The following is a 144,179-nucleotide window of genomic DNA, read 5'->3' on the forward strand; positions in this document are numbered from 1 at the left end:
TTAAAAAAAACTGGGATGACCCCAATCATGAATTCCTTGAAGGAAGGGTGAAATATAAATACAAGGACTGAAGGAGATACAAAAAATGTATATAACTCCAAAAGAAAAATGACACCGAGTTTGTGTTTTAAGGCAAGGCATATCCGGTACCAATTTTATTTTTAAATGCAGAAAAAATAGTCAAAGTTCATTGTTCATTCCCTTACCCCTCTTTTGTTTAATAAATGAAGTTCTACACAGCACGCTTCTTGGCTCTTAGGAAATCATGATGCTTCACTTTAAAAAAAAACAAAACTCTGCCTTTAACTGTTCAAAAAGAACCTCCATGTGCTTTGTTATCAATTTCTAAAATTATGCACATACTACTGCAATGTCAGCATTAACAGAGTTACAGTATAAATATACAGTGCACCTTGGAGATTGTTAACCGAAATGCTCACTGGATTTCCAGACAGGGTAAGGATTCATCCTTGGACTGAAAAAGCCTGTAAAAAAAGGTTCACCACAACCTGTGTGTACAGCTAAAAGATGCTTTAATTTTATAAAAGTTACAGGGGGAAATGTCACATCATTGTAATCCCCCCTCACCCATCTTCCCTTTTTAGCCACTGATACCGCTTCTGTATTGGTACTAGATTACCAACCATCTTATCCAAGTTACATGAATGCTTGATACATAGCACACAACAAACACTGTACAAAAAAGGGTTTACCAGAAAAGAGAAGGTATTTATTCAAGAAATACAAATTGATGGTACCAGCCATCTTTGGAAGCCACTACCATGAGGCAAACAGGACATAAAACCCAAGTCCTTTGCTCACAAACGCATTAAAGAAGAGTGTCTTTACACAACTCCAGCTGCCTAGTGCACAACATTGTAGACATTGCTCAAAAGGCTATCTCCAGTTTCTAGACATTCCTAGGACATGGAGAAGAGAGGCACCGGTAAGGTTCTTGACTCAAGATCATATTGTTATTTCAGTTAAAGCCCCAGCATATTATGCGGTGTTAGGTTTTGTTTTTTAATTCCATTAAACTTTTGTCCCGTCTTTAGCTGGGTTCAGTTGCCGGAAAAGGGAGCCATGTAACCAGTTGCATTCTTAATATTCCTCATGATGATAATCGCGCTTACATTTTTGATTTTGACATTATGGTTTGGTTCCATGGATCATTTGCACAGTATCAAGAAATATCCAGATGCATGACCATCCTTAAAGGAACTGACCATATTTTTTTTCACGGATTGCCCTAGAAGATCAGACCAGTAAAGTTCAAATCTCTTAATTGAATAAACTGATTTATCCTTTGTTTACCTTTATATTATTTGTGCTTATAAGCTTGCTGATACACACTACAATACATGCCACTTTGGAAAGGAGTATTACATCTCTGGAATGATCCTGGGCTCCTGTTAAATGGAACAAAAAATGTACATGCAGGTAAAGTGAAGAGAGAGAGACAGAGTGCAAAAGAATTGCTTAACTAAATCAAAAAATACTCACTGGACACAGAACAATTTTTTTAAAAAACTAACAGCTATTAATCAAAAGAGCCAGTTAAGTTCTTGACAGTGTTGCTTCACTTGCTTTGTAATTAACATATTGAAAAAATAGATCATTTCAAATATTCCCAGAGATAATAGTTCTTTACACCATTCACATTGTTAGGTGTCCATTTTTACGCTTGGGAAAAGAGGGCTGCAATAGAGATAGACCCCAGGATGGAATATTATTGCCAAATAACTAAAGAAACTTGTTTAGCAACTATTTAAACAAAGATTCATATCCTCTTAAGTTTAAAATATTCCAGGCAGGCACAGATCTGTAAAAAAAAAAAGAGGACATGATCTCTGCTAGAAAACTAGTTCCAGAGGTATATGCATAACCATTAAACAACAGGACAGAGGCCTGTTAAGAGATTAATATGTCAACGACTGCAATGCTAAAATGAATTTTTTAAAACAATGCAAACCTGCACTAACCTAGGTGTGAGGTTTTTAAAAATTGTTTCCCATGACTACCAATGGACTTAATATGCAGGGCCATTATCCTCATCTTGTTAGTTTACAATTATTATTTTGTTACATCACACATTGTCACCTAACTGAATTCAGTGCTTCGTCAGACAAATCTTCTTGATGATTTTTTTTTTTTTGGTAAATGAACCATGGAACTTTTAAAAAAGCAGAAGATATTCTCTTTGCCCACCAATATGCTTCTAAGCCCAGTTTACCCGCTGGCATTTCAATGACATTTTTTCCCAGTAATATCTTTTTATGAACGAGAAAAGTATTAAAACCAACTGAGGTGTCAGTTTCCTTAAATTCGCTGTTCATCCTAAGCAACTGGTAGCGGGGCAGACCGTGTGTGAGCCTCATGCTACAAATATGCACTTGACCAAAACTCCTTACATGTCTTTTTCAAAATATGGAGGACGGTAATGTTGCATAACCATCACTGCTGTTCTTTTGCCTTTCAAGCTCTTCCAGGACAAGCAGATTATGGAGCCTATTATTTCTGGGTCACGTGCTAGTAACACCTCTGCAATAACAGGCATGAAAAACCAAGTCTCTTTGCTAACAGACCTGCTGCTATCGTGAGCTTCTAGAAATAACTCACTACCATGGGGCTGACTGTTGATTAGGAGTGGTAAGCAAATCTGTTCTAGATGTAATGAAAACTGTCCAGTTACTCCTTGCACTTGATAGCTTAAAGTGTTTTGCCTTCGTAGTACGTCATCTTAAATCAATCAGCCTGGGGTCACAGGTTCTAGACTAGGATGGTCACTCTCCATTATGAAATAGGGAAATCTGGTAGCAAGACTGGAGCCAGTCTAAGTACAAAAAAAAATCGACTGGAGATGCACTTCAGTGCTTGCTTGAATTGCTCTTCCCTTAGAATAATGAATGAAACCGCTGAGGGTTATAGACTCACCAATGAAACCAACAGTTTTAACTTCCTTATTTTAAATGCCATTTCAAAGCAGTGAAGGGAATACTTGCCTTGCATCACATCATTGATCAAAGGTTATTCATTATCTCTAGTCAAGTTTATCCCTTAAAAATAGCTCCCCCTGGAGGGAAGAACAAACTCTGGGCGTTTTCCCACTGACCTTACTCCGGAGCGACGTCCCTCTTCACCGTGCAGAGCCTGCGCGGATTTCGCACCAACTGCTCTGCAGAACCCGGAAGAGCCGCAAAGTCCCACGGCTTTTGCGTCGCAAATGTAAACTGGTTTTTGGCGGTTTACATTTGCGACGAAAGGTCGTGAACCTCCTGGTTCCTTGGAGCAGCCTCGGAGCAGTTGGTGGGAAATCCGCGCAGACGCTGCGCGGTGAAGAGGGACGTCGCTCCGAAGTAAGCTCAGTGGGAAAACGGCCTCTATAAATGGCTCCTATTTGTTCTGAGATATGTGCAGTTCATGATTCCTGAGGGATTACTTCTGTTCAGAGACAGTGAGCTTGAAAGGGTAGACAACAATCCTTGAATGCAAAAGGGAGGTATATATATTAGGTTACCACTCACATAGATTTATGCACAAATTTTAAAATGGCCCTTCATTACTGCCAGAATCTTTGCTATTTTCAATGGAATTGTCAACGTTTTCTGGCAAAACCACTCCATTATAATTGAAAGGATGGGAGTGAGGCGCCTTGGTTTTTTACAGGACAGCACTATCTAGCTATTTGCATATCGTCCCCTTTAAAACTGCCGCCCAAAAACATTTTTATTCCTTCACACACCCTAATTTGTACGCATTTATGAAAGAAAAGAATGTGAATAATTGGTGAAAGAGTACAGTAGCATTTCTTTTAAAGAATCAAATTCTATCCTGTAGAGTTTCCACTGTAATCATGAAAAGAGGTTAAAGAATGTCTGTGTGTGGGATGTAGAGGTGCTTAAATATCTTCTTGTAATTGTTCTCTGAGAACACTCAGGTTCCTGCAGAGCATTTTACAGCCAGTGACTTTTGAAGCTGTTTACCAAATCGTTAAAATGCTAGGTGGAAAACTGTACCATCAAGCAACATGATTTAGAAACAATTATTTCCAAAAATCTTGAAAAACACATTCTAAAAAGGACAGCAGAGATTATACTAGCCAACTCATAGCTTGGTTCACTCTTTAACAGCTATAATAATCTTGTCCCTTTTCATAACGAAAAAAATAAAGAACGGGTATGTACTTTATTTTGTGAGGCATGTTTCTGGTATGTAAAGGCCATGGCTTACACACAATATAGCAACACTGGCATTTTGAAAGGCAAAGGAACTGTATTAAACATCAACTGCATGGCTGAAAACCCAAGAGGCATACGAAGCTTTTAAAGTTTGTGAGCAGCGATCCAGTTTGCTTAAAATTCAACATGTGGGATGAGCTAGGAAAGATTCACAGTTAAGAATGTTATCATACACCTTTAGAGAGAGATGCAGGATCTGTATTGTTTTATCTTAATTAATGGTTTGTTTTTAATAGTGGTGAAAGTTATCATGGTACCAGGGAAAGTGAGGAACTTAGCTAATGTCTAGAACACAGATCCTCTTTGGCTCCGTGTTACTGCCAGGTATTGTTATCAGCATTTACACCTCAAATACATTGAGAGGACCAGGCAGGAAAAGACTGCTGTGTTTGTGATACACAATGATACATTCAGGTCTGTATGGCATGTAGTTTCAAATACGACAAAGACTATCACGTCTGCCTTTAAAAACTTGTAGTCTTTTCTACACTGGAATCCCTTTGATCTTGAAAGGTTCAATCCATTGGTTTAGTAGTTCCTACCTGTCACAGCAAAAATAACCCAAGTAAGGCTAAATTAGTATGTAGGACACTTTAGTGTAGCTCTTTTCAATGCAAAGAGAAAATGTCCACTCTAGATTGCACTATCAGTGGACCAAAGTCCATGCTTTTCAAGTCAACATAATAAGATAAAATTTGAAAAAGAGCACCACATGCAAACAGACAAGTAGATTTGGTGCTTAGCAAGAGAAAGTAGTTAGTGAAAGTTACCTGAAAACTTAACAGCACTGCTAACACAAGTTATGTCCACATCAAAACACACCAGAACAAATGACGTAACAGAAGTTCTGAGAAGCCTCAAAAGAACTAGATCAACCTTTTAAAAGGGACAATCTGTTTTAAGATTGATTCATTCAGTGTTCATTCAAATTTAACAGAATATATATCAAAAATCCTTACCAATTTCCCCCAAAGTGCTTTCACATTTTAAAGGGTGAATACTCAATGATATTGCTAGTGACAAATGAAAGGTATTTTGAAATTTACTAACTAGAAAAAGAGACCTATCCATTCTGATGCACAGGTCTATACGCTGTCAGACACGTGTGTGTGAAAAAGGCATAACTGAAACAATGGCAGGAAAGTTAAAGGACACCTGAACTTTTCTCTCTTATGGGAAAGTTCATTGGACGTGAACCATTTTTCATGAACCCATAAAATCGACTTATTTCTATAAACTTCCCACCTCTAATAAGATTCCAAAATGCCTTTAGATCTGGGGAAAGTACAGCACAACGCTTCTTTGTATTCCAAGATCTAGTGATGTTCTGTAAAGTTAGGGTGATTAGACTGCTCTAGGAACTGTGGTATTTTTACCTGCCAAGAAGTCTTAATCCTTCTTTTCATTTCTCTTGAAAGACAGAGGGACATATATAGAACTATTGACCAAGATTATACATCTCAATCCAAATTATAGGTAGCAAACATGAAACTCAAGTGGGAAGAACTATATCCAAAAGATGCTGATCAGAAAGCCGCATGCCTTGTCTTATGTATGACTTGAAGTTCCTGTGCTTTTTCTCTTTTGTTTTCACAAATATTGCTATGAATCAAAGACATTTACAATTGTTGAGCGAAAGCATTAGTATACTAAGTAATAGACGTTGTGTGTCCTTTTTTAGCTGGTGCTCCTCCAGTAAATAGCTTTTCAACTAGACCAGCAATGTATACAATAATTTGGTAAGCCCGTTTTCTGGAGCCAGTAAATAATAGACGTTTCCTTGTAGCCACTAATGTTTCATTTCATGAGATGTTCTGTAAAATATATGCATGTATTAAATTATTGCCTGATTTTTTTTCAGAAGGCAGTATTTATCATGTGCTAAAGCAAATGACAATTTGTTGCTAAGCTGGAATGTACCAAACCTTGTATAAAAGCCTGCACTAGGGATCATGCCATCATCAGAATATATGCAAAAGGTCTGTCTCATGGCCCTTTATCACCCTCTTTAAGTAGTAGCCTCATTGAGCAAGTAAGTGAAACCAGAAGAGAAACAATCCTTACAAATATTACAGCACATTAGATCTACCAGAACAGCTACTCTGATTGGCTGCACTGTAAGCGTTGCTGATTTCATGAAATACTTCAATTTGGTTGACTCCTTTAAAAAAAGTGCTTTCTACCATCGTGGATCAATACTTCACTTACAATTCAAAGCATTGTTTACAACTCTTATCATGTTTAAACTACAAGTTCCCTCATGCAAACACATCTTCCCATTAATTTTGTTAGGAGTTTCTTGCTGTGCTTTTGAACGTTAAAACTGGGCAAACTCTTTGGGGCAGTTTCTAGACTCTGTCTGTGTTTATGTGTGTGTGTATGTCCCCTAAAACTCCATCACAGATGGAATTTTTGCTGGTCATTGCTTGGAACCAATCCATTAACAGGATAGAAGGTGGAAAGAGTGAAAAAAAAGTTCTCACGTGATAAAAAGAGCGAGAGGAAGAAAGGAGAGACAAACGGGCAAAGTCAGTTTTCCACTGGGGTGGGGTTTAAGGGCTGGCTCACAATGACTTGCACCACATAGTCCCTTGGTATTTTGAGCTCCTCCAGTTTCATTTTGTCTGCCAATGGCCTGCCTGAAAAAAACCATCGCTGACTGCTGGGCTCCACACCCTCCACCGTGTGCAGTCTTCTTTTCATGTGATACACGGTGTCCATACTGCGGACTACAAGTTTGAGGTCTTTGCCAGTGGAAAGACGTAAACGAAGCTGGCACTCGTGGCCAGAGTTGGGTGGTGGATCAGGAATATCCAGAGTCTCTAGGTCACCCTTCTCTTCAATCATGTTGATAGGCGGGGCCAGACAGTAGACAGGAAGCTGGTATCTGTTTCCCAGTTCGTCATAACACTCTGTAAGAGCACCTTTAGAAGAAGAAGAAGAAAAAAAACCAGGGTAAGTGAAATGGTTTGATTAAAGTCAAAGTTATATTCCTTGAAGTGCCGAATCTTTAAATTCAGAATGGCTTGTCCTGCGGCTCCAGAGCAGCCTAACTACTAGCTCCCACTCACCAACTTTCAGCTTCAAAACTTTTACATTTTATTATTATGGCCTAAAACCAATTTTGGGAATGAAAGGGCCAAAAGGAGGCTTAACGTTGAGAAGTGATGAGTAACATATGAAAATCATCGCAGAGATTTCCTTCTCAACTGTTCTTTCCGTGTAAAAGTAGTTAGCAAAATCTGGGTTGATACCATAATCTTATCTTAAGCCCTTCTTATATAAAATTTATGTCGTGCATCTGGAATGCTCATAATGCATTTATATTCACACACACAAAAAAACATTCGGAGGAGATTTCAAAAGACATATAATTACTTTCAACAGTAAAGGCATGTTAATCCCCTAGGAATCTGAAAGCTACCAGATGAATACAGAGAAAGCTTTCCCCATCTGCCTTTGAGTCTTCAGTACTCACACAATACACAGATCAAGGTGATAGTATGTCAGGTATCACCAGAAGACAAAACAGTACTATATAATGTACTTAGAAGATAAATGAATACATTACTTGGTGTTCCGCTATGCTAAACGGTTTAACAGTAGGAGATATGAATCTTACCTAAGTAGCAAATAGAATTAACTCCCCCTAAAGTTCCACAGTTTGCTAACACAGACTTTTTCAGTACTCGCCCTCCTACTTTGGAAATGACTCCCAGAGGAGATGAGAAAGGCCCCCATCTGCATTAAGCTTCCAGAGAGGCTGCAAAATGGAACTATTTAGGAGGGTGTTTGGGGTCAGTTAATTAGTGGCCTTGGGCCAAGCAACTGTTTAAGGAAAGTTGTGAAATATTTATCAGGAGCACTATATGCAGGCTTCATTTGCTGGTTTTTGTTTGAATGTGTTTTTAGTGCTCTTGTTTCAACAATGAATTTTCATATTCTTGCCCCTAGGTGGGGTACATTCGCTTGGAGGATTAAACCACCCTTTTGAATTTTGTGCAAATGTGTATATGGATAATCCTGTACGTGTGCATACACAGAGACTTTTCTAGAAACTCTGTCTTCAGGAGCCTGACACGCACTGCCTTAACAATTTATCATTAGAGATTATGGATTTTTCAGTCTTTGGTAGATTGTTTATGCAGGCAGCATAACTTGCCAAAACATTTGTAGATCAGCAAAAACAAACCAAACCAAGCAAATCGAGTTCAACCGGCTGAGCCCAGCTATACCCTTTTTACAATTAGGCATGGAAAGACTCTTCCTTCATCTCAGGAAGCTTCCAAGCATTCTCCTCTTGAGGGAGGCTCCACGTTTACGTGAGCAGAGTAGTAGAATCCAAATCACTATATTTTGTAGTTTTTCTTGTTTCCCTAAGGGTATCAACGGCAACAATGCTAGCTTTGGTAGTAAGCCATCATGGAACAGAATCAGACTTCAACAGACAGTATGGAGAGCTGGATTCCTACATGCAAGATTCCTTTTAGTACCATTCCAATGCCGTCCTAAAGGAATATATTCGCTGTGTGGTAACGGAACAGAAGAGCAAGTTGCCTACTGGCAGAGTTGTGGCGACTAAAGGAAACATCCACATTCAGTGGCAGTAAACCTCTTAATATTAGTACAAGAGGGAACATCAGGGGAAGGCCTCAGTCTCTATGTCATGTTGTTGGCTGCTCAGAGAAAGTGGTTGGCCACTGTGTGAGGCACGATGCTGGACTAGAGGTACCACCGGTCTGATCTAGCAGAGTTCTTACATTCTTAAAGATGCATACTAAGTTCATATGAGGCTTGCTTCTCTGTGGACATAAACTGAAGCAGCAGATTGCCCTTGGAGGGTATCATCAGCTTATTTGGCATTTTAGCATTTATATGTGCTAATATTGATTTTGTTAACATGTATTTACTTTTGGGACAGTAGCATTAAGTATAATCCATTAGCCCAGCCTTCCAAAATTCCTTTTCAATGGCCTGATTCTTGTTGGGGGAATGAACAGATTATCCATAAAATAACAGAGACTGGATTTTGGAGAGAGACCGAGAGAGCAAGGATGCTGGATTTAGCAGAGACAGAAAGGAACGAAAGCATTCTCCATAAAAAGAAAACGAGAACAAAAGGAAACAAGTACCTTTCCCCTCATGTACAACAAAAATCATTACAGGTACAGACCACAGGATATTGGTCTGAGCTCCAAATAGCTTTAAGGGGTGTTTTGTTTTAAAAAATCTGGTTTAATGGTTATATACAAACTAGAAACCAAGTCTATGTTGAAACAGGACTAGAAAAAAACATGCATATATTTTGTTCATAAAAACAGCTGTGCAAGTGTCTTGATTATAAGTAGAATATTCACCAAACTTGGTGGGCACATACACAACAATTCACTGAAGATACCACACAATTTTGGAGCCTCTAGACCCCAGGGAGTCACCCCTGCACCCCAAAGTTCCTAAACTGGTTTTGAGAAATCAAAAAATTCAGGTTCAGGTTCATGAACCAGTTTGAGACACCCTGGCTGTGACCACACTGCCGGCTCAGGGTGGCATCAAGCTGACCCAGAAGTGAGTCAGCCAGAAAAGAAGTGCCCAGGAGCGTGCAGACAGCACATAGCCTGCCCCTGGAACAGGGACGATCCACGGGAGCCCTGGAACAGCATCCAGAGCGCTCATTTGCCACTCCCCAGGTGCTTCCCGGCCATCCAGACGGGTGGGGAGGTGCCTCAAAACCACCTTTCTGAGGCAGCTCCCATCCGGACCAGGACAGGGTGAGTATGGAATGGGGATGGTAGGCAGATGTGTGCACTTGGACATGCTTTTTAGATCTGCTTGCCTGCCATCCCCAGTGCAGTTTAAACTGTCTATCTGTAACCAGTCCCCCTGAACCTTAACCAGGGTTTTCTAGTTTATGCCTATCCCTAGTATCCACTGTGGATTCACTCAAGACTTTCTCTCTCAATAGTTGCAACAACTGTCCACAATTGGGGGCATTGGGGTAAATATGCACAGTGCAGAAAGGGACTGCCTCCCTTGTAGACATGCTGTCAGAACACCAACATGAAGTCAATGTGATGTCATGGCAGTGTATCCTCACATGAAAGCAGGAGAAACAAAGAGCACGACCATATTTCTCAGAGATTTCCAGCCTCCCCAGCCCTTGCTACCTCTGGTAAATACTTGTGATATCATTTACCTTGCAAGATTATAGATCAATGAAACAGCCCAGTTGGAGAGACTTCCAAAACAAGCCCTAGAGGAGACTGGTTTAATGACTGCACTCCCCCCCCCCCACCCCCCCCAAACAGGTGATTCCCAGATAGGAACACTCAAGTGGGAGGTATACAAATTAGAAGAGCACATAGCTGGTGCCACTCTCGCAAATCCATAGCAAATCTCCATGATGTGTGGAGTCCACAGTTTTTTGTTGTTGCTGTAGCTTACTCATTAATGTTCTTGTCTCTCTTTTGGCTCTTGTCAAACAATCCAATTAGAGTAAAAAGGCCAGGATGAACCCCATTCATAGCACAGCGTCATACTAACCTCCAGCTAAACCTACAGTGTAAGCAACAGCCATTTTGTATAGTGTGGCTCTAGCCATAATAATAATAATAATAATAATAATAATAATAATAATAATAATAATAATAATAATACTTTTTATTTATATCCCACCCTCCCCGCACAAGCATGCTCAGGGCTGCTCACAACATACAAATGCAATACCATAAAATCATACATAGCGATAAAATCATCATAAATCAATTTACAGATTATATTAAAATTAACATTATGGTGCTATAATAGGTCTTTCATAAGTTCAATGGCAGAAAAAAAAATGAATGAATCCAGGTGACCAGATTGGCTGAGTCATGGTAGGGGGCTTCTCAACATCTGTGTTCTTGCTAAGCCTGTGCAGTGCTGAAAACTATTTGACTACCACGGTTGTTCCTACCATGTACTAGGAACAACTCAACCCATGAGTCTGCTATCTGTAACTGAAGTTCCCAAAGGCAAAGAAACCTAAGAAAGAAAGCTAAGAATGCTGGCAACTCCTCCAATCTGTCTTACATTCAGAACACCATTCCTGTTGCTGTTCGATAAATACTTTTAATTGTCTCACAGCTGTTTCTCAGTCTTATGGAGTTTACCTAATGGACCTATGCCCACCCCTTGCTCATTGCTAATCTCAGCTGTGCTCAGTACATGAACTTACAGTGAGAGAAGGGTGAGGTCTGCTCCACTGTCTGTATAGTTGTGCTCTAGCAAAAGGGAGGGGTAGGGTACTGCAGGTTCACAACCCTCCTTGTTATTACTGATATGCTATGCAGAGAAGACAGAAAACAAAAGTTATTGGGAAGAACAGCAGCAACAGTGGCAATTAACCTCATGAATGCGGAGAAAGGACAGCTATATGGGAAGGCACTAAGGAAATCACTAGAGTCTGGGACAGCCAACCACCCTGCATCCCCTTATTTTGAGCAAGCGTATGACTGCTGTGGTTAAATGTCTGACAGGAAGAAAAACTGAAACCAAACTAAGACAAGATGGAAGTGATGACGGCTGGGAATCCTGAGGCTTTAACGGCACCCTTGCTGACTCAGTTAAGAGCTTGGGAATAATGCTGAAGCAGCGAGTTAATACAGCTGCAAAAAAATGCCTTTTCAAATTAATTTAGGCCTGAAGATGGCCCCCTACCATGACTCAGCCAATCTGGTCACCTGGATTCATGCCACAGTAACATCACGACTAGACTACTGTAATGTACTCGACGTAAGTCTCCCCTTGAAATCAACTTGGAAATTGAAATTGGTACAGAATGATGCAGCTTAGTTATTATCAGGAGCCAGGTGTACCATGCTTATTACAGAGGAGAGCCAGTTTGGTGTAGTGGTTAAGTGTGCGGACTCTTATCTGGGAGAACCAGGTTTGATTCCCCACTCCTCCACTTGCGCCTGCTGGCATGGCCTTGGGTCAGCCATAGCTCTGGCAGAGGTTGTCCTTGAAAGGGCAGCTGCTGGGAGAGCTCTCTCCAGCCCCACCCACCTCACAGGGTGTCTGTTGTGGGGGAGGAAGGTGAAGGAGATTGTGAGCCGCTCTGAGACTCTTTGGAGTGGAGAGCGGGATATAAATCCAATATCTTCATCTACCTCACAGGGTGTCTGTTGTGGGGGAGGAAGGTGAAGGAGATTGTGAGCCGCTCTGAGACTCTTTGGAGTGGAGAGCGGGATATAAATCCAATATCTTCATCTACCTCACAGGGTGTCTGTTGTGGGGGAGGAAGGTAAAGGAGATTGTGAGCTGCTCTGAGACTCTTCGGAGTGGAGGGCAGGATATAAATCCAATATCTTCATCTACCTCACAGGGTGTCTGTTGTGGGGGAGGAAGGGAAAGGAGATTGTGAGCCGCTCTGAGACTCTTCGGAGTGGAGGGCGGGATATAAATCCAATATCTTCATCTACCTCACAGGGTGTCTGTTGTGGGGGAGGAAGGGAAAGGAGATTGTGAGCCGCTCTGAGACTCTCTGGAGTGGAGGGCGCGATATAAATCCAATATCTTCTTCTTTGTCTATCTTCTACACACATTCTGCAGTCATTCCACTGGCTGCCCATAAGTTACCAAGATCAATTCAAAATACCGGCTGTTATATACAAAACCCATCATGGCCCTGGATCTTCACATCTGCAAGACTGCCACTCCATCTGTGTCCTGCAGCAACAACCACTCATCTGAGTAGAGCCCTTCTGATAGTGCTACCATGCTCTAGTCGAGAACAAAAACTGCCTTTACATGTGCCTTAGTCTTGCCGAACCCCCGCGGGGCGCGGGGGGGGCGGGGGATCCCCTGGTTTGAAAGCTCCGCCCCCTCTTTCGGAGCGTCCGGAAGCGGGCGACAAAATGGCGGACATTGGCACCATAGAGGCTAATGAACATGCTAGAGCATCTCTGCTGGAGGACTAACATCCTGTCTCTTCGGTGTGTTTTGCAAGTCCAGAGAGCAGGCCTTCCTGCTTAAAGAAGCTCCCCGCAGCAACCCTCATCTGACCTCGTGCAAGTGTGCTGCTGGTGGGAGCTCATTGCAAAGCTGGCAGCATAGGCTACCACACCTTGGAATCTAGAGTCTTTGAGCTGTCGGGGTTGCTGCGTCCAGTCCTGCATGGCCAGAGAGAAGTTAAGTCCCTAAAGAAGCTGATGGCTGGGGAATTAGATTTTCGCCCCTATCCCCAGGCCATTCCACAAGGGAGCCGGGGTGGGGGGGGGGGAGGCCGAGCACACCCTCTTTTCTCTATGTGTGTGTGCACGCGTGTGAGTGAGAGAGTCTGCTAAGGGGCCAGCGTGTGGGAGCCAGGGATGGAAGGGGGGGGGGAGCCATGCAGGCTCACTCTCCTTTTTCCTCCTCCATCCCACTGAAGCACCAACAAAGTTTTTCCCCCCTTCAGTGAGTGTTTGGAGGTGCCCTTTTTCTCCCCCTCAGGATCCCATTCCAGCAGCTCCTTTAGAATCAACGATCTTCCCTGATTTGTGTGTGTGTGTCCTCGGTATCCCATTCCAGCTTAAGATCAACAAAAATCTTCTGGTATTTGTTTGTGTGTGTTGGAAAGGAGACTATGTTGTCTCTGTTTCCCCCCCCCCCTCCTGTTCCAGCACCTTTCAGTTCTCCCCCTATTCCAGTTTCTTTCAAATCAACAAAGATCTTCCCCGAGTGTGTGTTGGAGGGGGTACTAAAACGAATGTCAAGATTGTCCATAGGAACCAATAGCAGAGCCTGGATTGTCCATTGACTTGCATGGGCTTCATTGAAATACACTGAAGCACAGAAATGGCTGCAACAAAACCCTGGAATGGATTCTTTCAGGGAAGTCAAAAGATACTACAAGTGTCCTGGAATGGGATTGTCAGGGGGAAGGTGGGTTGCCACACTCTGGGACTGCATTGCCAGGGGACAGAGTAGAAGGGCAGCCTCGGGGACTGGAGGTTGGCAAACTATCTTTTCCCCTGTCAATCCAGTCCAGAGGCTGGCAGATTAATTTTTCCCTTGACAATCCAGTCCCCTAGCAATGCAGTCCCAGAGTGTGGCAATCCCACCCTCCCCCAGGACACTTGTAGTATCTTTTGACTTTCCTGAAAGAATCCATTCCAGGTTTTTGTTGCAGCCATTTCTGTGCTTCGATGTATTTCAATGAAGCCCATGCAAGTCAATGGACAATCTTCTCTCCCATGATATCCTATGGACAATCCAGGCTCAGCTATTGTTTCCTATGGACAATCCTGTCATTCGTTTTAATATACCCCTGTTGGGGGTGGGCGTGGGCTCTGCTTGCCATTCTTTTTTCCCCTCCTGGGCGTCCTGTTTGATCCAGGATCACCTTTAAGATCAACAATTTATCTTCCCTGAGTGTGAGACTGTAGTGGGAAGCTATGAGCATGGATGGTAAATTGTTTCAGCATATCTGGCTGTGTTCATTCTTATTTTCTGTGTTTTTAAAATTCTGCATGCCCTGAATTCTGAATGCTTTGCATTTCTGGTTTGTGCATTTGAATTTGCTAATTTGGACTGGTATATTGTGTGCCCTCTCGACTGCCAGAAATAGCTGCTGAGAACACACCATGCAAAGTGATATTATTCGGGTGCCTTTATCTTTGAATAAGCTTTTGAAGCAAGTTGTTACGTCCACAGATTACTTTGTTTTCTAGCCATTGTAAATTTAGTATTCACTGATGCAATCAGCCTTCTAGGTGAAACAAAGCAACAACAACATCCCAAGGTCTTGGTATGTACAGTAATTCTGTACATCCCTTGTCAAGTCAAGAGTCTAATCCAGGGATGGCTAAACTTGCTTAACGTAAGAACCACACAGAATAAATGTCAGATGTTTGAGAGCTGCAAGACACAAACGTCAGATGTTTGAAAGCTGCAAGGGGAAGGAAGGAAGCAAGCAAGCAAGGAAGGAAATAGATGTGGGAGAGAGGAGTGGAAAGAAAACTTTTACTTTAAATATCTCCTCCAAGCTGACCAAAGGGGCAGTGGGGGCTTCAGGAGCCACACAATATGTATGCCACTTATGGCTCCTGAGCCACAGTTTGGCCACCCCTGGTCTAATAATTTTTTGCAGTTGAGTCTCCTAGTAACACAGGAGAGAGGAGACACTTTAAAGTGCCTCTAATTATACTAAGAAGAGGAAAGTTTTATTTCAAAATCTCACCCTCACTCCCTATTATTTCATTGCAAATGAAATTAGCCTTTAAACAATTAGAACAATTCGTTTCCCTTTTAAAATATTTATGGGATACTAATTACATATTTAGCTTTTCTTAAAAGTTTGTTAAAGATTTGATAGAAATAAAGAGTCTGTAACCGAAGAGCGACAGATTTCAAGCCATTCCTCCATTTACTTCAACAGTATATTGGCTACTGTGTTAAGACATTACTACTGATTGAACTTAACAAAGTTTTATAAAGCAGTGGATTTCATTACAGCTCTACTATTGTCATTTTTCCCTCAAGATTTCACTGTCTCAGGGAACTCAGCAGTTCCTCTTCTTGCTGTCTTTAGCAGTGCATACAAAGTTGTGACTTCTCTGTTCCTATAATGAGAACTTCAGAATTAATAGGAAGGCTTATTTCTATGAACTGATGTCTAACTAGCATTCTTTGATTTCTTTGCTATTAAGTGTTCATATTTCTGCATACTGTTTATTAAACATACAGGGCTGGTTCAAAACTCCGGTTTGGTGGTCTTAGAATACCAAATGCGCAGGGGAGTCCTGGGGAGAGAAGGTGATAGGAATGGGTTGTCTCTTTTGTCACCTTGCAGCCCACCCTTCTCCAGTGGTCAGCGAAGATTTCCCACAGCCATTTGGAGCTGGGGGGTGGGGGTGGGGAAGAGACAGTAAATCAGTTTTGCTAACTATTTAGAAATCAAAGAAGAGAACTGCCTGTGTAGCTGGAATTTTATTTCAGAGTTCTCAGCATCAATTAGTTCCAAATGCCCTCAAACACAAACCTCTGTGCAGTTTTCAGCACACCTTGCCTGGTTAGCAAAAGAAATACCTGCAGTGAAGAGTACAAGCAAAGCTCCTGCTGTGCATGGAGTAGTTCTTTCCCTTCTTATTATGCACCCATCCTTTGGATTCCAGCTTTAGAGTGCTGGACTAGGGTCTGGGAGACCTGGGCTTGAATCTCTACCTTGCCAAGGAAGCTTGCTGGGTAACATTGGAATGCGCTCAACCTCTGATGGAAGCAGCTTGGGTTCCCATTAAAAGTAGGGTATAAAGCAGGATTGCCCGCCTCCAGATGAGGGCTGGAGATCCCCTGCTATTACAACAAAGGTTTAAGGGTCAGAAATCAATGTAGTGAGAAATTTAAATTTGGAAGGGGGAAATGACATCACAGGAAGGCGTTTGGATGCAATGTTCTGGAAGTGACATCATTTGAAGGGGCGGTGCTTGGGAAATGACATCACTTGACCTTTGACCTGGAAGTGACATCACAGGATATGACAGCACAAAGTAATGTCACATCCTTTCTCCTGGCTCCACCCCCAAAGTCTCCTGATATTTCCTGAATCAGACCGGGCAACCCTAATGTGCCTTCTCTATAGTGGCCCCAAATCCTGTGGAACAGCCTACTTGAGGCAGTCCCTAAAGAGAATTCATATTTCAGAGGGAGTACAATCAAGTCCAGGACAGGCTGATAGAACAGCTAATTTTAAAAAACTTAAATAATCTGTATTATAATAAACCATAACAAAAAAGTTACAATAATGAATTACAAACACATATAAGCATTTCTATTGGTAGGTAAGTACTACAGGTAAGTATGACGTAGATATAAATGAATATAGAACAGCTAATTCATGATTAAACTATCATAGTGCCTCAGCGTTGTCTGGATCATGCTTCAGTTTACTGTCCTATATTCATTCCACTGCTGTCTCCGGATATCAGTTTAGAACATTCATTGTCCTTGTTGAATGAACTAAAGGGATAAACTTAGGAGTCATCTGATTATGGATGAGACTTTACTCCTCTCGGCCTCTTCCAACAGTTTTGTGCAGATGTCATATCACATAAGAGACAGGACCCTGAAGCATTCACAGTACAAGTGCCAAGGGATCAAGCAACCATCTTCAACCAGGACCTACTAATACTGCCGTGGCAGATAAAAATGGAACCACCAGAGCACAGTGAGCCAGACAGCCATTTGAGGCAGGCAGTCCAGATGGCTGGCTGATAGTATCAAAAAACCCCTGAAAGGTCCAAGAGAATCAACGTTGTCACATCCTCCATTTAGCTCATTGAGACTAGTCAGGGTTTCAGTTCCAAAACTGAGTCTAAAGCTGCATTGAAATACACCTGTGTCATCCATAAACACATACAGCTGCACAGCCACCACTCAAGCACTAAACTCCCACTCCTCAAGTGGCATTTATGACTAGTTCACGCTTATTAAAATCATTTGGGCCCACACAGAACATCTTCTGGAGAGGCTTCATGATCAGGTCCTTCAATCTGTGAGGACAACGCCATCCCTCAATACATCTTTAACTCATGGACCTAACATTCCTCCCTAGCAAACGACAGTAAGTCAAGATAGGTTTGTTTTCAGTGATGGCTGAAAGATGGGAGTTTGGAGATCTGCAGAAGAAGCAATGAAAGCATTGAAACCTGCATTCATATTCAATACATCAAATATCCCATTGTTCTGCCTTTCAGCTGCTAAGTCTCTGCAGAACATAAGCTGAGGTAGATTGAAGGTTTTGTTACGCATAGCAGCAGCTAGGCTATTGAGCCAAGCTTAACAGCCACTGCCCATGAGCACAATAATTCCATATAAATTTTAAAATGAGGACAGACAATGGTTTTTAAACAATGACAGGTATGCAGATTAATAGCTTCTTCTGGAAACAGAGCCAGGTCTACGAGTTGCAAAACAGGTGGCTGTGGCTGTAGAAAAATTGGCGGGCACTGAATAAAACACTGATATTAAAGCAAAACACGTTAAAAGAATATTACAAAGCTATACACAGTATAAGTAGACTCAAGTCTATGTCTAAAAACCTGGAATGCATTGATCATGACAGTAACATTGACATATGTTAAAAAAATTGCTTTTTCCAGCAGATCCTGACATTGTAACTTGTATTCCAATTTAAAAATGAGGTCTACAATGTTATACAAGGGACCCTTGCGTACTGAATGTCCAAGTGAGGCACTATTCAGTGAGTCTGATCGGATAATTCATTGCCCTAGATCCCAACATGCTAAATAAAACAGCCTTTGGAATAAAAAAAAATCCCAGCTCCGTGCAACAAACGATAGCAGAAAACATACATCTGACCAAATGGGCTCTAGTCCACCCTTCCCCCCACCTCAAGAATAATTTATTTTAGAAAACCAAGTACAGTTGTGTTAGTCTTCTGTGGCTGAAGTGACAGAGTACTGAGCCATCTTAGACTAATGAATTTACAGTGGCATAAGCTCCTATGAGCCAAAGCCCACTTTATTCCACATCAAAGCAGCATGAGCATCATTTATAGTAAAACTGCTGTTTCTGTTCAGAGCTGGTAATGCATTAAAGTTTGACAAGTAAATAGCAAGGCCAAGGAGGACCAGCAGGTCCAGAAGATAAAAGAAAGACAAAAACACAACATCAATCAATGGCACTTCTACTCTTGTATGGAAAAAGTCACCACGTCCCCCCTCCCCCACTGCCTGAATTCCCCAAGGGCTCCCTGAAAACTGCTTCCAGAGAGTCAGGTGATTTTCTAGAATGGCTTTGGGGGACATGGGAAGGGTTTGCAAATGGGAAGTAAATCAGGTTTTGGCTCACCGGGACAGAAATACCTTCTGGTTGCACAGCAGGATTTTAATATACTCAACACACTGTGATATTTAAGTCAATGGCAATGCTTAATGTTTTTGGAATTTTTCAGTGGGTAAACATGGCTAAGTCTATACTGGGAAATACAGAATTCAGGAGTTTTTTTTAAAAAAAGGATTCTTCATCTGAAGGAAGTTTGTTTTGAAATGGGGCTTTGCTCAAGGGGCTGTTTGCTATTAAGTTATACAGTCTGGATGTGGTATAGCTCCTAAAATTAACCTCTATCTTTGTTAATATAAGGACATCTATACTTGATGTCCCTGATCTGCCATCCAATTAGTGCTGGAGACATCTGTATTACTGCTAGCTTTCAAAAAGAGGATTCCCCCCCACCCCTTTTCTTATCTAGTGCGGTATCTATTGGTGCATCTTTGAGCCTATATTGCAGCTAACATCATCTAACCAAAGCTTGCATTCTGAATAAAACTTTGTTGGTCTTAAAGGTGAACTTGACTCCTACTTTGTTCTACTGCTTCAGACCAACACAGCTTCCTGCTTGGATCTATCATCTAACTCAATTCAGTCTGCAATGTCCACTATTACATTTTCTTTATAAACTACAGACTGACCATTGAGGGGTCATTCTCCTCTGACGAAAGGAGGACATTTTGGGTGTTTCCCACCATCCCATCAGGGAGGCAGGAAGTAGAACTTCTTCCTCTTCCTGAGGTGACGGGAACACCCACTCCTCAGCTCGGGTGACTCTGAGAAGCAGTCAAACAGATCAACCTTGAGCCTTAACAGAAACATTAACATCAACGGTAGGATTGAGCATATAGTGGGCAGAAAAAGGAATGCAGAAGAGAAGAAAACAGCAGGTGAGATAGCAATGTAGATAGAAGGGCAAGATGTCCTTTCCTCAGAGGAAAATGACCCCTTATGCTAAGTGCCAGCGGTCGTTCTTCCTCTAAGGTGGAGGGCATCTTGAGAGCTCCCAGAGCAGTCCTTTGTTTTCTGGGTGGGACATCACCATCTTCTGGTACTATGTGCTGTAATACTCTTCTACCAACAGCTGCATATGCTGAAGCATACACGTTCAGCTTATAGTGCCCGACAAAGGTAGAAACCAATGACAAAGTGGCTGCCCTGCAAACCTACTGAGGTATATCGGTCAAAGGCTGCATTACTAGCAGCATTCCTAACAGAATGCACTATTATGCCTTTGGGGGCCTGAGTGCTTTGTACACTTCCATGATACACTACTTAAGCACGTAACTGATAGCTGGTTCTGACATCTTCATTCCTGCCTTCGGAGTTGTGATGTTGATGAACATAGACTCCGACTTTCTAATGTTCTCTATACGAGCCAAGTATATCTTGAGTGCTCGACAGACATCCAGAGTTTGTCATGACTTTTCCTTAGGGTGCTTTGGATCAGGACAGAAGGAAGGTAGATACAGTTCTTGAGAACTAGATGCGACTTTGGGTTGGAAGGCTGGGTCTGTGCGAAGGACAACTTTTTAGATTTTATAATTTTTATTGCTTTTAACTACAAAAAGATAAAGCTGTGCAAAAGATACATAAAAGGGGGAAAGGGGCATTTACAGAATGGGAAAAGCAGAAACAGAAAAAAGTACAAATATATCAATTATAATTCTACCTCCAAATAGACTACCCAGATCATTCTTCCTGCAAGTATAAAGATCTTCATATATTTTACCATCCTTTCTTTCACTACAGAAAATTTTTAATAAACTAATACTAGCAATATGAATCTAAACAATTCTTCTTGAACACAAATAAGTATATAAAGTTAAAAAAAAATTCAAAACCATATCAGCACCAATTTTACCTGATTTAGCTTAACCCTATTATAAGCACAAATAAAATCGTTGGTTTAACAAAATCCTTATTAAAACACAGAAATCCTTATTAAAACACAAACACACAGAAATCATATCTTTATCTTTAACAAATTACAAAAAATACAACTTAAAGGCATGTTAGAAACAAATCAACCAGATTACAAAACAATTGTGCTATCTACCTTTCCAACAATTAATCCAACTCTTACATCAATATGAGCATTTTCACCAATTAAACATACTATGAATAAATCTGCTATATAAAAAAGTGTTATCTGCACTCTTTAGCATTAATCCAAATTAACTATATATTTAATTAAACTTTTAACAACTCCCTTCTGTAGGATCTCCCATGTTCTTTTAAAATCATATATCTATTCATTATTAATAATTGCATATTTGTTCACCAACAAAAAAGAAAGAAAAATCAGAGTTCAGGAATCCTTCTTCCCAAAATTTAAACACTTTTAGATTCCTTTAACTTCCATATCCATATTACACCAGAGACAACCCACTTAATGCGACCCAAACATCACACTTTGCCTTTTAAAATCGCATGTCACTTCTTAGTGAGAGTTCCATAGCCAGCTAGCCACAAGAATGAGAAAAGTTCAAAATCCTTCTTCCTGAAAGCTTTCCACATCTTAATTTGCTGGGGATGTACCTTTTCTCTTCTCAATGTGGCCTGCCCCACCGACAATGAGAGGAAGAATTCAATGCCATTTTCCCCTCTCCGCATGACTTCACTGAATCTTAATTTCCGGTCTTGTTTTACTGCTGCGACATAGGGATCCATTTTGGTTTTCTTTCGTTGGTTTCGGAGCGTAACACTTTCCCTTTCCAATTCCACGGACGTCAGCAGAATCCCTTTAGCACTCAACTCCTGTAGATTTTCAATTTTGCTAGCTTTCAGCATAAGAATACCCATTTGCTCTTTAATAAGCTGCATTAATGAGCCAAGATCCTGTCTCAGAGAATTAATATTGCATAAGAAATCTTTTTTATAAGACATTTCGCTAGGCAGTGCCATTTTTCTCTGATAGCAAACTCAGTCTCTTAATCCAAGTTGAAAAGTAGCTTCAGGGTCCTGTTAAATCCACATTCCACATCAGCTTCAGCTGAGATTTCAAATGTTATCATTTCAAATACAGTCAGGCGACAAAGACAGATCTCTCTAAAATATATCTCCTTTATGTTCATTTCATATTGCAGCCTAATGATAGTCTCTTTTGCATATGTCCAATAATAATCTGGGTCGATTTTAGTATTTGTATTCAATCCAATTTAAATAGTTAGCGATACTTAAGATTGCTCGTAGACTTTGAGGCCTCATTTCTCTTCCTTTGAGCTAGCCTCTTGTTGTTATGCAAAGCGACCCATTAGCCAGCGGTATTGAAAAGTCACTTACTTGTCAAGTAGAATTGCCATATTAGGAGTAGAAAGATGCTACATCAAAGGTGTACTGAGAAAAGCGAAAGAAAGAAAGAAAGAAAGAAAGAAAGAAAGAAAGAAAGAAAGAAAGAAAGAAAGAAAGAAAGAAAGAAAGAAAGAAAGAAAGAATGCAGTTGGACGTTCATGTTTTTCTGCTGGTGTGCCAGCTTTCATGGCTGTGGAGCCTCAGGACATGCGGGAAGCACAGGGGCAGCTGCCCCTGAACCCCTAGCTCCCTGCAAAAGTCCCATGCCGAAGAAAACCCCCTTCAGGGCTTTTCTATGGAGACACCACTCCAGCGACACCCCTCCAACAGCCAGAATCAGAGGCACCACAGGAAGACGATCTGCAGACACCTCTGAAGGCAAGATGACGGAGCCCGGAAGTCCATGTGAAGGACAACTTTATCCTTATGGTAAATGCACAGTTCCCATTCAACTTGCCTAGTGGAAGTTACTGCTACCAGAAAAACAGTTTTGAGCTGAAGCCACTTCAGTGCAACTTCTCTGAGTGGTTTGAAGAGTGATTTAGTCAGAGCTGTCAGAACTGTGTAAAGACTCCAAGATGGAAATCTATGTACAGGAGGAGGGCATCTGAGCATGGCTTCTCTCAGAAATTGACAAACATGAGAGTGGGTAATAGGGTTCAAAGCTGCAACCTTTCTTTGTAATGCTGCAGCTTTCAGACCAGATTTTAGACTGTCCAGTAGAAATTCAAGTACATGGTGAATCAAGTGGTTCAAGGGCTGGACCCATTTCCTTCTGCACCACCTCTGGAAGACTTTTGATTATGTATTATAGATTCTTGTTGTCAAATCATTCCTAGAGGCTAGAAGAATGGTCATAACCTCTGGAGAGTAGCCAAACTTCAGGAAGTATTGCTGCACAATTGTCATGCTGTCAGTTGTAGCCATTCAGGTTGTGGATGCCAGATGGGACCCTGTGTGAGCATGTTGGGGGAGACCTGCAGGTGCAGCAGTGCATATACTGCCATGAGCTGAATTGTGGAGAACCATGGTCACTGAGGATACCATGGAGTCAACAGGATAACTTGTGCCCTCAGCTGTCTGATCTGAAAAAGTAGCTTTGGGAGGACAGGGATTGGCAGAAAGGCATACGTCAATCCTGGAGGCCACTGCGATGTCAGGGCATCCACTGCCTCCGCGTGACAATGGGAGAATCTGGTGGAAAACCTGGGCAGTTGATGGTTGAGATGAGTTGCAAATAAATCTATTAGTGGTAATCCAAAATAACTTAGTCAACGTGCAAGCAAACTGGCCCCTGAAAAAGTCTTCTGTGTAGAGACCATTCCCCCCAGCTGCATGCTCTGTCAACTGAGCCAGTCTGCTTGCACATTGGTTGAGCCTTTTCTGTGCTTGGCTCTGAAGGAAGCCAGTCAAGACTCCACCCAGATGAACAGGCCGTTTGCTTCCTTTCACAGAGCTTTGAATTTGGACCCTCCCCCCAATTGTTCAAATATGTTTTGGCCACCACATTGTCTGTGCGCTCTATGATGCAGTGACCCATCACCTGGTTGCTGAAATAGACTAAAGCTAATCAAATGGCCCTCAGTTCCAAAACACTGATTGATAACTGTGACTCCGACAGGGACCAGACAACTTGAGTTGGCTGTCGAATGCTTGAGGGTTTCTATCCTGAAGTGCCTGAGCTGAATGCATTCATTCAGAACCTTCAGGTTCAGGATTGCCCTCCAGTCCCCATTCGTCTTCAGAAAGGTAAAAAAAAAAGGCTTTGGCCCTTCTGGTTTAATTGAACAAATGTCCAGGAGATGATTGATCACCCTGAACATAATGTCTCTTCTGACTGGATTCTGATGCATGGGAGAAACTAGGAATCTTTACGGGTCTTTTTGAATTCCAAGGCATAGCCTCTGAAGACAATTTCTAAAGTCCAGGAATCTACTTGTGGTACCACCCATGCTGGGTAGAATAGAAGAACACATCCTCCCAATGGGGTATGAGTCCAGTCATACCTTGTTGGACCTGGCATCACAGTTCTGCTTATCCAACCCGTTTGTGGACTGTCTGGAAAACTTGGAGTTGGAGAAGTTCTTCCTGAAGGGGTGTTTGGATTGCACCCAGGAGGAGCTCTTCAAGTCCTGTCTATATCAAGTGCTTGAGGAATGAAAAAGCTGGGCATGAATAGTCCTCTTCTTCTGATCAGTGAAGACTCTTGGGCATCGCCTACTTTTTATCTCTTGTCTCTATTAAAATCATCTCCAGGGTGTCGCCAAATAGCTTCTGGAATGAGTACGATGTCACAATGTGTCTGGAGTGCATATCTGCTTGCCAAGCTCTAAGTCAAATTCCCCTTCTGGTGACAGCTGCTGACAAGATCGCCTTCGAGCAGAAGATGAGTTTGTCCAAAGAGGTGCTGGAGGAAAACTCAGCCGCCTTCAGAATTCTGTTGGTGCCCTCAATAATCTTTCTGTTGGCATTGAGCAAGAATTGAATCAGGTGTCTGATCCAGGTGATGGCTGCTCTGGAAATGATGTTGCTGCTGAAGATTTCATGGCCATGGCTGCAGCCTTACGCGTTCTCTTAAGTGCCAAATCAATCTTCTTATCCCAATTATCACACATTGAACCATGGCCATCCTCAGACAGAAAACCAAAGGACTGTAAAGCTGCAATGAGAGTGTCCACCAATGGTACCTGTAGCATCTCATTAGAAAAAGGCAGTAAATCATACAGTTTTTAAAACAAAGCTTAGGGAACTGATGGTTAGAATTAGGCTTAGCCCATTCAGTCTTGAGCTGATGTTCAAAAAACTGTGGAAAATGGAAAACTTTTACAGAGGTACTGCATTGTGGAAAGTACTCCCTATCCCTGACAGTTTTGTTTTGAGGATTAGTACCTGGGCTGGGAGACACCTCCTCATCTGGAGTCTCACAGATATTTAGTGCTATAAGTGCTCTAGACAGCAGGTATTGAACATCAGCAGCGAACATCTTTAATCTCCTCATCACACATGAACTCTCCTTCTTCCTTCCCCTCTGCTTCAGAATCAGAAGGCATTTCTCGCCCACTGTCTGGATCTTCTTGGTGTCTGTTCCCGGCACTTGCATGTAAGCCACTCTGGTTTGCCAGGAGAGATCTCTTAAGGTCAGGACCCTGAAGGGGGAAATGGGTGGGAGGAGGAGAGCTGGAACAAGGAGTGGTTTGCCCTGTGTTTCCCAAATGACAGGCATTAAATCTCAGCCCTCACTGTCCATTTAAGCATCTCCATGAAGTCCATAGGAAAAAGGATCCCAGTGCTGGGTACATTACCACTCTGAAGGCATTTTAAAAAGGCTACAGGTAAGCATGCACAAATAAAAAAAACTTTCCCAGAATGCAGGCAGTATAAATGCATCACACCACAGCTGTTTGGCTCTTCACTCAGAGCAAATTAATTTTAATAAATTCCAGATGCCTTTTTACTCAATCTCGTCCTCAGTGACTTTGCTGGACAGCTGTCTGAAGCTGACTGTCACAGCATACTTGGTGCAACACATGTACCCTTGGTGCAACACATGTACAGCACGTTTGCACTGTTATACAAGCTGTAGACTCACTACTTTACATTGTAGCCAAGTGTCATTTCTTCAGGGTTGTCATATGAAAAGATATACTTAAATATTTACAAAATGTGAGGGGGTGTACTCACTTCTGCGACATACTGCATATACAGATCTATGCTGTACTTATTTATACTCTGTTTTAGCCAGTATGATTGACTGCTCTGACGCACTTAAGGTCCATAGACTCTTGAATGATTTTTCTATTAATGTTACCGAGAGGTCAGCCAAGTTTCTGTACTCTGCTCTAAAGCTGCCCCAAAGGATAACACAGAAATGATCCTGTTCACACAGGTGTACGTAAAAGTTGTGTTTCTATCCTGCTTTATACTATATTAAGCCGTACTGTCATTTTTATACTAATAAAGGCTGACTTGATTTGACCTGTGTACCTTGCATTTTACTAAGATTATCTTTCATCATTAGATGTTCTAATCTCTCTCATGAAAGCATTTTGCTATTTACATTTGGAGGTCAACAGCCTGCCTCATCCATTTAATGCACTGAAGTTTCTGTCTCAATTGAATTATAAATTAGGTAAAACTCAAAGAGTTCTACAAGCTAGGCAGCTGTGGAAACCAAGACCCTGCAGGTTTAAAGAAACGGGGATAAACTTTGCTAAATTTTGATTTGGGTGCACAAGACTTGTAGTGATCAACTGTAAAGAAATTAGTGAAAAGTGCATACAGGAGCGGGAGAAGTAGAACTAGGGTTGTTCTTATCACTGAGTAGCCGGGAAATGGCACTGAAAAGGGAAATAATTTTTATATGAAAAAGGGAGGGGAAAAGCATTATGGGGAACAGATTCCACTGAAAACATTCTCATTTAGAGAGCATATGCAAATATTTCACAGCGTTAACATGCATCTGAATGAACACAGCAAAAACAATGTGACAGAAAGAAGAGGCACTATAACATTGTAATATGACTTCCAGAAGAAGATTCTAAAAATCTCAAGATGTTCTGGATATAATCAAACTCAGACCTTCCATGTGTATATTCTTTAAGGTCCAACAACAAAAGTTAGCAAGGTTTATGGTATTTGTTTTTCAAATAAATAATTGTCTCTCAGACAGTGATGATGCTAACATTTGCGATTATCTGGTTCAGAAAACAAGCGTTTCCTGCTTTTAATGCTCAGCTGCACAATGAATAAAGTACACATTTCCCACAGAAGTTCTTCTCCGACTCAGAATGTTAAGTCAGATTCTGTGCACAAGTGGTCAGCAGAACAGCCACTGAAAGGTCAAATGCTTTGCACATGAAGAACTTCTGTAATGTTAATTCCTTACTTTTGATGAAGATCTCACTACTGCTCTCAACTATTAGATTTTAACACCACACCAAGAATTCATTCATTTGGAGAGCATCTTTTCTGAGCCAGTTATTTACTTATTTAGTAGATTTATATTCCACTCTTTCCCATGACAGGCCCAGGGTGGATTACAATAAACCGGTTAAAAACCCAACAATAAAACAAGCATATCAGGATAAAATGCAGCATAGGCAGTGCGGGTACACTTTACGGATCAAAATATGGATGTCATGAATTCTGCAGTTTGTAGAAAGCATCTTATGTGGTTGTTGCCAATACTCCCTCTAAGCTGTGGAATCCTGTGAGCACAAATTTTACTTCATGAGCTACAGGCATTAAAATTGTGAGCGACTGCATAAAACTGTGAGCCATTGTTTGCTCGGGGGCCGTTTTCTCTCAGACAAAAATGTGTAAGCCAGAGGCTAAAAGACTTAAGAGGGAACACTGGTTGTTGCTCACCATCCAGATCAAAAACAGTCTCTTGTGTGTGCATTTTTGTTTTGGGGAAGCCTGATTTTCAAACTGATCCCTGACATGACTGGTGAAGTGGGTAGGGCTGGGTACAGTGAAGGTGAAAGTAAGTACATTATGGCAATATTTTTTTTTTAAAAAAATGTTATTAATTTTCCAAAAAAGACAAACAACCTCTCCCCCCCTCAACCCCCCCCTCCAATTTACAAACACAGAAAAAAGATTACAAAAAACACAAAAGACAAAGAAAAGACAATGTTGAATCAAATTATTGGAAAGGAAAGGTCCCCTGTGCAAGCACCAGCCGTTTCCAACTCTGGGGTGACGTTGCTTTCATTACGTTTTCACGGCAGACATTTTTTACGGGGTGGTTTGCCATTGCCTCCCCCAGTCATCTACACTTTCCCCCCAGCACGCTGGGTACTCATTTAACTGACCTCGGAAGGATGGAAGGCTGAGTCAACCTCGAGCCGGTTACCTGAAAACCCAGCTTTCGCTGGGGATCGAACTCAGGTCGTGGGCAGAGCTTAGGACTGCAATACTGCAGCTTTAACACTCTGCGCCATGGGGCTCTTTCAAATTATTGACAGAGGGTTTAATATTTAACACATTTTTTAAAAATTTACCTTACGGTATAATGCACATACATGAACATTATGGAATCCAAGAGAAAACTTTCTGAAAACAGAAATGAGACTTGAGTTCAAACTGAGAAAAGATAAACATTCTGATTAAGTAAAAGGGACTTCACCCATCACTATGTTAAAAAACCCCCTAAGTTCAGTTGGTTTCCCAGCTTCTTCAAACTTGAAAGTATCCATTAAGAATAGGTCAGCAATCCACGACTGGATACTTACTGTGAATGGTCCTTCTCAGGCCCGTAGCTACAGGCCTATCCTTTCAACCCCTCCTTCCAACTGTATGGCCCTTCCATTGGAGAGCCCTCAATATGTCACCTTTGCTCACTGCCACTCTGAACAGGTAGTAGCATTGCTCAGTCAAGAGGTCTCTGTCCCTCTAAGAGAGGGGGCACATAGGAAAGTGGTGGGGGAGCACAGCTGGTGTGACTGCCCTGATGAAGGGGAGTTAGCTTGTGGAACTCAAGGCAGTTTACAGTGCCAAAAGCCCAGAGCCACCAAACCAGGTTCCCCTCCCCCAAACAATAAATCCTGCTGTGCAGGGGTCATTTTGTAAAAAAAAATAGGTGGTGGAGCTCATCCAGGAATTGTTATGCAGCTGCATATACTATTCAATGGACAAGAAGACGAAACGACTCGAACATCTTATAGAGAGATTATGAAGTCCTATGAGGTGGCAATCAAAACCGCAAAGAGAACATACTTTGCGGCGGAGATTGCGTCCGCAACATCGCGCCCGGCACAATTATTTAATATAATTCGGAGTCTAACAACACTGCCGCAGGGCAGACCAAATTGTAAAGAATTGGAGATTGGCTGTGAGGCTTTTGCGAATTTCTTTGCGGACAAGATCGCGTCGCTCCGCCTCGACCTCCCTGCCACATTGGAAGCAGTTAGCGAAACCGAGGCTCCGGGCCTGTCTTCGGATTATGTCCTGGATGGTTTCAGCCCTCTCAGCTTGGAGGAAGTCGACAGGATCCTCTTATCTGCACGCCCAACAACCTGTAAATTGGACCCGTGCCCCTCCTGGCTTATTAAATCCTGCCAGAGGGAGCTTAGATATCCTGTACTGGATATCATAAATAGATCCCTCACGGAAGGGCAATTTCCAACACAGCTTAAAGAGGCGGTGGTCCGCCCCCTCTTGAAAAAAACATCATAAGACCCGGCCCAATTGGCACACTATCGGCCGGTCTCGAATTTGCCCTTTTTGGGCAAACTTATCGAGAGGGCAGTGGCGATGCAGCTACAGACTTTCCTGGATGACGCTTCCGTCCTTGATCCCCTTCAGTCTGGCTTCCGCCCGGGCCATGGGATGGAGACGGTGCTGGTCGCCCTAGTAGATGACCTACAACGGCATCTGGATCGGGGCGGCTCGGCGGTACTGATGCTGTTGGACCTATCGGCAGCGTTCGATACGGTCGACCATCGGTTGCTGGCCCGCCGCCTCGCTGATGCGGGGATTCAGGGGTTAGCCTTGCAATGGCTTTCCTCTTTCCTTGAAGGTCGGGGACAGAGGGTCGCTATCGGGGACGAGCTGTCCCGTAGGCACACACTTGATTGCGGGGTGCCTCAGGGTGCAGTTCTTTCCCCGATGTTATTTAACATCTATATGCGTCCCCTCGCCCAGATTGCCCGAAGGTACGGGCTGGGTTGTCACCAGTATGCTGATGACACCCAGCTTTATCTGCTTATGGACGACCGGCCGGTCTGCGCCTCACAAAATCTGGACCGGGCATTACAGGCAGTGGCTGGGTGGCTCAAGCAGAGCGGGCTGAAGCTAAACCCGGCGAAGACAGAGGTCCTTTGCTTGGGCCGTCGGGGTCCGGGAAGGGAAATACCCCTTCCGGTTTTTGACGGTGCGCCGCTGATGGCGGCGCACAGAGTCAGGAGCCTGGGGGTACTTCTGGAGCCTTCCCTAACAATGGAGGCCCAGATAGCAGCCACCGCCAAGTCTACATTTTTCTATCTTAGGCGGGCAAGGCAGCTGGCTCCCTTCCTGGAGCGCGACGATCTAGCAACGGTGATCCATGCTACGGTCACCTCGAGGTTGGACTACTGCAATGCCCTCTACATGGGGCTGCCCCTGTGCCGAACCCGGAAATTGCAGCTGGTGCAGAACGCCGCCGCCCGGTTGTTATTAGGGCTCCCAAGGTGGGAGCACATTCAGCCAGGACTTCGGGCTCTGCACTGGCTGCCAATATCTTACCGAGTTCGGTACAAGGTGCTGGTTATTACCTTTAAAGCCCTATATGGCCTAGGACCTGCCTATCTGAGGGACCGTCTCTTCCCACATGTTCCCCAGCGAGCACTAAGATCGGGGACCCAAAACCTCCTGGTCGTCCCCGGGCCAAAGGAAGCCCGTTTGAAAGTTACAAGAGACCGGGCCTTCTCCGTAATGGCTCCATCTTGGTGGAACCAGCTGCCGGAAGAGGTAAGGGCCCTGCGGGATCTTATCCAATTCCGCAGGGCCTGTAAGACATCCCTCTTCCGGCTGGCCCACAACTAATCGGCACAGAGCACTGAGTACTGAACATCGAACACGGAACATCGAATATTGAACATGCAACCGATGAGTGTAGCTGTAGGTCCACTTTGTGATTTTAATGTCTATGTATATAACAAATGTTTAGATTTTTAACTATAACTTATGAAATGTTGATTTTAATGCTTAATTTTAGATTTTATGTTAGTTTTATATGTTGTAAGCCGCCCTGAGCCACCTAGTGGGAAGGGCGGGATATAAATCTTAGATAAATAGAAGAAGGTGGAACCCTCAGAAAAATTCAGGAGCTGTGCTCCTGTGAGCTCCCATTGAATCTGAGACCTACTGCTAAACATGAAATCCTGGCTATGGCCCTGGTCCTTCTCTGAAGAAAGGATGGTGGGTGATTCCCACCCTTCAATCAGGGAAGCAGAAAAAAAGTCTTCCTGTTTCCTTGGTGGGAGTCACCCATCTCTCCAGTTCTGGCAACTCTGATAAGTTAACCACCTTCAAAACTGAGAAAGAACTAGCATTATTAAATTACAACACGGAGAATAGTTAGTAATAGTAAGTAATAACAGAAATCATAGGACAAGAAGTGGTCCTGTAGAAATGATGAGAAAAAAAATGATGATTTTGGGAGGGACAAGATGTCCTCCTTTTCTTTGAGCAGAAGACCCTCCATGGTAAGTATCCAATGGTCTGTTCTCGGAGTCAGAGGACATCTTGGTGGGATCTCCCAAAGCAGTGTCCCTATTCTCTGAATAGGTCATCATCTTATGTAATTAAGAATATGTTGCAGCACTCTTCTGCCCAATCACAGATTTTCATCTTGCAGAGTCTTAATGAAGGTTGATATTGTTGACCAAGTGGCTGCTTGCAGACCTCTTCAACTGTAGCAAGTCTTGCAAAGCTGCATTGGCTGCAGCACTTTGAACTGAATGGGTGGTGATCCCATTTGATACGGGTAACATCAGAACTTTATAGGCATCAATAATGCAAGACTGAGAGTGCTATTGATGGCTGATCTCTTCAATCCTTCATTAAGTGGAGAGACTGAAATGAATAATGACTGTTTTCCTAGTAAGTTCTTTAGTGCACACTATATGTTCAGTGTGTTCCATAGCATTTCTTTAGGACAAACAGGATTTGGGCAAAAGGATGGAGGGCAAATCTCCTGAGCTTTGTGAAAGGTCAAAGTCACCTTCAGTTCGAAAGTAGAGTCTGTCTTTACACCACACTATCCTGTGGAAGATGCAGAGCCCAGACTAACTGACAATAAGTTCCAACACCCTCCTTGCTGATGGTACTGCTATAGCAATTAAGCTCTTCATTCTTAGCCATTTAAGAGGAATCTCTTTGATGGATTCAAAGGGATGTTTAGTGAGAGCTGACAGAACAGTATATACTCTCCATGTTGGAAATTTATGCAAATTTGTGGTGGGTCTTTAAGGGCAGCGCCTTAAGAAAACATCAGATGTGTGGGTGTCTGAATGAACACATTTCCTGGAATTGAGGTAATACCATCATCTGAGCTGTGACCTGATGTCTTAGTGTTGAAGCCTTCGGACCTTCACTGTGATCGTCTTGTAAACGGGACAGAATAGATTTAATCCTTTCTTTCAATGGATCAACGCTTTCCCTTCTGCACAATTTGTCAAAGGCTTTCTACGACATGTCATAAATTCTATTAGTGGATTGCCATGCAGATGCTAATAAGGTGTCTGTTAAGTGTTACTTTTTGGAAGCTATTCTGCTCAATCTCCAGGTAGTTAAACGAAGTCACTCTGGGTGAGGATGCCAGACTGGTCATTGCTGAAGCATCTCCTGTGCTGCTGGGATTACCAGAGGTGACTGGATCAACAGTTCTTGAAGAGTGGAAAACCACAGTCACAAAGGCCAATGTAGTGCTACTACTATAATTTCTGTCTTCTGTTCCTTCATCTTCCTGAGTAATTTTGGAAGAACTGGCGTAGGTGGAAGAAGAAGAAGAAGATATTGGATTTATATCCCGCCCTCCACTCCGAAGAGTCTCAGAGTGGCTCACAATCTCCTTTACCTTCCTCCCCCACAACAGACACCCTGTGAGGTAGATGAAGATATTGGATTTATAGCCCGCCCTCCACTCCAAAGAGTCTCAGAGCGGCTCACAATCTCCTTTACCTTCCTCCCCCACAACAGACACCCTGTGAGGTGGGTGGGGCTGGAGAGGGCTCTCACAGCAGCTGCCCTTTCAAGGACAACCTGTGCCAGAGCTATGGCTGACCCAAGGCCATGCTAGCAGGTGCAAGTGGTGGAGTGGGGAATCAAACCCGGTTCTCCCAGATAAGAGTCCGCACACTTAACCACTACACCAAACTGGCTCTTCAGGGCGTACAGAAGGCCGGTTGGTTACTGAGACATCAAGGCTTCAGCCTTGAGATGTTAAAATCTGATGAAAAAATGGCTCGCCTGATGGTTGTTTAGTGTCATAAAGAGTGCGAAACACTGAAGTTGTTGTAATTAGTTGAATTAGATCCTTCAGAGACCATTTCCTTTCCTGGATGGTCTGTCGGCTGAGCCAATCTGCCTGGATATTTCCCTGCTCGTTTTATGTGCTCTGCTTTGATTGATGTTGAATTCTTCTCTGCCCATGTTAGGGTCTTGGCTGCCTCCTTATGTAGCACTGAAGATCTAGATCCTCCGTTTGTTGAAAGAGGCCTTGGCAGACATGTTGTCTGTTCTGATCAGAATGTGTTGGCCTAGCACTTGTGAGCTGCAGTAGCATAGGGCTAGATGAATTGCCCATAGTTCCAGGAAGTTGATAGGGAGTCTCATCTTGTTGTTGAACTCCTGGCCATGTACTGGTTGAGTGTTCTAGGACTGCTCCCCATGCAGACAGGCAGGCATCCATAAATATCTGGGTCACCACCGGAGTGTAGTGTGTCTTTCCCTATAGAAGTCTGAATGTTCTTGTCCACCAAACTAGACTAGTTTTTACTCTCAGTAATACACTGATGTACTGGTCTTCTTTGTTCATTATTTGTGATTGGAAGGTCTTAGGAGCTGTTGTAAAGGTCTTCTTTGTAATCAACCCCATCGCATGTGTCGATGCTGGAAATCCACAGATCCATCAATTTCACTAGCGGCATCAGAAAAGAAAATCTGCTTTTTATGGTAGCTTGTGACACCTCTTTTTATTTTATTTATATCCCCTCCTACCCAAGTGAGCTCAGGGCACCAGGCAGCATAGTAAAATTACAATAAAACCAATAAAATCCAACATCCAAGCAATTTAAATGATTTAAAATAAGATGGCACTAAAATACTAACAACCCAAATCTCCTTCAGTATTATACAGGCAATGGTAAGAAGCCTGCATCATAATAATTTTTTATAAGATTGTGATGGTACCCTGTTGTACAGCAGTGCCCCATAAGTAGTAACCAGCATCTGGACATGTACCAGAAAGCAGGGGAGGCTGAGATGGTTCAATGCCCACCACTATCTCACCCAAAGGCCTAGCAAAACAGCTCAATATTACAGAATGATCTTGGTCTTGTCTCAATTAGAAACAGGCAGTTGAATGTTGTGTTCAGTGTGACACTCAGATACTCTATTCTTTGTGTTGGTTGTAGAGAGGCTGGCTATAGAGAACTAACTTGTCTGAAGATTCAACACGGGGTATAACCCTGCAGGCTGTTTTGGCGTCTTGGTGAGACCTCATGAGAGAACCTGACCTGATCAACAAGTCATCCAGTTAGGGTTGGATACGAATCCTTTGTTCCCTTGACTTTAGGGCAGGGTTGATCAGTTTTATATATGTTGTAAGCCGCCCTGAGCCACTCGGTGGGAAGGGTGGGATATAAATCCCAGATAAATAAATAAATAAATAAATAAATAAAAATTCTTGTAAAGACCCATGGAGCTGTGGAGAGACCGGATGGGAGGGCCCTGAATTGTAGGTGAAGGTCTCCGATGCAGAATAAGAGGAATCTTCTGTGGCCAGGAAAAATTGGAATGTGGAGGTAAGCTTCCATTACATTTATTGAAGTGAGATACTCTTCTGGATGTAGTGGTTCTATAATGGACATCAGTGTTTTCATCCAGATGTGTCAGCCTGATGAACTTATCAAGATACTTTAGGCCTGGGATCGCTCTCCAATCGCTGTTTCTTTTTGGAGACCCTGAAGAATATGGAGTAAACTCTTGTCCCTCTCCTGAGAGAGGGCCAGGTTCTACAGCCTGAATGTGGAGGATGTGCTGGATAGCTGCCTGGGTTCTGTAAAGTTTCTCCAGATTCTTGTGTATAAGGGAGATAAGCAGGGCTTTTTCTGAGCTGGAGCATACCAGAGCAGAGCTCTATCTGGGCTGGCCAGGGCTCTGACTCTTTATTAAGACAGTTGAAGAAAGTTATAACAATAAAAATGTAAGAAAAACTGCAGTTCTTTCTGGATCTTCATCTCTCTGTTTTGTTGTTGCTTATTTTGCTTACCAGTAAATGACAGAAGGTGCATTGTAAATGGGGGTGGGATGGTGGAACCCAACTTTGGTGGGTTAAAATCTAATTCGAAACTAATTTGAAATTTAATTTTCATGGTGGTAGATCACCAGCACTTTTGTCTGGAAAAAACAGATCACGACCTGTTTGAAGTTGGACGTGCCTGATGTATAAGCTTTATAAGTACCAAAGACAAACACAAACAGGACTAAGATATTGTCCTTATTTCATCACCATGAATCTCTTGACAGATTGTTTGCAGTATTAAATAATTATGGCAATTAGGCCAATACCTTAGTTTTCACAGTCTGATATGCCATAAAACACTGAAGCAATACCTTACAATACCTTAAATGAAAAACCTGTAACACCACTTTGTGCCAAGGAAAGTTGACCTCACAGCCTGTAATTTATAGTCCTGTCCTTTTTAGATTACTAATGCCTAGGAAGTTAGTTTTCAGAAGTTCAGTTAAGCAGAGATTGTTTAAATGGTCATATCCTTTATGAAAATGTAAAGATCCATTACCTCTGAGATTCCTGAAATTTGCATACCCAGCATAAAGCCCTTTGAGAGAATCTCTGTTAGATATACTTTAATATTCATAAACTCCTGAAAGCTCTCACAACTGTACTAAAGTACAATAACAGAAACATCAAGACCTACAAATACTACGCTGCATAATTTTAAAGAGAAAATACATTTAAAAGTTTGAATGACAGCCAGTGGTCTCTTTTTCATGTGCTCTCTGGCATATTCACCTATACACAATAGGATAACATCAAGGGGAAATATTTTGCTTATACGTAATTATTTTCTAGATATATGGAATGGAAGTTCTTTCATCTAGCAGGTAGAAAGGCAAATCTGAAAATTTCTGTGAGTCAGTGTATGTGAATGAGAGATATTTACTGGTCTACACTAGTTCAAATGAAGTTCAAAAGAAGTACTTTTAGGTATAATCCAAAAATAACAACAAAGCAATACTTTTATTAGGACACACTAAAATGTCACAAAGTAGCAAGCACAAATCTGAGCTCTGCAGTATTCTTCCGCAGGCTAAATCTTCATATAAAAATGGGTAAGGGGATGGGAAGAAAGAGATGTTTCAAGATATAGTAGAAAAAGCTTTAGTATCTGAAGATAATTAGACTTCAGATGAAGTGTAGTACAGACTTTATAAGGTTAGCCCCATTCTAAGAACAAAAAAAAATTATGATTGCACCAAGGATACAGAAAGGTTTTTTAGTTCCTAAGAGCTGTTCTTTAGGGCTGTATTTTGATCACTAAAATAGCTGCTTTCATGTTTGGACAGAGGGCAATTACATTTGACACAAAGCAGTTGGTATTTTAAAAATGTTTTTAAACAAATCACTTTGTGTCCAAGATAGTTACTTCAGTTTAAGAATGACACTGCCAAAAGGGAACAGTACAACTCCTATAAAGGTTGGCTTGCTGCAACTAACTAACATTGGTAGCAGTGCCAGAAGCATATTCACTATTGTATTATACTTCTCATAGCTCAGTGGAATAAAAGACACATCTAATCCTAAAAGCTTACAACAGAAAATATCAAATATGATAACTTGTTATGCAACTGAAGGGGTGAAACATGAAGTGTTATTAGGAGTATGTAATTTAAAACTTACTCTTAAGTAAATGATGCTTGAACACTGACTAGGATAACGAAGGCTCTATGGAACCTTTCGAACAAGCGGAAAGCTAAAAATTTGTTATAAATATCTCTACTGACCACCTTCCCCAACGCTATCATTTCAGCCCTTTATTGTAAATTTTACATATTTATCAAAATGGATATATTATTAATATATATATTAATAACAGTACCATCTGGGGCTCATTTTCATGGCAATAAAATGATGCAGTGTGTGTGGGGAGGATGGAAGAAGGATTCGCTCTCTCTTGTCCAAAACCAGTCTTGATCCAAAATTGGTCCTCCTTGTGGATGCTCTTCACAGAAATCTCAAAAGAAGCAGGAAACCTGATCAGTTTTCCAGCATCTTCTCTACCAGCCCTCAGTAAGACGCTGAACTATAGCAAACAACTCTGTTTACAAGTCTAGACCTTTGACATAGGAAGAATCAGCTTATTTCCATTTCAGCCTCCAACAGTTGCAATGTAAAAGCTGTGTATTCCAGTTCCAAATACCAAATATCACTGCACCAAAGGGAGCAATAGCTGAGTTTTAAATGAACACCACAGACCTCTAATCTCTAAAGGAGATCTATACAGAGGTATCATCTCCATATTCCTTAAGTATCATTTTTGGCTGGGGAACTGTCCTGGAAACTAAACGGAATGACAGTGAGTACTAAATATTAATCAGTTATGCTGGGCATCAGATGCATCCTGGTGTGTCCATGCAATTTTAGGCCAGGATGATGGATTCAGGAAATTTACCAGATGTTCACATTCATTTTTAAAGTTTCACAAGACTGCTCTTTACCCCAATTTTTTTTCCCTTCGCACAACAACACAGGAGCACAAGAACATTGGTGTCCAGTAACATATAGACCAGGGCTGTCAAACTCATTTGTTTTGAGGGCCGGATCTGACCTAAACGACACCTTGTTGGGCCAGGCCATGTGTACCTATTTAAGATTAGGTAGCAGAGATATAAACTTTGTAAAGGACACAAACACAACTAAAGATTTTTTTTTTTTTAAAGCCCTTAAAACATGCTTAAAACATTAGAACTCATTGGTCTTAAAGGTGATTTCATTATATTTCTCCTATGGGATTCAAGGAATTTGGCAAAAAAACTCTGACTCTTTCCTTCCTTCTCCAGGGGACCAGGAGGGGGAGGAGCCTCGGCCAATAGAAGGAAGAGAGGCTTAGCTCAGTTACTCTGCTGCGCGATTGAGAGATCCTGGCAAGGCAAGCTCTGCCTCCGCCCCCTAAGGGAGGAACCTCAGCCAATGGAGAATACAGAGGTTTTCCTCTGTAGCTCCTGTGCAATTGAGCAAGCCTTGCAAAGCAAACTGTTATGCAGAAAGAAGCAAGAGAGAGGGAGAAGGAAGCAAACGACAGCCAGTTGCTCGGAAGCCTGATAGGAGCCCTCCAGGAGCCTGATTTGGCACATGGGCCGCATATTTGACACCCCTGATATAGTTCATCAGTCATTTGGGAAGCTTAGATGTAGTTTTTCAGAAGGGTTACCTAAGTGATATCTGTTTTCTCCTAAGCATTGCTACATTGCCTCCTTTATGGACATACTTACCATGGGGTAACATTATGTTTGCACCATCAATGATTGCTTGTGCCAATTCATGATCATTGTTCTCAAATGCATGTGCTGCAGCCTTCAAAGCATCCCAGATTTCCTTGCGACCTTCAAAAGCTGGTGCTGTATCCCAAAATTCGTCTCTCTTGCTGCGTAGCTGTCCGTCTGTCATTGGATAATCGCTTTTCCATTTGGGTTTCTCCTTTTTCAGGGGCTGATTACGACCCAGTGCAACTGTGCAAAAAAACAAAACACCAAACCTCAATGAAGCAAACTTATTCTTGTTTAGAGTTGACCCTATCCTTTTGCAAATTTTTGCTCACAGCTTGTTTTATACATTAATTCCAAAGGCTTCTATACCATAGGATAGTTTCTGTGTGTCCCATAAAATAGCTGTACAGAAGTTACTAGCCTACTGACATTAATACTAGCCTGCTTGCCTACTCATACCTATGTTGGTCAATTATGACCTACAGGAGGATTATTTTATAAAGCTTCTACAGCCAGGTCATCTGGAGGCAACTGTTAACTTGCCACAGGCAACTGTTTTGGTTTAGAGGCATGTATCTGAGTGATCTTCCACTGTAATTTTATTTCTTCACTTTTTAAGCCATCTGCTACAGTCTGATTCATTATTAGCAACAGAAATAGTTTGGGAGTGCTGTTGCTCCAGCAGTATAGTAACAAGCATCTACGGTATTAACATTGTTGTCATCACAAAAAGCTTCAAACATCAGAATCCTCTCTGATTGGGTTGTAAGAGATGACCACAGAAAGTACACTGAACTGTGCACCATTAAAAGTCAACGATTTGTTTTAAAAAAATAAGCATTTTGTTCAGTCCTTTCTTCTTCGCATTCATTCATCTTGCTGTATGTTTTCAGTCCTTTAAATGTTTAAAGCTTGTATCGTAAATTAAAAATAAAACTCCGAAAGACAAGTGCATTTTAACATGATTTCTTCACAGTAGATATATTACATATACACCAGAGAGTAAAAAAAACTATTTTCATTAAATCCATATCAATATAACATAGAAAGAAGTTACTGACACACTGTATTCACAGATTAACAATCAGAGGTTGCAGCTAGGGTTGGGCACAAACTGAACCACGAATCGTAATTCGAGCTAAAAATGGCCGATGTGTGGTTCATTCCCAACTGGTTAATCTGATCCTGCTGCAACCCAAACATGAACCAGCTTTTTTTCTTGGCATGCTGTTTGGCTCATGTCTGCTTCATTTTTCTAGATAGCCTGGCACTGGCATGATTTCCCAGTCCCCTACACTTCTGGTCAGTTTCCAGTGAAACTGACTAGATGCCGCAGCTCTGCTTTCCATACCCCTACAGCTTCTAGTCAGTTTCGCTGGAGGGAGCTGCGGAGAGCACAGCTGTCACATCTAGTCAGTTTCCAAAGCTTCCTAGGGGTGAAGCTGACCAGAAGGTTTAGGACAGCTTCCCTTTCCCCAGCTTGATGTACTCCTAGGAGAGCAGTTTACTGGGTGCATCTGCTTTTGGGGGGGGGGGGCTGTAGCTCAGCCCACAAAAATCCAATTTGCACCAAACTTGGAGAGCATATCAAGGAAAGTCTGCCGAAGAGTTTACCACAAGTTTGGCATCTCTAGCCCATTCAGGGCACCCTCCCAAACTGAATGAATCAACAAATCATGAATCATTTGGGAAATGGAAAAAAACCACAAAACAAAATGAACCACCAAACGGGGCGACCCAGTGAGACACAAAATGAAATGAACCACCATTTTCGCGTTCCATGCCCATTCCCTAATTGCAACCTCTCCCAAAGCTCCCATTAATTTGGTTCCACCATTTCTAAGAGAAACTAGCCAGAGCTGGCTAATTGAGATTTTAGGGAAATGATTTACTTATTTATTATTTTTTATTTATAGTCTGCCCTTCCACAAATGGGCTCTGACCAGGATAAAGGCAGTACGGGACATTGGGAAAAAAATTTCCCTTATTCCTAGCAGCAGATTCTTCATGAATGGCAAAGGAAAATAATTTTTTAAAAAATAAAAGCTTGCTGTCTTGGTCTTAACAAATCAGGTTTTGTGGGAAATGGAACTTGGAGGGAAGAATATATACATACAATTGTGTGCACACAAGGTCTGATTCCGTGGAAAAATTCACAAAAGGTGTTGGGGGAGCATGTTTTCTGCCATTTTTTCCTTCCCTTAGGAGTCTTAGCTTGTCCCCAAAATCTCTGAGAACTGGAGTGGTGGACTTTGTGATTTCCCCCAATTTCCCCTCCTCACCACAGCTACTCATGCAGCAATGTATTTTATGAGGATTTTCTAGACAATTAGTAGACTGCTGGGGGAACAGAAGAGTGAAGAAAGATCCTTAGGATCTAACCCGCTACTATTTTTATGCTAGTGTGCAAGGGGGGAAAAAACAGACACACAACTGATGCATACAAGGAAGCACACCCCACATGTGGCTGAAGGTATAGTTTTGAATGCAACACCTGGTTAGTTTGCAATTGGATGGCAGCTGTCTGGCAAAGGGCTCATCTACCATTCCACTTTGCCGACTAGTTTTATTTTGAGCTCTCCAACAACTACAACGCCATCACCCTTCTATTTTCAGAAGCAGGAAACAACATCCAAGAGAGCAGCCCAAAGCAAATCGGAGAGTGGACACAGAATATGTTTGTTGGCAAGGAAGAGCAGAGCAGTATGCAATCATGCACCCAGGAATTTAAGAACTGGATTGATTTGTATACGTCCTGAATTTAATTAATAGATTAGCACAAATCATGCAACAGCACTGAAGGTGAAATTTTCTTAAGTAAAGTGTTTGTCTCAAATTTCCATCATTACATCAGTGGGGGCCATAACTGCTTCATAATTAGTTCACAATGTTGTTCTATGAATATATTTCACATAACGTTTCCCTAAACGAAGGATGGGCAATTTCACCAACCATCGGTATACCTAGGGCTTTTTTTGAGCAGAAACACACAGGAATGCAGTTCCAGCTGACTTGGCGTAGGGAGGCATGGCTTAATAGGCAAACCAGTTCCTGCTAGCTTTTTCTACAAAAAAAGCCCTATGCGAAACAACAATGATATCAGGGGTGTGGCCTAATATACAAATGAGGTCCTGCTGGGCCTTTAACCCCCCCCCCCCCAAAAAAAAACCCTATCCCACATTAACTTACCCAAATTGGTTTCATGGACTTGTCTCCTTAAAAATTTAAACTCCTGTCCTGACGCTGATCAAGAAGTTCTTGCCTTCCCACACCAGCAAGGCAATTTTTTTTTGCAGATGCTAAACATCTTAGTTGCCATAACTCTATGGTCCTGCTGTGTCTTTCTTTTAGAAGTAAAAAGTCCCAGTGGCACAAATGTATTTTCTTCTGCCTTCTCTGGCTCTAGCAGCATTGTGCATTGGACAGGCACTGAAGACTGGCTGGCATGCTGAATAACAGAGCTACTGTTTGATGGTTTGGCAAGCATTAAAAAAAGAAGAAGAAGCAAACAATGCTTTCTGCACTGAAAGGCTTAATTGCCACAAGACAACTCAGATGCTAGGATCAACACCAGACAGATCGAAATAGCTTAGCGCAGTATTCCCCTGTAACAATAATTTTTAAAAAGACAAACTGGAGTTGCAATGACACCTCAAGCATACTCATTCAGAAGTAAAGCCCATGGAGGCCCGTGTGACTTATTCTAAAGTAAAAGTGGTCAGATTCAGGGTATGGGTCTCTTAACATTTTTTTATGGTTGTCACAGAAAAGGATTGTTAAATTTAGTAAAAGACATTGTAAAGAACATTATTTCATACGACAAATCACTATAAATTGTGCTACAACACAAACAACAACCGACAGTACTCAATACACAGTTCTGTGTTCAACTTCAACAACATTTGTGCAATCATTTCTGCAAGGATATGTTCTCTTTCTTGGAGACAGTGTGTTCTACTACTAACCTCAAGGTTTTTCAAGGTTCAAGATACTACCACCTTCCATCTAGATATACCTTGCTGGCAAAAATGTTTAAATGCTTCTTCTAGGGCACACTGCCCAATGGCATGAGAAATCTGAGTGTTAGCACTGCAAGAATATTCCATGCATGAATGGGCAATATGAGTATGTAATGCTGAAGCTTCCATATGCCATGGCACGATGAGTAGTGGTTTTCGTGAATGAACAGTTAATATTAAGTGGTGATGTGATAACTACTTGACACAGCAATCATATTTGTGTTTGTTACTGGTAGCCATAGTGTAGCCACTAGTGTAGCCATAGCACAATGCAAAAAATGTGCTGCAATGGCTGGAGTGCTAGACTGAAACTGGTAAATCAGGGTGGATCTGCTAAGTAGCCTTCCTCTAACTTAAGTGCTGCTTCCAACAGAAGAGCTGCTTAAGTGGGAGGAAGGCTCCTTAAATTGGAAGAACTCTTTGGACTTAGCTAAAGGAAAGGTTGGACATAAATATTTTAATAAATCAACTTTGTGTAGTGGAATGACAGAGCAGAATCCACACTACTCTTCTCTGTTAAATTTACTGGGAAACCTGGGACCAGGCATTCTCTCTCTCTGCTTAACTTACATTACAGGGTTATTGTAAGGATAGAATGGAGAGCAGGAGAGTGATTATGCTGCCCTGAATCCTTTGGAGGAAAACGGAAATAAAAATGCAGGTGTAGAATTCTAGCAGGAGCTCCTTTGCCTATTAGGCCACACAACCCTGATGTAGCCAATCCTCAAAGAGCTTACAAAAAAGAGCCTTGTAAGCTCTTGGAGGATTGGCTACATCAGGGGTATGTGGCCTAATATGCAAAGCAGCTCCTGCTAGAATTCCACCCCTGTAAAAATGTAAAATAAAAGAATGATTACATGCATAACTATTCCTGACTAGGGATGGGCATGAGTTATTAAATTCATCACAAACTGGTTCTGTGCTATCCCACACATCGGTTACTAGTGAGCTGCAGTGAAATTGGAAGGAGGGTGCTGGCAACTGAAAGAGAAAGGTTACCAGGAAAAAAATGATCACATTCATTATTATTGACATTTATGTCCATACAGTTATTCAGGTTTTTTTTTAAAAAAAACACAAGCTCACCCAAGAGGTCTGACTAGACCGAAGATCTACATGAAGATCAAACAGAAGAGTGTCTGGCCAAAGGATGCATAATGGCAAGAACGAACATTCAAGGAGTAATGGGAGACAAAGACTGATGGAGAAGACCAGATCACCAAATTACAGATGTCTTGCAGTGATGCAACCCCCAGAAGGACGCAGTTGTTGAGATAGCCCAGGTGGAATGTGCCCTCGGGTGAGTAGGGAGTTCAAAGCAAAGAGTGATGGTGGACACAATCCACTTAAGCCAGTCTTTCTGAGAGGATTCTATGGTGAGGATCTTTGCAAAATTGTTTTGTCTGAGATAGGTAGAAGGTCAGTGCTTATTGAATGTCTAAAAAGAATGTAAAGCCTGTTGTGCTTCATGAGACAGCTCAGAGAAAAGGGTGAGCAATATGGTTGGTCGTGATAGGTGAAATGTGGATACCACTTTGGGGAGAAAGGCAGGGTCCTGTCTCAGAACTACTTTGTCCTTGTGAAAAGAGAGCTACAGTGGACAGGCTGAATGGGAGTACCCGATACTGGAAGTGAAGATATCCGACCGTGAAATTCAAGAATCAACGATGTTGTGGTTTGATGGTGATTTGAAAGTACCTATTGCCTCCTGCAGATCTACTGATGCTAGCCTCGTTTCTGGTGGTATTAGAGACAGAATTCTGTGCAAGGTTATCATGCGGAAGCAAGTGAAGTGAACAAAGGTGTTGAGATCTTGAAGGTCCATTATGGCGCATTTCCCCCTGTTGCATTTGAGAAATCACATTTAAAGGGACCGCACACCTTTTTAAATGCCTCCCTTCCATAGGAAAAAATGAAGGATAGGGGCACCTTCTTTTGTGGCTCATAGAATTGGACCCCCCCCCGGTCCAATCATTTTGAAACTGGGGGGGGCGGTATTTTGGGGAGAGGTACGGGATGCTATGCTGCAATTTTGCCCCTCTGGAGAGCCAGTTTGGTGTAGCGGTTAAGTGTGCGGACTCTTATCTGGGAGAACCGGGTTTGATTCCCCACTCCTCCAGTTGCACCTGCTGAAATGGCCTTGGGTCAGCCATAGCTCTGGCAGAGGTTGTCCTTGAAAGGGCAGCTATTGTGAGAGCCCTCTCCAGCCCCACCCACCTCACAGGGTGTCTGTTGTGGGGGAGGAAGATAAAGGAGATTGTGAGCCGCTCTGAGACTCTTCGGAGTGGAGGGCGGGATATAAATCCAATATATTCTTCTTCTTCTTCTCTAGAGCTCCAGATACCCGTGGATCAATTCTCCATTATTCGCTATTGGAATAAGTCTCCATAGGGAATAACAGAGTTCCCAGCAGACATTTCCCTCCCTCCCCCTAGTTTCTGATGAACCTGAAGTGGGGGAGGGCCTCCAATCCAGGGGATCCCCTGCCCCCACCTGGGGATTAGCAATCCTAGCCCGCTCTCTCCCCTCCCTTCCCCAGCGCCGCCCTGTGTTTCGCCCCCCTCCCCCGCCCACATGAGCAGAGGAGTGAGGAGGCTTGGAGGAGTCAGCCCTACCCACTTCCGCAGTAACCGGGCTGATCGTACGTCATTTGAAGAGGAGGCTGGAGGAGGAGTTTCACCCCCTCCCTCACTTCTGGAAGTGAGAGTGGGAGAAGCTTCCTTCAGCAAGCTATTGAAATACCTTAGAATCAGCCCGGGCCCTGCCGAAGCGGTAGAGCCTCACCTCACCTCTCCCCCCACCCCGTGCGATCAAAGAGGTGCCGCGATGAGGCTTGGGCAGCTTCGGCAGGGCCCAGGCTGATTCTTTCAATAGTGTGCTGGAGGCTTCTCCCCCCTCCTCACTTCCAGAAGTGAGGGAGGGGGTGAAACTCCTCCTCCTCTTCAAATGACTTACGATCAGCCCGTTTCCTGCCGAAGTGGGTAGGACTGACTTCAAGCCTCCTCGCTCAATCTGCTCGAGGAGTGGAACGCAGCACTGGGGAGGGGACGGGCCGTGGTGCCTTGTTGTGTGCGGGGGAGGGAGCAAAGCGGCACCAGGATGGGCAACTGGGGGGGAGTGGCGGTGGGGGGGAGCGGAGGACAGGGAGTGGTGGCCCGGTTGCCAACAGGCCACAGCCTGGTAGTGGGTCGCGGCCCAGGGACCCCTGTTCTAGAGGAAGTTATTTCTACATGAGTCAGGCTTTTAATTTGTTGTTTTGGTACTCTAGATGCCTTCTGGACTATGGCATCAGCTTCTTGTTGATGTTGTACTGACAACTTGCCAATACGTGGTGTAAATTGGCTGACCAAGTTGAACGAATAAGCAAACATGTAAGAGAAGTAAACTGTGGGTTTTAGCTGAGAAGGATGTTAATGCATAATTTTTCCTTGTAAAGCTGTCCAGTTTTTCCCATCACAGATGATGTTAGTTGGAGAGGCTGCTGCTTAACAGAAGTGGAGGAATGAATAATTACTGAATTTGGAGCAGGGTGTGCAAAAAGGAACTTAGCATCTATCTGCTGCACTTTATAGAGGGCCTCGAGGTATTTAGACATTGGAGGAGCAGAAGCTGGCTTGTCCCATACCTCTTCAAGGCCTTTAAGGTGGACTGGGAGCATAGCTAAGAGAGCACCTGCTGGGACATCTGACCCCACCAACTTGTGCAGCACATCAGTTACTTTAGGAGTCTCAGAGGTCATCTGAACTTGCAGTGTAGCTACCACACAGTGAATGAGTTCTAAATAGGCTTTGGAGTCATCCACTGGTGGCAATGATCCCTGAGAAGCAACCTCAACATCTGGAGATGGTTGCAGAACATCCGATGCAACTTCCTCTGAAGTGGCATCCAACTGCTCTGTGGTCAGTGACATCCAGGAACACAGGTATCCGCGGTGTCAGTATAGGCAGATTGGTTGATCCCGTATTGTGAAGATGGTGGGGGGTGGGATTGCTGTCATGAGCAACATTGGGGCGGTTGTCTGGTCACAGTGTTGGGTGCCTAGATGATAGAGGACAGTAGTATCAAGGAGATGAGAATAATCCTTTGAAGATGAAAGGTGGTGTCATGCCCCAGAGCAGCAAGATCTGGCATGGTGATTATAATCAGGATCCAGGTAGAACTTTTAATGAGATCGGCAGTCCAGGGATCAATCATGGGACTGATGGTGACAGCGTGGAGGGGACATCAAATCCAATGAGTATTGGTTCTGTCCATAATGTCTTGAAGTGGAGTGATGATGGTGGTTGAAATAGCAACTAGTAGAATGGATGGAACTGCAGGATCAAGAGTCATGATGGAAGTTATGTCTATCATGGTCCAAGGGAGATCTATGTGGATGGCAATCAAGCCATGGGCATCGAACCATGGGCATCTTGATTTGGTGGCGGGGTCAATTGTGTGTTCGAGATTGAGAGACAAGAGGAATCACCACCTGAGCTGGTGGGAGAATGCCTGTCAATGGTGGAGCTGGAACAGCCAGGATAGGGGACAGTGACATCCTTGATATAGTCGGAGGGGCAGGCACTCCCACATCCGTAAGCTGGATGACTGGAAAAAGGGGCTCCAGGGTCCAAGAGCACAATTTCTATGGTCCTGTCTAGTAAACTTTGCACAATGTGGACAGTAAACTTTGCACAATGTGTCCACCTGATGGCCTTCGCCAAGGTAAAAGAGACAGAGTTGGTAGTAAATATGAAGTAAACAAAAATTATCCTTGAAAACAAGAAAGCCTCCCACACTGGAACAAGGAGGGTGACACTTGAATACATTTTTTCCATGCAAATGGTTGCATTTATGCAGCTGTCAGAAATCTCAGAATGATGGAAATATGCTTGTAAGCCCTGACCTAGGCGGCCCAGTCCAGCCCAATCTTATCAGATCTCAGAAACTAAGCAGGGTTCGGCCTGGTTAATACACGGATGGGAGACCACCAAGGAATACCTGTTGCTTTGCAGATGAGGGCATAATACTACTACTACTTAATCCCCCTACCCCTGCTTGTTCCGGGCAATCTACAAAAAAGAGGCATAATGCCATAAGACAAATTTAAAAAACACTAAATTAAAACTGAAGATAATAAAAACTGAAGAAACCCAGAATCAAAGAAGTCTAAGATGGTGTCCTATAAATTTTCATCCTGATTCTGGACTACTCGACCACTTTCTGGGGTGGGAGAGAGGAAACTCCGAAATATGGGAGGGAGAAGGAAAAAGGAGAAAGGGATATACCACCTCATACCATGAGAACCCTACAGAGTCACCATAAATTGACTGTAATTTGATGGAATTTTACACATAGTATATGTGTGTGTGTATACACACACACACACACACACACACACACAGAGGACCCGAACAAACACTGCAGAAAGTATTTCTCCTTTATACAGATTTTTTTAAAAGGGGATGACGCACCACTGGATTTTTCCATATTTGTCTTTAATGCATCTAGTGAAATGTATTCCATGGTCAATGATTCAAAGCAACACTCATGTCTTAGAAATAATGACAGGCAGAAAGTTCATTAAATTTATACTAATAAGAATTTCAGATGGCAAAATGACAGTATAAAATACTTCTAGTGATCTCAAAGCATAGGAAAATCAAGGGCAAATATTTGAGGCAAAAGTTCACTTTGAAAGTCAGAAGGAAGTATAAAACGGGCCCTGATCAATTGTCTTTTATTCTAGGCGCTAGCCCCAAATTTAGAAGCTAGACCAGATTTTCAGCCAGGGTTTATAATCGAATGACTATATATTCTCGTTACTCCTTGCAATGTCAAATTTATGGGAATACTGAAGCCATGATGGAAAACAGATTTCTATTTTTTCCAGAAAAAAAGAATTCTTAGCAAAGATATGCAGTGCTTTCCTATCAAACTTATTTTATTGTTTTAACAACATAATTGCTTAATTTAGAAGCTAATTAGAATACAAATCAGAGATTACATTATTTACAAACTCTGAACAACCTTCCAGAGAACACCATCTTAGCTACCATGGATGTGGGTGGAATCTTTATACACCAACATCCCACACCAAGGTGGATTACAAGCTGTAAATAATATAAACTCTGATAAAAACACAGCTGACTTTGCCACAAAACTGTGCCATTTTGTTCTCACCCATAACTATTTCAGGATTGGCAATGAACTTTTCCTACAGATCAATGGTACAGCCATGGGCACCCGCATGGCCCCACAATATGCTAACATCTTTATAGCTGACTTGGAGCAACGCTTCCTAGACTCCCACCCACTCATACCTACCTTATACCTGAGTTATATTGATGACATCTTTATGGTCTGGACACATGGTAAAGAAGCCCTGGATGCATTTCACCAAGCATTCAATGATTTTCATCCTACCATCAACCTGACAATGAACCAGTCTATGCAAGAAATACATTTTCTGGACACCACTGTAAAAATACATGATGGATGCATAGACACGATCTTATACAGGAAACCTACTGACTGACAAACATACCTGCATGCCTCCAGCTACCATCCCAAACATATCAAACAATCCAGTGTATACAGTCAGGCTCTATGCTACGGACACATTTGCTCCAATCCTACTGACAGAGATTCTCACCTGAGGGATCTACAAAAAACCTTTTTTGAACTAAAGTACCCACCTGATGAAGTCAAGAAACAGATTAACAAAGCCAGAATGATACCCAGAGAAAACCTGTTACAAGACAAACCCCGAAGAGACAATAACAAAACACCACTAGTGGTCACACACAACTCTCAACTGAAAACAGTTCAACGTCTCGACAACTTACAACCTCTATTGGACAGTGACAGCTCTCTTTCAAAAGTACTGGGGGGTAAACCTTTCCTTGCACACAGACAGCCCCCCAATCTCAAACAACTCCTCACCCACAACAATACAACATCACATCTGAGCAGGAACACCAGGACCAGAGCTTGCAATAAACACAAGTGCCAACTTTGCTGCCACATTCACCCAGACAACACAGTCACTGGGCCTAACAACATTAACTATACCATCTCAGGCTCATTCACTTGTTCATCTTGCAACATTACATATGCCACTAAATGCCAACAATGCCCCTCAGTTCTCTACATAGGGCAAACAGGACAAACCCTACGCCAAAGGATAAATGGACACAAATCTGACATCAAGAATTACAGAACTGAGAAACCTGTTGGAGAACACTTTAACGTTCCTGAACATTCCATGGGTGACCTCAAAGTAGCTGTTTTACTGCAAAAGAACTTCAAAAACAGAATGGAGAAATTGCTGAATTACAAATTATCATGAAACTTGGAACAAACACCTCCCCAGGACTGAACAGGGATACTGGTTTTTTATCTCCATATGCTAAACCAACTCTCATTGAGTATAGCTGTGCATCCACAGTGTTCCAATGTATTTCTCTTTTAGAACAGTGTATCGGAATAATGTTTTTTTTTGTGTGCTGACATGCTCAAATGAGGAATGTGGGCTGTTTGTCTCATTACATATACTAAACCACCTTCCACTATACTTTAATGCACCCTGTTTTTCTAAGGGCTAACTTATATTATTTCTCTTTTAGAACAGTGTATCAGAATATTTGGGGTTTTTGGTTTTTGCCTTTTTGTATTGACATACTCAAATGGGGGATATTGCCTGTTTGTCTTATTGCATATACCAACCCATCTTATGGCAAACTATATGGATGTTATAATCTCTTGAGAAACCATGTCCTCTATTTAAACTAACAAAGCCAGAATGTTATTTAGGTTTATGCCACCCGCACCTACGGACAGCAGTCTGCTTTTTATCACTCCAATGGTTTTTTAACCCTGTTTTGGCCTACACTAACAACACAGATCCCTATTGATGATTCTTTTAACCCGCTAAAAACATTTCCATGATTCCACACTGCCCACTTATATTAAGTATTGCTGCTTGCCATTCCCATTTTGTCTGATGAAGTCTGCTTAAGAGCATGCTAAAGCTTACATTCTAAATAAAACTTAGTTGGTCTTAAAGGTGCACTTGTCTACTGCTTTGTAACATTAAAGCAGGGTTTCCCAAACTTTTTCCCTCCGTGGCCTGGTTATTTTTAAAATTCTCCTTCGTGGCCCACTAAAATTTGGGGGTGGAGACAGGAAATGATGTACAAACATGCTTAAATGAATGAAAGGGAGGCAGGGGGAAGAACAAATAGACAAAGAAGAAAAAAGACAGAGAAAAGAAATAGCAAAGAAGAAAACGGGAGGAAAGGAGTTAAAGAAAGGAAGCTAAAAAGGAAAAAAGAAATGAAAATAATAATAATAATAATAATAATAATAATAATAATAATAATAATAATAATAATAATAATAATAATAAATTTTATTTTATATCCCGCCCTCCCCCGCCAAGGCAGGCTTAGGGCGGCTCACAGGACATGGTATATACCATGATTACAATAAAATACAGTTACTACAATAAAACACAGTTAAAATATAGTTAAATTACAATTCATAAATTAAGTTAAATAAATCAGTTAAAACCATTATAGATTAAGGTGCTACAGTTCAATACATGTATAGGATGGCTAGATGTCATTACCCGGGTTCCATCTTAAAAGCAAGTTGAAAGAGGATGGTTTTACAAGCCCTGGGAAATTGATTAAGGTCTCGCAGGGCTCGCACCTCCTCCGGTAGCTGATTCCACCATTGGGGAGCCATTGTTGAGAAGGCCTGCTCCCTTGTTGTTTTCAGTCTGGCCTCCCTTGGTCCAGGGATTTTTAAAAGATTTTGAGAACTAGATCTCAGTGCTCTCTGAGGAACATATGGAGAGAGGCGGTCCCTAAAATAGGCAGGTCCTCAGCCATATACGGCTTTAAAGGTAATAACCAGCACCTTGTAACGAACTCGGTACACAATTGGCAGCCAGTGCAGTTCCCGCAGCCTAGGCTGTACATGTTCCCACCGAGGTAGTCCCACTAACAGCCTGGCTGCTGCATTCTGCACTATCTGCAGTTTCCGCGTTCGGTACAAGGGCAGCCCCATATAGAGGGCATTACAGTTGTCCAACCTCGAGGTGACCGTTGCATGGATCACAGTTGCCAGGTCACTACGTTCCAGGAAGGGGGCCAACTGCCTTGCCCTCCTAAGGTGGAAAAAGGCGGATTTAGCAGTGGCAGCTATCTGTGCCTCCATTGTCAAGGAAGGCTCCAGTAGCACTCCCAGGCTCTTGACTCTGCGCACTGGTATCAGTGACGCACCGTCAAAGGTTGGTAGGGAGATCTCCCCTCCTGGCCCGCCGCGACCTACGCAAAGGACCTCTGTCTTCACTGGATTCAGCTTCAACCCACTCAGCTTGAGCCAACCCGCCATGGCTTGCAGCACCCGGTCCAGATTTATAGGGACATCGTCAGTCTGGCCGCCCATCAATAGATAGAGCAAAGGGGTGGGATCAAATCACCTTTAAAACTGCTGACTTTCTGTGCGGTGAAGCTTGGCCCGCTGAGCCCCATCTGGCAGTGGGGATGCTGGAGGCCGCTGCACAAAAGCAGCAGGCCCCGGCGAGCTCCTTCCAGAAGCAGGGAGGCTGGAGGCTGCTGTGCAAAAATGACAGGCCCCTTTGAGCTCCTCCTGGCAGCAGGGAGGCCACCACGCGAAAGTGGCGAGCTCCTCCCTGCAGTGTGGGGAGGCCGGAGGCTGGAGGACGCCATGTGAAAGCGGCAGGCCCCTCCAAGCTCCTCCCTGTAGTGGAGAGGCCAGAGGCTGCCGCGGAAAAATGGCAGGCCCCTTCGAGCTCCTCCCAGCAGCGGGATGGCCAGAGGCCATCGCGTGAAAATGGCAAGCCTCGGTGAGCTCCTCTTAGTAGCGGGGAGGCTGGAGGCTGTCATGGGAAAGTGGCAGGCCCCTCTGAGCTCCTCCCAGCAGCGGGGCGTTGACAGGAGGCCCCCGCGACCTGGCATAGAGGCTTCCGTGGCCTGGTGCCGGTTTGCGACTCTGCAGATGGGAAACACCGCATAAAAGGATATTAACTATTGCTAGAATTATTCACACTTAAACGTTTTGTTGAACATTTTTGTATACATAGGAATTATTATGTAATGATGCAGCTAATCTTACATGTAAAATGTTAGTATATGTTTTGAGTGAATACAATCTTGTTTTGCAAAGCATTTCACTCATTCAAAAAAAAATCAGTGAAAAAAACAAATAAATCAGGGATTATACAATGCTCCTCAAAAATTTCAAATTTTTTCATTGGCAATAACTGAAAAAAAAATCACTGGAAAAAAGCAGATTATTTAAAAAATTAAGAATTCCCACCGCCCAGGGGTGATGGTGGTGGTTTACAACTCTAGTTATTGCTAATCCTAAATTCTTCAGAGTTTCTTATGATTTCATTAAAGCTATGACCAACGTGTTGTAGTATATAAATAAATACGCAGTACCCTGGATGTCATCATGTCAACAAAATGCTGACCTCTAGCCCCTAGCCTGACTTCTCAAATTCTCACTTTGCTATTGCTTTAAAAATCTCCATTTAATTGAATAATGGAGTGTATATAGAAAGCAACGAATTAAGAAATGAATTCGCCATTGAATAGTGTAAAGTTGGCATATAAACAAGCAATGACAAGAACAACATTTTGATGAGAAGTGATGAATTCGCTTTATAGACCTATTGACGTTCATAAACAGACACTACAATAAAATCCTTGCCAAAAATACCAGGTGCCTCAACGATATGCATCATGACAGTCTGGTACCTGGGATCTTCTGGGTCCTGGCAAAAAGCATCAATCACCTGAAAATCCAAGTGTATAATAAATACGTTCATATCTTTCTGTCCCCTTTATACAAAGAACACACACAAAATCATTTTCTTTTAGACATTTAACTGGACATCTGCTGTTTTATGTTCAATGCAGAACTAGAACGATTCATTTTCAAAAAGTGCTGATCATCTATAAATGCTGAATAGCAGATGTAACTGCTTACAAAACAGCATCCAGTGTGCTGGCAGAACCCCCCTGGTATGTTTAAGTGCCAAGTTCTGTTGAAACTGAAAGCTAAATGCCCTGTGATGACGTACCAAACATTGATAAAACTGGTAGTCAGTATGATTCAAAATGGGGGTTTTTTTTAGCAAGAACACACAGGAACGCAGTTCTGGCTGGCCTGGCATCAGGGGATGTGGCCTAATATGCAAATGAGTTCCTGCTGGTTTTTTCCTTTAAAAAAGCCCTGTGTGAAACAATGGTCCCATTAGGGGTGTGTGGCCTAATATGCAAATGAGTTCCTGCTGGGCTTTTTCTACAAAAAAAAAAAGCCCTGGATAATGCTGTTTTGGAATACAAATTGGTTTGTGCCTACTCATCACATGAAGACATATCTTCAATTCTCATTTAGTTCAAAGGAATCTTTACGATATAAAGCATCTGAAAAAGGTCACTTCGCAGAACTTTGAAACGGTTTCTTCTGACTTATTATTAAATAATTAACTAGGCACTCCTACTGCTCACTCTGTCCAAAGGCTACAAAGTTAACAATACATTCCTAAGAAAACTTTCCTGGGAGTAATCCCCACTGAATAGTCTTAAGTAGGATTCTGAACAGACCTGCTTAGTACATCCCAGTAATAGGAGACTAATCACCATGCACCAAGTATATGCTTTTTGCTGACTCACAGAAACGATTCCAGTCCATCCTTACCTTTCATTTACCAAACAAACTCACTTTTCCAGCTCACATAGAAAGCATAGCCTCTGGGCAAGGAAATGTTACTTCCATCTTCCTTCCAGTGCTCAACAGATTGTATTAAATAAATGTTTGGCATCCATTATAAATTAGTTGTTCACAGATATGTAGTAGATGATGGTAGTCACCTTTTCCTCTGTTACATAATGTTACTAAGTGACCTTCAGACAGAACAGTTGCAAGGCAAACTAACCCGAAGTTTGGAACCAAACATTTAATTAACCATCTCTCTGTGAGCGGCTGTAGTTCCAACTACCTTGAAGAAGGCTGTCGTAACACCTCCCCCTGAAGAAGGCGTCCCCGGATTCAAAGCAGCCAATATTCCATTCTTGGGTATAGTGCTCAGGCACGTGGTAGGAGAGAGATTATGTGAACCCATTTCTAGCTCTGCTCTCATCATAGAGGTGCAATGGGAGGTGACTGGCTTGTGTTTTGCCTTTGGAAAGCTCTCCACCTTGAGATATACCAGCATATACCTTACTTTCTTGTAGTTGCTGTGCCAATATGTTCCTTTTTGACCCAGGCTTTTAAAACTAAGGGTTTTAAAAAATCCTTTTTTATGGCATGCTTCTGGACAGAGAACTGTTTTATAATTTCAGGCTGCCCAATGTTTGCTTTATGCCTGTCCTGTTATTAAAGGCTCTAATGTTTTAGCTGTAAGCTGCCTTGAGCAGTCTCTAGAAAGGGGTCACCTGATTAAGTCTAAAAGGTAGTGCACAGAAGACGATGATATATTGTTTCAGTTTTTGAATATTTTATCTTGGAATGCTGTTTCTGATTTCAGTGCTTTACAATCTGGTTTACTAACTGGCTTTATGTTTTAACTGTTTCATGTGGCTATGTGACCAGTTAAGTTTGCCCGACTGCTTGTATTTCAGCTCACAATACCTGATCCCCCTCGTCTGATGAAGTGTGCTTAAGAGAGCGCACGAAAGCTTACGTTCTGAATAAAAACTGGTTGGTCTTAAAGGCGCAACTTGATTCCTGCTTCATCATACTAGTGGGTGAAATCCAATCAACAGCACACTCAATACTGCCCAATTTCCTGCTTGTTAACAGCCTGTCCCAGATTTCTCATGATCTTCAGTATAGACATTCTGGTGGTCAAAGTAGATCCCCCCCTTTTTTTACCAGCAGAAAAGGTGGCTGAATCTAATGTAGTATATGTATACAATAAATGTTACGAGTGCCCCAGTGTAATGCATATAGCGCAACAAATAAGACTTGCTCTCCCCTCAGTCACGCGATATTACCTACTGTGGATCACCCTCCCAGTTATCTTTACCAACTTCAGAATTCAACACTACGTAGATCCTTCTCACTTGCTAGGCTTAATGTCCTTCCTCAATGATTCTACTGGGAAGAGTCAACGGCACACCTTTCTTTAACCCTTTGCAAGTGGCGCCATTGAAACAGTGTCCCACGTGCTATTAGGATGCTGTTACTACGTCAATGTATGACATATTTTATCATCAATTCTTGGCAGTATTTAGACTTACTTGATACACATAAATTACCTTTTCTGTTAAATAACACTGCCGATAATATTACTGAAACTGTGGCAAAGTTCCTCCAACCAGCTCTACTTATACGTAGTACTATATGGTAAATTAAGTTATTTTATGATCATTTAACTTATTTTAGAATGAAATTGAAATATGGAAATACGGTTTTTACCCATATGTATACTTCATTTTTGCATTTTTTTATCCTACTCCTACCTTTGCTAATAACTTTTATAACGCCAATAAAGGAAATTGCTGACGATGAGTGCATATAGCAAACTTTTTTCAAGGACATGCATTTTAAAAGCGCTACTGCAAACATGTTTAAAATCTATGTAAATGTTTTATGGCAGGGGTCCTCAAACTTTTTAAATAGGGGGCCAGTTCACTGTCCCTCAGACTGTTGGAGGGCTGGACTGCCATTACTGTACAAGGCCGCGGGCCGTCAGTTCTCCGTCTTCTGCATCTCTCTCCCTTCCCCACACCACACACCCTGGCCTGGGAACTCACCTCACCTCGGTATCACCTCACACTCTGTCTCCGCCGCCTCAGCCCAGTGCCGGAAGTGTGCGTTGCTAACGCGAGTTTAGGTCGAACGTCACTTCCGGTCTGATTTTGCCATAACCCGGCGGGCCGCATAAACGTCCTCAGCGGGCCGCATCTGGCCCGCGGGCCGTTGTTTGAGGACCCCTGTTTTATGGTAAACATATGAAGCTATTCATTTCCCCACCCACAGCACAAAAATGATATCAGCTAAAAGCTGATTGTAATTTCAAACTACAAAAAGACTTCATAAATGTTGCCCTAGGACAACTATTTTCTGTATATTTTTGTTAATACTATATTGATTCAGGATGTATCCCTGACAATCATCCCATTCCTCCAGCATTGCTTATTTCCCTACCCTACCACACCTTCTCCATCTTTTTCTTCTTCTTTCCCCCACTCCTTCTCTTATGTCTCCATCTGCTTTTCTCTCTCTCTCCCTCCTTCCACACCTGTCACTTCCTTTCTCCCTCCCAACCCCATTGCTCTTTCTTTCTCTCTTTCTCTCTATCAGTTCCTTGGATCCTGCCTGCTGCTGGATCGGTCCCTGACTTGCAGAGCCTGTCTGCAGCCATGGTGTGTGCGTGTCTCTCATTGCCTCCTTTCCCCAACCTGCCCTCCCACCAGCCCCACCCAAACTTTTAGGCCAGACCACCTCCAAAAGTTTAATTTCAGCCCTGCACAGCCCATCTGCCCAGCACTCACGCTGGAGTTCACACTAAGCTGTTGCTCCTTCTGCTGCACTAGCAGGAGGCTGCCACCTGACAAGTTACACCACTGCAGCAAAGCTGATTTCGTGGAACCTGCAGTGGGACAAGTTAAGAAAGGGATGGCAGGGCTCATAGCAGCAGCAGTTCTCCCCTGCTCCTCTTTCCTTAGTGTTGCCACCTCACCATTTCATAGAGTTCTGAGAAGACACAGGGCTGGCAACAGCCACAGTTGTATGCAGGCACTGAGGGGTTTTTGGGGATTAAAACCCCTGCCAACCCACTTCACTGCTACCGCTAGTGATCCTGGGCTGGTAACGCTCTGCTGCAGGGTCCACTGTGGCTCCCCACCCCCATCTTAGATACCACATTTCATTACTGCTTAACCGTTCAGTAAAATCTGGAAAACGTAACAGTGGCCACAGGATTGGAAAAGGTCAGTTTATATTCCAATCCCAAAGAAGGGTAATGCCAAGGAATGTTCAAACTATCGCACCATTGCACTCATCTCACATGCCAGCAAGGTCATGTTAAAGATCCTACAAGCTAGGCTTCAGCAGTATGTAGAATGGGAACTACCAGAAGTTCAAGCTGGGTTTCAGAAAGGTCGAGGAACTAGAGATCAAATTGCCAACATTCGCTGGATTATGGAGAAAACACGGGAGTATCAGAAAAACGTCTATTCTGTTTCATTGACTACGCTAAAGCCTTTGATTGTGTGGATCACAATCCTTAAAGAGATGGGAGTACCAGCACACTTCACAAGTCTCCTGAGAAACCTGTATAAGGGTTGAGAAGCAACTGTCAGAATGGGATATGGAACAACTGATTGGTTTAGAATAGGAAAATAAGTTTGACAAGGATATATATTGTCACCCTGCTTATTTAATTTATATGCAGAGTACATCATGCGGAATGCTGGCCTGGATGAAGCACAAACCGGAATTAAGATTGCCGGGAAAAACATCAACAACCTCAGATATGCAGACGACACCACTCTAATGGCAGAAAGTGAGGAAGACCTAAAGAACCTCTTGTTGAGAATGAAGGAGGAGAGCACAAAAGTAGGCTTGAAACTCAACATCAAAAAAACTAAAATCATGGCATCCGGCCCCATCACACCTTGGCAAATAGAAGGGGAAGACATGGAAGCAGTGACAGACTTTACATTTTTGGGATCCAAGATTGCTGCAGGTGGTGACTTTAGCCATGAAATTAAAAGACGTTTGCTGCTTGGGAGGACAGCTATCGTGAACCTGGGCAGTATAATAAAAAGTAGAGATATCACCCTGCCAACAAAAGTCCATATAGTCAAAGCTATGGTATTCCCAGTAGCAACGTATGGCAGTGAGAATTGGGCCATAAGGAAGGCCGAGCACAGAAGAATAGATGCTTTTGAGCTGTGGTGCTGAAGAAGAATCTTTCTGGACTGCAAGAAGATCAAATCAGTCAGTCCTAAGGGAAATCAACCCTGACTGTTCCCTGGAAAGTCAGATGCTGAAGCTGAAGCTCAAATACTTTGGCCACCAAATGAGAAGGGACCATTCACTGGAGAAGATCCTGATGCAGGGAAAGACAGAAGGCAAAAGAAGAAGAAGATGGCAAAACATGAGATGCTGGCCAGTGTTACTGATGTAACACGAATTTGAGCAGACTTTGGAGGATGGTGGAAAATAGGAGGGCCTGGTGTGACTTTGTCCATGGGGTTGCAAAGAGTTGGACTTGACTGTGCGACTGAACAACAACAAAGATTCTTAATGTGATGGATGGACTTGAAGCCATAGCAGTTTCCCGATGGCTATTGTAGAGTCACTTAGCAGGACCCTTAAAACACCACATTTCATAATCTGGAGTTGACTGCTTAAAACCTGACAACTTATCTGAACATTGTATAGAAGTACAATCAGGAGTATTTTGTGTTGTCAAGTTGCTCTTCAGAGATACTAACATACCTGACAAAGTGTGCATATACACAAAAGGTTATACCTGGAATGAAACTTTATTGGTCTCAAAGGTGCCACTGGACTCACCCACCTGAATCTCTAATATACCTATCTGTATCTGTACAACTGATGAAGCACCATCAATGACTGGTTGCTATTTGGGGTGTGTTCCTTACCTGAAAAAAAACCAGTGCCAATATCTTTACCATTCACTGTATAACTCATCACCAGTATCTGGTTGCAGAAAACCTCAGTGATCATCTGCTCAAGTCATTACATATTGTCATTACTGTAATGAATAAAAATAAATCCCATGCTCTTGGTGACTGACTATTCTGGTAGCCCTGTGCTGAAAATGAAGATTATGAATGTTTGTTGTTTCACACTTAAGTTTGTTGACTATAAAAGACAACTGTGTGAGACTTCTTCACCCAAAGGGTGATTAACATGTGGAATTCACTGCCACAGGAGGTGGTGGCAGCCACAAGCATAGCCACCTTCAAGAGGGGGTTAGATAAAAATATGGAGCCACAGTGTGTGTGTGTGTGTGTGTGTGTTTTTTTTAACGACATGAATGCTTTACTCAGTGATGAACTCAAAGAGATCAGGTGTGACCTTGCTTATTTATCAGATAAAAAAAAATAACATGGGAAGTTAGACAGGGCTGTATACTGGCCCCCTTTCTTTTTAACTTGTACATCAATGATTCGGTATCTTAATTAAATAACACAGGGTTCCAGTCACCAAAACTTGGGAACAGACATCCCTGTGCTCCTTTATGCAGATGACACCGTTGTACTCTACAGGACCCCTCTTGGATTAAGGACTGCTATGTGTGCCCTTATACAATACTGCCAGGACAATACCATAAAGATTAACTACGCAAGACAAAAATAATGGTCTTTGCATACAAACCCAAAATTCATTTATTGAATCTGAATTCAGTCAACAACACAGTTTAAAAGTGCACTTCATAAAAAAGGGAACAAAATGTTCAGTAACTGAGAGCACAGGAAAACAAATAACATGCTCAATACTATTATGTTAAGGTCAAAACACACATGGTGACAACAGTCTGTCAAAAAACATTCTGGTTTTGATTCCTACAACTGTGCAACATTGCTATGAGTTCTTTAAGTAATACCTAAGGAGTAATTCTAGGTTAAGATTACATTAAGTCTGGTAATGAATGTAGTGATAAGAACTAATTGCCCTGCAGGTGGCTCTGTGAAAATGTTGAAGTGTTAAAGGAGAGTTTAAAGATGCATTGAAATTAAGGAAAGTTTTTGGTTAAACATAAGGGTTAAGTAGACAACTCTTGCAGTCAGGCTATAATGTATTTGTTAGCTGTTTGTCATCTTGAGTCATAAGAAGATAAAGTTATATTCTGATTCATTAAAATATATCTTATTTATGCTATGTCTGATTTATTGAAAGATATCTATGCCATGTATTGTTATAATAAAATAAAGATAAAAAGGAAGATACATCTTTATTAGGTCAATATCGTTGTAGTATTAAAAGGTGTTAAAATGCAAAAATGTGATATGGCAGATCTACCAGTTGGGCTACTACGTGATAAAACTGCAGTTCAGAACATGTGACACCTTATATCCCAAGTTGGACTTTCTGCTCACCAGTAGCAGTCCCATCTTGTCAGGAGTAAACTTCAATTTATCAGCCTGCATCCTCTCCAAAATTGCCTGCAAGCACTGGTTAAGCATTTCTACAACCTTCTGGAGACTGGCTAGAAGCACAATAGAGCCTGCATACCAGTGGCAACTCAGCCCAAATCTCCAGATGACCTCAGACCAGGAGTTTCATATAGATGTTGAAAAGCACAGGGACAAAATGAAACCTTGCAGGGATCCTGCAGGCCATGCGGCTGAGCACCAATCCCCCACCACCAACACAACCACTTTTAACTTTAAAAGGGGTAACTTCTCTGAGATGAGGAGGCATGTGAAGAGGAAACTGAAAGGAAAGGTAAATAGGGTCACACCCCTTGGGGAAGCTTGGAGACTATTTAAAACTGCAATCCTAGAAGGTCAGATAAAATATATACCGCAAGTCAGGAAAGGAACAAATAGGTATAGAAAAAGGCCTGCATGGTTAACAAAGTAATGGAAGCTGTAAAAGGTAATAGGATTCCTTTTAGCAGTGGAAAACTAGTCCAAATAAGGTTAATGAAAGGGAACACAGGCTGTGGCAAATAACATGCAAGTCTATGTTAAAAGTGCGTGTCAATGTGGCAAATGAGGTTCAACATGGCCATGTGCAAAGTAATGCACATTGGGGTAAAAAATCCTAACTATAAATAAAAGGGGTGTGAACTGGCAGGACTGACCAAGAAAGAGATCTTGGGATCATGGTAGATAACTCACTGAAAATATCGAGACAGTGTGCGACTGCAATAAAAAAGGCCAACACTATGCTGGGAATTATTAGGAAGGGAATTGAAAACAAATCAGCCAGTATCATAATGCCCCTATATAAATCAGTGACGTGGCCTCATTTGGAGTACTATATACAATTCTGATCACCACACCTCAAAAAAGATATTATAGCATTAGAAATAGGAGCCCCGTGGCACAGAGTGGTAAGTTGCAGTACTGCAGTCCAAGCTCTGCTCACAACCTGAGTTCAATCCCACCGGAAGCTGGCTTCAGGTAGCTGGCTCCAGGTTGACTCAGCCTTCCATCCTTCTGAGGTTGGTAAAATGAGTACCCAGCTTGCTGGGGGTAAAGTGTAGATGATTGGAGAAGGCAATGGCAAACCATACTGTTTAAAAAAAAAAAAAGTCTGTGAAAGTATTGTGATACAATATCACCTCAGAGTCCCCTACTTGCACAGGGGGTGACACTGTATCACCTTTACCTTTAGCATTAGAAAAAGTGCAGAAAAGGGCAACTAGAATGTTTAAAGGTTTGGAGAAACGTCGACTGAGTGGTGACATGATAGAGGTTTACAAGATTATGCATGGGATAGAGAAGGTAGAGAAAGAAGTACTTTTCTCCCTTTCTCACAATACAAGAACTCATGGACACTCAATGAAATTGCTGAGCAGTCAGATTAGAACGGATAAAAGGAAGTAATTCTTCACTCAAAGGGAGATTAACAAATGGAATTCATTGCCACAGGAGATGGTGGTGGCTACAAGCACAGAAAGCTTCAAGAGGGGATTGGATAAACATATGGACAGAGTTCCATCAGTGGCTATTAGCCAAAGCATACTGTTGGAACTCTCTGTCTGGGGCAGTGATGCTCTGTATTCTTGGTGCTTTGGGGGGGGGGGCATAGTGGTAGGGCTTCTAGTGTCCTGGCCCTACTGATGGACCTACTGATGGCGCCTGGGTTTTTTGACCACTGTGTGACACAGAGTGTTGGACTTGATGGACCATTGGCCTGATCTAACATGGCTTCTCTTATGTTCTTATGTGACACAGAATGTTGGACTGGATGGGCCATTGGCCTGATCCATCATGGCTTCTCTTATGTTCTTATGTGACACAGAATGTTGGACTTGATGGACCATTGGCCTGATCCAACATGGCTTCTCTTATGTTCCGTAATCTACCCTCTAGGTAGGACTGAAATCACCACAAAAACAGTGCCTACCAGTGCCAGCCCAAGAAGGCAGTCCAGAAGGACACTCTGAACAATGGCACCCAGCTCTAAATTTCATTATCTAAGCTTCCAAATTCATTCATCTTGGTTCCGAACCAGTTCTTTGAAGACATGGTTAGGTGACATATGCCAAACAAACTGAAGTTAAATCCAGACGGGATGCATATCTCACCTATCTTAATAGATTCAGACGGGGTAGCTACGTTGGTCTGAAACAGCAAGGCCAAGTGGCACCTTTAAGGCTAACGAAGTTTTATTCACAGCATAAGCTGTCACGTGCATGCACACCACAGCAGGTACACTGGAACACTTTCCTCAAACCATACTTATAGGAGGTGGGGTAGGGGGTTGATATAAGGAATGATCACTTATACGAGCTGGGTGATTATAGCTGAGACTGGATGACAGCAACCCCCCCCCCCATCCCACCCCCTATAAGTAAGGTTTGAGGAAACGGTTTAAATATGAAGTGTATATAGTGTATATAGATCCAAGCGGGCAGCCGTGTTGGTCTGAAGCAGTTGAACAAAGCAGCTTGACTCTTGCTTTGATGAAGTGTGTGTTTGCACAGGAAAGCTTATTCTGTGAACTTTGCTGATTTTAAAGGTGCCATTGGACTCATACTTTGCTCTTACCCATCTTAAAACAGCTGTATCGGCTGCCAATTTTTCCCTCTTCAAGTTCAGCTCAAAGTGCTCATGCCGGCCTTGAAAAACCCTTTATGGACTAAGACTGACGTATCTAAAGTACTGTCTCGTCCCATATGTCCCCACAGGCTTCTAAACCTACTAGCTTGTTCCCTTGCTGGACAATTCTTATCCCTTCCATAGCAGAGTTAATCTTTGAGAGGACAGATGTGGATCTGGAATATATCCTTCATAGTGTGCGTTACTTCTGTTCATCTACTGAATGGGGTCCTTAGCACAAAAGCTGCAGGAATGGAACGTGTAACACTGCACAAGCTTCCAAAATATCATTACTATTTTACTACTGCAAACAGACAGTAGCATTGCACGGCTGTGAAGGTCCAAAAGCGTTACCACACATCACCTCCTAGCTCTCCTAGACCAGATCCACCGGCTTCAGCTAAATACTTCATTCCATTCATCTCACTGTGACATTTAGTGGTAGGGATCACATCTCACGTTAGCCAATTAACTAAATGTCATTAACAGCCTGCTTCAGCTATTTGAGCTCATCACTTAATTAGAAGACTGGCACAAACCTGAAGAGGGGAATTTCAGCTGACAGACTCTCTAGCTTAAGGTCTATCTGCATTTTATAGGAGCCCAAAACAAACATCTGTTTTAACAAAATACCCATGTGAAAAAATTATATTTCTAAGAGTATATGCATGGTAAATGTTTTGCCTTAGTTAAAAAAAACCCCAGCGTTTTAGGACAATTATGCTCCATGTTCAGTTAAATTGTTAACAGGATAGTCTGCACAAGCTTTCAACTCACTTATTAAAAAAAAAAATCAACGTCATATGGACATATGAAGCTGCCTTATACTGAATCAGACCCTGGGTCCATCAAAGTCAGTATTGTCTATTCAGACTGGCAGCAGCTCTCCAGGGTCTCAAGCTGAGGTTTTTCACACCTATTTGCCTGGACCCCTTTTTTGGAGATGCCAGGGATTGAACGTGGGACCTTCTGCTTCCCAAGCAGATGCTCTACCACTGAGCCACCGTCCCTCCCCAAGCACAACCTGCTGTTCTGATTTCTGCGACAGCCGTGTCCCTGTAATCTCTGAACACATCTCTGCCACTGTGAGACCAACACAGAGGTTCTGCTCTGCATGCGCAATGCTGACCACCCGAAGCTGCAAAAAGACTGCATGTTGAATGTATAATGCCAGTATAATGTATTCTCTCTGCTCCTCAAATGTCAAGGCTGCATTCGGTGACATTCTTTCACACCTATCTACAGGCAGTTTGAGGCTCAGTTATCATCCTCCCTGCTCCCACCAATCACCTTGGCACAGTGACATAAAGGCAACATCAAACCTAGAAGTTTGCAATTTCCAGGTTAAAAGGCTAAATTAACAGATTTGTACTGAATTGTTACTGAAACCTCAAGGACAGATGCAAGATCCACCATCAACTAAGAATATACACTCCTGCATGTGAATCTTAATTTAAAAAAGCTGGATGTCTGTGTATCATGTTATCCGAAAGCAATCGGAATTCAAGCACAGAAGAGTGTGGATTCTTTTCACCTGCATTAAAGAAAACAATATCCTTCTAGACAGCTAATATACATTTATTGCTTCTCTAAAATTATGAGCATAGTCTTTTTTGTACTGAAGCTGAATAAAGAAACATTACTATATGGGAACCGAGCAAGGTCTACCAATGTATTCCTCGTAAAGTATTACTGGAAAATATAGAACGGAATGCTATGTTTATGTATTTACAGATATAAAATACACACTCCAGCTAAGAAGCAACGCTGAATATGCACATTCTGAACGCACACGAACTCTGAAAAAGTAATCCCTCTTTCAAATTGTGTTTACCTATTTGAAACACTGCACTGTGTCTGTTTGCAGCCAAACAGATCACAATATTAAGTACCAAAAGTAAATCTGGATACTAGGTTGGCTCCAGCAGCCTGTAATGAGAAGGCACTGGCAGAGATGGATGTTTGCTGTGTTCAGCCCATCTCCACAGCAGTCACTTCCAATCCCAGGGAGTTGATTCTGGGGGGTCAAGGAAACCACATGGATTAACAGCCGTATCAGTTAGGTGGCTGCAATGAGAGGGGGCAACACTGCTCCTATTCCATCAACAGAGCCATGCTTGTGGAAGACAGAGAAAGGAAAGAGATTTTTGCAGCCTTCCATCCTACATAGCTATCACAATGAAAATAAACTTTCCTGGGGTCAAAAGCAGTGTCCCCTCTAAGCTGAGTTAGCGTGAGCTAGCTCACAGATTTTTAGTCTCCAGCTTACTCATTTTTGTCTTAGTTCAGGAAAAAATGGCCTCAGAGCACAATCATTTATGCATTAGCTCACAGCTTTAATACCACAAAGGAGAATTTTTACTCACAAGACTCTGAAGTTTAGAGGGAACATTGGGGGACTGCTGGATGAGGGTACGGGGGATATAGCAGACATCTGCACCACTTTCCCCTGAATTAAACTTTAGAATAACCTTTACTGAACATAACCATACACAGTAAGCGCCATGGGCATTGTGTACAAAATTAGCCAAATGAACCAGTAAATATGCAAAATAAATATGTCCTTCACAACCACAGTCAAGTTTTTAAAATCAGAATCTGTTTTGAAAGATCAACTGTTCCCATTCTTTCATTTTTATCTCTAGAAGGTGCGCATGGACTAAAACAAGCTTTTCTACTCTTTGGCTTGTTTTTTTTTTAACTCTTAATGTTTCCAAACACCAGTTTCTTTCACATGCTGCAGAGGACAAGTAAGCTGAGGCAGGCCAAAGGAAACAACAGTTAGTTGTACAGTATTCATTAAATAAATATTGTTGGTGATTATTTCAACAAATTATATATGGATACTAGACCAACAAAAAGCAAATCCTGGAGCCGGGGAAATCTGCCAGTTCTAACTCTGCCAGAAGATGGAGGTGGAACAATTTTGCTTGATTTTCCCTCCTCACTTCAGCCTAGCCACAGGTGCTTCCATAACCGCAGGTGTCTTGGCGATTATGGGGGCTGCTGTAGGAAAGCGGGGAAGTGCCTTGGGGTCATGGCTCATTAAATCCAGTTGTCTATATTGTACTGTCAAGGACAGGGGGAAATGTTATTAGGAAGAGAATGATCATCAGCTTTTTGCAGCAAATCAGGATTCCTCTTCTCAGTCTTAAGAGGTATAATCACATCTAGCAGGCTAAAATCTGAATTTGAACAGGAGAAATCTCAGAAAAACCATGTTTCATTTCAGCATGGACAGTGTGCTCTTCAGATCAGGATTTCTTGAAAGGACTTTAGAGTTTAACTACTTTTAAACTAGATCATGATTAGTGCTAAGATCTCTGATTAATCAATTTCAGATTGGAAAGCAATATTAGTTTGATTCACCACCATTAGCTTGCTATAATACCAGAAGAGAAGCAATGGTACTTAATGAGTACTGGTACTTAAAGGGAATGGGAAAAATCTGGATCAAACTTTCTCAGCAGGTGATTGTTTGGCCATATGAAACAGGTTCAATTGAACATATGAACATATGAAGCTGCCTTATACTGAATCAGACCCTCAGTCCATCAAAGTCAGTATTGTCTTCTCAGACTGGCAGCGGCTCTCCAGGGTCTCAAGCTGAGGTTTTTCACGCCTACTTGCCAGGACCCTTTTTAGTTGGAGATGCCGGGGATTGAACCTGAGACCTTCTGCTTCCCAAACAGATGCTCTACCACTGAGCCACCGTCCCTTCCTTAATTACTCACTGTTGCTATTCATGCTAGGTTAGTCTGTAGGGCTAGAAAAAACAGAACCCTTCATCTTTTCCATTCCTTACATAATTAAAATGTTATGTTATACTTTGAAAGAGCAATCAAAGGAAATTTATTTGGTGTCTTTGTATAAATTTTATAGCAAGTGAAAGTATTTATTTGTGTTACCTGCTTACACTGCTGCAAAGGATACCCCCTACCTAAAAACATGGCTTCAAAACACTATAGATATCAAGTCCAAGCAAATGTTAAACATTCTTAAAATGAGCATACATTTTAGCTAGCATATTTGGCCCTCTAGTTTCCCTTCTATTTAATTCAGAGAGAGACAGAGAGCGAAAGAGACAGAGACACAGAGACCGACCACTCCTCTCTCCTGCCTGCTGGGGAAGCTGTTAGGCAGCGGCTGATACTATGCAACCAAGCATGCTTTTGTCAGTAAAAACCAAACAAACTTGGTTTTGTCAGTAACCAAGACCCCGCTCTGCTCTTGGAACAGGTTCTATAGCCTCATTGTTCATAAAAGTGATGACTTCCTCTCTGAGAGATGTGAGGGTGAGAACGATCCAAGGATTGAGTGGAAGATGCTGAAACTTGATTGCATACCCTTTGACTATGATAGAAAGTACCCACTTGTCTGTTGTAATAAATTGCCAGGAGTTAAACAGAGGTAGAGGCGGGTACGAGACAACTGGGTAGTGGAGTCCGGTGGGCCAACTTCTAAAGAATCAAAGATTCTGTTTGGTGTGCTCTTGGAAGGCTTGGAACAAGACTGTTGCTGCTGTCTCTGGAACTTGGATTTGTTCTGGTAGGAGGATCATTGGGACCTCCAAGAAGAGTCTGGAGAGCTTCTGATAGAACTGCGCCTCGACCAAGACCTGGACCAAGACTTGGGTTTGTAAGATTTGGCTGCGGATTGGATGCTGAGATTACATGGGGCCTTCAGATTTTTGTCAATGTCTTGAAGCACAGCATCCATAGTAGAATGAAAAAGGCTAGTTCCATCGAAGGAGAGGTCTTCAACAGCTGTCTTTGTGTCTTGGGTGAGCGAAGCTGACTTAAGCCAAGAATGCCATCTCAAGGCAACTGCAGATGTGTTTCAGTGAAGGTTTCAAGATTATGCTTCATGGAATTTACTTGTTTGGCAACCATTATGCCCCCCTCTTGGTAGAGCAGTAGTGAAATCAGATAGTTGCTTCTATAAAGTATACTGGTATCTGCTAAAGCATGCTAAGTAGTTAGCGTTCTTTATACCTAAGGTGACTGTAAAATGTCCCACTGCTATTTAGCCATTCACACTGCAGGAGGAATTCTCCCCAATCCCACTCCAGTTGTTTTGGCTTCCTCCCCTCTTCCGCTCTTTATCTCTCTCTCCATCTCTGTCTCTCTCTAGCTATCATCAGTCGGTCTATCTCTGTTGATGTGGTGGGTCCTTCTGGAGTAGATTCCTGCAGTAGCCATTTCAAAAGATATCAAAAGGTACGGGGGGCGGAGGGGGTTGAACCTTCCTCAAGTTTTAAAAAACTTTAAAAAAAAAATTTCTGCAGATCCATGGAGTCCCCTGAGTATGCAGAAAAACCTGTTGGGGGGTAGTGTGTCTTCTGTTTGCAGAAATAAGTATCTACAGACAGAGGGGACTGCTGAAAATTAGATATATAGATACAGGATATTGTCAAGGATGAGGAAAGCTGGTGTAAAACTTTAGATTACATACAGAACAGAGATTTTAGATCATACAAGAGAGTGTATCTGAAATTTAGTTTCAAGGTTTTTAGTTCTTTACAGTGAGAGGCATTTTTCATAGTATAATTCAGCATTAATACGGTTCTTAATAATGTTTTCTTGGAAAAGTTATTGTTTATAGTTCCTAGAGTTCTCTCCTTGGAAATCTGGTTTCTCATTTCAGATGTTACAGCTTTCTACTAACTCCTGAGGTTGTCCAAAGCTTATTCTCTATTACCGACCAAGGTTCTCCTCAGAGCTACCCCTATTGACTGGAAGGAACCATTCTTCTTTTCTCTAAGAAGCAATAATAACCCTTCCTATTAAGCTTGATTGTGAGTTTCCATCTAACTGCCAGTCAACTCTTGCCAAATCAACCAGTACTATGGTCTGAGAAAAGCTGTTCTCTTAGCTTCCTGGGCTAGAATAAAAATCCTTCCTCAGGGTAGTTTAAATATTGTTAGGGCAAAGTAGTCTCTTCTCTTCTGTCTTCAGAAAGCCCTTTCTGACTAACTGTCAGAAATACTGATATATGACAGATATATGACTTACAAAGATTGTTAAAAAAAACGACGATTGTTTCCCATCAGAACAGCTGATGTTAAAATTTCCCTCAGCTGGTACTGGCCCATCAAAGAACATGGTAAAGAAACTAATCACATTAACTCGTCACTCAAGGGCAGATTAACTCCTAATCTCCCAGATTCTCAGAAACAAGCAGCCTTCAAAATCTGCTTTTCTTTTGCAATCGTCACAGCTATAATAAACCTTTTAACAGCTCCTTTTTACTCATTTATTTTTTTTTAACTAGCAAGTAAAGCCCACTGTAGGAAGACATACAAAAGGCTCTAGAAAAATATTCCAGAGGGGGGTGACGAATGCGTAGGTGGCAGGAAGGAAGGAAGAATGAAAGAAAAAGAAAGAGACAGAGAAAGAACGGTAGGAAAAAGATGGAGAGAAAAGAGTGAGAGAAAGAGATATGGAAGGAAGGAAGGTAGACAGAAAGAGGCTGCAATCACATACATTAAATAATTCAGTTTCAATCCAGATTCAAAGCACTTTCCACCCCATTCATTCATTTTATTTGTATCCCGCCCTCCCCACCGAAGCAGGCTCAGGGCGGCTAACAACATTAAATTAATACATTGAGTACAATAATGTTCGAAGTAATAACTAATTTAACAAATTAATTAAAATTCTAAAATTAATAAAATTAGTAAAATTAATAAAATTGACATCCTGGATTTTGCCAGTTCACACAGTAAAATCCAATTGGAAGTGGACTGAAAGTAGGGTTCCAGTTCCCAGATGGGGGCAGGGGATCTCCCAGTTTGGAGCCCTCCCCCAGCTTCAGGGTAATCAGAAAGCTGGAGGGGCGGGAATGTCTGCTGGGCACTCCATTATTCCCTATGGAGACTGATTCCCATGGGATATAATAGAGAATTAATCCATGGGTAGCTGAGGCTCCAGGGGAGTTGTTTTTTGAGGTAGAGGCATCATATCTGCAGCTTAGCATCCAGTGCCTCTCCTCAAGACACCCTCCAAGTTTCAAAAAGATTGGACCAGGGGATCCAATTCTATGAGCCCATAAAGAAAGTGCCCCTATCCTTCATTACTTCCAATGAAGGGAAAGCATTTAAAAGGTATGCAGTCTCTTTAAAAGTGATGGCCCGAACTCCCTTTGGAGTTCAATTATGCTTGTCACAACTTTGCTACTGGCTCCAACCCCCCCCCCCATGTCTCCTGGCTCCACCCCCACAGTCCCCATATATTTCTTCAATTGGACCTGGCAACCCTAATGGAAAGTGCATTATTTAGTGTGTGTGGTTGCAGAATTAAATAAAAAGACAGAAAGACAGAGATACAGAGAAAGAACAGGTAGGAAAAAGAGGGAGGAAGGCGTGAAAGAAAAGTGAGAAGGAAGTTAGCCAGCATTAGGGGATGTGTAGGAATGGGATGTGTGATGGGAACTGTGCTTTTTATTTTCTAGTACCTTGCTTTTCCCTCCAAATGGGGACCAAAGCAACTTGCAAATATCATTCTCCCCATCAGTGTTTTTGTTCTTACAACTGTGCAGGGCATGTTAGGCTGCAAGAACAACTGGCCTAAAGTCACCCAGCAAAGTGGGGCTTATAAAGCTGGGCTTATAAAGTGGGGCTTATAAAACTCAGTTGTTAGCCCCCATGCTTGAACCTCAGCACCACGGTGTATCTGTGTGTCTCTGCGGAAGGTCAGGTCTCTAAGTGGGACTAAAGTGCAAGGAAAGGAGTGGTTAGTGAGAACAGACTTGAGATTTGGAGGAAAGTGAATTGGTGTGGATGAATCACGCAGAGGTGGTGGGAGAAAAGAGCTGATTTAGGAGTTCTGGTCATTTACAGGTGGCTGGTGAATCTGTGGAGGGTTCGTGATTTTTCTGGTGGACTGAGCAAGTGTTGCGGGTGGTGACTCCAGTTCCTAGTGTAGCGGGGAAGTGTATTTTCAGAGGTAAGATGACCCCGGGTTATTTATTCAGGGGGTGGGGGGTGGAGTGATGGATAGGAAAAGTTTCTCTAAGGTGGGAGACATACTCAAGATGGATTACACACAGCAGTGCTGACTTCAGCAGCGCATATAACCAAACTGATTACACATAATGAGTCAGTAGTCAACAATATGGGACATTCACCCTGCTCCTCATGTACCAATAAAAGGATGCTATAAGTCACAGGTATGTGGGAGAGCAACATGATACAGTACTGAAGGATAAGCTTTCTGAAGCTGGCATTAGGAAATTTTACCAGTTTTGGGGTCCAAATCAGACCAACTTTAAAAGCTTTTGCTTCTAAAATTCTGTCTATGTTTTGGACAACGAACATCTGTGAACAGCTCTTTTCTGAAATAAATCACAATGAATCAAAAGTATGTTCTCAGCTTACAAATACATACCTAAACAGCATACTCAAAATTGCAACGGCACAGGTGCTGACTCCAGATTTTGATGCCATAATTCAGAGCAAGGCGTTAATTATCAAAGACTGTTAAATAAAAGAAACACTGTAAAGACTGTTAATGTTTTAAGCATGTTTGTATTCTGAGTTTAAAAAATAATACAATTAATTGGGTTTGCCTGTGTGTGTGTTTTAACAAAGTTTGTATCTCTGGTACCTGGTGTTACGTTTTATGGCACACATAGTCTGGCCTGACAAAATTTCTGTCAGATCTGACTGGATCCTGCATAAAGTTGGTGTGTGTGTATGTGTCAGGTCTCCTTCAGCTGGTTCACCAGCTACAGCCATTCCCCAAAAAGTGTGATCTGGCCTCAACAATCCATACTCTGGTCACATCCAAGTAAAATCACTATTAATGCACTCTATCTGGGGCTGCCTTTGAAAATAGTTCAGAAACTTGAGGCCTAAAATGCAGTGGCTAGGCTATGCCAGGGGTCGATTACAGGGATCTTATCACCCCTGTACTGAAAAATCTGCACTGGCTACTCATCTGTTTCCAGGCACAATCCAAAGTGCTTGTTTTACATTCAAGGCTCTACATGGATACCTAAAGGACTATTGTATCATACACTCAAGCCTGCTAGTAAAGAGCTGCCTCTCAAGCTCTGGTCTCTTTATGCCCCCACTTTCAGAGGTATGGTGGGTGGTACTTAGAGTTGGTAAAATGAATACCCACTTTGCTGGGGGGAAAGTGTAGATGCCTGGGGAAGGTAATGGCAAACTACCCCGTAAAAAGTCTGCCGTGAAAACATCGTGATGCTACATCACCCCAGAATTGGAAATGACTGGTACTTGCACAGGGGACTGACTACACTATGAGATCTAGCACAGAATGAGGTCTAGCTACACTATGAGGCCTAGCACAGAACTATTCTAAATAAAGACAACCTTTTACATAGACTTTACACAGAATATACTACACAGAGAGTGCAGTCAGACGTTACACTAAAAGCAGATGCATCATGCTCCAATATGAACCGCCCAATTTTGTATCGGCACATTTCTGATCAGACGACCACTCCTGAAAGAGAGCAGTCTCGCACTAGTCCCGTATTCGAATGATCAGACATTGCAGCAGACCAGTATCACTTCTTCCTTGTGCTTGAAATAACAAGTTCCGGCAAAACCTGGAGCAGAGAGAGAAGCAAACACGCGCACAAACTGGGGGGGGGGGGGGGAGATGAAGAGATCCCGATTGCCTCTTTCCCTACGAACCATTAGTTGGATTGCACGTTGCAACCTCAGTTAAAAGCAGCATCCCCAATTCCCTTTTTCTCCCCCCCCTCCCAACACGCACACACACATACACACACCTCCTGTGTGTGTGTGTGGGGTTGCAATCTCTTTGTCGATATGGTTGCTCAAGGACTCAAGACATTTGTAGATGGAGGGTGAGGGGAAAGGACTTGGGTTCAGACCCCGGGCAGCGGGGAGGGCTTTCTTGCTTTCCATGCCTCCTGCAACCCTCCCCCCACCTCCTGTTATTAGTGTTATTGTTGATGACGGATCACTTTCCAAGAAAGAAAAGCAGCCCTTTCCAAAACCTTTTTAAAAAGAGAGTCGAATCTGGATGATGTTCTGTTATTGCAGAGCGAGCTAAAGGATGCAATTAAACTTTTGGAAGAGCGTGTGTGGGGAAGCCGGAGCGTTTCCTGGAGAATGACAATTTCAGTGCGTGTGTTGGAAAAAAAAAAAAGCCCGAGGTAGTTGCAATGCATCTCGTGCAGTTGAAAAACAGCTGTTGTGGGAAGGGATCCTCGTGAGGGGAGGGGGGAGAGAAGCCTAGCTAGACGCATTCAAACTGTCGATCAGCAGAGAACTACTTTCAGGGAGAAGTGGGACTTTGACACATGGAGATCCCACATAATGGGGATATTATATTCCAATTCCTCTAAAAAAGAAAGATTCTGCTCCCGTGTAGCCTGTATTGACAGGGAAAATGCAAAACTCTGCTAAACGGTTATGTGGTCATGCGCACGCATTAATTCGTCTGTTAATAATGGCGCCAGAAACGGTCGCAGTTTGAGGGAAGTGCAAACCGACTGCATCGCAGATGAGCCGTTCAGACAGAAATAACCCGATTGTATGCCGCACCAAGCAGGAACAATCCGGGGCAGGTTGGGATGACTATGAGTTGCTACCAAGTAACAGATGTGGAAGTCTGAACGTGCTCAGGAAATCCGAATGGGAAACGTGCCTATGTCGGAACTAAAGGAGTGTCTGAAAGCACCCAGAATACACTAATAACTTCAACTGATTTTATGCATATAGGCAGGCAATTATTTGAGCCTTTATTGGCTTTACAAAAGTAAGCAGATAACCAGCAAGGAATATCGTCAAAGATACATCTACTATTATCTTTTGTATTCAAGACCAGCAATTGTTTCCCTATATTTTTGGATTTATCTGTGACAGGTAGTGCTTTCTTCATGTAAGGTTGCACTATTTCCATTAATTTTCCCCTCAAAACTTTTGAGAAACACCCCCCTCAGAGCCAGTACTTTGTACTGGTGAAGTTTTGTTTGTGCCATCAAGTCACAGTTGACTTTTAGAGATCCCATAGGATTTTCAAGGCAAGAGATGTTCAGATGTGGTTTGTCATTGACTGCCTCTGTGTAGAGACCCTGGTAATCCTTGGTGATCTCCCACCCAAATACTAACCAGGGTCAACCCTGCTTAGCTTCTAAGATCTGACAAGATTAGGCTAGCTTGGGCATATCACCATTAAAGAAGAAGAAGATGATGATGATATTGGATTTATATCCCGCCCTCCACTCCGAAGAGTCTCAGAGCGGCTCACAATCTCCTTTCCCTTCCTCCCCCCACAACAGACACCCTGTGAGGTAGATGAAGATATTGGATTTATATCCCGCCCTCCACTCCGAAGAATCTCAGAGCGGCTCACAATCTCCTTTACCTTCTGCCCCCACAACAGACACCCTGTGAGGTAGATGAAGATATTGGATTTATATCCTGCCCTCCACTCCGAAGAGTCTCAGAGTGGCTCACAATCTCCTTTCCCCTCCTCCCCCACAACAGACACCCTGTGAGGTAGATAAAGATATTGGATTTATATCCCACCCTCCACTCCGAAGAGTCTCAGAGCGGCTCACAATCTCCTTTCCCTTCCTCCCCCCACAACAGACACCCTGTGAGGTAGGTGAAGATATTGGATTTATATCCTGCCCTCCCCTCCGAAGTGGCTCACAATCTCCTTTACCTTCCTCCCCCACAACAGACACTCTGTGAGGTGGGTGGGGCTGGAGAGGGCTCTCACAGCAGCTGCCCTTTCAAGGACAATCTCTGTCAGAGCTATGGCTGACCCAAGGCCATGCTAGCAGGTGCAAGTGGAGGAGTGGGGAATCAAACCTGGTTCTCCCAGATAAGAGTCCGCGCACTTAACCACTACACCAAACTGGCTCTGGTGAGAGGGTATTAACGTGTGCCCATGAATTCAGAGGTGTGGCCCTCTTTCTTTAGCTCAACAGTTCTCCACTATAATAATAATAATAATAATAATAATAATAATAATAATAATAATAATAATAATAATAATAATAATTATTATTATTTTATTTTTATATCCCGCCCTCCCCCGCCAAAGGCGGGCTCAGGGCGGCTCACAGACATGGAATTCCATGATTCAATAAAACAATGCAAACAGTCTCAAATACAATCAATTACATAATAAATTATTTAAAATAGATAAAATATAATAAAATGGGTGCTAAAATACTGTAAGTCATAATATCCACAAGATGGCTAGGTGGCCGCACGTCAAGTTAATCAGGTTCTGTTTCAAAAGCAAGCTGGAAAAGAAATGTTTTGCAAGCCCTGCGGAATTGATTCAGGTCCCGCAGGGCTCGTATCATCTCTGGAAGGTGGTTCCACCAACGCGGGGCCATTACTGAGAAGGCTTGCTCCCTAGTAGCCTTCAACCTGGCTTCTCTTGGCCCAGGGACTGTTAGAAGGTTCTGAGAGCTAGATCTCAGTGCTCCCTGGGGAACATACTAAACTATGCCTGTTTAGTTGCTGTTGCCTGGCATCCTGATTTGCTTTCAGTGGTAACAGTCTGAAATATATTAGGCTGAATTTCTAAGAGGAAAAAATACAGGAAAAAGAAACAAAGTAGATTTTGCATCTCCCCAAACCACTACCACTGAGAAGTGACTCAAGTTCTGTTTCAGAGCAGGTGTTTGCACCAGCTCTGCTAAACCACTTTCAACCCCCAAATCTGATTTTAAATGACTCCATTAGTACACAGCATTAAGCCAGTTGAAACAAAGAGATTCATCTGCATTGTTATGAATCATATGCCTCATGGGGGGGGGGGGGGAATGCAAGATCCATTTACAAAACACTTCAAGACGTAACATCACACGTCCAAAGAGAAGAATACATAAAAATTAGACACAGCTGGAGTGACATGACATTCCGCTTTAGTATTTCCATATATCGTCACATTTTAGTACTCTGTTTTTTGCTCCTTCAAAAATGCATTTGTGATTCTATTGCTAGAACAGCTGCTGTCTTCACTGGTTTTCTAGCCTCAAGGTGTTTCATTGCCAGAGAGAGCAGACTTCCTTCCAAATAGTAGACCTCAGCTGACTGTATTACACATCAAATACATTTGAGAGTGCTATGAAGACTTCTCTCTGCACTTCTATTGCTATTATCTGTGAAAAAGTGTCACCAGAATACTCAGTGAAGAGCCTGTTGTATGCATATGAACATATATGAAGCTGCCTTATACTGAATCAGACCCTTGGTCCATCGAAGTCAGTATTGTCTACTCAGACTGGCAGCGGCTCTCCTGGGTCTCAAGCTGAGGGTTTTCACACCTATTTGCCTGGACCCTTTTAGTTGGAGATGCCGGGGATTGAACCTGGGACCTTCTGCTTAGCAAGCACATGCTCTACCACTGAGCCACCATCCCTCCTACATATGAAGCTGCCTTATACTAAATCAGACCTTCGGTCCATCAAAGTCAGTATTGGCAGCAACTCTCCAGGGTCTCAAGCTGAGGTTTTTCACACCTATTTGCCTGGACCCTTTTAGTTGGAGATGCCGGGGATTGAACCTGGGACCTTCTGCTTACCAAGCAGATGCTCTACCACTGAGCCACCGCCCCTCCCCTAATTGCCTTAATGCAATTGCCTTAAATTATATGGAATGTATTAATAAAAGTTGTAGAATTAAATCTGATTTTAAATCCGTCATTTAACAACACACTGGCAACTGTGACAGAATTCATTGACTAACAAAAAAAAAAAAGACCTGCAGAAATCTTCAACTACACAGCTGAGTTGAATATTAAATCTCATATTACACCTGCAGAGGGCATGAATGAACTCCTTCCTAGTTTCTCAGCAAGCAGGATTTTGGCTATCCTGATCTCAGATCACAGAAGCTAAGCAGGGTCAACCCTGGTTTGTTTTTTTTTTTTTAATAAAAATTTTTATTGTTATGTATTCCACCACCAATCCACCTCTGTGAGAATCCCAGGCCATAGATACATTATAATATTCCATAAATTAATAACTATTAACATTTCGTCCAAATACAACTCCGTCACTCTATTTAAACATCTTATCCATTCATTTTCTTATTAACCAACCAATCGTCTTAAATTGTTTAAACTTTTCCAAATATCTCACCATCTTCCTAAACCACCCCTCCTCCTGTTCCCTAACCTTTAATCCGTTCATTCTTCGTATCTTCATCGTTAAATACTCCAAAATAATTATATTATTCATTCTATCCCTCCAGTGATTAATTGTCAATTCCTCAGCTTCTTTCCAATTCCTTGCTATCACTTGTCTTGCTGCTACTAACATCAAATTAATCCATTTACTATCCTCTTTTGATCTTAATCCCACACCATCCAAATTAATAATTGCCATTGCTTTGGATATACTTATTTTCCATCCCATAATCTTTGTCATCTCTATGCCAACCTGCATCCAAAATTTTTTCACTAAGGGACAATCCCACCACATGTGACTGAAAGTTCCAATTTCTCCACATTTCCTCCAACAATTTTTACTCCCTGATTTAGAAATATAATACATCTTAATGGGTGTATAATACCATTTCTGTATCATCTTCAATCCCTGCTCCTGCACTAACCTAGATGTTGTAACAAAGGGAGGTAATCTAAACATCCTCTCCCAATCTTCATCTAAAATTTTATCTCCAATATCTGTTTCCCAATGTTCCTTCATAAATTCTCTCAGGGATTTCCCTGTACCTAATAAAATCTTATACAATTTTGAAACTATTTTTGACTTATCTTCTCTATACTCTTTCACCAATTTTTCAAAGGGAGTATTAATTCTTTTACCAATATTTTTAAGTTCTTCCTCCTTCAGCAATGAGGAAGGTCAACCCTGGTTAGTACTTGGATACTAAGGAATACCTGTGTCGGGATGGGGAGGCAGGCACCAGCAACCCACCTGTGAATGTCTCTTGCCTTGAAAACCCAGAGGTGTCAAACTCAGTTGTTACAAGGGTTAGGTCTGACATAAATGCCACTTTGTTGGGCTGGGTAATGCATGTCATAAAATGTTACACAAGGTACGGGAGATATACACTTTATAAAGGTGATTTCATATGAAGGATGGGAATAGCAGATGAATGACAATAGCAGGTTTGATTGGATTAGGTGTGCTATGCAGAGGGGTAGTAGGTGTGGAGATACTAGCATTGGTAATGAGACAGGAAACCTAGGTCTCAATTCCATCCAGGAGGATGCAAAGAATGAATGGATGTGAGTCTGACATTAGAAACCACAAATTCAATTGCTTACCTAAGAGGAGCAGTGCTCTTACAAAGGAATTTCAAAGGGAGATTAGAAAGCGTGACTGTTGAATTATAGTTGAAAATGAAGCTCAAGACAATGCATCTTCCTGGACTGAACTGAAAACTAGTTTTCCTGTCTCATTACCAATGTCTGCTATTCTCACTTGGCATCTGAAATCAATCCAATCTCCAAGATATAAGGACCAATCCAGATGTTTTAATTCCTAATCAGGGGTTTTTTGAAAGAAAAGAAATCCGATAGGAACAAAGATATCCAATCTTTTTTTTTTTTTTTTTTAAAAACCCTTTTCAGAATAAGCCAAAATAATTTCCTCAATGTACATGGTACTTGTCAGAAGAATCCATCCATCCACCCTCCTGCGCCACACCCAGCTGTAATTAACAAGAAACTTTGCTGGAAGGAGAATGCCCTGCCTGGTTGAAATTAACAAGAAACTCAAGTCGGAAACAGAAGAGGCTTATGTGTTCCATTTTAAGGTGTTACTCATTTTTTACTTTATTAAAGAACGTAAGAACATAAGAGAAGCCATGTTGGATCAGGCCAATGGCCCATCCAGTCCAAAACTCTGTATCACACAGTGGACAAAATACACACAGACACAGACACACACACACTGTGGCTAATAGCCACTGATGGACCTTTGCTCCATATTTTTATCTAACCCCCTCTTGAAGCTGGCTATGCTTGTAGCCGCCACCACCTCCTGTGGCAGTGAATTCCACATGTTAATCACCCTTTGGGTGAAGAAATACCTCCTTTTATCCAATCTAACCCTACTGCTCAGCAATTTCATTGAATGCCCACGACTTCTCGTATTGTGAGAAAGGGAGAAAAGTACTTCTTTCTCTACCTTCTCCATCCCATGCATAATCTTGTAAACCTCTATCATGTCACCCCGCAGTCGACATTTCTCCAAGCTACAGAGCCCCAAGCGTTTTAACCTTTCTTCATAGGGAAAGTGTTCCAAACCTGTAATCATTCTAGTTTCCCTTTTCTGCACTTTTTCCAATGCTATAATATGCTTTTTGAGGTGCGGTGACCAGAATTGTACACAGTATTCCAAATGAGACCGCACCATCGATTTATACAGGGGCATTATGGTACTGGCTGATTTGTTTTCAATTCCCTTCCTAATAACTCCCAGCATGGCGTTGGCCTTTTTTATTGCAATCGCACAGTCTTGACATTTTCAGTGAGTTATCTACCACGACCCCAAGCTCTCTCTCTTGGTCAGTCTCTGCCAGTTCACACCCCATCAACTTGTATTTGTAGCTGGAATTCTTGGCCCCAATGTGCATTACTTCGCACTTGGCCACACTGAACCTCATCTGCCATGTTGACGCCCACTCACCCAGCCTCAACAGATCCCTTTGGAGTGCCTCACAATCCTCTCTGGTTCTCACCACCCTGAACAATTTAGTGTCATCTGCAAACTTGGCCACTTCACTGCTCACTCCCAACTCCAAATCATTTCTGAACAAGTTAAAGAGCATGGGACCCAGTACTGAGCCCTGCGGCACCCCACTGCTTACCGTCCTCCACTGCGAAGACTGCCCATTTATACTCACTCTCTGCTTCCTATTACTCAGCCAGTTTTTGATCCACAAGAGGACCTGTCCTTTTACTCCATGACTCTCAAGCTTTCTAAGGAGCCTTTGATGAGGAACTTTATCAAAAGCTTTCTGGAAGTCAAGGTAAACAACATCTATTGGGTCTCCTTTGTCCACAAGTTTGTTCACCCCCTCAAAGAAATGTAACAGGTTAGTGAGTCAAGATCTTCCCTTACAGAACCCATGCTGAATCTTCCTCAATAACTCGTGTTCATCAATGTGCCTACTCATTCTGTCCTTGATAATGGTTTCTACCAACTTTCCCGGTATTGAAGTCAGACTGACTGGCCTGTAATTTCCCGGATCTCCTCTGGAACCCTTTTTAAAGATGAGGGTGACATTTGCTACCTTCCATTCCTCAGGAACAGAGGCAGATTTCAATGAAAGATTACATATTTTTGTCAAGAGATCCAAAAGTTCAACTTTCAGTTCTTTCAGAACTCTTGGATGTATGCCATCCGGACCTGGTGACTTATTAGATTTTAATTCGTCTATCAGTTGTAGGACCTCCTCTCTTGTCACCTCAATCTGACTCAGGTCTTTCAACAGCTCTTCCAAAATACGTAAGTGGTTCTGGAGCGGGCAAACACTTCTCGTCTTCCACAGTGAAGACAGAGGCAAAAAATGCATTCAGCTTCTCAGCCATTTCCCTATCCTCCTTCAGTAATCCTTTTACCCCTTGGTCATCTAAGGGCCCCACTGCCTCCCTGGCTGGTTTCCTGCTTCTAATATACTTGAAGAAATTTTTGTTGGTCTTTATGTTTTTTGCAATATGCTCCTCATAGTCCCTTTTTGCCTGCCTGATCACAGTCTTGCATTTGATTTGCCACAGCCTGTGTTCCCTTTTATTAATCTCACTTGGACTAGCTTTCCACCGCTTAAAGGAGTCCTTCTTACCTTTTACAGCTTCCATTACTTTGTTTGTTAACCATGCAGGCCTTTTCTTATACCTGTTTGTGCCTTTCCTAACTTGTGGTATATATTTTATCTGAGCTTCTAGGATTGTAGTTTTAAATAGTCTCCAAGCTTCCCCAAGGGTTTTGACTGTATTTACCTTTCCTTTCAGTTTCCTCTTCACATGCCTCCTCATCTCAGAGAATTTACCCCTTTTAAAATTAAACGTGGCTGTGCTGGTCTTTTGGGACAACTCTCTATTTATACAAATAAATCTCTTTTGTACAGCTCCCGCTTGTTCCAGAAAGCATCCCAGTGCCTAACAAACTTAAACCCTTCCTCCCTACACCATCGTCTCATCCACACATTGAGACTTCTAATTTGTGCCTGTCTCTCCAGCCCTGCACGTGGAACAGGTAGCACTTCTGAGAAGGCTACCTTGGAGGTCCTGGCCTAGCAGCCTAAATTTTTCCTCCAGGACTTCACGACTGCATTTCCCCACATTGTTGGTGCCCATATGCACCACAACCACGGCTCCTCCCCAGCACTGTCTATCAGCCTATCTACAACACGTGTAATGTCCGCTACCTTCGCACCAGACAGGCAAGTCACCATACAGTCAGTACACGGTTTTGCCACCCAGCTGTCTGCTTGCCTAAGGATCGAATCACCAACTACCAAGACCCCCCCGCCCCTGCCCAGGGATGGTTCTTTGGCACGAAAGGATACCTGCTCACCAACTGAAGAAGAGGTCCCTTCTGAGGGCACATTCCCCTTATCCTCAGCACGGTGCCCTGTTCCCTCATGCTCCCTGGCAGCAACGGGGCTGCCACGTTCAGAGTGCGGCTCATCTAATATGTCCTCAAGAGTCTTCTCCGAGTGCCTAACTGACTGTCTCTGCTTCTCCAGGTACTCACCTCGGTCTCAAGGGTACGAACTCGTTCCCAGAGGACCAGGAGCTCCTTGCATCGAGAACACACCCAAGACTTCTGTCCTGTGGGCAGATAGTCATACATGTGACACTCAGTGCAAAACACTGGAAAACCCCCACCCCCCTGTTGGCATTCTACCTTCATGATAGCTTTTTAAAAAATAAACAGTCCCCTTTTAAATCCTGTTTGTTTATGTGGCTCCCCTTCTGGAGGGTCAACTTACCTCATTGGGAACACAAGGAAAATAGGGATCTGGATTCCTGGTCCTTACACAGCCCCCAGGCGAAGAGCCACAGGCCAAGAGCCCTTTAGCTCTCGCCCTTCGGCTTGTGCCTCTGGCAAGGCACAGCTTAATAATGCAAAGAGGGTGGGGAACACAGCCACTCCTAATCAATTAGCAACAATCACCTTCAGCCCACTCAAACCAAACAGGCAGCAGTTCCCCAGCAACCACAAACTCAGAATTTTCAGCAGTCACACAAACTCAGAAATTCTCAGCAACTACTCCAGCTGCTTCGAAAGTCAAACCTCACCCTTATAGCACTTATTCTCTGCTCTCTCTCAGAGCTTCTCTGCTCTCTCTCAAAGGTCTCTGAAATGCAGGTTTGCAGGTTATGAGAATATTGCTCCATTCCTAAATCAGTTTCAGAGAGAGACTCTGAAACTGGCTCCAACATTGATCGCCAGTCAGCTGATTATATTGTGACTGCAAGCTTGCTCTAGTAGCACTGGATTTAAAAAACAGGATTTGCCTTGTATATTTTTAAAGCCACCACTGAGGACAGTCACCCATTGTAAGGGAGTTACCTTACTCTTGGAATACCACTATTATGAGACATGATAATCATATGATATATATAGTTATTGATTGGCTGTAACTAAAATAGACATTGTTACTAAATGATGGATGAATGGACATTATATTAATTTGATTACTCTGTGATTTTTGTGAATTTATATTTGCAGCAGCCTTTTCATTCATTTGAGTTCCCATCCACTGTGGCCCCTTATTGTTGGTCTTATAACTATATAAGTAAAATGGGTCCTGTTTACTTAGGAGATGCCTGGAAACTTCACAGCTGGAAGAGAGATGTGTGTGAAGGGCAAGTCACATTTAATCATCTTACCACAAAATAATTCACCTTGTGCACATTTATTGTTTTGTTCTTGCAAAATTGTATTAACCAAAAATGGACATTTGATTGTTGCACAAACATGAACATATTTCGAAGAGCTAATTTCTTGCCGCTATTGCATTCACATCAAATATTTCGTATTAATAAAGACATCTCCAAACCAGTGAATTATGATGCTCACAACAAACATAATGAAAACTGCTTAAAAATTTCACAGACATTAAAACAACTTTCCTGACCAATTCTGGTTTATACATTCTTCAGAATGAAAGCAGTTTGGGGAAACTTCCTGGCCTCAACAGGCAGGTTATTTCACTGGGTGGGAGCCACAACAAAGAATTCTCAGGTATGGGCAGCAGTTGATCTTACCAATTTACAAGGTGGGCAGGGCCATGCCCAGGACTTAAAGTTTGCTGGGGAACACAGCAAGGATCTTTGCTTGGGAGGGGGGCAAGGTGAGCACAGTTGCAAGACATGCAGTCCCCCGCCATGTAAGGAGCTAAGGATGACTACAGAGAAGCCCCCTCCTTGGAAGCCCAAGACTTCATCTCACCCCCCTCCTTTCCAGGTTCTACTTCCCACCACAAGGGAAAGAGAAATGAGTGGCCACGATAATGGCAGCCAGCACAGACATGTGCAGCAGGGGCCAAGGCATTGAGCAAGCCCCCAAGGAGGCCCAGGTCAGGTTGATGTTGAGAAGGGTGGTTGCAGCTTGAGGTGTGTCCTCCTCCTGTGGGCCAGCCAAGCACCAAGGTGGGCCCTTCCTGGAGCAGGGGCAGTATGCACAGGGGCCACCTTACGTGTCCAAGGGTGGCTGGCAACACGGGCACTGCTGCTGGGGGAGAAGCGTGCCAAGATGCCCCAGGCAGTCAGAACAAACCATGAGAGCTGCCAACCAAGGAGGAGGAGCTGCACAGAAGCCCACAGGTGGGTGAGCAAGGAAGCTGGCTGCCCTCCCTCCTTCCCTTGGGACCACGGCCTGTCCCCTCTCACTCCCGGTGTTAAATATGCAGCTTCTCAGCTTTGGCCAAGGCCCATGGTGGAGACTGCCACTGGCTGGCAGACACTGCCCAAGGGACTCAGGGGCGATGGGGGACTGTGTTTGGTGGGGCCAGGAACGTTGCTCTGAAGGTACCGTATTTTTCGGACCATAAGACGCACTCCCCCCCCCCAAAAAAAAGTGGGGGGGAAGTGCGTGTGTCTTATGGTCCGAATACTAAAAGATGAGGGGGGGAGGGGCCTGCAGCGCCCGGGAGACAAGCGGCGAGATCGCTCCCTCCGCCCCCATTGCCAACCCAGCACTTTGCAGGGAGCAATCTTGCTGCTTGTCTCCCAGCCAGGCGTGCTTGCCCCGCGCTTGCGTGCCTGGCTGGGAGACAAGCGGCGAGATCGCTCCCTGCAAAGTGCTGGGTTGGCGATGGGGGCGGAGGGAGCGATCTCGCTGCTCGTCTCCCAGCCAGGCACGCAAGTGCGGGGCAAGCACGCCTGGCTGGAAGACAAGCGGCGAGATCGCTCCCTCCGCCCCCATCGCCAACCCAGCACTTTGCAGGGAGCGATCTCGCCGCTTGTCTTCCAGCCAGGCGTGCTTGCCCCACGCTTGCGTGCCTGGCTGGGAGACAAGCAGCGAGATCGCTCCCTCCGCCCCCATCGCCAAGCGCTGCGTTTGCGGAGGGGGGGATTCCTCTTTCCCTGTCTGCATGGCTTCACAAGCTGAAGCCAGGCAGAGAGGAATCCCCCCCCCTCCGCAAAGGCAGCGCTTGGCCAAGCGCTGGGTTTGCGGAGGGGGGGGGGGCTTCCTCTGTCCCTGTCTGCGTGGCTTCAGCTTCTGCTGATAGCAAGGGCTGGGTTCGGAGGCAGCCAAGCCTCGGATCCCAGCCCTTGCTATCAGCAGAAGCTGAAGCCAGGCAAAGAGGAAGCCCCCTCCCCTCCGCAAACGCAGCGCTTCGCGAAGCGCTGGGTTTGCGGAGGGGGGGGGCTTCCTCCGTGCCTGTCTGCCAGGCTTCAGCTGCTGCTTCTAGTAAGGGCTGGGATCGGAGGCAGGATTGAGAGGGGGAAGGTGCCTAGATCTGGGTGCACAGCTTCAAAATTTTTTTTCCTGTTTTCCTCCTCCAAAAACTAGATGCATCTTATGGTCCGGTGCGTCTAATGGTCCGAAAAATACGGTAAATAGGTGGGGCTGGGACCCTGGGGACACCACCGCAGCTACAGCCAGAGGGTGAGACATTTAGACCTTTAAGCCTGCTCCAGATGCAGGCCTAAAGTTACCCCGTGCCCTCCACCTCTTCCCCCACTGGAGTAGTTTAGGATGCCAACCAAGACCACACATCCTATCACAGCCACACACACAACCCAGGACTACATAAACCCCAGCTAGGACATAGATCAGAAAAGGTGAATGGCACGAGTGTGTCATGCACATTTAAGAGTCTTCGACTCTGGGGTGGGAAATTCACTGAAAAAGCACTTAGTGCAAACAAGGAGAAAGCAAAAGTTGCATTTTCCTAAAACTGCTCCGTTCAGAACCCTTACAGGCAGCCCATCTCTGTACAGAGATAGCAAAGGGGATACTCCATTCCCACAACAGGGGGATGTAAGAACAGTGCATCCCACACAGATAAGCAAGGATGGTGGACTGCAGCTCTAAAAACAGGACTTTTACAACCAGTGCCCATTGCACCTACGCTTTATTTACCACCCCCATCCTTAATCCTGCAAATGTCTCTAGCAGTATGTATGTATGTTGAGGGGGAGGGTCTGGCAGATGTGCTTCCTGTGTCTCTTCCCTGCTTGGGGGGGGGGGGGCGTAGCACAATATTGTGCCAAAAGCCTACTACTGGGGAGCCAGCATAACTGCAGTCTGGGGTGTGTTAAGGCTGGCAGAAAACTAACGTTGTCTATTACTTTCCAGGTGTACAAAGTTTCATTGTAACTCCCTGCAATGGATCAGTAAGTGCTGGATCGGTGGCTATGCCACGTCCCACAAGAGGAGGAGCCCATCAACCCGGAAATGACACCTAGCCATCTTATACATATATTGAACTGTGGCACTTTATTTTGTAGCTGTTAATAACCTTAATTGTTTATTTAATTTAATTGAATGTATTTAACTATTTTAATTGTCTTTTATTGTAATAACTGGATTTTAGTGCAATCATGGTGCAAACCATGTCATGTAAGCCGCTCTGAGCCCGCTTTGGCGGGGGAGGGCGGGATATAAGAATAAAATTATTATTATTATTATTATGGAGACCCCTTCCAAGGTGGACCGGAGGGACCCCAAATGCTGCCTGAACACCATGTACAGGACCCTAGCCGTCCCTTGATCTTTGTTACCAGTCCAATACACCACTTGTCACCATCCTTGAATCTCTTTTAATCTGTACAGGCAGTCATCCAACAGGGCAGGGGCTAGGCAGGACACCATTTCCAGTACAATGCAAACCACCTGCCAAACCTGTAGCGTGATCAGCAACTGCATAGACCTTGCTGCCCTGCTGTGGAATTGGCGACTTTGTTGTCCCAGCCTGTCTTGCACCATTACTCTATGCTCTAACAGCTCTTCAGCCAGCCCAACCATCCCTCGTTAGCACACAGTGATTGTGACAGCTCTACCTGTTGCTGTGCCGTCTGTAACTGTAGCTTGCAAAGGAGCTTTTATCAGAATGAGGGAGCTGGACACCCTATTCATATAGCTTCGTTCTAGTCCTGCCAGATGCTGTTAAATATATGTCTGGATTTTTCTACAGCTGTATCTCTGTGTGACTGAGGTCTGACAGATGAGGCTCACTTCCCACACCTTACTCATTCCTATCCTCAGCTATCTTCAGTATGCAGATCAAGTTGGGAGAATCCTCTGGGATTAGTCCTGGAGGGGGGGCATAACTATGCCCCTGCAAGGAGGAACAATCTCCCCTATATCACTGCTTGCCTAAAAGGAGGAGACGGGGAAACTTGGAATGTAAGGGTTACTGGGGCAAATATTAGCAGACAGTGGTAATGAGCCAGTGGCAGGAGAGCCAGTTTGGTGTAGTGGTTAAGTGTGCGGACTCTTATCTGGGAGAACCGGGTTTGATTCCCCACTCCTCCACTTGCACCTGCTAGCATGGCCTTGGGTCCGCCATAGCTCTGGCAGAGGTTATCCTGCCACAGTGTCGATAGACAGCAGTACCTCTCAAATTTTAATCAGCTTTAAATAATATATACTTTATTCCTACACAGCTGACTTGTTTAGACTGATCAATTAAAAGATCCAACGTTTCTTTCAGTAATACCTGAAACTTGGTCAGTTTCCAGCAGGTACTAATATCTAATCCCCATTTTATTTTACATTTTATTGTGCTTATTTTCATTTCGGTTATTACAGCCTGATGTGCCAATCCAAAGTAATCTTTACTACTAAAAAGCTGCAGTCAACCAGACAAATTACTTTGGAAAGGAACTTACCTATATTATTTGCAGACTTTTAAAACATTATTTATTAAGGAACTTTTTCCAAACTACACACGCTTTCAATGGGCATAGTTCTACTTTTCAAGTGCCGTAACCTCTCTTTTAACACACACAAAACTTATTGAAATGTTTACTTTTGCCTTGGAGATCACTTTTGACCTCCTTGCTAGAACACCTGCACAAACTTTAAGCAATTTACTCATTTAGGCTACCTCTGCAAAACTGCAGTGGTTCTCCAATAAGAGCCTCAATGCTGCAGTAATTTGTATCTCATGTAGTGCTATTCACTGTTAACATAAGGAGGAACACAGTTTCTGTAGCAGAAAGTGGGTCACTGCTTTTAAACATTCAGTTCATGAAGAGAACAAGAAGTTGTGAAATATTTTTTTATTATAACTATAAACCTTTAAAACTCCTTGTCTTCGTTGTATCTACTTAACAACGGAATGAAAATGTCACTGCTTTCAGAACTGGAAATTCCCCACCAGACTTCAAAAGACTGTTTATTTCTTTTGTTTAAAGCAAAAAGTGAGTACACGTAGCAATTACTGGAGTTACTGGAAGCATAGCTCGGGTGGAGCCTGCAGACTAAAGGGAAATAAGAATTTTTAAATCATTTAATAGCATAAAAGAATGGTGTCTACTGATGAGGCAACATACTAACGCATACAGAGAACTGCTCAAGAGAAACAACAGAAGCCATCCTATAGGCCAATCGGCATTACCCCAAAACATAAAAGTAATGCTTGTGTGTAATTCTACTGTGGAAAGTTTCTTTTACAATAAATAATGCACAGCTGCTGTTCTGAGACACATTTGTATAAACCACCCTAAAAGATGAACACATTTAATTGCAAATAGAAGCATATTAGAAACAGCGTTTAGGCATTTTACAGCTCCAACATATTTTGCTACTTCAGCTATCATTAGGAAACATAGTCAAACAGCTAAAAATCAGGAAAAGTGTGGCCCAGACTGTCAGCTCTTCGCCACTTGGCCTAGTGTGCACACACACTAATTAATTTTTTAAAAGCCTTTCTACATAATTTCACTGACACTTGAGGGTACAGGTCCATTTTCCCACAGCCTCTTAGACAGAGCACCAGCAGGAAGCTTTACCGTTAATATCACTTCAGGTGAAACTGTGCTCTTTACAACTAAGCTCCAAATTCAGAAATTCACCAATAAAGTTCCGGTTCTCTTGGACTCTGCTTTCCTAAAGACAAATTTATGACATTTTGGAGTTATTCCAAAAAACATTTTATGTATTTCCAACCCCCACAGTGCATATCCACGAATGTGATATTTATTTACTTCTTTTAAACCTTGCCTTTTTCCCTATGGGGAAGGAAGCAGCTTACGTCATTCTCATCTGTTTTATCTTCATAGGAAACCTACAAGGTAGGTTTGGCTGAGAGTGTGTAATTGGCATAAGGCCACCAAGCGTGTTTCTATGACAGACTAAGGATCTGATACTGGGCCTCTAACCATTACACAACACCGTCCGGAGGGCTTGCCTAGCGTCCTGCCTCCGGCCTCTTGCCAGCTGCCACCGTTGCCGGGAGAGTCGCCGGGAGACGCCCAGCAAGCCTCCAGCCCGAGGGCCAATGAGTCCAGCATCGAAGGTCTCCAGCGGATGGCTGGAGAACTCTCAGACGCCCTCTGGTGCCAAAACGTTGTCAGCGGCCAACCGCACACAGCTGGGCTTAATAAAAGTGGGGAAGTTCAGCTGGGAGGGGGCAGGGGTCGCAAGGGACGAGATTTAAAAGGAACCATTCAAGCACGCCGGGGAGGAAGAGCTCGGTGTTGTCGGTTCACAAGGTACAGAGAGAGAGCGCGGAACGAACGACAGGAGCAACCTTCAACCTCCCCCGCTCAGTCTGAGGCGTGCCTGGTTCCTGATTTAATCCGTCCTGGAGCGGTCGCTCGGCCCCTCCCAGGTTCCGACAGAGGGAGAACCTGACGAATACTGGTTCACTAACCATTACGCAACACTGGTTCTCATCCACTTTCCCTGCAATGCCCTTATCAGTTCACTATAAAAAAGGGAATCATTCCAGGATCAGCAAGTCCATACACTGGCCTCCTGCTAATCAAACGGTAAAAGCACATTTCTTTACACAACTCCTCTGGGCTCCCCATTTGGGACATAACTGTCAGCTTCCGATGCTGGAAACCCAGATGCCCCATTTAGGACATAACTGTCAGCTTCCGATGCTGGAAACCCAGATGTCCCACTAGATGTCAGCCCTATACAATTATTGCAAGAATGGCCCACAACCAGACGCACAAGGGGGGGGGGGAGAAAAAGGGAAAATGCTCACTGCAGGTAGCAGGAAAATGAACAGCATAATGCAAAATGAAAGGCAGAAGGTTGCTGCCTTTTATTACCTCACACATTCCTTTGCTGTAGTTACAGGGGAAAGGGGCAGGAAAAGTCCATAACTTGTTGCAGGGGCTCAGAAACTTACCAACCCTTAGAAAGTCTAAAGCACGAGACTTATGCAAAGCCATCAACTTGGCTTGTCTCATTACTTGCAAGTATTTCTGCAAATAAAAAAAAATTACAACTGGTCATCTCCACAATCCACAATTGTGCAGAGTTATGCCAATTCTAATAATCTTGCCCTGGAAATTACACAAATAGAATTACAGGAGTCTAGTACATTTAGGCTCACAACGATTATTTATATAGCACACTTACTTTCAGCAGCACAACACTCTTGGCAACAGAGCTAATTTGAGGAGAAAAGTGAAGAGTCAAAAATAACATGAAGGCTATGAGACTGTGGGGAGGAGCCAACAACCACATAGCCAATTTAGAGACAGAAGGCTGAGGGAAAATAATGACCTCAGTGTTATCTATCTTCATTTTCAGAAAATGAGAGGCTATCCAAGAACAGACAGCAGAGACAGAGAGGAAAGGGATTGAAAAGTAAAGCCCTTGTTATGTTATGCTAATGTGCCCTTCCAACTCATAATAGGTGCCCAATATGATTGGTAGTGCTGAACAAATCAGTTATCTCATATACATTGATTTTGTTCTGGACAGTCAGATTACAGGACAATGGCTATATTTCACTTGCAATTTTTTTGTTATGGTCTTAACGTAACATCAAGCAATGAAGTGAGATATTATATGGTGGGAGTTTTAATGGACCATATTACTGCCAAAGCAGTGCCATGGTCGGACCACTATGCCCTCAAGGCTCGTGTGGATGTCCCACCCCAAGCCCGTTTAGGCGGTGAGCATATTTTAGCTCGTCCGCGGAGCCTGATGGAACCTAAGCGGTTCCAAGTGGCTCTACAGGATTCCTGGCCCCCCTCTGAGGGGCTTTTTCCAGTGCCTCTTAAAGAGGCTGTGGTCTGCCCTCTCTTGAAAAACCTACATTAGACCCGGCCGAGTTGGTACACTACTGGCCGGTCTCGAATTTACCCTTTCGGGGTAAAATTATTGAGAGGGCAGTAGCGCTACAGCTACAGAGCTTTCTAGATGACACATCCATCCTAGACCCCCACCAGTCCGGCTTCTGCCCAGGTCATGGGATGGAGACAGTGCTGGTTGCCCTGGTGGACGACCTCCAGCGGCATCTGGACCGAGGCGGCTCAGCGGTACTGATGTTGTTAGATCTGTCGGCTGCGTTCAATATGGTCGACCATCAGTTGCTAGCCCACTGCCTCCCTGATGCAGGGATTCAGGGGTTGGCCTTGTACTCTTTCCTAGATGGTTGGGGACAAAGGGTGGAGATTGGGGGAGAGTCGTCCCAGAGGCACGCGCTTAATTGTGGGGTGTCTCAGGGGGCGGTGCTCTCCCCGATGTTGTTCAACATCTACATGTACCCCCTTGCTCAGATTGCCTGGAGGTATGGGTTGGGCTGCCACAAGTATGCTGATGACACCCAGCTCTATCTGCTGATGGATGGCCGACCTGGCTGTGTTCCAGAAAATCTGGACCTGGCGTTGCAAGCTGTGGCAGGATGGCTTAGGCTGAGTCACTTGAAGCTGAATCCAATGAAGACAGAAATCCTCCGCCTGAGTCGCGGTGGTCTGGGCAGTGAAACCCCCTTACCAGAATTTGACGGTGCGCCACTGACAATGGCGCACAAGGTCAGAAGCTTGGGGTTGCTGCTGGAGCCTGCCTTGACAATGGGGGCCCAGAAAGCAGCCACTGCTAAATCCGCATTTTTCCATCTTAGGTGGGTGAGGCAGCTGGTCCCCTTCCTTGAATGCGGAAACTTGGCAACAGTGATCTATGCAATGGTCACCTCAAGACTGAACTACTGTAATGCCCTCTACTTGGGACTGCCCCTGTCTCGAATCCAGAAACTACAGCTAGTGCAAAACGTGGCAGCCAGGCTGCTCTTGGGGCTTCCCAGGTGGGAGCACATACAGCCGGGACTGCGGGAACTGCACTGGCTGCCAATAGTATACCGGATTCGGTAGAAGGTGCTGGTTATCACCTTTAAAGCCCTGTATGGCCTAGGACCTGCCTACCTTAGGGACCGTCTCTCCCAACATGTTCCCCAGAGGGTACTTAGATCTGGGTTTCGAAATCTATTAGAAATCCCTGGGCCAAAGGAGGCCAAATTAAAGACCACTAGATAGAGGGCCTTCTCGATTGCAGCCCTCTACTGGTGGAATCAACTACCAGAGGAAGTGACGGACTTGCGGGACCTTGCCCAGTTCCGCAAGGCCTGTAAGACCACTCTCTTCCAGTTGGCTTTCAACTGACGCTGAGCCTTGTATCGTAGGGAAATTGCAGAAATTCTGTCGTCATTGAAATTATATAACATCAACGAGACGAGCACCAAATTATTCTGACTATTTTAATTACTGAATGTGTGATTTCATAATATGTATGGATTTTAATTGTTTGTTGTGGTTTTATACTGTGAGCCGCCCTGAGCCTGCTTCGGTGGGGAGTTCGGGATATAAATCGAATCAAATAAATAAATAAATAGTTGACTGAACAACCATATAGATCAGCAAACCATGCAATGTTTGTTTGGTGTAATAATTTCCAAACAAATTTAATATGTGGACAATCCATTTAAACCACACTTGGTTTGTTACTTTACCCCATAATCAAATATGTCAATTTGTTGGCATTATGGCATAAAATTAATAAGAGGCACTTTTAAAATGATGTGCTACTAGCTGCAAGTCAAAATAAATATGGTAACTAATATTTAGGGCATCAGATAATTTACTGGAAAATGCTCGAATTCTAATTTTCCAGAATACCCATAATTGATCTAGAGGTACTTCAGGAGACTTGATGATGACTGCACACGTAACTGAATGGGTGAAGAGCTTTGTACTATGAACAGGGATGAGGAATGTATCAGAAAGAGCAGCAGCAAGGTAGCCACAGCGCAAGAGTTTAGTCTGCAATCTAATCTCCAGCCTACACAAATAAAGTACTGGTGAATTCTGAGGAAAGAAAAGTAAACATATGTGAATCCTAAAGGAAATAAATCCAAAACAACAGCAATCCATTTGTCAACAAAAATCCAAATGGAAAGTAAAATCGATCACAAAACTTAGGACACTGCCCACTTCAGCAGCTAATATATTTAAGCAATGCCAGAATAAACCAAACAGTGCCACATTAGACAAAAGTAAAAGCACAGCAAGAAAGGAGTGCATAACATATGGTAAAGCTTACAAAGATAACAAGTTGTTAAGAAGCCCAGCAGCTGGCACTTTAGCACTCAACCTGTCCACTTAGTGGCCAGACTGACAAAACTTTGTCAGTTCAACAGTTCATACAAATGTAACATTAATAACCACATATGTAGTTTCACGGGGATAGGAGCCAAATTTATGTCTATGTGACTATCAGGCGCAGCATTTAGCCTCCTTGCAAACGAAACTGATGCTAAACAGAACAGCAAGCACTCCAAGTGACTAAGTTGGAAGAAGCTCCTCCCCTTGCAGACCAGGTGAGACAAAATGACAGTAGACAACTTTTAACACCCTTACCAACAAAAAGCCATCTAGCATACAAATATTAGCCCTGTGCTCTTCTTTCCCTCCTACTGGACAAGTTACCTCCTCATCCCTCCTGTAAGATATCCAGTAGTATTCATTTCTATAATGGAAAAATGCTTAGAGATGAGCAAATGATACCAAAGTATCCTGATATATTTATGCCATATGTACTCCAACATACTTATCATATGCGCCATGACATCCAGCTGATTTTGACACTTTTCAAAGACTACAGTATATTGTGTCTTCAACAGAAGTACTAAAAGAGAAAGGAATATTTTCAGGAACTGCATTGATCAGTGGTGATTTAATGAACACTAATAACTTCTCATTACCTCTGGGCTGCGTACAACTGCGTGAGTGATCCCTGCTTCTGATTCGAGAGCTGCTTCTAAAATGTTTTCCTAATGTTTAAGATCTGGTTGTAGCAATTTAGAGGAGCAGGTAACTTGATATTCTGCAAACTAGCACAGTATGTGAAATTAAAGACAGCAGATCCAGTGGGTTGTCATGCCTAGCCTCAGTAGCACTCGTGCACTTTTGTTCTGGGCAGCCCAGTTGAAACTTCAAGCTTCTGCTAGCTTCCCTTGAAAGACTGCTCCTTTAGCACAGGCACGTATTTTATAAAGATTACAGATTTGGGAAATAAGGGAAAGGTGTACTTCGACATCTTGACTGGTATGTTAAAAGTTATTTTGAGCAGACTAGCCCAATAATAACTGCTTAGGTTTTATGAATTAAAAAGTGAGTTAAATATTCCAAAATGGGTTACTCTACACACAGTTGTAAGAACATGCGTGAACTCAGAAATCAGGCTTGAGAAGCAAATAATTAAAATAAAATCATTTCAGATCTGATTCCAGTGAAATACCTTTAAGTGTATTAATCCTTTGAGCCCGAGTCGGCATTCCAGTATGTGATTTCCACAGATGGCCATCCTAGAAAATCCAGCAGGCTTGCCAGACAGAGTAAGTTATTTGCCCCAAAATATACAGTGATATACCATGTGTATAGAGATAGGTATAAGATAGTAATAAGTAAACTTGGGATAAGAAACTGACACTATCCAGCTGAAATTGTTCTATTTTTCCACTTCCACTGAGTATAATGATACTGCAATAACAATACATTCTGCTTAAGTATATTAACTGTCTTGGTTAATTCTTATCCTGTACTAACATGGGTAGATCACATAGATAAAATAAAAACAAGGGATTTCATAGTTTAGGGTGTTTCTTCTATGACCTTGCCTGCCTCATAATGCTAAGGCAGCATGCAGTAGTTTCTTAACAATGGGTGACATTACACCAGCATGATAAACCATCCAGGCCAATTAATGGCTTCAAATGTATCACAGCCTTCAATGAATTTTATTCAAGTCCAGTTGATTTTACATTATACTCCATTGTCCTTGGTTTTGATAACCTAATTCAGCTGGTCCTTTCAAATGTTACAAGTTCAGGTGAATGTGGGTACTGAAATCCATTCTCTTGTAATGGAAGTTCTATAACTATACCAGGGGTGGCCATCGGTAGCTCTCCAGTTGTTCTTTTTGCCTACAACTCCCATCAGCCCCAGCCATTGGCCATGCTACATGGGGCTGATGGGAGTTGTAGGCAAAAAAAAATATCTAGAGAGCTACCATTGGCCACCCCTGCACGCCATGCAACGTTGATAACTCAGAAATGTATCCCATAAAGACATCATCCCTGAATGTCAATTATTCTATAAAGTAGCTTTATGAACCATAACACCCTGGTGTATAAAAAATGAACCTAACAATGGAACCTACTCTTCAAAATGCTGAAAACAAGGCAAGGTGTATATATCTACGAGTAATGAGACACTGCAAAGAAAAATACTTCAAAAAATGGTTATTTTAGTTATTACATGCAAATACGATTTTGCCACATTGTTTGCCCTTTTAGAAAGATGTCTACTTAGTAAGTAAGTAAGTTAGTTTTTATTTATACCCCGCCCTCCCCGCCAAGGCAGGCTCAGGGCGGCTTACAGAACATGATACGATATCATGATATCACAATAACAGATAAAATCAGTCAACAATATAAATACAAATATAAATTAATTTTAAAAAGTTAAAAACTTAAAATTACTCTGTTTTAATGTTTTAACTGCTTAAATTATTTAACTGTTTTATATTTGAAATTGTTTACTTTTAAGTTTGATTAATTGTTGGAAGCCGCCCTGAGCCATTCGTGGGAAGGGCGGGATATAAATCCCAAATAAATAAAAACAAATAAATAAATAAATAAAAGTCCTATTGTATTTCTAACCATTTAAATCAGGACAAGGAGAGGAAAAAAAGCATCCTAAGCGCACAGGGAAATAATTAGGAAAATTAACAAGTAGCAGGCGAGTGATTTTTTTTCCCACAGGCAGAAGACACAAACCTCTCAACCAAGAGAACGCAACCCTTTTGTCACTGCCCTGGATCGCCAAAAGAAAAAAAAAAGTCGCGGGACAGGCAAAAAAACATTCAATTACACAGGCCTAACTAAACGACTGAAAGAAGAGGGACATTCATTCCCAGGAGGAGTTTCACCCCCCCTGCCACAACAACATTTCCACGCTTCAGGCGCCGTGCAGTGCTAGACAGCAAGTTTGAACCAAGGAAAGCCACAAGCGCGAGAAAACTCGTTTCCCCACGACTTGCAAGATCCTGCAGAACCTCGAGTTAAGCAAAGCCCAACAAGGAGACGACCAGAGCGGGGGGAGAAAAAACAAAATCCCAGTTTCTTTCCCCCAAAGCTTGCAGATCTTGGAGACAACGCGGGTGAACTGAGAGCTGCAGGGAGAAAGGAGCCCCCCTGCAACCCCTGCCCCAAGCAGCGCTCCAGAGCCCACCCACCCACCCACCGCGCATGCAATGCTACAAGGCGGACGCCTGGCAACCATTTTACTTGGGGAAAGTTGAAAAGAGGGACCTGCAGGGAGGAAGGCAGGCGGCGGGGAAGAGGAAGGGCGGCGAAAGGAGAAGGGCCCGCCGCGCTGCCTCGCCCCCTTTCCCCGCCCCCCGGCCTCTTACCTCCGGTGCCGTCCGAGTTCTCGTTCAGGCTGCCCGAGGAGTCGTGGTGGGAGCCCACACACCCGCCCATGGGGCCCGGCCGCCCCGGCCCGGAGACCCTCCTCCTGCCCACCCGAGCGCCTCCGCCGCCGTCGCAGCCGCCACTGGCCGGGCAGGCGCGCTAGCTCCGGAGCCGCCGCCCCCTCCTCCTCGCTGCGCCGCTCTCAGGGCCCGCCTCCCGCGTCCCTGCGCCCGCCCAGCGAGGGAAGCGACAGCCGCGCTGCCCAGCCAATCACACCCGCTCCAGCGAAGCCGCTCTGATGGGGTTGCCAAGCCCCAGGTGGGGGCGGGGGATCCCCCGGTTTGGAGCCCCCCCCCCCGCTTCAGGGGCGTCAGGAAGCGGGGGAGGGGAGGGAAGGGTCTGCTGGGAACTCTGTTGTTCCCCAGGGAGATTTATTCCCATAGAAAATAATAGAGAATTGATTGGTGGGCATCTGGGGCTCTGGGTGGGCTGTTTTTTGGGGTAGAGACACCGAATTTTCAGTATAGCATCCACTGCCTCTCCCCAAAATACCCCCTCCAAGTTTCAAAAAGATTGGACAAGAGGTTCAATTCTATGAGCCCCCAAAGAAGGTGCCCCTATCCTTCATTATTTCCTATGGAAGGAAGGAATTGAAAAGATGTGCCGTCCCTTTAAATGTGATGGCCAGAACTCCCTTTGGAGTTCAATGATGCTTGTCACAGCCTTGATCTTGGCTCCACCCCTAATGTCTCCTGGCTCCACGCCCAAGGTCTCCTGGCTGAGGCTCCACCCCCAAAATCCCCAGATATTTCTTGAATTGGACTTGGCAACCCTAAGCTCTGTGTCTAGAGACGGTGAGGAGCTTCGCCGTACCGCCTCCCCTTTCTTTTCCAGCGTGAAGAAAGACCGAGGACGCGCACGAGTGTAGTCTTTCCAAAGTCACTCTTCTTAGGGATACCAAGTCCAATTCAAGAAATATCTGGGGACTTTGGGGGTGGAGCCAGGAGACGTTAGGGGTGGAGCCAAGATCAAGGCTGTGACGAGCAACATTGAACTCCAAAGGGAGTTCTGACCATCACATTGAAAGGGACTGCGTTTTAACTTGAAGGAGGAAGAATTTCACATCTTAGGTGGCCTTTTCAATTCCTTCCTTCCATAGGAAATAATGAAGGATAGGGGCATTTTCTTTTGGGGCTCATAGAATTGGACCCCCTAGTCCAATCTTTTTGAAACTTGTGGGGGTATTTTGGGGAGAGGCACTAGATGCTATACTGAAAATTTGGTGCCTCTATCCCAAAACACAGCCCACCCCCCCAGAGCCCCAGATACCCACGGATCAATTCTCCATGATTTTCTATGGGAATAAATCTCCATGGGGAATAACAGAGTTCCCAGCAGACATTTCCCTCCCCTCCCCCTGCTTTCTGACGACCCTGAAGCGGGGGGAGGGCCTCCAAACCGGGGGATCCCCCGCCCCCACCTGGGGATTGGCAACCCTACACTCCTCCGAAATAATGTCCACTGAACAATCTGGAATCTGTACCGATTACTCCTTCCTGCCTTATCATGCCTAGAGAGTGGCAAGAGTGTAACTTCCTTTCCACACGCAGACGTGGCTCCTTTCCTTTCACAGAAAGACAAATTCAAAAGAACGCTGACAGAGTTGACAGAATCACCACTCTTTGGAGACACCCCCCGCTTTCAAAAAAATATGTTTTTAGTCTCTCTCCTTGGTAGCACCCATAAGAGACCAGAAGGAGCTAGAAGACTTCTTCCAAAACCTTCCAAGCTGAGGAGTAAGTTATCTTCAACTTCATCATCCCTCATCCTGTCATCACAAACAGGAATCCCTTTCAGTCCAGCTTGTGCCTTGGAACTTTAAAAATATTGTGGCTCTTATATTCTATAGAAGATGCCGTATCTGAGATTCCCCAGCTACATTCAGTAAGTCTTCTGAACAGGAGAACTCTTTCGAACACTTTGGAAAGTTCTTTCTCAAAACAAAGTAGTCAATCTTTACACATCTGACAAGAATGGAGGACTTTTAAAATCAAGAAGAGTAGTGTCCAGGTGCATCTGACATTGTTTCCATGCAGCTATGGAGATGCCTCTGAGGCTTAGCCAAGGATTAACTCTGTTTGTAAATATGTTTTGAATGTTTTAATATTTCAAATGCGTTTCAACTGTGAAGGCCAGCGGCCAGGGACAATAAACTTGCACTAGTCAAGGAATATGAACTTAGAGATGCTGCTTGACTGAGCAGAGACTGAGTGGACACATGGGAATCATTCACAGGCCTCTACATCCCCTTCCACTGGAATGGAAGGGGGAAACAGGGTTATATAGTGGCATGGTGTAGTGGATGTAGTGTAGTGGATACTCTGCACTCAATGCACTGACATGCAGCTCACTGCATTGAGTTCATTGTCGTGGGTTTGGTTCAGGTGTCACGTGAAACCATGGTTTAATTAAACTGAATTTGATTAATGTGCTCAACCAAATGCAAAACACTTCCTTAACTATGGTTCATTAGGTTCTAAAGGGTAGATATGTTACTGAGCTGTAGCCTAAATAACAAGAGTCTTGTGACGCCTTAAAGACAAATACATGTATAATTATGGCATAAGTTTACTCAGAGCAAAGGAGAGATGGGGTTAGTTAGGATCTGAAACTTAACCACAGTTGATCTTAACTACATTTTTTTTTTTGCAATGAATGAATGTGGACATCTTCCTGATGCCCCCCGCATCACAATGCACTGCTTTAGAGGCAGGGGAAGAACAAAAACAATGAAGCCAGCACTTGCAAAAGCAAACCAGAATTTGAATGATAGTCCAAGAAATGGATCCAGGTTTCACAAATTAACCATACTTAAACTGTGGTCTTGTGCTATGTCTGAGCAGAGCCGGGATCTGGATGGTATGAGGTTCCGTCAGAACTGGTGACAATAAAGTGCCACCCTATGGAAGCCACTTTAGGTTACTCCCTGTGGCTGCTGTGGGCATGTGGCATGGCATTTATATGCAGTCACTAATTGAAGGAATGGTAGGGTTGCCACCCTTCAGGTAGCAGCAGAATATCTCATGGGATTACAACTGATCTCCAGATGACAGAGATCAGTTCAGCTGGGAAAAAATGGCTGCTTTGGAAGGTGAACTCTATGGAGCCATTTATACTCCATTGTAGTCGCTCCCTTCCTCAAACCCTACCATCTTCAGGTTCTACCCCAAAAGGTATCATGTATGTCCTAACCAGGAGCTGCCTACCCTAATGAATGGGGATTAACAATTGCCATGGTGTAGTGGATGTAGTGTTGAGCTAGGACCCATAACAACTGGATTCAAATCCCATCTCTGTCATGGAAGCTTTCTGGGTGACCTTGGCCTTGTTACCAGAACCTTGGCCTTGTTACAATTTCTCAGTCTAACCTACCTCAGAAGGTTGCTGTGGGGATAAAGTGAAGGGTGATAAGCCATTTTGAGTTCTAATTAGAGAGAAAAGTAGGATATAATTAAAAAAAAAAAAAGATTGTTCTCCATGGCAATGCCATTTCTAGTTCTGAAGGCTTGTGATGGTGCAGTAGAGAATGCCTCTGGTATGTATGATGACTGCCTGTGTGGAGCATTTTATTAGGGTTGCCAATCTCCGGGTGGGGGCAGGGGATCCCCCAGTTTGGAGACCCTCCCCCTGCTTCAGGGTCATCAGAAAGCAGGGGGAGGGGAGGGAAATGTCTGCTAGGAACTCATGATTCCCTATGGAGATTTATTCTCATAGAAAATCATGGAGAATTGATCCGCGGGTATCTGGGGCTCTGGGGGGGGGCTGTCTTTTGGGGTAGAGGCACCAAATTTTCCATATAGCATCTAGTACCTCTCCCCAAAATACCCCCCAAGTTTCAAAAAGATTGGACCAGGGGGTCCAATTCTATGAGCCCCAAAAGAAGGTGCCCTTATCCTTCATTATTTCCTATGGAAGAAAGGAATTGAAAAGGTGTGCCGTCCCTTTAAATGTGATGGCCAGAACTCCCTTTGGAGTTCAATTTTGCTTGTCACAGCCTTGATCTCGGCTCCACCCCTAATGTCTCCTGGCTCCACCCCCAAAGTCCCAGATATTTCTTGAATTGGACTTGGCAACCCTACATTTTATTTATATACATGCCTATCAACCTTTCCCTTCATGTAGGACTTTCAAGGAGACTGACAATGTATTAATATAACAAAAAATACCAAAATGAAAAAGTACAACATACCAATAACCAGAGACCAGTCATGAAAAAGTTGCATAAACAAAGCAAAAAACCCCAACAACCTGAAACCAGTCAGCAGCGCAGACAAATCCAGCTGCCTCTCAAACCAAAAGCATGTGAAATCAAGGCTTTTTTCCCTGGGGGGAACATGGTGGAACAGAGATCCAGAACCTCTTCATGGAAACAAAATTCTCAAAAATGTTTAAAAGTTCACGAGGGGCACCCGTTTGTTTCTCATTTATTTTCCTCTTGAGAGTTCTGGCACCTCTTTTTCCAGAAAAAGGCCCTGGCACAGCAGTAATAGCTTCCATGTGGTGCCTGTTGTGCATGTATCAGTGTTCAGTGATTCCCTCTCTTTCCATTTAGAATACTGACTACTGGAAATTAGATTTGGTGTCTTCCCTTGGAAAGGCTCTTAAACATACTCTTATGCTGGGGTGACAACTCCAAAACCCACATCTAATGAGTTTACACATCAAGAGATGAACGAGAGTAAGGTGAATTTTAAAAGTATCGGCAACATCTGAGAGAGCAGAGACTCTTGACTCGTTACCCCTTCATCCTTGAACAATGAACAGTAACAAAGATGTTGTTTCAGATGAAAATCAGAGTGAACGATTGGAGAGGGGCAACTAAGGAGGCTGAACCACCTGAGAATTATTTAACTGGGTAGACAGGATATCGCCACAGAATAATAACCCTGGATGACAGTTTCTGAACCACTGTATTGCCAAGCTATTGTTTCAGTGGCAGATTATCTTCGGATCTGAAAAGAAAATCCTGCATGTTCATACAACCACATGACGGTTCCCGAAACTTAAGCAACTGCAGTTATTTCATGAGTCATCCCAGTTGCCAAAGAAATTACTTCCCCAGTAGTCCTGCGCGGGGGAGGGGGGGTGTCCTTGTGACCGGTGCTGTGTTCTGAAATTATCATATTGGCAAAGGAAATATCAGATTCATGCCACTAAAGCAAAGAACATGGAGAAATTAAAGTATGCTCCCCTTCTGAAACCAAACATGGTAATGATCTGTGAGATCATAATTTTAAAAAGCCCAAACCCTTACAACTTGATGCTGAACTCAGGGAAGCATGATCCAAACAGGTGTGTCCAAGTTCAGTAAACGGCCATGTGCAACTATATCTCTCTCGGCTTGGCTTCGCGAACAAAGATTTAAGAAGGGTGCAATAGTCCACGTCTGCTGCAGGCTCGCTGGTGGCTGACAAGACCAATGCGGGACAGGCAGGTCCGGCCACAGTGGCTGCAGGGAAAAGTCTGATTTAGGGTTGGTGCTGTAGCAGTGCGATTCTTCCTCAATCTCCTTTTGTCCTTTTGTCCGCAACTATATGATCATCATATAAATTTCCCCTTTGAAATCCACCAAACACCATGTGTACCTACTCTGCAGTCCGTTCCATATTATCCATAATAACTTACTTTGGATCCTATATTGAATTTCTGGTATTTTCTTTGTCCTATAATCCCAACAGGTTGTACTTTTCCATCACTGTACCTATATGTATACATACTTGCTATTTTCCGTTAAAAAAAAGTTAAAAGGTAGTCCCCCTGTGCAAGCACCAGTCGTTTCCAACTCTGGGGTGACATCGCATCACAACGTTTTTATGGCAGACTTTTAATGGGGTGGTTTGCCATTGTCTAGGGCTGGGCTATTTCATTCTCAGGCCAACAAAAATATTCATGCCTAATAAATGTATTTTTAAAATATGCACAAGGATGCTGTTGCTTTTGTACAACAGACTAATACAGCGAATGTTCTGGAATTCACAAAGTATCACAACTCAAAGCTAACACTTTCCTTAACTACCACAGATGTTAAACAGCCAGCATGGTTAGTTTAACTTTTACTGCAATTGCCAGTTACAGTTGCTGGGAATGGTCACTCTGCTTATCTTGTATACTGGCTGACCCTCTATTTTATATTCTTATATCTGCCAATAAAGTCTGTCTTGTTGTTGTATACTGAGTTTTGCAAAATATGCAGGTTATGCATTCTGCATCTACAACCAAAACTTGCATTTTTGCTTAATGGTGGTTAATGTCACTTATGACCTGTGGGCAGTAGCATCCAATTGCCAACGACATGGCCGAACGCATGCTCAAGGGATGGGGCACACCTCACCACCTCCATTCTCTCCTCTCTGCCTCCCTTTCCCAAGCCTTTCGGCTTGTTACCACCAAGCTACTCCATGCATGGTTGACCCTGGGATGCAAGTTTGGCAGCTGGCTGGCTAGCCTGTTGGGAAGGGTGGAGTCCAAAGGTTTTTTTTTAAAATTAAAACAAGAAGGCACTATTTTAATGCTAGTCTTCCGGAAATTGCCAAAATGTCCCCCCCCTTTTTTTCCTACCCCTTTTTTTTCCTACTGAAGCATTACATGAAGAAACATTTTCAAACCTTTCCCACACCAGTGTCAATTTCATTCCATGCTGGCAATCAACCCCTTGGTTTTGTTTGTTTGTCCATCCCAGTTTCACCCTTCACCCTTTCCATTTAAATCCCCCTTGTTCAATTTTGTGAATGAAACTGACACAGGGAAACAGCCACCAAGTTGGTTGAGGTGGTGCTCAAGCAATGGGACACCATGCAGCCTCCCCTTTCTCTCTTCCTTCCTTCCTCCCCCAGCCCCTTCAGCTCACCACCACTGGGCTACCCTAGGCATCATGGGCAAGCAGAGCTGGTGGGGACATGGTTCTTTGGGAAGGAGAATCTTTCCAGCAGAAAAACTGGAACAGTTTTTCAGCTTACAGGAAGGAGTTCAATAAAAAGTAGATCTTTTACTCCCTCCTGTTTCCAGTTCTACATAAAACAATGTGTGTGTGTGTGTGAGGGGGGCAGACAGCAGCCCCCAGCAGCAAGAATTGGCATTGCTGGTGCAGAGAATCCATCTTTGCAAAGCCTCCCCCCCAAGAAATACACCCCTACTTTCTCCTCAAAAGTGAATAAAAGAAGGGGAAAAAGAAATACATATTTAAGCCCAACCGCACTGCTAATTGCCTCCTTGTACTGGGTGCGACTGGCACAGGCAAGCTCAGAACCCTGGCCGTGTAGAGAGCCTTTTGGCTTTTGTTCTGATACTTGCAAACATGAAAGCCTTTGGTGAAGCTCTTAAGAAAAAGCTCCGTTCAAAGCACGCACCATGCCCATAGAATACTTTCTCTTCAGTTGCAAGGCCAACAAAGGACTCCCACAAGAAGGGGGGGGCTGGAGGAGTGGCCTCTGAAGGGGCCAGAAAAGGTGTGGGGTGGAGGAAAACTGAGGAAATGTTTCTGCATTCCAATTAATCCAGGATGAAAGTGGGACCAGGGGAAAGTTCAGTGATAAACAGAATTCAGAAAAGCTGGGGATACAGTGGGGCAAAATTGAACTGAGAGTGAAGCAATGCAGAATTTAGAACCGGTGGTAATGCAGAGCAAACCCTGGAGGTTTTTTTGTTTTGTTTTGTTTTTAAAAAGCCCAGCAGGAACTCATTTGTATATCAGGCCACACCTCCTGACACCAAGTCAGCTGGGACTGGGAAAAGCCCAGCCTGGAGGCAATGCAGAATTAAAAATATGCGGCAAGTCTAATGCAGGAGTTAAGGCAGAACAGCTAAAAATGCAGGAAAAACCCAGTGCAGAAAGTGCCCAGGTCTTACAGTGGTCGTTTTCGCACTCACCTTAATCAGCAGCGACGACCCTCTTCACCGCGCAGGATCTGCGCGGATTTCGCACTAATTGCCGCGGAGCACCCAGAAGAGCCGGAAAGTCCCGGCGCTTTTGCGGTGCAAACGGAAACTGGGTTTTGGCGGTTTTCGTTTGCACCGCAAAAGCGCCGGGACTTTCCGGCTCTTCTGGGTGCTCCGCGGCATTTAGTGCGAAATCCGCACAGATCCTGCGCGGTGAAGAGGGTCGTCGCTGCTGATTAAGGTGAGTGCGAAAACGACCAGTGAGTTCTCCAAGAGCTGAGCTGTATGTTGCCTGGAGTTCCAAGATCATTCCTTCAGTCTTGGGGCTGCCTCCAGATAACTTTGAGGAGTATATTATATTTGCAGCTGTATAATGAGTGAAAAGTCAAATGAGCAACTATTCAAACTTCTCAAGAATTAAATAAGCACAGGGACTTGCAAGGACTTTCAGGAGCATTTCATTTTCCCTCCTCCCCACTGTTTCCTCTTTTTCTTTTTAAAAGCCCAAATAGCATCTCCCCTTTTCCCTGCTTCGTCTCCCTTCCCACCTACCAACCAGCCTACTCTTATCTATCCTCCTGTCTTCAGTTTTCTTTCTTTCCCACCCCCTCACAGCCTGTACCTAGGAAAACTATGGTCGTGTGTTGGTAGCTGCTGGACCAGATCCAATTGTACAGATTGGCACGTTCAAAGATTTTCAGAGGGTAACCCATTTCCCCCTGTATCCGCTTCCCAACACTTCCCCTCTTCCTGGCAACCCCCTTTCCTGCTTCCTTTTCTCCTTCCTGCCCATCAACCACCCTGCCTTTTATCTATCTCCTATTTTCAGTTATATCTGTTAGTTGTTTACTTCACTAATTCCACATATTTTTCCACAGCGGGGACCCAAACCAATGTGCATTATTCACCTCTTCTCCATTTGATACTAACAACAATAAAAGAACAAAGGTCGTTTTCGCACTCACCTCCAGCCGGCGCGACCCCCCTCTTCACCGCGCAGGATCTGCGCGGATTTCGCACTAAATGCCGCAGAGCAGCCTTTTGCGCTGGAAACTCCCGTTGCAAAAGCCTCTCAAACGTAAATCGCCAAAAAGCAGTTTGGCGTTTGCGCGGCTTTTGCGACGGGAGTTTCCGGCGCAAAAGGCTGCTCCGCGGCATTTAGTGCGAAATCCGCGCAGATCCTGCGCGGTGAAGAGGGGGGTCGCGCCGGCTGGAGGTGAGTGCGAAAACGACCATAGTAAATTAGACCAGTTACACATTCTCAGCCTAAGGGCATCTAGTGAGCTTCCATAGCAAAATTCCATAGCAAAGGGGCTCTTTGCTTCCTGTTTATGCCTCTTGCCTCCCCCCACAAGCACACAGAGCTTTTGGGCTGCTTCCTGCTTTGTGCGGGAAAGATACAAAGACAAGCCTCTCTCTGTCTCTCTCTTGCACATACACACAGAGACAGAGCTTCTGCTTCCTTCTTTGGGACTGCTCCTCCTCTTTTGGGGAGAAAGAGAGGGGGAAGAAAGTCTCACAGAGAGAGAAAGAGGACAAAGTTGTTGGAGTCCCATGATGGTAGCTTCAAGACCAACAATATTTTATTCCAGGTATAAGTTTTTGTGTGCAAGCACACTAATTCAGAGGAAGGGATGGTGGATGTACATTGTACTTTTAGCAGTATATATGTTGTGAGCCGCCCTGAGCCTGCTCCGGCGGGGAGGGCAGGATATAAATAAAATAAAATGAAATAAACATTGAGGAAATTATTTTGGCTTATTCTGAAAAGGTTTAAAAGGTTTTGTTTTTTTAAAAAAGAAAGATTGGATTTCTCTGTTCCGATCTGGATTTTTCTTTCAAAACTACCCTCGTTAGGAATTAGAACACTTGGATTGGTCCTTATATCTTGGAGACGAGAGTGATTTCAGATGCCAAATGAAAACAGCACATATTGGTAATGAGCCAGGAAAACTAGTTCTCAATTCAGTCTAGGAGAATGTATTGTCTCTCGAGCTTCATTATTAACTGCAATTCAGCAGTCTCTCTTTCTAATCTCCCTTTGAGATTCCTTTGTAAGAGCAGTGCTGTTCTTGGATCAGCAACTGAATTTTGTGGTTTCTCATATCAGACATGTCCATTTATTATTTGCATTCTCCTGGACTGAATCCTCCTGGATGGAATTGTGACCCAGGTTTCTTTTCTCATCACAAGTGCTGGTATCTCCACACCTACTACCCCTCTGCATATCACACCTAATCCTGCCTGCTATTGTCATTCACCTGCTATTGCCATTCTGCATATGAAATCACCTTTATAAAGTTTATATCTCCAGTACCTCATGTAACATTTTATGGCATGCATTGCCATGCCCAACAAAGTGACATTTATGTCGGATCCGGCACTCACAACCAATTGATACCTCTGCTCTAACCTGCACATCACACTTACTTTTATGGGGTGGCTGCTATTGAATAGTAGCAAGCAGCTGCACTTGGGTATGTCAGGTAATTTGGATGTTACCAAGTTTCTTGCTGCCAGACCCTAATAAGTCTTCTCTTAACAGACTTGGAAAGGCCCCTGCTCCTCCCCTCACCTTTCACTAACAGTAACCAAGGTTTGAGGTATGGCAGTACTGCTATGGTTGCCTAGCAACGTTCACTGAGGGCATTCTTTTCTTAAAGCTACAGCTGCTGCTTCTATTATTTTGAGGTTTAAACCCCTCCCCTCCCCCAAAAAAAGTTTAGATTTCAGATTTTTATGCAATCCTGGGGTGCGGTCACACGTACCATTAGTGACGACACAGCTCCGTCTGGCTGACGGATTAAATGTGTTCATTCAGACAGCCACATCTGGCAATCGATCGTCATCCGGGCTCATCCAGGCTTGCTACGCATGAATGGCGCATTAATTTGACAGTACATAGAGTCCGGCCCTTTTTCAAAACAGCGGCACAAGATCGGCTTTTTGTTGTTTGGACAGCTCACACGCGATACTGCCTCTCACCTTTTTTTTTTAAAGAAAGCCCCAGCAGACATGCGCATTGCCAGATTATCCGGGAATCTGAGGTGATGCTTCTGCTTCTCCAATCAACACAGGATCCGGGGGGGGGGGGGGCGGAGAGGAAACGTTATCCCACTATTCAGAACAGGAAAAAATTCTTTTTTTCAATGTGGAGGATTTCAAGATATCATTGTCACTGCCAATTTCTAGGAAAATAATTCCTGGCAGTTCCGTGGTTTGGATCGGCAATGTTAATTCTGGAAACGTTCGCCCTTCCCCCCTGCCTCTGAAGAAAGTTTTGATTTCCCAGCTCCAAACAGTTGGGCACATGTTCAATGGATCCCCTCCCCTCCCAGAAATCACCATCTGATTACACATGCTCCAAGAAAGGAGCGTGATAGTATTGGATGTCTGATCACGCACAACAGAATGAATCGCATTCTTGGATGCTCGTCTGAACTTCCCTGCGATTCAATATTCAGCAGTTCAGATTTGAGCACTATACACCCACTTTTAATGGTAGTTGTGACCGCACCCCTGGAGGATTTTTTAGATGTCTAGAAAGATCTCTTTTGTTCATTCGTAGCTCCAATAATTGGAATTAAGTAGTCACAGATTTGGCCATGCTGAGGATTAGAGACGTTGGTGATGTTCAAGTGAACACATGAATGTGGTTGATAACTGAGTCAGTAATTGATCCATCTGATGCAGTAGTGTGTGCTCTGGCTAACAGTGTCTTTCCATGGTCTTAGGCAGAGGTGTGTCACAGCCTTGGTTGAGACAAGAACTGAATGTTGTGTAAATATTTTTCCTGGCAATATTTTTAGTTTATAGGACCTGCTAGGGCTGTGATGGAAGAGGAAGAGGAAGGCTATTTAACTCTTTGCCAAACTGCATTTACCAATAATAGAACTATGCCACTGGTTAGACAGCCTGTCTTCAACTGTGCTTTTTCTTCCTCTAAATCTGCATTTTCTGTTTAAAATATTGGGTGAAAAGTGCATTAAAATTAAGCTGTTTGTTTCTTTTTCCTCCTCAATGGGAACCCAAAGCGGCTTCCAATGTTATTCTCCATTCCTCCATTTTTATCGTTGCAACAGTCCTGTGAGTAAGTTATACTGACTGGCCCAAGCTTACCCAGTACGCTTCTGTGGCAGAGTGAAGATTTGAATATGGCTCTCACAGATCCTCGTATGACACTCTAACCAGTGGTATAGTTCTACCATTACTGTTTATCTGCAGCAATAATGTTTTATGGCAGAACACTTTATTGTAGTAATACTAAGAGCTAACTCAGAACAGATGCTGAGACTTATATGTCTGAAGCTGCCTTCTTTTTTAAAAAAATACTAAGCTTTCAGGTGTGGGGCTCAATTCAGAACAGGAGTATAAGGGTCAAATGGAATAGGGGAGGGACAGTGGCTCAGTGGTAGAGCATCTGCTTGGGAAGCAGAAGGTCCCAGGTTCAATCCCTGGCATCTCCAAAAAAGGGTCCAGGCAAATAGGTGTGAAAAACCTCAGCTGGAGACCCCGGAGAGCCGCTGCCAGTCTGAGTAGACAATACTGACTTTGATGGACCAAGGGTCTGATTCAGTAGAAGGCAGCTTCATATGTTCATATGTTCAGGAGTCAGTCAGTCAGTATTATGGTTATTTGTCCAATCATGTCAAAGTAAAGGAAAGTTTTAAGTGTTGTCCTCTCTACTATTGTCCCAGTCCAAAATGACCCCAGGGACCTGCTGGAGCAAACTTATGAAAACCTGTAACCCCACTGGATCAAACATATGAGTACCTGTATCAGTACTTGCATGTTTTCCCCAGTGGAACAAATAGTGGTTTCCTCAGATTATGCAAAATCAAGGTAATCAGTAGGGGAGACTTAATCCCAGCCCTTTTTCATTGTGCCACAGTGGCAATGCAGGCCAGTGTGCCTCTGAACCCCACCCCCCCACACACACATCCTGGGAGCTCCAGCCAAGAAACTCCCAGCATCTCATTGGATTTGGCCCTGCAGTTTTGCAAGGGTTTTGCAGCAGTGTGTGACTGCTGCAAATAATAGTCAGGTGCCGCTTTTCATTCACAGCACACAGGAGGAAATAAGTTATATAGACACAGAAATAAGGCAAGTGGTGTTGTTGGTAGTTTTGTTACACCACTCGGAGTGGTGTCCCAGATTCTCCATCTTATTTCTGCAAGCAATTTCATTGTTAAGCACCGACGTATCTCTAATTGTGTCTGCTTTTCCCACAACGCCACAGGAAATGGAATCTCTTGTATGCAAAGCATGGACTGTACCACTGAGCTGTCCTCCTCACTCTTGAATTTTATCTCAAGAGGAAGCAAAGCAAAGAAAAAGGAAAAAAGGAAAAAAGGAAAAAAGAGAAAATGGGAGCAGAGCTAGTATAAGGGTCAAATGGAATGAAAAAACAAATAGAAATAAATGAGTACTCCAGTAAGGAAATCAGGACAGGACAGAAGCTCCTTCACGGTTGTACCAGAGGCACAGAGAGCTGTATTGAGTACACTGGAAGGGGCTAGAAGCACAGATGGTGGATGGATACCCTAGTGGAGATTTTTGTTGTTCACATGCAATGCAAATGGTTGCAGTTTACAAATATTTAAGGTAATGGGTGGACATGAGTTTTGAAAGAATACTGGCTGTAGAAAAACGAGTCGTTCGTAGATGCAAATAAAAACAGGCTTACCAGTGATGTACTCTTGAGTGGAAGAAACACATGGATGATTATAAAACACATGTCTATAGTAAAGCTGGCAATATATCAGAGAGGACATAATGAGCCAAGCTGAATTCACTCATGGCAGGGACATACATAGACAAATGTTGCTGAATATGTTTGTAATGCATGGAAGAGAAGAAGATAGAAGAAGATATTGGATTTATATCGCGCCCTCCACTCCGAAGAGTCTCAGAGCGGCTCACAATCTCCTTTCCCTTCCTCCCCCACAACAGACACCCTGTGAGGTAGATGAAGATATTGGATTTATATCCCGCCCTCCACTCCGAAGAGTCTCAGAGTGGCTCACAATCTCCTTTCCCTTCCTCCCCCACAACAGACACCCTGTGAGGTAGATGAAGATATTGGATTTATATCCCGCCCTCCACTCTGAAGAATCTCAGAGTGGCTCACAATCTCCTTTCCCTTCCTCCCCCACAACAGACACCCTGTGAGGTGGGTGGGGCTGGAGAGGGCTCTCACAGCAGCTGCCCTTTAAAGGACAGAGGCTCAGAGCTGCCTACAATCTCCTTTACCTTCCTCCCCCACAACAGACACCCTGTGAGGTAGATGAAGATATTGGATTTATATCCCGCCCTCCACTCCGAAGAGTCTCAGAGCGGCTCACAATCTCCTTTCCCTTCCTCCCCCACAACAGACACCCTGTGAGGTAGATGAAGATATTGGATTTATATCCCACCCTCCACTCCGAAGAGTCTCAGAGCGGCTCACAATCTCCTTTACCTTCCTCCCCCACAACAGACACCCTGTGAGGTGGGTGGGGCTGGAGAGGGTTCTCACAGCAGCTGCCCTTTCAAGGACAACCTCTGCCAGAGCTATGGCTGACCCAAGGCCATTCCAGCAGGTGCAAGTGGAGGAGTGGGGAATCGAACCCGGTTCTACCAGATAAGAGTCCGCACACTTAACCACTACACCAAACTGGCTCTCTGAGACAGCAGTGGGGAGCAGAAAGAGCAGTGATTTTGTTTGTCCTTCCTGAATGGAATTTTTCACTGAAAGGCTATGCAAGGAATGGCCCATCGCAGAGGATCCATACAACTGAGGCTCTCTGAATTCAGCTATATAAGGATCTTGCCCCATATGCACAATGCAGGAAAATTCACAACCATTAAGGCTGGTCAAGTAGGCCAGTGCCCTTCAGCCTGAGATCCATTGCACTGCTTGTGACATCGAGCATGTGACATCACAGTCACTTGTCAAGAAGAGGTGTAGGGAGAGTTGTGACCTCACCTGTATCAAGAGCCAGGACTGTGGGCAGCAGACCACGTGAAACACAAGCCAAACCGCAGGAGGTGTGCTGTAGTGAGGAAGCAGCCAAGGTCAAAGCCAAGGAGGAATCCTCGCTGCCGAGTGACCTTATCTTGGGATGGTGCTGTTCCAGTGTGGCTCTCCATAGATGTGCATTAGCAGCAGGTCCTTCCAAAATTCAACACAAATAAACTGCAGCTCTGAAGAGGCTCACTTCCAGCAGATAACACTTGGGGCATTTTCCCACAGAGCTTACCTCGGAGCCACGTCCCTCTTCACCACGCAGCGTCTGCGCGGATTTCCCACCAACTGCTCCGCATAACCAGGAAGTGCCGGACCTTTTGCGTCGCAGATGTAAACCGCTGAAACCCAGTTTACATTAGCGACGCAAAAGCCGCGGCTCTTCCTGGTTATGCGGAGCAGTTGGTGGGAAATCCGCGCAGACGCTATGCGGTGAAGAGGGACGTCGCTCCGAGGTAAGCTCTTTGGGAAAACGCCCTTGGTGACCCACTAGAAGATCATAAACCTCTGGTGAGGCAATAAGGCCAGGGGAAGAGAGAACTGGGTAGTTTTTCTAACGTTCTGGGCCGTTAGGCTTCCCAACCACCCCGCTTTGGCGGGAGACTTCTGGTTTTGCAGCTTCATCCCCCGGTCTCCAGAAATCGGGAAGCGGGGGGGGGGGGAGGGGGGGAGAACATACCTGTAGGGTATTGAACTCCTGAGCAGTTTGTAAAACGGCTGCCCCTTTAAGGCTGGGCAGGAAGGAGGAAACAGGAAGGGCTTCGGAGAACGGCCCCTCCCTTTCTTTGCTTTCGTTTTCAAAGCAAGAGTGGAAGAAGATCTGGTAAGTATTTGTGTGTGTGAGAGAGGGAGGGGGGGATTCCCTGGTATGGAGGCCCTCCCCCCCTTTAGAAAGCTTGTGTGGGGGGGGAGGGAAATGTCTACTAGGCACTCTATTATTCCCTATGGAGAACAATTCCCATAGGGAATAATAAGGAATTGATCCGTGGGTATTGGGGGCTCTGGGGGGGCTATTTTTTGAGGTAGAGGCACCAAATTTTTAGTATAGCATCTAGTGCCTCTCCCCAAAATACCCCCCAAGTTTCAAAACGATTGGACCAGAGGGTCCAATTCTATGAGCCCCAAAAGATGGTGCCCCTATCCTTAATTATTTCCTATGGAAGAAAGGCATTTAAAAAGGTGAGCTGTCCCTTTAAATGTGATGCCCAGAACTCCCTTGGAGTTCAATTATGCTTGTCACATCCTTGTTCCTGGTTCCACCCCCAATGTCTCCTGGCTCCGCCCCCAAAGTCCCCAGATTTTTCTTTAATTGGACTTGGCAACCCTATGGGCCGTGTGCAGCTCACTGGCACCCTTCAACATTAGCAGAAACAAAATAATAAAAAATAAATAGAAATATGCAACTATTCTTAATTTACACAATGTATATCTATTATAAATACTATTTTATTGGTACGAGATTTTGGACAATATGTTACTTAGCAACATTGGGGTATACATTATATAGAACTAGCTCTGTATTTTACATAATTCTGGCTGTGGATTATGAGTACATTTTTGAAATTTACTTGGATGCCCATTTATTTGTTATACAACCTATGCTTTTCCAGCCTGTGCCATTCAGGTATTTCTCTACTGATCTCCTACACAATACTGCTTGGAATAGGAAATATTCAGCTATATACAATGTAAGATTGTATGATTTCCTTTATGGAAAATATTCAAAGCGATATGAAGAAGTTGTATTGCATTTATTTATTATATCCAGTATTTTGTTTTTTCTTTCTCCCCATGCCCCCCCCTTTTTTTTTTAAAAAAAATACTTTTTAACAATCACTCAGATGAGTCACCTAAATACAATACAAAAGAACCATCACATGTCTTTCACATTTAGTAATATATTTGTATGATAAATGTAGGGATCTCTGCCCTCCCCCCCCCAGTTCAGGCAAGAAATTCTCCAATTTAGGGAGGGGTTTCTCAATGCTGGCAGGCTTGCTGGCGGGGGAGAATCGCACCCCAAAATGATATTTTTGAGCCACTTCTGGTCCTTTTCACTTCTGGTGCTTTTCACTTCCCCCTTGATTCATAGAATCATAGAGTTAGACGGGATCTCCAGGGTCATCTAGTCCAACTCTCTTGCATAATGCAGGTAAATTCACAAATACCTCTCCCTACACATTCCCAGTAACACCTGCTCCATGCCCAGGGGATGGCAAAAAATTAAAAAAAACCCCAAACCCTCCAGGATCCCTGGCAAAACTGTCCTGGAGAAAAATTCCTTCCTGACCCCAAAGTGGCAAACAGCATTTCCCTGGGTGTATAAGAAAGGGCCCTGATAACTAAGCACTGATGCAACCCTTCCAACCTTCCTTCTCATGATCTGCCTAAGTTCACAGAATCAGCACTGCTGTCAAATGGTCTTCTAGCTTCTGTTTAAAAACCTCCAAAGCCCGCCGCCTTCCAGGGAAGCCTGTTCCACTGAGGAACCACTCTAATTGTCAGGAAGTTCGTCCTAATGTTTACTGAAAAACTCTTTTGATTTAATTTCAACCCATTGGTCCTGGTTCAACCTTCTGGGGCAACAGAAAACAACTCCATCCTCTCTATATGACAACCTCTCAGGTACTTGAAGATGGTGATCATAACACCTCTTAGTCATCTCCTCTCCAGGCTAATCATATTGAGCTCCTTCAACCTGGATTGGTCCCCAGACCCCTCATCATCTTCGTTGCCCTTCTCTGGACACATTCTAGCTTATCTATATCCTTCTTAAATTGTGGTGCCTCAAACTGAACACAATACTCTAGGTGAGGTCTAACCAGAGCAAAGTGATATCATCACTTCACATGATCTGGACACTATACTTCTGTTGAAATAGCCCAAAATTGATTTTGCCTTTTTAGCCACCACCGACTTATATTCAGTGTATGGTCCACTAAGACCCCTAGACCCTTTCCACACATACAACTGCCAAGACGAGTCTCCTCCATCCTATAATCATGCATTGCAGGTCTGTAGCTATGAGTGGGCCTGTGGGGGCCCTGCCCTTGACTTCTGAGTGGTGACCCCCTGACTCTGGGCCCCAATCAGCCCCTGGGGCATCTGCCACAACCTCCTCCATCCCCTGCCATTAAAATCACACCAGAGAATTGGCAGGAACAACTACTAGTCTCCCTGTGCTTTTTAAAGGCCTCCACCAATCAGCTAGTTGTCAGGGCCTTCAAATCACACTTGTAGGAGGCCAAGGGATGGCTCCTGGCTCCCTTCCAGCCAGGACCGACTCACCCAGTAGGCAAATTAGGCATTTTACTCCCTTCTGGTTCCGGAAGGGAAGGGGAGAAGCTTCCTCCAACGCTGTCTTCAAAGAACACTCAGATGCCCATTAGGGTTGCCAATCCCCAGGTGGAGACAGGGGATCCCCCGGTTTGGAGGCCCTCCCCCCGCTTCAGGGTAATCAGAAAGCGGGGGGAGAGGAGGGAAATGTCTGCTGGGAACTCTGTTATTCCCTATGGAGATTTATTCCCATAGAAAATCATGGAGAATTTATCCATGGGTATCTGGGGCTCTGGGGGCCCTGTTTTTTGAGGTAGAGGTACCAAATTTTCAGTATAGTATCCAGTGGTTCTCCCCAAAATACTCCCAAAGTTTCAAAAAGATTGGACTAGGGGGTCCAATTCTATGAGCCCCCAAAGAAGGTGCCCCGATCCTTCATTATTTCCTATGGAAGGAAGGCATTTATTTATTTATTTATTTTATTCGATTTATATCCCGCCCTACCCCACCGAGGTGGGCTCAGGGCGGCTTACAACATAAAAACCAACAGAATCCATTTAAATACATTCATGATAGATTAATAATTATAATTATACAATAAAATATATAAAATACATATAGAATACATAAAAACACATAAAACTTACTACAATATGTACTATGCTAACCTTCCTTAAATCAATTCTTCAATATTCCAGTATTAAATAATCTGGTGTTATAGATTGGAGTGTTCAGGCATTCTGATAGCAATTAATTATATGCCAACCGGAAGAGGACTGTTTTGCAGGCCCTGCGGAACTGTTCAAGGCTCCGCAGGGCCCTCACCTCTTCTGGGAGCTGATTCCACCAACAGGGAGCTGCAATCGAGAAGGCCCTGTCTCTGGTCACTTTCAGACGGGCCTCCTTTGGCCCAGGGATTGTAAGGAGGTTTTGGGACCCCGATCTCAGCACTCTCTGGGGAACATGTGGGGAGAGACGGTCCCTAAGGTAGGCAGGTCCCAGGCCATAAAGGGCTTTAAAGGTCATAACCAGCACCTTGTACCGAACTCGATATGTTATTGGCAGCCAGTGCAGTCCCCGAAGCCCCGGCTGAATGTGCTCCCATCTAGGGAGCCCTAATAACAGCCGGGCAGCGGCATTCTGCACTAGCTGCAACTTCCGGGTTCGGCACAGGGGCAGCCCCATGTAGAGGGCATTGCAGTAGTCTAACCTCGAGGTGACCGTTGCATGGATCACTGTTGCCAGGTTGCCGTCCTCCAGGAAAGGGGCCAGCTGCCTTGCCCGCCTAAGATGAAAAAAATGTGGACTTGGCAGTGGCCGCTATCTGGGCCTCCATAGTTAAGGTAGGCTCCAATAGCACCCCCAGGCTCCTAACCCTGTGCGCCGCTGACAGAGGCACACCATCAAGGGCCGGTAAGGGAATCTCCCTCCCTGGACCACGGCGACCCAGGCAGAGGACCTCTGTCTTCGATGGATTTAGCTTCAGCCCGCTCAGCCTGAGCCATCTAGATATAGCCTGCAATGCCAGGTCCAGGTTTTCTAGGACACAGGCAGGCCGGCCGTCCATAAGTAGATAGAGCTGGGTGTCATCTGCATACTGGTGACAACCCAGCCCATATCTCCGGGCAATCTGGGCAAGAGGGCGCATGTAGATGTTAAACAACATCGGGGAGAGAACTGCCCCCTGAGGGACTCCGCACCCCCAATCGCCACTCTTTGTCCCCGACCCGTGAGGAAAGAGGTAAGCCATTGTAAAGCCAACCCCTGAATCCCCACGTCGGCGAGACGGCAAGTCAGCACCCGATGGTCGACCGTATCGAACGCTGCCGATAGGTCTAACAACATCAGTACTGCCGAGCCGCCTCGGTCCAGATGCCGCTGGAGATCATCCACTAGGGCAACCAGCACTGTCCCCGTCCCATGACCCGGGCGGAAGCCTGACTGATGGGCATCAAGGACGGAAGCATCCTCCAGGAAGCTCTGTAATTGCAACGCCACTGCCCTTTCAATAAGTTTACCCAAAAAGGGTAAATTCGACACCGGCCGATAGTGTGCCAATTCGGCCGGATCCAGTGTTGGTTTTTTTAAAAGGGGGCGGACCACTGCCTCCTTAAGAGGTGTTGGAAATTGCCCTTCCATGAGGGATCTATTTATGATATCCCGTATAGGATACCTGAGCTCCCTCTGGCAAGATTTAATAAGCCAGGAGGGGCAGGGGTCCGAATTGCAAGTTGTGGGGCGTGCAGATAAGAGGATCCTTTCAACTTCCTCCAGGCTGAGAGCGCCGAAACCATCCAGAATACAGTCTGAAGACAGGCAAGGAGCCTCGGATTCGCATACTGCCTCCAATATGGCGGGGGTGTCGCGGCGGAGTGACGCGATTTTATCTGCAAAAAATTTTGCAAAAGCCTCACAGCCGATTTCCAATTGACTAGCGTTTGGGCTGCCCTGTGGCAGCGTTATCAAAGACCTAATTGTGTTAAACACAATTTAAAAGATGTGCAGTCCCTTGAAATGTGATGGCCAAAACTCCCTTTGGAGGTCAATTATGCTTGTCACACCCTTGCTCCTGGCTCCGCCCCCAATGTCTCCTGGCTCCACCTCCGAAGTCCCCAGAGATTTCTTGAATCGGACTTGGCAACCCTAATGCCCATGCAGGAGGGGAGGGCGAGTGTAGCATAGCACCATGTTGCGTTGCACTAGGGAAGGGAAGGGAGGGGTGGGCGGTGGCAGGGGCAGTGGGGTGGCAGGCAGGGAGTCTGCCTGGGGAGCCATGTGCCCTAGGGCTGGTACTGCCTCCAGCATAATTTGGGATTGAGGGCTGCCCCCCATTCTCCCCCACAAGAGGCCCCCAGGGCAAAGGTGAAGCCACCACAGCTTCAGGGCTCACTTGCAACCCTGAGGAGCCCCCCTTGGGGCTGGTGGTGCAGGGCTGATTTTCACCAGGTGAGCTTTTCACCAAGGCAGCCCCAGTCAGCTGGCTATTTCCACCTGGGGGGCTGGAAGGAGACCCGCCACAGCAGCCCAATCCTCTGGCGTGCCAAGTGTCTCCACAAGGCTTGGGCTGAAGGCACACCATGATGGCTGCCTGCCCACCACAAAACTTCCCACTGCTGTGCTGAGCCCCAGGCACCGCTGCTGCTGCTGCCTGCACCACAGGAGTCCCTTGCAGAAGAAGAAAGGAAGCTTGCCTGGCTGCCGCCACCCACCCACCACTCAGGAGGGGTGCTGCTGCCGTCAACCAGAGCCTGTCCAGTGCAGCTCCTCCTTGGTTCCCACCCAGTGGGGGCTATGCCACCACCACCAGCAGTGCTCCCACCGGAGCTGGGGACCAGCCAGGCCAAATTATGCTGGAAGCAGTACCAGCCCTTGGGCACATGGCTCCCCAGGCAGACTCCCTGCCTGCCACCCCGCTGCCCCTGCCGCCGCCCACCCCTCCCTTCCCTTCCCTAGTGCAACGCAACATGGTGCTATGCCACACTCGCCCTCCCCTCCTGCATGGGCATTAGGGTTGCCAAGTCTGATTCAAGAAATCTCTGGGGACTTTGGGGGTGGAGCCAGGAGACATTGGGGGCAGAGCCAGGAGCAACGGTGTGACAAGCATAATTGACCTCCAAAGGGAGCAACTCACTGTCATCTGCTTCCTTCTCCCTCTCCCTTGCTTCCTTCTGCATCACAGTGTGCTTGGCTAGGCCTGCTCAATCGCACAGGAGTTACAAAGCAAAGCCTCTATTTTCTCCATTGACTGACCAGCACATGAAGCAACTTATGTACAAAAGCTCACAATGCCCAGACATTTCGTGTTTTCCACTTGGCCTTAGGCTCAAAGCATTGACCTTGATATATCTGTAGGTGGCATGGGTGGTGGGGAGGGAAGACAAGGCAAGGTGGTGAGGGGAGGCTGTGGGGCAGCTGGGAGAGAGGTGGGAAGCGATTGACTTGGAGCAACTATGGGGAGGGGGGAGGCCATGGGGCAGGGAGCTGGCAGCCTTCCCCCTCAAGCAGTAGTGGGAGAGAAGGCCACAGGATTGGGGCCACTATGTGCCCCCTGAAAAAATTCAAGGCCTCCTGATTCTTCAAATCCTGACTACGGGGCTGATGCATTGGATTTTCCCTACCTAAATGCAGAACTTTACATTTATTCTTGTTAAAATTAATTTTAGTTGTTTAGCCCAGTTTTCCAGCCTGTCAAGATCATCCTGTATCCTGACTCTTTCTTCTGTATTTGCTACCCCTCCCAATTTAGTGTCATCTGCAAATTTAATAAGCGTTCCTTCTATTCCTTCATCCAAATCATTTATAAATATACTAAACAAAACAGGTCCCGGGACAGCTCCTTGAGGCACTCCACTTGTCACTCCTCTCCAAGAGCATGAGGAACCACTAACAAGCATTCTTTGGGTGCAATCTGTTACAGATGCAACCAGTTACAGATGCACACAGCAGTAAGATGTTCCAAACCACATTTTACCAATTTGTCAACAAGAATATTATGTGGAACCTTTCAAAAGCCTTAGTGAAATCAAGATAAACTATGTCTATGCAGGGGTGTCAAACATGTGGCCTGAGGGATGGATCAGGCTCCCAGAGAGCTCCTATGAAACCCATGAGCAACTCACTGTCATCTGTTTCCTTCTCCCTCTCCCTTGCTTCCTTCTGCATCACAGTGTGCTTGGCTAGGCCTGCTCAATCGCACAGGAGTTACAGAGAAAAGCCTCTATTTTCTCCATTGGCTGACCAGCACATGAAGCAACTTATGTACAAAAGCTCACAATGCCCAGACATTTCGTGTTTTCCACTTGGCCTTAGGCTCAAAGCATTGACCTTGATATATCTGTAGGTTTGCAACTTACAGACACGCACCTGAACAGCATACTCAATATTGCTACAGCACAGACATTGTCTCCAGATTTTGATGCAATAATTCAAAGCAAGAGGTATCAGAAACTGTTAAATAAACAAAATATTGGAAGAGTGCTACTCTTTTAATCATATTTTAAGGTTGTATTTTCTTTTTTAAAAAAACTTTGTGTTTGTGTGTGTCCTTTATAAAGTTTATATCTCTGCTACTTGGCATTAGACTTTATGATACACATAGCCTAGCCCAACAAGGGCCCAATCTATTTCAGATCCGGCTCCCAAAACAAATGAGTTTCTCATCCCTGGTCTACAGCATTCTCCTGATCCAGCAAAATAGTAACTTTCTAAAAAAGAAAAGAAAAGATAAGGTTAGTCTGACGTGTTCTTTTTTTAAATGGACAATATATTGTATTTTTACAACATAAACATAACAAAATAAAATAATATAGTATGGTACAATGGTTACACATTAATAGTCAGACTGTAATAAAAAGCACAGTATTTTAACTAACATATGTATTATAAACATGTACTGGAAATTTTCAATATTTAGTTGACATGACTTGTTCTTGAGAAACTCATGCTGGCTCTTAGTAATCGCAGCTGCCCATTCTGAATGCTCAGGGACTGACTGTTTATTTGTTCTAATACTTTTTCAGGTATAGATGTCAAGCTGACAGGTTGGTAGTTGCCCGGATCCTCCTTTTTCCCCTTCTTGAAGATGGGGACAACATTTTTTCTGCCTCCAGTCTCCCAGCATCTCCCCAGGGGAAGTGAAAGAGAGCACTCAAACGGTCTCTGCAAGCCTTCAGTGACCCTGATAGCTGAGAAGGTTTTCAGCAATCAGTTTTGCTCCCTTCCCCGCTATTAGAAAAGTGTGTGTGTGTGAGAGGGGAAGTGAAACTGACCATGAAATGGCTAGCAGCCATTAGTGTGGTCCCTTTACCGAAAGTGGTCCAAAACATCATTTGGGGATGGGATGTCCCCATCCTGGCAAGTTAGGGGGACCTGGAAAACCTAGATAAATGCTACATGTAGAAAGATAATGGCTGTTATACTATGCATGCTGATTTTGGTGTAATTGAAATATTTGGCTTTACTTCTGAATAAGCAGAGAGACCCTGGGACTGTACAATTTGATTTTATAAAAAAAGTTAAAAACCTGCATTGTGAATTTCCAGCTTTGCTGGTTTCCTGGACTGCTGCTGTAGCACACAAGGGAGCCAGTACTAAACTGTAAGTGTACAGAACCTGGCACCTGGATGCAACCTCTGTAACTGTGTGTTTCTGTTCTTGTGGCTACATCTCTTCCTGTCTCAGAGTGACTAGATACACAGCAGAACAGTGTTACTATTGAAAAGAGAGACAGGTGGCACCTGCTGACATTCTATCGTTTGCACATGGAAGGGTCTATGAGGTTTTTTTTTTCTGGCTTTCCACCTGGTCATCCTACTTAATGCTGTTATTCTGGATAAAAAAAACAAGGACCTGAATGGGACTACTGCACCGCTGAGGAAGAGACTGAACAGAAGTGTGCTTGCCCATGAAAGCTTATACCATGAATAAAACTTTGTAGGTCTTAAAGGCGCCACTGGACTCAGACATTGTTCTGCTTCAGACCAGTGTGGCTAACCCACCTGGATCTGTTCCATAAATTTGAAAGCCATTAAATAGCAGCAGCTTGGTTTTTGAAAGAAAACCTCTCAGTGCTTAGCAAGGTTGTATTAACAACAGAAGATCCAGTAATGTAGCCCTCTTGCATAAATTTAATGCAAGAGTGATCAACAATGGGCATTATTCATTCTTGCACAGAAACAGGATCTTCTGTGGAAGGTTTATTGTCTCTCTTTATTGTCATCACTTTTAGAAGGGGGTTGCTTAGTGTAGAATATGCAGGATGTGCAGCCAGGCCAGTGTTTCCCTAGGGTGGTTTCCTTTGGGAGAGAACATGGACCCCTATGTGGCCTTTAGTTACATTTGTAGTATATAGAAATTTATGAGTACAGGTGGAAGCACTACTACAGGGCAGTAGATTTGCTACCCAATATCAGATTCCAAGCGGGGGAGGGGAAAGGAAGGCATTTTAAAAGATGAGCTGTCCCTTTAAATGTGATGGCCAGAACTCCCTTTGGAGTTCAATTATGCTTGTCACAACCTTGCTTCTGGCTCCACCCCCAATGTCTCCTGGCTCTACCCCCAAGTCTCCTGGCTCCACCCCCAAAGTCCGCAGATATTTCTTGAATTGGACTTGGCAACCCTATACAGACACAACCCATTCTCTCAATTAGGAGAGGTAATTTCTCCCCAAGCTCTGATGAACCATTAGAGAAACATCTCCTAACAATCATCCTCTTCAAGAGGGGGTTAGATAAAAATATGGAGCAGAGGTCCATCAGTGGCTATTAGCCACAGTGTGTATGTGTGTGTGTGTGTGTGTGTGTGTGTGTATATATATATATATATATATATATATATATATTTGGCCGCTGTGTGACACAGAATGTTGGACTGGATGGGCCATTCGCCTGATCTAACATGGCTTCTCTTATGTTCTTATGTTCTTATGTTCTCTATTTGTAACATTCACAGTCATTAAGAAAAGTTAGCATTCCTTTGTCATGACTCCATTCCACTTGGGCCAAAGCCATTCATATTGATCAGACAGCAAACCCACATTGATATAAAGTATTAACATTGTAATGCAAAATGACATCTCCAGGGTCTTTTCACTTGATCTTTTCAGCTCACAACAGCAAACTGGTCTTGCTGACTTTGAGGTACATTTCCTCATGTGCTGGTTAGATTTTGACACTCCATCACTGTGATGGCATAAATGGATCTTGGAGGCCCAGCTGTTGAGAGGTAAAAGTGCTTCAAGACAATGCAGGGGTGGGGGGAGAATCTGGACTGAATTAGCCTCTGGGGAATATCTGCTGTATCCCACTCTTTGGAATGGAATTTTGCCTCTAGGTCTTCTCCAGACTCCTAGGATCACTTAAAACGAAAAGATAAAAGAAAAATCTAGCAACAAAATCCAAATAAATGTCTTCAATATATTAAGAGAGCAGTCCCAAGCAGGTCTACACAGAAGTAAGTATCATTTTATTTAGTGGTGCTTACTCCCATGAAAGCGGCCCTGTGGCGCAAAGTGGTAAAGCAGCAGTACTGCAGTACTGTGGTCTGAACTCTCTGCTCATGACCTGAGTTTGATTCCGGTGGAAGCTGGATTCAAGTAACTGGCCCAAGGTCGACTCAGCCTTCCATCCTCCCGAGGTCGGTAAAACGAGCACCCAGCTTGCTGGGGGGGAAGTGTAAATGACTGGGGAAGGCAATGGCAAACCACCCCGTAAAAAGCCTGCTGTGAAAACGTTGTGAAAGCAACGTCACCCCAAAGTCGGAAATGACTGGTGCTTGCACAGGGAACCTTTCCTTTTCCCACTCCCACGAAAGCATTCTGCCAGTTGCAACCTAATGAGCTGACAACTTGAATGGTCCCCATCTGTGATGCCTTGTTCTGCCTCATGGTATGGCTAATTCTGCTTCAAAGACAGATTCATTTACACTGCAGGATCCCAGGGAGTTCTAAAACTTTGCCAGTATGGTGTAGTGGTTAGAGAGTTAGATGAAGATTTTGGAGAATAAGGTTCAAATCCCCACTTGTTCCATGGAGACTTGCTGGGTGATCTCCGGTTGGTTCCACACGCACTCTCAGAAAAACCTACTTCACAGGGCTATTGCAAGAGTAAAATGGAGGAGACTCGTGTAAGGTGCCTTGGGTCCCTGTTGGGAGAAAGGCAGGGTATACATGAAATAAACCCTATGCCACAGAAGAGTCACACATTCTAGCACCAACCGTTTTAGAATATGGGAAGTCTTAGAAAGCCGACACTCTAAAAATGGATCTTTGCTTCCCCCTTGTGGCAAGTTTGCCATCATTCATTGGGAGAAATCTTTGATTTAAAAGACGTGTACCTTGTTGATCAAGCGTTTTAATTAATTGATCTTTCAAAAGCAGGATAGTATTATAATTATCTGTTGTCATGATCTGCGATGTGCATAAAGATACTGTTTTATCTCTACAATGAAAAGGTGTAGAGACTTCAAAAGTGAAAACTGGGAATTCAGAGGAACTAGTACATCGTGGCAATAGATCCGTATGACAGTATTATTTATTTATTTATTTATTTATTTATTTATTTATTTTGATTTATATCCTGCCCTACCCCACCAAAGCGGGCTCAGGGCGGCTTACAACACAGAATGCTAACAACAGATCAATTTAAAATACATTAATAATTTATACAGTAAAATACATAAAAATAGATAAAACACACATCAATATACTATGCTACCTCTTCCTTAAGTCGGTTCTTCAAGTATTCCAGTATTCAAATATTCTGATGTTCATAAATTTGGATATTCGGCATCCAGGTATCAGTCAGTTGTATGCCAACCGGAAGAGGGCTGTTTTACAGGCCCTGCGGAACTGTTCAAGATTCTGCAGGGCCCTCACCTCCTCCGGGAGCTGGTTCCACCAACAGGGGGCTGCAATTGAAAAGGCCCTGTCTCTGGTCGCCTTGAGACGGGCCTCCTTTGGCCCAGGGATTATGAGGAGGTTCTGAGACCCCGATCTCAGCACTCTCTGGGGAACATGTGGGGAGAGACGGTCCCCAAGCTGTAGCAATCTAACAAATGGTTGTTTTTTAAAGACTGGAAAAAAGCACCCCAAACTCTCTGGTAGTGGGGTCAGGGATAGCAGCCTTGAATAGCTGAGGCAAAGAAAGCGCAGGGGAAATTGCTGTGTGGATGTTCTGTTGCCACTATAAATGCTTCTGTATCACAGCAGCAGTAAGAGCTACACAGAGAATTATTCCCAATGTAGTAGCAGTCCCAGTTGGTATTAGTTTCTGGGATGAATGAAGCATTTAGCATGGTCCTAAAGTTTTGATCTGAAGTCAGTATCTTGTTAACATTTTCTGTCATTTAGGGTAGAGCCAGTTGAAAGAAGTAAGTCACTGCAAGATTGCTGCCAGAACACTTTCAAGGGCTGTGAGTGGTTGGCTTGACCTAGCAAAGGATGTCCATGCTTTCATCTCCACGTCTCACCTTCTTTTACGCCATCACTTTAGGACAAGTTTTTCCAGACAAGCTTCTTCTCAGTGTTGGATGGCACACATTTCGTGTGACCTTAAGACCTATTTTGATCCTATTTGCAGATCAGGGAAGAGTCTAAAGTGAGTGAACCCTTAAGATGCTAAGAGAGAAGTTTGTCTTATCAAAGATTTCAGGTTTTCACAGCTGGTAACATCATTAGGGTTTGAAGAATTTTTCGAGCTCAAGTGCCGTGTTCTACTGGAGAAAGTTTTCCTTCCAGACGTTTTGTTCTCAGCTGCGGAGAACATCCTCAGCGGCGTTGCAGCCGGAGCAGGCGCTCTGACCTTCTTGGCTGCTGTGCATTGAGTCACAGTGCATTGAGAAGTTTGTCTGTTGTTACCTTTATTTAGACACCAGACTGGTCCTTCAGAAGGAGGAGGTGTCTGGCATAACACTTCTCAGAGCCATTTTATACGATTCATAGTGTATGGTAGATTTGGGGGAAAGTAGGGGCATTTTAAAGCAATGGTGTGACTGCCAGATCTTCACAGTTTGATGGGGTTTTGGTAGCCGATTCTAGTAGCCATACTTGTGTTTCTTGTTCTCCAAAACACTGAGGCAAAGAAAGTGTCCTGTCCAATCCTGGCCAGGCCTCTCCCTCCCCTTTGCTACTGACCCCTGTGGCCCCCGCACCTATCTTCAGCCAGCTCAGCTGGCTGAAGATGCCAAGCGGCCCTGCCCATCGCTGCTGCCCCCCGGAGCCCCCGCACCTACCCGAATGCCAGCTAGGCTGAGTGAAGACATTGGGTGGCCCCGCAGTCCCAGGCGCGGCACAGGAGCAGCCCCAAGCCCTCGGGCTCAGCTACAGGTCTGGGCAGCCTGTGGGGTCATGGCGGTGGCTCAGCCCAACCGCTGGGAACTGTTCCCAGCCCCAGGGGAGCCCGGCAGCCTCCCAGCAAGGCCACCAGCCCCTGCACTGCCCTTACCACAGCCTGAAGCTGCATCCCCGCCCCAGCAAAGCCGGAAGCAAGCCCAGCCCGACCCTGGAGGCAGCCTGGGCATCTTGCCCTTTATACCGGGAGGGGCGGAGCAGAGGGGAGGAGAAAGGCGCAGGTGGCAAGAGAGCAGGGGAAGTATAAAGGGAGGGAAGGCAGCAGAGAGGGGAGCCAATGAGGAGGAAGGGAGGTGTTGCAAAGACCAGAGGTGGCAATAACCCAGAGAGAAAGCAAGACAAACCATCCATACTGCTGCTGCAGGGAGCCAGGCGCGCTTAACCTGGCCCTTACCTGTCTGACGCCCCCCTGCTGCCTATAGGGGAGGTCCCCCCTGGACAACTGAGTTACAGCCACTCCAGGGGCTGGGCTGCTGGAGGAGGCGGGAAACGACAACAAGAGCCTCTCTTTTGTATCTGCTACCTAGCAAGGAATCATGATGGCATTATTAAGCTGCGCCTTGCCAGAGGCTGAGCACATTTCAGAGAGCTCTGAGAGAGAGCAGAGAAGAAGTGCTAAAAGAGTGAGGTTTGGCTTTCTAAGTAGCTGGGGAAGTTGCTGAGAATTTCTGAGTTTGTGTGACTGTGTGATTGCTGAAAATTCTGAGTTGTGGTTGCTGGGGAACTGCTGTTTGTTTGGTTTGAGTGGGCTGAAGGTGATTGTTGCTTATTGATTAGGAGTGGCTGTGTTCCACACCCTCCTTGCATTATTAAGCTGCGCCTTGCCAGAGGTGCGAGCCTTTGGTGCGAGCCGAAGGGCAAGAGCTAAAGGGCTCTTGGCCTGTGGCTCTTGGCCTGGGGGCTGTGTAAAGACCAGGAATCCAGTTCCCTATTTTCCTTGTGTTCCCAATAAGGTAAGTTGACCCTCCAGACGAGGAGCCACACAAACAAACAGGATTTAAAAGGGGACTGTATATTTTTAAAAAAGCTATCATGAAGGTAGAATGCCAGCAGGGGGCTTTCCAGTGTTTTGCACTGACTGTCACATGTATGACTATCTGCCCACAGGACAGAAGTCTTGGGTGTGTTCTGGATGCAAGGAGCTCCTGGTCCTCAGGGAACGAGTTCATACCCTTGAGGCCAAGATGAGTACCTGGAGAAGCAGAGACAGTCAGTTAGGCACTCGGAGAAGACTCTCGGGGACGTATTAGATGAGCCGCACTCTGAACGTGGCAGCCTCGTTGCTGCCAGGGAGCATGAGGGTCAAGAGGGAACAGGGCACCATGCTGAGGATAAGGGGAAAGCCCTCAGAAGGGACCTCTTCTTCAGTTGGTGAGCGGGTATCCTTTCGCGCCGAGGAAACATCCCTGGGCAGAGAGAGAGGGGGGGTCTTGGTAGTTGGTGATTCGATCCTTATGCAAGTAGACAGCTGGGTGGCAAAACTGTGTACTGACCGTATGGTGACTTGCCTGCCTGGTGCGAAGGTAGCGGACGTTACACATGTTGTAGATAGGCTGATAGACAGTGCTGGGGAGGAGCCAGTGGTCGTGGTGCATATGGGCACCAACGATGTGGGGAAATGCAGTCGTGAGGTCCTGGAGGAAAAATTTAGGCTGCTAGGCAGGAGACAAGGCCAGGACCTCCAAAGTAGTCTTCTCAGAAGTGCTACCTGTTCCACATGCAGGGCTGGAGAGACAGGTGCAAATTAGAAGTCTCAATGTGTGGATGAGACAATGGTGTAGGGAGGAAGGATTTAAGTTTGTTAGGCACTGGGATGCTTTCTGGAACAAGCGGGAGATGTACAAAAGAGATGGTCTCCACTTGTCTCCAGATGGCACCAGGCTGCTGGCGCTTAAAATCAAAAATCTTGGGGAAAGCCAACAGGAGATGAAATGTCTCTGGTTTGTGAGGACTCATCTCAAAGAGATGAAGGGTTAGCTGTTACTTTTCTACCGGGTAATGGATCAGAGTTGTCCCCTGAGATGGTGAGAAACAGTATGGACTGTCTGCCAAAGTCTCGAGGCAGCAGGAGGAAGGTTGCAGGCCTAACTTGCCTGGGAAATTATAGATGTTTGTATACAAATGCTAGAAGTATCCAAAGTTAAATTGGTGAGTTGGAATGTTTACTGTTGAGAGAAAACATAGACATTGTGGGAATTTCAGAAACTTGGTGGAATGAGGAGAATCAGTTGGACACGATGATTCCTGGATATGTTATATTGGGAGGATAGGGAGGGAAGGGTTGGAGGTGGAGTGGCTCTGTATGTCAGAGAGGGAATACAGTCCAGTAAGACAGGTCAGAGAATTAGATTCCCTTCTAGAAATGCTTTGGGTCGAAATAGAGGGCCCAAAAGGAAATTTAACTATGGGAGTTTGTTATCGCCCACCAAATAAAAAGATAGAGGATGATTATAATTAGGGTGGCCATAATGTCTGAAGGCCAGCCAGAGACACCTTTTGGGGGGGGAAGGTAGGGGTGCGCGCGCGCAAAGCGCGCGCGCCGCCGGAAACAGGAAGTGACATCACTTCCTGTGACATCATTCCCCCCCCCCACACCACCTGCCGGAAACAGGAAGTGACATCACTTCCTGTGACATCATTTCCCCCACACCACCTGCCGGAAACAGGAAGTGACATCACTTCCTGTGACATCATTTTCCCCAAATGACATCATTTCCCCCAAATGCCACTGCCGGAAACAGGAAGTGACTTCACAGCACTTCCTGTGACGTCCCCAAAAATCCCCCAAATATCACCGCCGGAAACACCAAGATTATTTATAGAGAGGGAAAGGGGGAAGTAAAGTTAAATGAAACTCTTTTTTTACTTTTTTCAAAGTGAGAAGACTAGAGAGAACGGGTTCCATGCTGAGAAGCCAGTCAGATTCCAGTGAGATTCCAGTGAGACTGTGCTGCATAATGCAGCCTATTTATTTTGTCCTGTTTGCTCTGTTGGCTCTATCTGCGCCACCTTCATCACTTTCGGGGTGTGGATCCCCCAGTGGGGTGGGCTCCCGACTCCCTCCGCCGGCTGTTTCTGATAGCCCTGCGCTCCCTCTTTCATTTGATATGTGTCCCGTGCGGGTGCCACCCTCCCGCCGGGAGATGCCGCAAAATGAGCCCCCTTGAGGCTTATGGCGGCAGGGCTTGGGGGAAGCGAGCTAGACTGCTGTTCTTTTGAGGGGTTATAGAGTGTTTCGAGCCCGTCCCTGTGGCATCGGTCCCATCGTTGTGGGGCCCAGGGGGCCGGCGCAGCGGCACGCCGAAGCAGCCTGTCACTAATAACACAGGTCGAGATGCAGGACAGGAACCCGGAAGTGACCAACAGGCTGCTTCAGCGTGCCGCTGCGCCGGCCCCCTGGGCCCCACAACAATGGGACTGATGCCACAGGGACGGGCTCGAAACACTCTATAACCCCTCAAAAGAACAGCAGTCTAGCTCGCTTCCCCCGAGCCCTGCCGCCATAAGCCTCAAGGGGGCTCATTTTGCGGCATCTCCCGGCGGGAGGGTGGCACCCACACGGGACACATATCAAATGAAAGAGGGGGTGCAGGGCTACGAAAAGTCAGGGTCCACGAAAGTCAGTATTGTCTAGTCCAGTCACAAACACAAAGCTCCCTTACACTGAATCAGTGCTTGGGTCCACCAAAGTCAGTATTGTCTAGTCCAGTCACAAACACAAAGCTCCCTTACACTGAATCAGTGCTTGGGTCCACCAAAGTCAGTATTGTCTAGTCCAGTCACAAACACAAAGCTCCCTTACACTGAATCAGTGCTTGGGTCCACGAAAGTCAGTATTGTCTAGTCCAGTCACAAACACAAAGCTCCCTTACACTGAATCAGTGCTTGGATCCACCAAAGTCAGTATTGTCTACTCCAGGGGTGGCCAGAGGGAGGGAGGGAGGGAGGAAGGAGGGAGGGAGGGAAGGAAGGGAGGAAGAAAGGAAGGAGGGAGGGAAGGAAGGAAGGGAGGGAAGGAGGGAAGGAAGGAAGGAAGGAGGGAGGGAGGGAAGGAAGGAGGGAAGGGAGGAAGGGAGGGAAGGAAGAAAGGAAGGAAGGGAGGAGGGAGGGAGGGAGGGAGGGAAGGAAGGAAGGAAGGAAGAAAGGTAGGAAGGAAGGAAGGAAGAAAGGAAGGAAGGAAGGAAGGAAGGAAGGAGGGAGGGAGGGAAGGAAGGAGGGAAGGAAGGGAGGGAAGGAAGGAAGAAAGGAAGGAAGGGAGGAGGGAGGGAGGGAAGGAAGAAAGGAAGGAAGGAAGGAAGGAGGGAGGGAGGGAGAGAAGGAAGGAAGGAGGGAAGGAAGGAAGGAAGGAAGGAGGGAGGGAGGGAGGGAAGGAAGGAAGGAGGGAAGGAAGGAAGGGAAGGAAGGAAGAAAGGAAGGAAGAAAGGGAGGAAGGGAAGGAGGGAAGGAAGGAAGAAAGGAAGGAAGGAGGGAGGGAGGGAGGAAGGAGGGAGGGAAGGAAGGGAGGAGGGAGGGAGGGAAGGAAGGAAGGAAGGGAGGATGGAGGGAGGGAAGGAGGGAAGGAAGGAAGGAAGAAAGGAAGGAGGGACGGAGGAAGGAGGGAGGGAAGGAAGGGAGGAGGGAGGGAGGGAAGGAGGGAAGGAAGGAAGGAAGGAAGGAGGGAGGGAGGGAGGGAAGGAAGGAGGGAAGGAAGGGAGGGAAGGAAGGAAGGAAGGAAGAAAGGAAGGAAGGGAGGAGGGAGGGAGGGAGGGAGGGAAGGAAGGAAGAAAGGAAGGAAGGAAGGAAGGAAGGAGGGAGGGAAGGAAGGGAGGAGGGAGGAAGGGAAGGAGGGAAGGAAGGAAGGGAGGAGGGAGGAAGGGAAGAAAGGAAGGAGGGAGGGGAAGGAGGGAGGGAGGGAGGGAAGGAAGGCCGGCCGCCCCCCCCCCCGCCAGCAGCCCCCCCTCCCTGCTTACTTACCTTGTTCCAGGGCGGGTGGCGGCCTCTCCTCCGGCCTGCTGGTGCTGCTGGCGGGGCTGGCGGCGGCTGCGGAGGCCGGGGAGGCGGCGGAGAGGCCGGCGCTGGTCTCTGGAGGGCCTCCAGGGACCAGCGCCGGCCTCTCCGCGGCCTCCGCTGGTCTGCGCTGGTCGCCAGAGGCCCTTCAGAGTCTCTGGAGGGCCTCCCGGGACCAGTGCCGGCGCCTCCGCGGCCTCTCTGCGGCCTTCGCTGGTCTCTGGAGGCCCTCAGCGACCAGCGGAGGCCGCGGAGAGGCCTTCGGTGGTCGGCGCTGGTCACCGGAGGCCCTCCAGAGTCTCTGGAGGGCCACCCGGGACCAGCGCCGGCGCCTCCGCAGCCTCTCTGCAGCCTCCGCTGGTCGCTGGAGGCCCTCCAGAGACCAGCGGAGGCCATGGAGAGGCCTTCGCTGGTCGGCGCTGGTCGCCGGAGGCCCTCCAGAGTCTCTGGAGGGCCTCCCGGGACCAGCGCCGGCGCCTCCGCGGCCTCTCCGTGGCCTCCGCTGGTCGCTGGAGGCCCTCCAGAGTCTCTGGAGGGCCTCCAGCGACTAGCGGAGGCCGCGGAGAGGCCTCCGCCACCGCCGCCGGGCCCCGCGCGCGGGCAGGGAAGGCGGCGAGTGAGGGAGGGAGCGTCCCTGCGCATGCGCAGGGGCCCTGCGCACGCGCAGGGACGCTCCCTCCCTCACTCGCCGCCTTCCCCGCCGGCGCCCGCGGCCCACCGCCTCCGGGGCTGGCTAAACCGGGACCTCTAATGGTCCCGGTATAGCCAGCCCGGGAGGCGGGAATAGGGGGCCAGAACCGGGACATTCCCGGGTGCCCGGGACGGTCTGGCCACCCTAATTATAATATGATGAAAGGATTAAAGATAGTGGCTAAATGTAAAAACTGTGTCATAATAGGTGATTTTAACTACCTGCAGATTGATTGGGTCAATATGTGTTCAGGTCGAGAGAAAGAGATTGAGTTTCTAGATGTTCTCAATGACTGTGCTATGGAGCAGATGGTCACAGAACCTACCAGGGGCGCGGCGATCCTGAATTTGGTCCTAAGTAATGCCCAAGACTTGGTGAGAGATGTAAAAGTGATTGTACCGCTTGAGAGCAGTGACCATAACGTTATTGATTTCACCGTTTGTATAAAGACCAGCACAGCCACGTTTAACTTTAAAAGGGGTAAATTCTCTGAGATGAGGAGGCATGTGAAGAGAAACTGAAAAAAAAGGTAAATGCAGTCAAAACCCTTGGGGAAGCTTGGAGACTATTTAAAACTACAATCCTAAAAGCTGAGATAAAATATATACCACAAGTTAGGGAAGGCACAAACAGGTATAAGAAAAGGCCTGCATGGTTAACAAACAAAGTAATGGAAGCTGTAAAAGGTAAGAAGGACTCCTTTAAGCGGTGGAAAGCTAGTCCAAGTGAGATTAATAAAAGGGAACACAGGCTGTGGCAAATCAAATGCAAGACTGTGATCAGGCAGGCAAAAAGGGACTATGAGGAGCATATTGCAAAAAACATGAAGATTAACAATAAAAATTTCTTCAAATATGTTAGAAGCAGGAAACCAGCAGGGAGGCAGTGGGGCCCTTGGATGACCAAGGGGTAAAAGGATTACTGAAGGAGGATAGGGAAATGGCTGAGAAGCTGAATCCATTTTTTGCTTCAGTTTCACAGTGGAAGAGGAGAAGTGTTTGCCCGCTCCAGAACCACTAATTTTGGAGGGGTGTTGAAAGAACTGAGTCAGATTGAGGTGACAAGAGAGGAGGTCCTACAACTGAAAGACGAATTAAAAACTAATAAGTCACCAGGTCCGGATGGCATACATCCAAGAGTTCTGAAAGAACTGAAAGTTTTTTTTTTTGAGTTTTTAACTTTTTATTACATTTATCAACAACAATAACAATATATATATATACACAAAACATAAACTTAGGGATGTAGACAGCGGGATGCATTATATACTTATATCATTAGAATACAAATCCTTTGTTCTAACCTAAACCAAATCATACATACTACAGTTAACCCCTTTTTACACTATATTCTTATTATCTTTCCCCCATAACCATTCATACAATAAGTTCCATTTCCCTTCTGTTTGTCTATTTGTTAATTTCTTCTCTTAATATCTCCATCAGAGTATCTACCTCAGCTCAGTCTAGAACCAACCAAAATACTTTCTGAAAGAACTGAAAGTTGAAGTTGTGGATCTCCTGACAAAAATATGTAATCTTTCATTGAAATCTGCCTCTGTTCCTGAGGACTGGAAGGTAGCCAATGTTACCCCCATCTTTAAACAGGGTTCCAAAGGAGATCCAGGAAATTACAGGCCAGTCAGTCTGACTTCGAAGTTGATAGAAACCATTATCAAGGACAGAATGAGTAGGCACATTGATGAACACGGGTTATTGAGGAAGACTCAGCATGGGTTCTGAAAGGGAATATCTTGCCTCACTAACCTGTTACATTTCTTTGAGGGGGTGAACAAACATGTAGACAAAGGAGACCCAAAAGATGTTGTTTACCTTGACTTCCAGAAAGCTTTTGATAAAGTTCCTCATCAAAGGCTCCTTAGTAAGCTCAAGAGTCATGGAGTAAAAGGACAGGTCCTCTTGTGGATCAAAAGCTGGCTAATTAATAGGAAGCAGAGAGTGAGTATAAATGGGCAGTCTTTGCAGTGGAGGACGGTAAGCAGTGGGGTGCCACAGGGCTCGGTACTGGGTCCCATGCTCTTTAACTTGTTCAAAAATGATTTGGAGTTGGGAGTAAGCAGTAAAGTGGCCAAGTTTGCAGATGACACTAAATTGTTCAGGGTGGTGAGAACCAGAGAGGATTGTGAGACACTCCAAAGGATCTGTTGAGGCTGGGTGAGTGGGTGTCAATGTGGCAGATGAGGTTCAAATTGGCCAAGTACAAGGTAATGCACATTGGGGCCAAGAATCCCAGCTACAAATACAAGTTGATGGGGTGTGAACTCGCAGAGACTGACCAAGAGAGAGATCTTGGGGTTGTGGTAGATAACTCACTGAAAATGTCAAGACAGTGTGCGTTTGCAATAAAAAAGGCCAACGCCATGCTGGGAATTATTAGGAAGGGAATTGAAAACAAATCAGCCAGTATCATAATGCGGTCTCATTTGGAGTACTGTGTGCAGTTCTGGTCGCCGCACCTCAAAAAGGATATTATAGCATTGGAGAAAGTCCAGAGAAGGGCAACTAGAATGATTAAAGGGCTGGAGCACTTTCCCTATGAAGAAAGGTTGAAACTCTTGGGACTCTTTAGCTTGGAGAAACGTCGACTGCGGGGTGACATGATAGAGGTTTACAAGATAATGCATGGGATGGAGAAAGTAGAGAAAGAAGTACTTTTCTCCCTTTCTCACAATACAAGAACTCGTGGGCATTCGATGAAATTGCTGAGCAGACAGGTTAAAACGGATAAAAGGAAGTACTTCTTCACCCAAAGGGTGATTAACATGTGGAATTCACTGCCACAGGAGGTGGTGGCGGCCACAAGTATAGCCACCTTCAAGAAGGGTTTAGATAAAAATATGGAGCACAGGTCCATCAGTGGCTATTAGCCATGGTGTATGTGTGTATATAAATTTTTTTGCCACTGTGTGACACAGAGTGTTGGACTTGATTGGCTGTTGGCCTGATCCAACATGGCTTCTCTTATGTTCTTATGTTCTTATGAGAAGGCTTGCGCGGATCAATGAGGCTGTGGGCTATGCCATGCAGGGCCACCCAAGATGAACAGGCCACAGCTGAGAACCCAGACTAAATGTGATCCACTAAAGAAGGAAATGGCAAACCACTCCAGTATCCTTGCCAAGAAAACCCCATTAACAGAAACAAAAGGCTAAAAGATACGGTGCTGGAAGATGAGCCCCTCAGGTCAGAAGGTGTCCAATATGCTACTGGGGAAGAGCGTTCAAGTAACCACAGAAAGAGTGAAGCGGTGGGGCCAAAGCCGAAAGTATGCTCAGCTGTGGATGTGTCTGATGGTGAAAGAACAGTCCGATGCTGCAAAGAACAATACTGCATCAGAACATGGAATGCAAGATCTATGAATCAAGGTAAGCTAGATGTGGTCAAACAAGAGATGGCAAGACTGAACAACAACATCTTGGGAATCAGTGAACTAAAATGGACGTGAATGGGTGAATATAACTCAGAGGATCACTACATCTATTATTGTGGCCAAGAGTCCCGTAGATTAAATGGTGTGGACTTTATAGTTAACAAGAGAGTGAGGAAGGCAGTAATGGGATGCATTTTCAAAAATGGCAGAATGATCTCGGTCTGTATCCAAGGCAAACCACTCAATATCACAATAATCCAAGTCTATGCCCCAACCAGTTCTATGAAGATCTACAACACCTTCTAGAACCAACACCAAAAAAAGAAGTCCTCCTCATCATAGGGGACTGGAATGCCAAAGTAGGAAGTCAAAAGGTGACCGGAACAACTGACAAGTTTGGCCTTGGAGAACAAAATGAGGCTGGGCAAAGGCTAATAGAATTTTGTCAAGAGAACAAGCTGGTCATAGCGGACACCCTCTTCCAACAACCTAAAAGGTGACTCTACATGTGGACATCACCTGATGGGCAACACAGAAATCAGATTGATTATATACTCTGCAGTCAAAGATGGAGAAGCTCCTTACAGTCAGCAAAAACAAGAGCTGACTGCGGCTCAGATCATGAGCTACTCATTGCAAAATTCAGGCTTAAACTAAAGAAAACTGGGGAAGCCATTAGGCCATTCAGGTTTGACCTTGATCACATCCCTTATGAATATACAGTGGAGGTGAAGAATAGGTTTAAGAAACTAGAGTTGATAGACAGAGTTCCTGAAGAACTATGGATGGAGGTTCGTGACATTGTACAGAAGGCAGCAATCAGCATCATCCCAAAGAAAAAGAAATGCAAGAAAGCAAAGTGGCTGTCTGACGAGGCTTTACAAATAGCTGAGGAAAGAAGGAAAGCGAAAGGCAAAGGTGAAAAGGAAAGATTCACCCAACTGAATGCAGATTTCCAGAGAACAGCAAGGAGAGATAAGGAGGCCTTCCTGAAGGAACAATGCAAAGCAATAGAGGAAAATAATAGAATGGGAAGGACAAGAGATCTCTTCAAGAAAATTGGAGAAATCAAGGGAACATTTTGTGCAAAGATGGCCATGATAAAGGACAAAAATAGTAGGGACCTAACAGAAGCAGAAGAGATCAGGAAGAGGTGGCAAGAATACACAGAAAAATTATACAAGAAGGATCTCAATGTTCCGGACAACCATGACAGTGAAATCGATGACCTTGAGCCAGACATCCTGGAGTGTGAAGTTAAATGGGCTTTAGAAAACATTACTAACAACAAAGTGAGCGGAGACAATGACATCCCAGTTAAGATATTCAAAGTCCTAAAAGATGATGCTGTTAGTGATGCACACATTATGTCAACAAATTTGGAAAACACAAAAGTGGCCACAGGATTGGAAAAGATCAGTTTATATTCCAATCCCAAAGAAGGGTAATGCCCAGGAATGTTCCAACTATCGCACCATTGCACTCATTTCACATGCCAGCAAGATCATGTTAAAGATCCTACAAGCTGGGCTTCAGCAGTATGTCGATTGGGAACTACCAGAAGTTCAAGCTGGGTTTCGGAGAGGTAGAGGAACTAGAGATCAAATTGCCAACATTCGATGGATTATGGAGAAAACATGGGAGTATCAGAAAAACATCTATTTCTGCTTCATTGACTATGCTAAAGCCTTTGATTGTGTGGATCACAACAAACTGGCAAGTCCTTAAAGAGATGGGAGTACCAGCCCACCTCACATGTCTCCTGAGAAACCTGTATAAGGGTCAAGAAGCAACAGTCAGAATGGGATATGGAACAACTGATTGGTTTAGAATAGGAAAAGAAGTTCCACAAGGATGTATATTGTCACCCTGCTTATTTAATTTATATGCAGAGTACATAATGCGGAATGCTGGCCTGTTTGAAGCACAAACTGGAATTAAGATTGCCAGGAAAAACATCAACAACCTCAGATATGCAGATGACACTACCCTAATGGCAGAAAGTGAGGAGGACCTAAAGAACCTCTTGTTGAGGGTGAAAGTGGAGAGCAGAAAAGTAGGCTTGAAACTCAACATAAAAAAAACTAAGATCATGGCATCTGCCCCCATCACACCTTGGCAAATAGAAAGGGAAGACATGGATGTAGTGACAGACCTCACATTTCTGGGATCCAAGATCACTGCAGATGGTGACTGTAGCCATGAAATTAAAAGACGTTTGCTCCTTGGGAGGACAGCTATGGCGAACCTGGGCAGTATAATAAAAAGTAGAGACATCACCATAATAATAATAATACTAAATTTTATTTATATCCCGCCCTCCCCGCCGAAGCAGGCTCAGGGCGGTTCACAACATGTAAATTTCAGTTTACAATAAAACATCAGTACAATTTAATAATTAATATATTAAATAAAAAACATCATTTAAAACCATCATTACTATTAAAATTAACATTTGTGGTGCTACCCTGCCAACAAAAGTCTGTGTAGTCAAAGCGATGGTATGCCCAGTAGTAATGTATGGCTGTGAGAGCTGGACCATAAGGAAGGCCAAGCGCAGAAGAATAGATGCTTATGAGATGTGGTGCTGGAGAAGAATCTTGAGAGTCCCTTGGACTGCAAGAAGATCAAATCAGTCAGTCCTAAGGGAAATCAACCCAGACTGTTCCCTGGAAGGTCAGATGCTGAAGCTGAAGCTCAAATACTTTGGCCACCAAATGAGAAGGGAGCACTCCCTGGAGAAGATCCTGATGCTGGGAAAGACAGAAGGCAAAAGAAGAAGGGGACGGCAAAAGATGAGATGGCTGGACAGCGTTACTGATGTAACAAACACGAATTGAGCAGACTTCGGAGGATGGTGGAAGACAGGAGGGCCTGGCGCGACTTTGTCCATGGGGTCGCAAGGAGTCGGACTTGACTGTGCGATTGAACAACAAAGTTGTGAATTTCCTGCATTGTGCAGGGGTTTGGACTAGATGATCCTGGGGTCCCATCCAACTCTATTATTCTATGATTCAGATCCTCACTCTACTGTGAAGCTATCTGGGGGACTTTGGACCAGTTCCTTACTTACCTCACAGGGTTGTGAAGATAAAACAGAGGAAGAAAAAGCAATGTATGTTGTTCTGAGCTCCTTAGAGGAATGATGGAATAAAAGCGTAGTGGGGGATCAGCAATCAAGCAGTATGTGGATCTGTCAGAGCTCTTACCATTTCACACTGACATGGTGCTGTATTTATATATCTATCTACTTCACCTATACCCTGCCTTTCTTCCCAAAGGGGCATATATTGCTCTCCTCTCCCTAACACAGGGACCTGTCTGGCTGTACAGTGTGTGCCCGTTACAATTTTAGCATGTGTTCTCGAGGGCTCTCTTGTCCATAGATGGCAGTAAAGCTTCCAAAAAACCCTGATCTTTTCCTAAAAGTGAAGTTTTCTCTGAAAAGAGGAGGAAGTTGCAGGCTTTTCAGTTTCGGTGTCTATTATATGCCCATTGCCCCATTTAGCTGCAGAATGGTTACCTTAGCTCATGGGGGCTGCTCCTACAGAGGGATTCCCCCCTCCAAGCAAAAGTTCCTGCAGTAAAGGAAAACATCTAGGTGTTATGTTCAACGTGGGCATGATTTGCCTGGCTCTCTTGCCCACCCACTTTTTTTCTGAAGAAAATGTGATCCTTGTTTTCTTCAAACAAAAGGGGAAACTGTGAGGTGGATTGTCACGGATGCCCTTCTGTACCCACTGAAGGGGAGTAAGCACTGCATTATTCCACTTTCAGCCCCTTAAAGGGGTATGCGTGTGTGTGTGTGTGCGCGCACTATAGAATGACTGAGGAAAACAAAGTAAAAAAACAATTAAATAGCTTTTTTTACTGGTGGGAAGGATCCTATACAATACTCAGGAACACCAGGGAGAAGCAGGGGTTGCGGCAGCAGTAGAGAAAACAAAACAAAAGAATGGAGCAGGCGAACTCCGTTCCCAACCATTTCTACCCCATTTGCTGCTGCTACCATGGGAGGGGTACATTTTTATGCCCCTGTCTGGAAGAAGCCCCAGAGAAACCAGCAAAGACAGTGCTCGCTTCAGTGTGTGTTGATCACTCTTTGTTCTGCTGACAGGCTGCTGTGTATTACTTAGCCAGATATATTGCCACTGTTTGAGAAATCGATGACGTTAGTGGCACCAAGGGTTTTTTTTAAAGTTCTTGATTAATTCCTTTCCGTGGTTCAAAAAGGCATAGTTGAGTAACGTGTCGTTTATTTTCAAGCTTAGTCAAGGTTTCTTGCTCAGTTTATGTCGGTTTTATTTTAATTCATGTTGACACCGGGAATCATACCTGTCTATCCCTAACTACTGTTTGAATGATGGAATTTATATCATCTGGAGTGGTATGAATGGGTCTATCATAAGGATAATAGTTGTTACAAATGGTTTGAAGATTGTGTGAAAATAATGGCTTCTAGTTGGAACGTGTGTATCATATAATCCATTTTGATTTCTAAGAACACATTTTATGCTTTTGTATTGCGTACTTAGCAGATCTGGGTAAGAAAGAAGTTACTGCAACAGACAGTCATTCTCATTATGTAAGCTGTGCGCCACAGAAATATTTTATTTCATTCATGCATAAATCAATAAATAATTTTTCAGATACTGAGCCTGATCTAGTCCAGGTGAAACATTTTTACACGCCTCTGATTTCAGTGACAGCGTTATGCATGGGCTTCAGTTTCTCCCATCGAAACCAACGGGACTTGAAAGTATTTCACTTGGGCAACTTAATCCAAGCACAACAGGAAAGATGACTAAATGCAAGGAGAACATTTAGATGGAAGTGCTAATGCCATCCTCACCTGTAGCTCTTGAAGCAGAAAACTATCAGTGCTTCCCATTGCCTCAGTACTTGATAGAGCCTAAAACAAGATGAGCTGTTTATATGTGCTACATTGTAAGACCATCCTTCTTGTATTTAATGTCAACTGTTGAGGGGCCTGATAAACTTGTTGGGAAACTCTTGGGATTTGGGTATGGAGCGTGGGGAGGACAGGGACCTCAGTTGGATACAGTGCCAGACAGTCCCCCCTCTAAAGTATCCATTTTCTCTTGGGAAACTGATCTCTGTCCCCTGTAGAGAGCCAGTTTGGTGTAGTGGTTAAGTGTGCGGACTCTTATCTGGGAGAACCGGGTTGGATTCCCCACTCCTCCACTTGCACCTGCTGGCATGGACTTGGGTCAGCCATAGCTCTGGCAGAGGTTGTCCTTGAAAGGGCAGCTGCTGTGAGAGCCCTCTCCAGCCCCACCCACCTCACAGGGTGTCTGTTGTGGGGGAGGAAGGGAAAGGAGATTGTGAGCCGCTCTGAGACTCTTCGGAGTGGACGGCGGGATGTAAATCCAATATCTTCATCTACCTCACAGGGTGTCTGTGGTGGGGGAGGAAGGGAAAGGAGATTGTGAGCAGCTCTGAGACTCTTCGGAGTGGAGGGCGGGATATAAATCCAATATCTTCTTCTGTAGGTGAGCTGTAATTCCAGGGGATCCCTAGGTCTCACCTGGAGGCTTGCATCCCTATTTTCTACTAGTATGGGATGTGAGCTAGGCTGTGTGATTGATCCCATCCTGAAGGGAAGTACACAAAGCTCCATGCTTCTCTTCCTCTTCAAGGCAAAGTGTAACGTACTCGAAGCAGAGACGAGAGTAGGGCAACATGGTTTATTAGGAGCACGTTGCAAGAGAGCGAGCACGCGGGCCGGGTCCCGCTTATATACAATCCCGGGTACTGCCTACTGGGTTGGTCGGGCCAATCCAGCCCCTTTAAACTTCCCGCCACAGCTGTAGATAGGCGGGGACAGGCTCCCGGCGCTGGGGCTCCTGGGACTGCCCAGTTGCCCCCCCCCGTCGGGTTGCATGACATTTCTGGATACACTACACCCCTCCCCCCCTGGTTAATGTACAAAGTCCTGTAAGTATGCGGGGGGTCGGCGCTCCCGCATGGACCGTCGGGGGGGTCCCGGTGTCGGCGGCGCGGCCGCCGAGGATGGTGCCTCGGTAGGTCCTGGGGTGGACGGGGGCGGCCCGTCCGGTTCAGCGGATCCCTCGGGCTCAGTCGGTTCCGGTCCCTCCGGCGCCCGCATCACGGATGTTGGGATCGCGTCCTCTAGGCGGTCGCCGTTAGGCTCCTCGCTGGATATAGCCTCGTCCGTGTCTGTGGGGGCCTCCGGAAGGGTGCGGCGCCTCAACTGGTCAATGTGCCGCCGTAGTACCTGGCCCCCCTCCGTTGATATGTCGTAGTGGCGGGACCCGGTTACCCTCAGTACCCGCCCCGCCACCCAATCGGGGCCCCTAGCATAGTTTCTGGCGAAAACTGGGTCGCCCGCGAAGAAGCCCCGGGCGGCGTCTCGGACTTCGGGGCTCCCGCGGGTGTCTGAAGCTCGGTCGGGATGCAGCCGGTCCAGCCGGGTTATGAGTTTGCGTCCCACGAGGAGCTCCGCCGGGCTGACTCCTGTGACCGGGTTAGGGGTGATCCGATTATCGAAGAGGAACGCGGCCAGCCTGTGGTCCCAGTCCCCCTGTACAATCCGGCCGAGGGCCTCCTTTGTTGTGCGGACCATCCGCTCCGCCTGGCCGTTGGTGGCCGGATGGAAGGGAGCCGACCTTATGTGCCTGATCAGATATCTTTGCAGGAACGCCTGGAAGTCGGCTGAGGTGAAGGCGGCCCCGTTATCCGAGACTATGGTGTCCGGGATGCCATGTGTGCATAGGACCCTGCGCAGAGCTCTGATCGCGGCTGTGGACGAGGTGGACCCTACGGGGACGACCTCCAGCCATTTGGTGTAGGAGTCCACCATTATGATGAAGGTCTGCCCCTGGAATGGGCCCGCAAAGTCGATATGGAGCCTCGACCATGGTTTCCGGGTGGACTCCCACCTAGTGACGGGGGCGCTGGGCGGCTCGGGCCGTGATTCCTGGCAGGTCTGGCACCCGCGGACCCAGCCCTCGATCTCCCCGTCCATTCCCGGCCACCAGACGTAGCTCCTGGCCAGAGCCTTCATCCGCACTATGCCGGGATGAGTCTCGTGTAGGGATTCTAGAACACGCTTTTGGAGCGGGGGTGGAATCACTACCCTACTGCCCCAAAGTATGCAGCCCTTGTGTGCGGCTAATTCCTCCCTCCTCGCCTTGTAAGGCTTGAATTCTTCCCCCATGTTTCCCTCTGGCCACCCCCTCACCACCCAGTCGAGCACCCGTGCCAGTGTCCTGTGTTTCTGGGTGGCCTTGGCCACCTCCGCTGCGTGGAGGGGCGGCTCAGGGAGGCTCTCTATCATCATGACCTGGTGTGCGGGTGCGGGGTCCGGACCCGTCTCCGGCAGCGGCAAACGGCTAAGCGCATCCGCGTGTCCCATAGCCTTGCCGGCCCTATGAACCAGTGTGTACGTGTATGAGTTGAGGAATTGGTTCCACCTCAACACGCGCTGTGAGAGTATTTGGGGGGTTTGTCGGTCTGGGGCCAGTAGACCTAAGAGGGGCTTGTGGTCCGTGGCAATGGTGAACCTTCTCCCATATAGATACTCATGGAACTTCCGGACCCCTGCCACGATTGCCAGGGCCTCTTTATCTATTTGCGCGTAGTTGCGCTCGGCTGAAGTGAGTGTGCGGGAGTAATATGCGACCGGTACCTCCCTCCCGTCCGGGAGCTGGTGCCCCAGGACTGCTCCCACCCCATACGGCGATGCATCGCAGGCCAGGATGACGGGGAGGGCCTCGTCAAAATGGTGGAGCACCGCATTGGACACCAGGACGTCCTTGACCGCCTGAAACGCCGCGGCCTGTCGCTTGCCCCAAACCCAAGGGGCTTTTTTGTCCAGCAGCCGGTGAAGGGGTTCCGCCAAGGCTGCCTTGTGGGGGAGGAAGGAGTGGTAAAAGTTGAGCACCCCCAAGAAGCTTTGGAGCTCCGCTTTACAAGTGGGAGCCGGAGCTTGCACTATGGCTCGGGTCTTTTCCTCCGTGGGGTGGATGCCTGCTGCGTCGACGGCGAACCCCAGAAACTCCACCCGTGGAACCCCCAGCAAGCATTTCTCTCTCTTGACCTTGAGCCCCGCTGCCTGGAACCGGCGGAGCACCTCTCAAAGGCGGTTGCCGAATTCATCGGGGTCCGGGGCGGCGACTAAAACGTCGTCGAAAAACGGCTGGACTCCTGGGATCCCTTTAAGGAGAGCGTCCATTAGGCTCTGGAAAATCCCCGGAGCGACGCTAACCCCGAACTGAAGTCTCTTTACCCGGAAAGCCCCCCTGTGGGTCACGATCGTTTGGGCCTCCGCCGTCTTATTGTCTACTGGGAGCTGCTGGTAGGCCTGGGCCAGGTCTAGCTTCCCAAATATCCTAGCCCCCGCTAGGGCGGCCAGGACATGGCTCACCACCAGCACTGGGTAGGGGTTGTCCTGTAGTGCCTTGTTTATGGTGCATTTATAATCGGCACAGATCCGCACCTCCCCGTTCGGCTTGATGGGGGTAACTATGGGGGTTTCCCAGGTGGCGTAGTCCACCGGCTCGAGGACGCCTTGTGCCGTGAGGCGGTCTAACTCTGCCTCAATCTTAGGTTTCAAGGCGAATGGAACCCTCCTGGCCTTGAGCCGAATCGGTCTGACCGCGGGATCTAGGGGCAAGGAGATGGGCGGCCCCCGGTAGCTCCCTAGGGACCCATCGAATACCTCGGGGAATTCCTTGCAAATCTCCCCGAACCCCCGGGGCGTGATGGTCTGGCCCACCCCCTCCACTCGGATTCCCAAGGGTTTGAACCAGGCCAGACCTAGCAGGGTGGCCAGCTGGCGCTTAACCACCAGGATGTCCAGCGGGCCGTGGAAGGACCCCCGCTCGACTTGTACCCGCGCCCACCCCGCAATTTGCACCGGGTTCTTCTGGAAGTCCCGGAGTATGAAGTCTGCCGGCCGAAGTTGCAGCCGCTGGCGGGGACACAGTTCTCTTAGGGTTTCTTCCGCAATAAGGGAAATGGAGGACCCTGAGTCCACCTCCATTTGGCAGGGGTTCCCCTCTATAAGGACCGCCACTTTGATTTTATCGGGGGAATCGTGGGGCAAGTTCAGTACCTGTAGGGACGTGGAGTCTACCGCGTGGGACTCCGCGGACTCGTGGTACGTGGTCGGCTTCCTGCGGTTGGGCTTGGCTCGGCAAGCCCTGGCAATGTGGCCAGTCTTTCCGCAGCTCCTGCAGTCCCAGGTCCGGTATTGGCAGTCTCTCCGCTCGTGGGGGCCGCCGCAGCTGGCGCACTTGGTGGCCGGGGCTCTCTCCGACGCTGGTGGTCGGTCGGTCGCTCGGGGGCGTTGGGTCGCTCTGTTGGGTGGCCCGGCTGG

General features: G+C 44.7%; 1 protein-coding gene and 1 non-coding gene across 2 annotated transcripts; both read right to left on the reverse strand.

Moving 5' to 3' along the window:
* Positions 1-516: 516 nt before the first annotated feature.
* Positions 517-96,875, reverse strand: UBTD2 (ubiquitin domain containing 2). Its single transcript, XM_060240588.1, has 3 exons — positions 96,685-96,875; positions 38,562-38,798; positions 517-7,162 (listed from the first exon to the last, which is right to left on the reverse strand). The coding sequence occupies exons 1-3, from the start codon at positions 96,752-96,754 to the stop codon at positions 6,768-6,770; spliced, it is 702 nt and encodes a 233-aa protein (XP_060096571.1). The 5' UTR covers positions 96,755-96,875; the 3' UTR covers positions 517-6,767.
* On the reverse strand, positions 76,665-76,739 carry TRNAS-GCU (transfer RNA serine (anticodon GCU)). Its single transcript has one exon. It is a non-coding gene; the product is annotated as a tRNA-Ser (tRNA).
* Positions 96,876-144,179: the final 47,304 nt, after the last annotated feature.

The sequence above is a fragment of the Heteronotia binoei genome, chromosome 5 (assembly GCF_032191835.1).
Source record: "Heteronotia binoei isolate CCM8104 ecotype False Entrance Well chromosome 5, APGP_CSIRO_Hbin_v1, whole genome shotgun sequence".
Taxonomy (NCBI): domain Eukaryota; kingdom Metazoa; phylum Chordata; class Lepidosauria; order Squamata; family Gekkonidae; genus Heteronotia; species Heteronotia binoei.

What these genes read in the sequence shown, in the direction of transcription:
- UBTD2 (XM_060240588.1), bottom strand. Translation starts at nt 96,754, where the DNA reads ATGGGCGGGTGTGTGGGCTCCCACCACGACTCCTCGGGCAGCCTGAAC. An exon ending in GAACTCGGACGGCACCGGAG is followed by an intron (nt 38,799 to 96,684) that starts GTAAGAGGCCGG and finishes TTTTTTGCACAG; the next exon opens with TTGCACTGGGTCGTAATCAG. An exon ending in AAACATAATGTTACCCCATG is followed by an intron (nt 7,163 to 38,561) that starts GTAAGTATGTCC and finishes CTTCTTCTAAAG; the next exon opens with GTGCTCTTACAGAGTGTTAT.